General features: G+C 45.4%; 2 protein-coding genes across 2 annotated transcripts; both read right to left on the bottom strand.

Moving 5' to 3' along the window:
• Nucleotides 1-6,296: 6,296 nt before the first annotated feature.
• On the bottom strand, nt 6,297-20,357 carry DMRT3 (doublesex and mab-3 related transcription factor 3). Its single transcript, XM_060013434.1, has 2 exons — nt 19,839-20,357; nt 6,297-7,632 (listed from the first exon to the last, which is right to left on the bottom strand). The coding sequence occupies exons 1-2, from the start codon at nt 20,290-20,292 to the stop codon at nt 6,668-6,670; spliced, it is 1,419 nt and encodes a 472-aa protein (XP_059869417.1). The 5' UTR covers nt 20,293-20,357; the 3' UTR covers nt 6,297-6,667.
• A 7,507-nt stretch (nt 20,358-27,864) lies between these two features.
• DMRT1 (doublesex and mab-3 related transcription factor 1) lies at nt 27,865-141,493 on the bottom strand. The gene is made up of 5 exons (XM_060013433.1): nt 141,146-141,493; nt 137,245-137,434; nt 89,375-89,661; nt 70,927-71,071; nt 27,865-28,912 (listed from the first exon to the last, which is right to left on the bottom strand). Exons 1-5 carry the CDS (start codon nt 141,491-141,493, stop codon nt 28,758-28,760), a joined length of 1,125 nt encoding a protein of 374 aa, XP_059869416.1. The 3' UTR covers nt 27,865-28,757.
• Between the last annotated feature and the right edge of the window lie 2,686 nt (nt 141,494-144,179).

The raw sequence follows: 144,179 nt of genomic DNA, 5'->3' as shown, positions 1-144,179 counted from the left end.
TTAAGTGACTGAGGAGAGATGAAATGAGTTACTAGATGTAAATCGTGTAGAAGAATGGCTAGCACAGAGTAAGTGCTTTCTAAATGACTGCTCCTCGAGTCACAAATAACTCCAAACCATTTTTGGAAAATGCCAGATTCGGGATAGCGCTGATTTTTAATAATTTTCATTTGGGTTGGACCCAGACAGATCTTTTAAAATAATTAATAATATCTAACAGGTGCCTGGAATTGCTGATTTGAATAAGTCAGTGTTGGATTAACAAGATTTTGTCTAGGGTAGGTATAAACCGGAATATATAGAACATGTTTCTGACAGATACATACAGGGCCTTTGGCAAATCAAATACTCCACGTAATAGGGAGCTACGTGTGCATCATACCCAATTGCCAATTTTCAAAAATCTCTATAGAATAAAATATCTCTAACACTAAACCACATGAGATATAATGTTTCTTGAAGGTTCAGGGTCTGCGGTGAACCACAGCTATTACTGTAGTGGAGATGCTTTGGCAGGCTGGTTCCTAGTGCCTCAGTGTTTGCTGGTATTTTCATTCATTCATCAGCTTTGTTTTCCACAGACATTTGGAGTCTTTCATTCAAACCACAGTGCAAGTGCGAGGTCATATCTAAAACCACTAAGCAATGACTCAAGTCCTCTGGAGGGACTTTTCTGAACAACTGCTGAGTTTACTTTCGGTTAAGTCCAGTAGCTTTGCCCGTGGGATATATGAAACTCTTGACACAGCCAAACAACCCCAGCAAACTCTCAGAATCCAGTTAGTAAATAAACTCCATTATAATGTAAGAAAAAAAACACTGCCCTTGCTATTTACCCTTCACACCGAAAGAGTAAATGATACTGTGGGAACAATGAAGGATATCACTGAAAAGAACATGAGCAAAAGGCAAAATTGCCTCTTCTAAGACTCCTCTTGCCCTCTAAGAATGGGATTTGGGCAGGATGCCTTCGGAAATGATTTTTTTCCCCAGGAATGACAACATTCAGTACCACGTAAGAAGTGAAATTGAAGCATTGATCTTATTCTTCAAATACAGGATAGCTTCAATATTAAAATTAACATATAAATGTAGCATCCATCTTATTTTGAACTCACTTCTGCTGAGTAAATGCACATATAAAGAATGAATCACTGAAACAGTATGCAATGAAATCAAGTTCATTTTTCAAATACGTCAGTTCAAATGCAGTCAGTGCCTGTTTTCTGGGCACCCAACAAATGTTCCCAGGATGCCTCCTCTACCATCGTCTCCCACAGATCCAGCCACAGGGCAACCTGGGGACCCTGGAAGATGAGTCCCTGAAGAGCAAACCCCATAATATATGACTGCTACACTGCACTGAATAGGATCCCCTCCTCTGGTCCTATTCTTTTCATAAATTTTAAATGTTCTTAGGCTCTTAGAAGCTGGCCAATTAACTGTTAAGAGCCTAGACCAGAGGTCTACAATCACTGCCCCTTTTCCCTGGTACCTGTCCCCTTTCCAGGTTGCTCTTCTATTAATTTCAACGACAGCCATACACCTGGCTAACAAATGCCTTGCTTCTCAAGACGTTTGTGAAACTACTTCTGGTTTTCCCATCATCAAAAGTGTTGAGATAATACAGATATAATAGAAATGCTTCTACTTTTCACTGTGTATTTCCTGCAATCTAGCCCAGATGCTATACAGCAACTTTAAAACACATTTGGGAGCCAGCAACTGAAATTCACTTACAATTAACTTCTGTTTCTACATATTATTTCTGGAGATTCCACTATGGAATTATGGAAGTATACAGCAAATTACTATGTTAATTTTTTTCTTCTGCAGGACTGGCATGTTTGTAAGTCTATTTTAAACTCACTCTTATTCACTAAAATTCAGTTAAGAGCAACATCTCTTTTGAAAAACTTACTGCTTTATACTCAGATTATATTATCACCAAACAGCTCATGTTAAACATGGACAGCAGAATAAAATCAAGTGATCTGAAAAGAACAAAACAAAACCAAAAATAAAAACAACAAACAGAAAAGAAAACTGTTGATATTTCACAGTGAGATGTCGCCTCACACCTGTTAGAATGGCTATTACCAAAAAGACAAGAGGTAAGTGCTGGAGAGGGTGTGGAGAAAAGGGAACCCTTTTGCACTGTTGTTGGAAATGTAAATTGGGGTGGCCACTATGGAGAACAGTATGGAGGTTCCTCAAAAACCTAAAAATAGAACTACCATATGATCCAACAATTCCAATTCTGGGAATATATCCGAAGAAAACGAAAATACTATCTCAGAGAGATATCTGCACTCCATGTACATTGCAGCATTATTCACAACATACGGAAACAACCTAAGTGTCCATCGATGCATAAATAGATAAAGAAAATGTTACATCCTAAGTGAAATAAGCCAGCCACAAAAAGGCAAGTACTATATGACCTCACTTATATGTGGAATCTAAAAGAGCCAGACTCACAGAAACAGAGAGTAGACTGGTGGTTGCCAGGGGCTAAAGGGTGGGGGAAATGAGGAGATGTTGGTCAAAGTGTACAAACTTCCAATTACAAGATGAATAAGTCCTGGGGATCTAATGTATGGTGATTATGGTTAACAATACTGTATTGTATACTTGAAAGTTGCGGAGAGAACAGATTTAAACCACAAAAAGAAGTAATTATGTGAGGTGATAGATGTGTTAACTAACCTTATTATGGAAATCACCTTGCAACATATACACATGTCAAATCATCACATTATACATCTTTAACAATGCTACATGTCAATTATATCTCAATAAAGCTGGAGAAAGGGGAAGGTTTGTTGATACTTCTTAGAACCCAAAGCTCCAGGGCAAAACCTATTTCCAGGTGTCACGAGTAAGCCAGGAATCACGGAACAACTGAAAAACTGGCAGCAGTCCCCTTAGGGGAAAGGATAGCATGTTTATGCTAATATCTGGTCCTTTACCAAACCCAAGTTTCCAGAAACAGGCATTTCTGATCCCAAACGTGTACTCGATCTAATCATTAACACTGACACTACCATTATTTGAACTGGCTCTAGGGCGTGAATTAAGACTGCGTACACAGTGAACTTTACTCTTGCCGTAGGAAAGCAGATGTGAGTGGAATGGGGATCTTGAAATCCCCAGCATCACAATTTGTATCCCTCAGCTCTTTTACTTGGCATACATAGATCTAAGAAGGAAACCTAAGGATGTGATGCAGAGTGAGGCAGATCTCAAATCTTAGTGAGTTTAAGAATTACGTGGAGGGACTTCCCTGGTGGCGCAGTGGTTAAGAATCCACCTGCCAATGCAGGGGACACGGGTTCGAGCCCTGGTCCAGGAAGATCCCACATGCCATGGAGCAACTAAGCCCGTGCGCCACAACTACCGAGCCCGTGTGCCACAACTACTGAAGCGCACGTGCCTAGAGCCCGTGCTCTGCAACAAGAGAAGCCACTGCAATGAGAAGCCCGCGCACCGCAATGAGAGTAGCCCCTGCTCGCCACAACTAGAGAAAGACCGCACGCAGCAACAAAGACCCAACGCAGCCAAAAATAAATAAATAAATAAATAAAAAAGAATTACCTGGAGAGGATGGTAAAAATGTAGGCGCTTAGGCTACAGGGATTCTACACTCAACAAGTGGGGCCCAGGAATCTAAGCTAGAGACTAAGTATCAGGTGCCTGGACCACACTTTGAGACAAACTGCTGCAGGACAACACGAGTAGCCCACCCGCCATCACATCAAAGATGAACAAAGCATCTACTGCAAGACTAGCAGGGGGAAAGGGGCACTGTGGGTTAATAGGAATTAACTCTCTATAAGCCTGGCCTGACTCAACCGCAAGCGTACAGCCGAGGACCCAGATATTCTGTGTGACAGATGGGATTTAACTAGGAACTGGTTGATGTTGTTTTCCTCTTTTCATCCAGGTGTTGAGTTTCCTGTGAAAGAGTGACTGAGTGCCCATGGGCAGAGGAGTGTTCATTTCCCTTGAATTCTTACATGCCAACCGTAGCAGGATGGTCTTTGAGAGCTGAGCTAGAATCTAAGAGGTTTTGCCACTTTAACCAGAGGGGCCTCAGCTGTCAGGACTGCAGAGGAAGCAACACTGAATGCAGGAAGCAGGACAGAGGATCTTAACGAACAATTTTTCCCTCCGACCCCGTACCACACTTACCGCACCGAAACAAACAGATCTTGCTTCAGAAGTACACTGAGGATCAAACATACCTGTAGTAGCCCAGAAATAAGCTGTCTTATAGGCAGTTCCATTTTGCTGGCCATTGGAAAAAGAGAGCAAGGACTTTGATGATCTGTGGGCAAAATCAAACTGTCAGGATACCATGTCTTAAGCCGTTTTGCTCAATCCAGGTCACTCAACCTGAAGATATGACAGATTTTATAGCACTGTCATCTCATATAGAATCTGTTATCATTGTTGCTTGTTAAATAAATATAGATAAACTTTTGAAGATACCTTTGAAAATACATTTTTGCTAGGTAGGCCCAGACATTAGCCCATCACTACCATATAAAATGTCCTGCACATGTATTTTTAGAATCAGGGGTCACATTATTCTCCTCTCCAGCCCCTCACTAAAATATAACCTTAACAACAAATCGTATTTACTTTTAAACACTCTGGTATGTAACCATGTCAACTAAAGACACATTAGTCCAACTAATATAAGGAATTTTTCCCCTCAATGATTTCTCACTCCAAAGGTGCCCAGTAGAAATAAAAATAAGATTTTGTTTGTTTGAAATATGTTTTCCTCCTGGGACCTATGCAAGGGTGGTGGGCAGCTGACATCAGCTCCTGTTCCCACTGAGGGAGGAGCATCTCAGGCCGAGAGGATTTGCCCTTCTTCCTCCCAGGATGAAGATCCCTTCAAGACCTATCCTTGTGCTGGGAGCTCTCTCTGCATCCTTGTCATGTAAAGGGTTTCACTTCTTTCCCTTCCACATTCATAAGTTCATTGTCTGACCTGGGCAGTCATCTTTCCTCTCCAGCATTCTGAAGAAAGGAGTAAGAAGTGGTTGGTGTGAGCACCACTGCACATGATTGTTCGAAAACTCACTTTTAAAAATACCTGTGCAAGAAGTTTGCCATATACAGTAGCCCCCCCAAAATGCTTTTTAAATGAAGGGGAAAAGCCCTGAAGTTTCGCTGTGGTCATCCCCCAAAGCCAGAATGGCATCTTCTCCAAGTGAGAATGAGGGAATCCACTTCTTCATCCTGAATGCAAATAGGAGTATATACTGAACTGAACAGGAGTAACTGCTCTCACGGATGGAGTACTTTCTCTGTGTCAGGTACCGTGCTATGCACTTTGCTTACTTTCCACACTGTAGATGTTTTCATTTTTACTTTGTTTTTAACGAGATTCTCCATCATATAATCCCTGCTGTCTTGGACTCAACGGGCAGGTAACTCGGACAATAACATACAAAGAGCATCCTCTTACACGTAATAGGCACTCAATAATTATCTGTTGAAGAAACAAATAAACGGATGGAGGGACTGAATTAAGTCTATTCTTGAAAAATAAATTCTGTCTTTCTGAACGCAGCCCCCAAACTTTGCCATTCATATTTCTCAAGGGACATCGCATTTAACTGAAGCCTTGATCCATGCACTGGTAAGTAGCTTTTATGTCAAGTTTCTATTTTTAGAGATCCTCTTTCCACAAGTAGAAATGACATAAACCAAGATCATCTCCTTAGTTTATTTTTTTCTAGAGTCCTTAGCATGCTACATTAACCTGACAAAGCTTAATCTTGTGTTCATTTCACAATACATTTCATGCAGTTCACAGCTGGGATTGGCTTTACACTGACATTGACATTACACATTTCGATTCAGCCATGTGAAAAGAATAATTCTTAATGGAGTTTGTCTCTGAAAACTGTCCAAGCTTAAATAGGCATGTGAGCGGTTCACTCTATTAAGTGCAGTCTCTCTTTAAAATGCAAGGATTTTTAGCATAGGAGTATAAGGTCCCTGTTTATAGTCCGTTTGCAACCGAACCACTGCCTTTAGGTTTCACATATCCTAAGGAATCCTCTTTTACAAAATTTCATTCAAGGGGTTTCCCTGGTGGCGCAGTGGTTGAGAGTCCGCCTGCCGATGCAGGGGACGCGGGTTTGTGACCCGGTCCGGGAAGATCCCACGTGCCGCGGAGCGGCTGGGCCCGTGAGCCATGGCCGCTGAGCCTGCGCGTCCACAGCCTGTGCTCCGCAACAGGAGAGGCCCGTGTACCACAAAAAAAAAAAAAAAAAAAAAAAAAAAAAAAAAATTTCATTCAAGTATACTATTTTATTGAACATTCCAGGCTGAGTTTAGGGGCAAGGCTGACCGTCAGCTCTACGTCCCCAAATAAATCTTCCATGGGCCCAAGGCTTTCCCAAGACTATTCTCTTTTACAACGAACATTCAGCACTAAAGCCACAGAGCAGAGCTATTTGGCATTTTCCAGTGAAGTGCAAGAAATTAAATAAGTTATGCTTTTATTGCTAAGGTATAGAATCAAGCACAGTCACTTTGTGAAACAGAAGGAAAAGGTATACACAGGATGTGGCCTCTCCTCAAGGGGGGGCCAGGGTTCAAACGCACAATGTCACCTGGTCACCACCCATCGGGTAGCACTTTAAGATGAAGTGTTGAGTATTCTAGAGTCTGAGGAGTCAGACCTCTCGTCATAGTCGTCCTCGGCGTAAATGGACTGCTTTGACACGATGGGACACCCATCGTCAGGGATGGGTATCCGAGGGTCTTCGGGGACGCGGGCGGGGAGGACAGGTGAGCTTCTGAAGACGCTGGTAGAGTTAGTGGGGAAAGGGCTGACGTACTGGGACCTCAGCTGGTACTGTTGCTGCAACGTCATGGTGTTCCACAGGGTGACATCGTTGGGAAGAAAGGGGCTCGACTGGTTTCTCGCCAAAGTATTCCTCAGCATCAGAGGGTACCGGGGGGGCTGGGGGAACGGGTGCTGCAGGGGCACGGCCAGGGGGTTGGGGACCACGTTACTGGAGTCGGCGGAAAACCGCAACGTGTCTGGGACTCTGAAGGCCGAGCCCACGGACCATTTGGAAGAGGAGATGGGGTAGGAGCTCAAGGTGTGTTCAAAGATGTGCCCGCTGGAGGGCAGCACCAGGCCCTCGGGCTCTGCCGCAGTTCGGTCCGCGGCCAAGCTGGAGGTGCGGCTGGAGAGCAGGACCTCCACGGCGCTCACCAGGTCGCCCCCGCAGCCCTTCAGGATCAGCTCCAGCACCGTGGGCTTCTGATTGGGGAATATTTTTTTTAACACTTCCAGGGGCGGTCTGTTGGCTTTCAAGCTGAAGGGCAGAGACACGGTCCCCGAGGGGCCCTCGATCAGGAGGTGATTCTGCTCCCCGGGGTACTTGGGGCTGTCGGGTCGGCTCTCGGAGCTGCCTCCGTTCTTCTGGACCGCATACCCCCCTTCGTCCACCGACACTATCTCGGGGCTCTCTGGCGTGAAGCAGCCCTTACTTTTGGCCACGTCCGGGGAGCTCCTCTGGTCCGTGTCTTTGTCACTGAAGGTCTCAGTGGTGTCCGCTGTGCTGCTGTCCCCGAGTCGTTCTTCAGTCAAATCTGAAAAGCAGAGAACAGCTGGGTTAATCCTTTCCTGGTGTGTGTAAAGGGGAACAGATGTGCTCAGGAGAGGGCCCTACATGGGCTTTCTGCAAGGGGAACTGCTTCCTTGTGGGTTATAACATACTGCAAGCCTTAAAAATATCCAGTGTGTCACTGGCAAATGGGAAAAAAATACCTGGAAATAAAGATCTAGAAATCGGAGTGATTTCTCAGAATGGTGTGTGCAGGGAAGCTTGCCTTCAACACAGAACGGAAACACGATACCTACAACCACAGATGTGGCTGTCTAGCGCTAACAATCTAAATAGGGGCCAGGCTGGGGATAAACACCATCCAGGGAAGAACAGGAAAATGAACCCAGGCTTGTCTTCCGGTCCCTCTTCTGCAAATGAGGTGGCCGGTGTCATTCAAAGACATTAACAGCCGGCGCACGACGCATATACCCATGGGAAATTTTAATATTTTAAATCCATTTTCCCATAGGCAGATTTTGTGTCAAATGTTCTGTGAACTAGTCGTCAGTATGTTTCATCAGGATACCATGTACAATAACTAGTCGATATGATTGCCAAAGTGATACAGGCAGCCTCTATACATTGAAATTTTTCTTAAAAGCCCACTCAAGGTCCTGGCAGACTTGGTTGCCTATAACCCACACTAGAGGGTAAGCAAAACCAGCTGTGAAATCTGGATGTGGGACAGGCTACAGAGAGAAAGAAGGAAATGGCTGGAGAAGGCTTCTGAAACTGCCAGGGAGCAAGATCCACCAGTGAAGCAGTGCGTCCATAACTCCAGGACCTGGGCTGCAAGAAGCAGACAGGTTTTCATGAACTGTTTCATTAGTAAAGTTCATGGAGAGAACTTCAAGATACCTTCCTGAGCTATATTAAAAGAAGAGAGAAACAAAACAAAACAAAAAGCTTCCCAAATAAAGCAGAGATTTGCCGTGAAGTAAACCAGTTGCAAATTTAACATTTTGACTTAAGACATCACCCCCCCACAAGGGCTAGTATTACGGTGCTAAACAGGCAGAAAGGAAAGGAAGGAAGGAAGGAAGGAAGGAAGGAAGGAAGGAAGGAAGGAAGGTAGGTAGGAGTAAATAAGTAAGATTGGTCTGCTTGCAGAAGTAGGCTCTAAGAGATCTTAATAATAAAGAAACATATTCTTTATTAACAAGCTATATGCGAGTGGATTTTTATCCACTGCCCTGCCTGAATAGCCTCATTGTCGCCTTCTCAGTGGGCACACCTGATTATGTGTAGATAGCCAGCTGGTGAAATTTCATCAAAGCAGCTTCTAAAATCCATCTCCTCCTATTTGTTGTTGTTTATTTTAAAACGCTTAAACAGGGACTTCCCTGGTGGTGCAGTGGTTAAGAATCCACCTGCCAATACAGGGGACATGAGTTCGATCCCTGGTCCGGGAAGATCCCACGCGCTGTGGAACAACTAAGCCCGTGCGCCACAACCATTGAGCCTGCGCTCTAGAGCCCGTGAACCACAACTACCGAAGCCTGCGTGCCTAGAGCCCGTGCTCCGCAACAAGAGAAGCCTCCGCAGTGAGAAGCCTGCGCACCGCAATGAAGAGTAGCCCCCGCTCGCCGCAACCAGAGAAAGCCCGCGTGCAGCAACAAAGACCCAACGCAGCCAGAAATAAAGAAAACTAATTTATTTTTAAAAGTAAATAAAAAGCCTGAAACAAAGGCCCATTTATGAGCATTGTTCTAATATGGGATGTACCTTAATTATAATTGAAAAACAAAACTTTGATTCTTTACAAAGCAATAAATATGTCTTAGGCATAAATAAATACTTTAAGAAACTCTTAAACTATATCCGTGAAACTTTCAATTATAAATCTGATACAAATTTAGTTGTCCCAAATTTGCATTTTAGGTACACTGCTTCTTTTTCCAGTACAAAATATCAAGTGTCCATGTGGGGGTCAGTTGCAACCCACACACATGAAGCCATTTCTGCTTTCTGTAACAACTCTGGGATATGCACAAAACACCTATTTTTGCAAGAGAAATTTGACATATCCTCTCCTGCAACTTCCTAGGACTGGAATCCCAGTTTTCACCCCCTGGGTTAATGTGGTATTTGTCCTTGATCCCAACGAGAAAAACAGCAACAAAAAAGCTTCCATATCTTCATATTCTAATCAGCTAGACCTGCCTACATTTTCCTGACTCAGGACCCCACGCCTACCTCTTGGTGTTACGCTATCGTTAAACACTTGACAATAAGCGGACGGTGACAGTATGCTAACTCAGCACTGAACTCAACACACAATTGGATCTTGGCCCCTGCTCAGCGGAGCTTGGGAAAACAAGTCAAATACTCTCCTGGGGAAAATATGGACATAAAATAATGTTTTCAATACTGTGCTCCTCTAAACAGTTTTCTTATTTCTTTAGCTTTCATTATCTATTATTGTCAGCATCAAGTACTTGTATTGCTGTAACCTGCAAGACACTGAGGAAAACAGAATAAGGGTGGAAAATACCAGGATGTATAAGACTGGCCCCTAACTTGTGGAATTTATTACCAAGTTGGGGAAATAAGACGCATGTGCAAGGGGGAAAGCAAACACAACCAGGCAGAATTTGCTAAGCAGCAAATCTGCACACATGGAACACAAATGTTCATAGCAGCATTATCCACAAGAGCCAAAGAGTGGAAGCAACCAAGTGTCCATCAAAGATGGATGAAGGGGGCTTCCCCGGTGGCGCAGTGGTTGAGAGTCCGCCTGCCGATGCAGGGGATGCAGATTCGTGCCCCGGTCCAGGAGGATCCCACATGCCGCGGAGCGGCTGGGCCCATGAGCCATGGCCGCTGAGCCTGCGCGTCCGGAGCCTGTGCTCCACAACGGGAGAGGCCACAACAGTGAGAGGCCCGCGTACCGCCAAAAAAAAAAAAAAAAAAAAAAAGATGGATGAATGGATAAACAACATGTGGTCCATTCATATAATGGAATATTATTCAGCCTCAAAAAGGAATGAAATTCTCACACATGCTACAATGTGGATGAATCACGCTAAGTGAAGTAAGGCAGACACAAAAGGACAAATATTCTATGATTCCACTTATATAACGTACCTAGAATAGGCAAACTCATAGTGACAGAAAGTCAAATGGTATTACCAGGGGCTAGGGCAGGGGGTAAGGGGAACTTACTGTCTAATGGGTACTGAGTTTCAGTTAGGGATGATGAAAAAGTTCTGAAAATGGAAAGTGGTGATGGCCACACAACATTGTGAAAATACTTAAAGCCACTATATTGTGTCCCTAAAAAAAGGTTAAAATAGTAAATTTTACCACAATGAAAAAGTGCAAGAAATATGATACACAGTGTCATAGCAATACAGGGGATGGTGGGTTGTTGGGTTTTTTTTTTTAAAGCAAGGAACAACTGGTTCTTCTAGGAAACAAAAAGGTATGTAAATACAGCTAAAAAGCTCTGATTGTGATATTTTTAAAAGAAATGCGTGAACCTAAAAATACCTTCCCACTTTAAAAGGTAACTTTTCCCCACTCTGGATGAGCTGCAAACACCGAAGACATTTGGGGAAAATGCTTCGAGCTCTATTACCAAGCTTAGTCTTCCACAGAATGCTTTAGACGCCAGAAGAAAGTGATTCAAAGGGCAGAAGTTTAGCCAAAAGGGAACTAAGAAATGATGTTCTGGCTAATCTGTCATATCTACCATTTTGAAAATGTAGTATTTTTTTCAAGATGGTAAAGGACATACTGTCCCAATCAACTGGATATTGGACGGCAGGACTCTAAATCAGACAATACAAAATTTAACTTTTGAAGCTATTTTCCGGATCTGCAGAACGGGCCACGGTAGAATCCTCTATGATTGGCAGCTTGTTTACCAATTGTGAACCCCTAGACTGCACGAGGCCTCTTTCATATTTTCTTGTGCTACCCTTTGCACCTGCCACGGTGACATCCCCAGTGCAGCAAGAGCTTCTGGTGGCTTCTCCAAGAGTGTGGCGGGTTTTGCTGATTCAGCCACACTTTCTCTCTGAAGATTTCCGGGCTGATCAGCCTCCAAAGGGGTGGGCAGGCTATGGCCAGAAAGTGAGAAAGTCTAACCGGATGTCACAGGAATCAAATCTACAAATTCAGAACATTCCAACCAGCTGAGTTCAGCACTGTTTATGCTGTACTCAAAGGGGAGACGGAAGCCATTGAAGGAAGCAGTGAGTGGGACACACCCGTGGTGCCCACACACCTGAGCAACGCATCACGTCCTGCTAAGGGGTGCCAGGTAAGCAGACACCAAGACAACATCCAAGGCTGCTGGGGATTCAGAACCGGGCAAGGGAAGGCCAGCCTCTCACCTTGTACCAAGAATAACTCCTTACCCAGCGATAATTTCTAAAGGTCGGAACATACGAGCCCTGCAAATTTGCGGTGTCAAGTACGGTTGTATTGTTGTGCCTGAACTAGAAGTATTGTAAATTACTGTCATAAATACAGACTTTCACAAGTAATTATAGAGGGTGAGTTTTGGGCCCAGTGATAAAGCGTAATTTAATAACGGGTGTTTCTTTACATCTGTAGATTTTTCCCTAAATGAACTTTACAAATTGTTCCGGTTGGTTTAAAACACAAAGGCCTTTCCAGATATAGAAATGTGAAACTGCCCAGTATCAAAATGAAAAAGGAAATACTCCCCAAATGCTTTAACCTCTTTCTCCTTGAAACGGACACCCTAATTCCTAGAACATTAAAGAGTAAGAATATATTTCAATTGAGAATATTTTTACTCCTAGTATATAGGTGCCAAAAACTACTAGACCAGAAGTAGAAAGAAATCACTCTCATCTGATATTACAAACCAGTTACTGAAAGTGATATCATCTTCTATTTTTAAAGCTAAACTTCTAGATATTTAAAAAAATCTTACCAAATGTTCACTCTTCAATTTCATATTTTTCACGACGTAGAAACACTCACAGCCATCCCTGAAATAAACTCTTCACAAGGGTAAAGGTATTTTTTTGAAAAAGTAGATACTCCGTTGAGAAGGACACTGTTGCTATGGAAACCAATGCTCCAACTTCACAATATATCTATGCCATGAGATAGCTACAAGACTTTAAGGAGAGAGAATGAACACCCACAGAAAAGTGACTTCCGATCTAAAATTACAGTTTGCAAATTTTAACTTTCTTCAGTGGATTTTTTTTCATATGAAAATGCAGTTTAAAAAAAAAAAAAGTCCTAAGTATTTATTTGAAAGATGTTGAGGAAGCCTGCCACATATGCAAAACAGTCCGCTCCTGACATGAAGAAGAGCATCTTCCTCATTCAGGTGTGGGGGTCTTATCCATTCTTTCTATCTACGAAAATAAAATATAGCATACATCCAGAATAAAAACACGAAAGCACTGGCATAAAGAGCGCTGCTTCCTAGTGCAAAAGTCACTGGACTTTTTTGTTTCCTTTTGAAATCATGTCACGCATTTTCAAACATGGACTGTCACGCCCTCACCTGTTCACTTGAGCTCTGGGGAACATACCTCTCAATAACTGTTCCCTGATGGGTCGTTTTCAAAGTACACAAATCTTATAGCAATGGCCAGGAAGAGCCCCAGCTGGATGGGGCTTCCAGAAAAGACCCCTGCCCAGTCAGAATTCAAACAGGAGACACGCTTTTTACATTTTCTGTTATCCTTATCTCCCACTAGAAATGCTGAATCATAAAAAAGTGAATGGGTAAAAACCCAATATACAGCAGGGAATGAACGTCAGTCTAACATCTTTCCTTTTCTTCCGGGGGCTGGGGGGTGGGACCTTGTGAAAACTAAAAATACATAGTCATGTTTGCTTTTTTAAAATCATTAATGACACTGGCTTAATAACATAGGAAGAAATCAAGATGATTCCTGGGGACCAACACTTTGGCGGACATTGATATAGAAAGGGCTAGACTTAAGGAAGTGTGGATTGCAACTATGGACTTTGTAAGTCCTGCAACAATTTAGTTTTGACCTCTTTCTTGACTCTGAAAGGAACACTTTTCAAGAAGCAGGAGGGCAATTACCTGTAAATCTACAAGTGTGTTTGGCAGTTATAAAAATGCAACTGGCTACTTATTCGTCCACCTATGTAACGAATATCATTAAATCTTTCACTCTGTGCCCAGGCACTGTGCTAGGTAAGATTACACAGAGATGATCAAAGCATTTGCCTCTTGGCCACTGAGAGGCTTACAGTTTACTAAAGAATATTTTGCAAAAATTCCAAGTTATCTGTGCAGTGAGTTGTATTTTATATTGAAACACAGCAAGTAACCCAAAGGCCAGCAGCTGGGCAGACCGCTGTATTCATGGGAGGGAATGTTGCTGTAAACATTCACATATAAAGCCTATGAGTGGAACATCTACTGAACGAAACAAGGGATACTTAGTGGGGGGAAACAAGCAGAACACTGACCCCACCTTTGTAAAATTTAAGTCTGCCCAGTCACTGCAATCAAAAGAGACCAGAGATTCGGTAGAAAACCGATGTTCTGAATGTTAAGTTTTCCATAATATTGTTACTCAGTAGTTGATTGTGCTTATTTTTTATAGCTGTTTAAGTGTATAATAAAATGCAAAAAAAAAAACCCACCTAGTTATGTTTTAGTTTCCCCTAGTTTCTTCAGAGAACAGTAGTTTGCAGTGACTCACTAAAGCCATTGGGCGACTCTTGGGAGGGATGTGACAGGATCCCAAGGTGATGGGCCCCGCGATGACCAATGTTCCACCACTCAGGCCGCAACCTCTGCCACGAGCGCCCATGTAAACCCCGGTGCAAGGCCCACTGTGCCACCAGAGTCACATCACACCAGACATGGGGGTCCAGGGACCCGAGTGACTAATGGCTGAGGGGCCGCAACAGGTTAAAAAGCTGAAGAAAGGAGGGAAGCTGGAGAAACGGAAGAGGCAAAGAAAGGGAAAGGAGAGGCAGGCAGGTACGTAGGTGTTCACTGGGTTCTGCCTGCCTTCCCGTCAGGAAAACGTCCAACATTTCCAGAAAGGGGCTCCAAGTCTTCCGGGGACGTTGATGTATGAAGATTCACTCCCTTTCCCTCTGTAAAGCTGTTAGCTGAGAGTGCTGACTCGCTGCAGCAAAGAATTTCTCATCAATGCTCTTTGATTGTATTTTGCAAACAAAATGCCTGTTGCTCGGTAACATTTCACTTGAGCCTGACCTTCCCCGAAAGTTATTGCTATCAGATTAGCTTTACACTGTCCTCCTGTGATTACTGTGATCTTTTAAACCCGGGAGTTCATCCATCAGGGAAAAGACGAGTTGGTTGTGTAAGTCGAGAGCACGGCTATCCTGCCAGATTTATAACCCAGAGGGGTGTGTTAGGTGGGGGGAGGTTCTGTCCTGGATGGCAGTGGAACTCTGTGGTTCCCAGACGTGGAAAACGCTCCCGTTTTCCTGTCCACCCTGTGCTCAGATCCACAAGATGGACACCAGCGCCTCTCCGAGCCGGCGGGGGCGGGGGGCGGGGGGGGGTGGTAGCTCGGGCTCCACAGGGAGAAAGAGGCTGGGAGACCCGCCAGAGCTACGCCCACCCCGAGGGGCGCCCTCGAGGACTTTAGGGCTGGGCCCGCCCCGGAGGCCTAGGGTTGCCAGATAAAATAGCAGGATGCCCAGTTAAACCTGCACTTAGCAAAAATCACAATGTTTCAGTACAAGTGTGCCCCATACAATATTTGATATCCCTTTTTTGTGTTTATTTGCAGGTTTTTTGCTAAATCGGGCAACCAACCGAACAGGCGGGGTCTAACCCAGCCCACGGGGCTGAGCGCGAGTGGAAGGTGCCGCCGCAGCGGCGGTGCCACGAGAATTTGGTGCAAGAGAACAGTGGTCCAGGGCGGCCGCAGGGGAGCCGCGAGCGCGCTGCTGCCACCGCACGGGCCTCTCCCGGCGTCCCATCCATCCCTGACCCGGCCCGGGGTCCCTGAGCCGCCGCCCCGCACTTCCACTCGCTGCGCTCTCGGCTGCGCCGGGGCCCAAGAAGCCGGTCCGTAACTCGGCAACTCGCTGGGCGCCGGTGGGAAAGGCCCGGAGCTGTGAGCAGCCCGGCGTCCGCCCTCCAGAGCCAGCCGTGGGTAAGGTTTAGGAGAAGACCAGTGCGGTCTCGCTTCTTCCTTTTCGTTTGGTTGGTTTTTGCTTTTTAAAATGCAACTCTGAGTCAGGCCCCTCGGCCCAAATAAAAGCGTCTGAAATACCCAGACCCTGTTTTAAATTCGTAGCTACCCTTCATGAGTGACTCTGAGGTCTCTCCCACTTTTCCTTTGCTTCAGCCTCTAGCCGTGGAGAATTTCCCATCCTGGCCTGGACCGGTGTTCTGGCAACATTCATCCATGCAGGTGCGTGTCTCTTTTTTTAAAAAATTAAAGTAAAATTTAAAACTAGGAAGCTGACCAGACAGGACCTAATCAAGCTGGAGCTGAAAAGCCCAGAGCAAGCATAAAGATGCTAGGAGGTGCCGGCCAGGAGGTCAAATCAAATAAAGGCAGTTTTCCAAAATCTCCCAACTTCCCTTCCTGTAGGTCTCTTGTTCTCTCCATTTCAGGAGACATAAACAAGAAAAGAGACCCTACTTTCCTAGTTAAACCTGCTCTCTTACTCCTAATCAAATAGGATGTTTTAGATTTCTTTTCCTTTAAGAAATTTTTTAACAACTTGTTTACGTATTTATTTCGATGGCAGATGTAAACCTAGGAAGCATCTGTAGCCACAGCCCTTTCCTCTGGCAGCCTGAGGAGACCCCGGCCACTCTCCCGGAGCAAGGGTAGGGTGTGGGGGAGGAAGCCAAACAGAGGAATGTAACTTCAGCCTCTCACCTTGGTCGTGACCCCTAACTTTCCTCAGCTCTACAGCCCAGGCCCTGAAAGGCTGGCTCGGCTGGTTGAGGCTGCTGACTCAGATACTCTAAGAGCTGAAAGGTGTTCAAGCTTCCCAAGGTATTTTCCTGACGGGAAGGAGGGGGGAGTGAAGAGGAAATGAAAGAGAAACGCATCAATAGGGTAGATTTAAAGGAGCTTAGACTAGAATTTGGGGCTTAATCAAAATCTAGTAATTCCAGGCCAGTCGTAGATGATAATCTAGGAGCAGGGGAAATGTACACCCAAAACGGAAAAAAAAAAAAAAAGCTTTAATCCATTGCTAGAAGTTACAACCTGAGGATATGAAAATTCTCCTTACAACCACCTCCACATTAAAAGGGATGTTAAACATGATACACCGTTAGATAAAACAATCCCTGTTCCTTTAAAGAATCGGAAGCAGAATTGGGGAAGGAAATTTCTTCCACCTACAAAACTGAGTCTTGGTATTAATGTGGCTCCCTGAACTGGGTGTTTTTTTCTCCAGCGGTGCCCAGCAAACATTTCCTTCTCTAGGGCGTGTACTTTTCACAAGGATTTCTGGAGAGGGGGAAAGACTCTGTGTGTTTGTGCACTTGCATTTGGAGCCAACAAAAAAAGCAAATGTCTCCACAGCTATGTACTAAAGAGACCAACCATGTTTTTGACACTGAAATCACAAAGAAACAAATCTCCATAAACCACCAGGAGATATTTAGAGATTCCTAATGGTCTGTGAACTTACTGTACATGTAACTTACTACCATTCAAACAGAGCTTCACTTACTTCTCTACATAGTGAGCTACTTGCCAAGGACCGTATCTGACAAGCTTCTCAATACGCCTGGTATGTTACATACAAATGCATCATAAGAACAACTGCCAAAAAAGGAAAAATCCATACAGTCCCATTCAGGCCGTTTTCCCTAACTTAAAACCCAAATGGGCTTTCTCTGTACAAAGCATTGCATAGAACCGATCCACTTGTATACTTGCCTTCCTAATGGAAAACAATTATCTATTCCTTTCCTGCCCTCTCTCACCATCATCGGATTGGTGACTGGCTTTTTGTTGGTGTTGAATGGAATTATGGGGCCCGAACCAATTGAAAGCAGAAAACAAAAGTTACATAATAAATGTGCAACGTATGCATTAGGACCTAAGCATTTGATCCCTGATAGTTTAGGCCCCCAAAGCCATCACTCTGACCTTTTCTAGTGGTAAATCCTATTCTCCTTTGCAATTACTTGTTTTCATTTTGAAAGGCTCAGGTCATCCCAGAACACTTAGTTCTGAGTAAAAGAGAGAGCACCAGGTCTGGTTTGTCCAGTTGCCGTCTCCGTCTCCTATTCTCCCCAAGCATGTATCCTTCTGCTACTGAGGCTGCTGCTTGGCCTTTCTGCCTGCCCCTCACTCCCCGCCTCCCAGGGTTATTTTTGGTTTTGTGACTCTATAGAAAGCATGAACTCTGGCTATCCCCAAGAATGGTTAGAACAGCACACAATGTGAAGAGAATCCCCTCTTGGACAGGGACCCCAGAACCGAAAGCACTACTACACGGGCGCTGCTTGGGCAGGTGGCCACTGCAAGATGCTACCACTGTCACAAACTCAAAACTCCCGACCTAGTGTTGGGGGAAATGGAGACAGAGAAACTGGAAATGGAAAGGTTAAGAAAAGTTACTGGCATGGAGAACTGAGACAAAACTCTCCTAGTTACCTGCTCTAACTTAAAGGAGAAAAACAAAAAGAATGTCCTTTCCCCGCCCCCCTCCTATTCCTCTGTGACAAACCTATAAGTATGAAGAGATCACACTGACAAAAGGGAGTCAACTGGGAGTGGGCGGACATTACTCAGGGAAATGCTTATATTCTACCTTGGATTAAACATCCACAAAATCCATGTTCAGTAAACTCACTTCTGTCCTTAAAATACGCAGTTCTGCTCTTCCCATAAGATGTTCTCAGAGCTTCAGGTCTGGACAGCATAACGGAGCAACAGGGCAGCAGGACTGCACCTGCCAGGCTGCCTACCAACTCACCCCAAATGTTTCCCTGGCTCCGCACAGCAGTGCAGTGCTGCTGAAAGCCTCTCTCCAAGAGCCAGAGGTACAGTCTTTTTTGGGGTGGGGGGAGACTGGGGGTAGGCAGAAGCTCTACCATTAGTTCCGCCCACAGAAGAGCTTTGGGCCTTCCAGGGCCTTCCATCTCTGAATTCCAGCATACGCCTCAACCCCCTCCCTGAGAAGATGGGCTTTTTTTCCTTTGTACATCTGCCCCAGTGAAAGGGAAAGACCAAACACCTGTCCACAGAATTCTACGAGCTTAAAATCAAAGGAGCCCTTGGGCTGGGCAGGATGGTAAACTAGACATTCTCCAGGAGGAAAGGCTCCACTGGGGTTTGCAAGGCTTTGGAGGCCCGAAGGAGGGAACCGGATGGAGAGGTGAGGGGAGGAATCTGCCCACCTCCAGGGCTCAGAGCAGACCCATGCTCTCTAAAGCACAGCAGAGGAGGAGAGGGGAGAGGAGAGGAGAGGACAGGAGGAGGCCCAGGCCCACCTAGAACTGGGGAAAGGACTCTCCAGGGCTGGCCTTCCTCACTGTAGGTCGTTTTGTTTCTGTTTCTTTAAGACCACGGTGACTGCTGAGGGCTGCCTGCGGAATGGTGTTAAAGGACCTGAGCAATTCTGCAAAAGGAGTTGGTTGACTCTGGGCGCACTAGATTCTGAGTCCCCGCTATCAGTGTGGGGGCCTTTCTGGCCCTTGTTTACTACTGCTTCTAAATAGGGCTTCTTTCAACAGACTGCAAGAGGCTGGAAGCCACAGTAGGCTACTTGAAAGGCTTCGGGTTCGCTCATATTCCCCGGGGGCCGAGAAAAACACCCAGAGTCATCCAAGCCTTGGGCCTTGGCTCCTTCCTTGCACCTACCCATCCCAACCTCCAAATGCGAGGCCCTCTAAAGCCTGCGGCAAGAAAGCCCGGCCGCACTGTGGTGTGTGCTCACGCGGATTTTAATTTGGTCCTGCCTCGACCTCTTTATTTACCCGTCCCCCTTTAACCTGGGGAAGGCACTTGGCGAGCCCGAGGCGCCTTTCCCGTGGGCGCCTGGGTTCACCTCCTACCTCGCCGGGTCCAGACCGAAGATCGCTTCTGCCGAGAGAGTAAGGACCGGCTCGGCTGGAGTTGGGGCGGAAGGCCGGGCCGGACCATCTTCCCAAAAATTCGCCTCCGAGCCTCCCAGCCAAAGCAGCAATAGCCGCTTGGAAGTGTTTTCGCCCACGCGCGGGGCCCAGTGCGGCCCCGCAGCTGCTCTTACCTGGCTTGGCGAGCTGCGCCTGCAGCGCCCCAGGCTGGGGCTCCGCGGCCCAGCGCAGCGCGGCGGCAGCAGCCAACTCCACAGCGGGGCGCGGCGGCGGCGGCGGCGGCGGCTGAGTTGGCTGCGAGGGCGGCGGGGCAGAGGTGGCGTCTCCCGGCGGCGGGGGTCCCGGCAGGGAGCGCAGCGAGTCGGGGATGAGGCTCTCGAGGCTCTCGTTGGCCTGCTGCCTGCGCAGCGCCACCTGCGCCGCCATGACCCGCTGCCGCTCGATGATAAGGATGCACTTCTCACAGGTGCAGTCTTTGAAGCGGCAGTAGCGTTTGTGGCCCTTGAGCCAGGACAGCACGCCGTGGTTGCGGCAGCGCGCGCACTTGGGCGTGCGCTGCAAGGGCGCCCGCGGCGGCTGCGACACGGGGCCGCCCATGTACAGGTAGGGAGAGCCGTAGCCGTTCATGCCCCGGGCTCCCGGAAGAGCTGGCGGGCTGGCGGCGGGAGCGAGTCAGGGCGCGCTGGACGACGGGTTGGGAGGCCCGCTCAGGGGCGGCCTCCGGGCGGCGCAGTCTTTGGTCCAGCAGTCCCCGCGGCCGCGTGGGCTCCGCGATGGCCGGAGGGGCTGCAGCCGTGTTTACGGCTCCCGCGGCGCTCACAGCCTCATCCTCCCGACTGGCGCTCCACCAATCTCACGCCGGTTGCGTCTCCGCCTGCCGCTGCTTTGGCCGGCACGTCCTCCCTCGCCGAGGCGCTGCGGCGGCTGCCAGGAGCCGGCGAGAGCTCTGATTATGGTCTGAGCCAGCTCGTCTGCAGCTCCCGCGCGCGCAGGCCGGGCCCGGCACTTCCTCCGCCGCCCTCCCCCTACTCCTCCTCCCTCCCACCGCCACCCCCACCCCCACCCTCGAGGTCCAGGTCTCCTTGCATTCCCCACCCCACTCCACGCCTGCCTCCTTCCTTTCCGCTCGGGCCCCTCGATTCCCTGCACTTCACCTTCCTTGCCATCCGCCGTCGGGCTACTCTCACGGGGGCGCTCAAGGCCCCCTCCTCCAAGCTCTCTGTGCTTCCCCTGCCCGCGGCGGGCGGGACTGCGGCGCTCCGGGACGCGGCGGTGCACGCGGGGCGGGGAAGGGAGGACCAGCGCGGGTGAGGGTGGAGGTGCCCTTCGCTCTCTTCCCTTCCCTCCAGGCCTGATTTGGCGGTACCGAGCCCAAGGCCGTTTTCATTTCCATCCTTGGCCACAGAAACACAGCTCCGCGAGAACCGGAGCCTACCAGAGCCCTGCGGGTGCACTTGGTTCCCGGAGTGAGCCGAGAGGGTTTTAAGTTGGGGGGAGCCAGGCCCCGCGGCCACTGGCGGGAGGAGTTGGGGGCAGGGCATTGGAATTGGTTCGAGAAATGTTGGCTTTATTTCCTTTTGCAACATGTTTTTCTTTTGCTGCTGTAGAAGAAAATGATTGATTTTGAAAACCTGCTGGCCCAAGGATGACGACCCATTTTGCAGGCTATTTCAAAGGAAAAAACTGTCCTCTCTCTCTGGTGCGGAGTTTCTCTACCCTCCTCCCCACGTTTTAATTTTAAAAAGTCTCTGTCCTGAAAAGCCGGGAAGCGCTCTTATGGGGGATTTGCTTAAGTATTGGGTCTATAAACTTTCAGAGAGCGGACGCAGGAACCACGCTAGCGCCCCCAAAGTTACCGCATATGATCTCCTCCCTGCCCAATGGCATTTGATCGATAAACGGAGGTCTCGCGTGCCCCAATTCAAATGCCCACGGACTCAGCAATCTAGTTATGGAAAGGGATGGGGCCACACACACCCCCAGTGTCTTTGGGTAGGGGTGGGGGAGAGCCCTTGCACAAGATGACAGCATAAAACTTTGTTGAAATAGTTATTTGCGTGTTTCTAGTCCCCTAAGAGTACCGATTTGGCCTAAGGCAGACTACCACCACAAATGCACGGAGTCTCTCCCGCAGTGCAAGAAAACAAAAATAAAAAGCAGGTGGTTACAGCGACGCAGCGTAGCACAATGGCTCAGTGCGATGGGGGGTAGAATGCAGTCCCGGAGCCGTCTGCCGGCAAGCTCCAGACACCGCTCTCTGAACTCAGCTCTTGTAGGTCTGGGCGAATCGAATGCGAAACCGGGGCGTATACGAGTTTGCTGCAATGGCCAACCGTTTGGCGGCACAGCTGCCCTTGTCCTCTCAGCTTTTCTCTGCACTGCCCTGGAAGCAAACAAGCAACCCGAAAACGTCCCACTGTGTTTGCTGTGAATTCAAGTAGCACCAGGCGTTCTAGCAGCCAACCCTCCGTTTAGAAGGGTGATTCCGGGAGGGGAGCAGGTTAAAAAGGGAACCTGCTTGTGTGTGTTTCCCTTGAAGCCCTTGACTGCCCCCCACCTCCCCCGTTTCAGACCTGCGGACCTGGTAGGGCGCGATAAGGAAACCCTAGCCCGAGAGGGCTAACCCTGGGAGGCCTGCCTCCAAAGCTGCTTCGGGAACAGACCCCTTAGTCTTGCCCCTAACCCACCGCCTCATGGATCTCTCCTCCCAAGCTTCAAGAAGAAAACAAGCCTTAAAAACACTACAACTGTGAGGAACTTCATAAACTCTCCAAACTGGAGGCCTAGGTGACCTGCAGCCCCGCGGGCCAGAGGCCCTGAAGTGGGGAGTTGACAGCGAGTCACTTCACTTAAGGAGAGACTTACAGGGCCTAGAAAGACACTGAATCTGGGAACTTTCGCGCTGAAATCTCCAGGTCTCTTGGGAATGCGGGGACCACAGACTGTTTTCAAAGCCAAATTTCTCCCGATTTTCTCCAAATGGTCAGGGAAACCAGGGAGTATAAGGAACTTGGGAGTAAAGAATTTTTTTAAAGGAAAGCAGCAGAGCTCTGCACCAGGTTTGGGGGATAGTTCCACTACCAAGACGACCCACTCTCCTCCCTCAGTCACCTAGCCACCCTATCCCTTTGCCACTCAAGCAGGACATCTTGCATTATTTGGTCCCTGGGCCCCGTTTCACTCCAGTGCACATTGGGGGCTGAGATCTAAATACTCATTTGATATAGCGCAATAATCCTTTTCTCATATTTGATGGGAATGTTTTCCATAACCCAGTATTTGACAACATCTCCCTATAGGGACAGGTTTGTATTTATGTTGGTAAAATGTCCCCTGCCTCAAAGTCTATTGTAACCCAACACCTGACAACCCAGAGTCCCATTTCTGTTTGCAGAAAGGGTTTATTCAAGCACATAATGGGATCCCAGCAGAAAGCCTTTCAGAACAAGGGGCTATGGTAAACTTCACCACATGAACTCCGTTTCCAGGGCTATTAAGCTTTTAATTGGAAAATAGCAGAGGAAATTTCAAGGTGACTATAACGTGTTAGCAGTTAGTGCGGAGAAGAAAAGCCGGAGCGGGGATGAATGTAGAAAGCATATGGTCCGAATCACATTTAGGAGGAGCAGCCTGCTTCTACGAAGTCCCAGCGGCTTGTACACTTATGGGAAAAATCATCAAAGAAACTGGAAAGGGAGGGGGGAGGATTACAAGTAAGTGTAACCTCACTAGACCGGATCCACTCTCTCGTTCTGCGCTGGGTGGGGTGTGTGTGTCTGCATGTGCACGTGTGTGTTCAAACCACAATTAACTGGATAGAATTGTGATAGGTATTAACAGCGAAAGGGTGAAAGATAGTGTGCATGTGTGGTTCTCTTTCTCTTGACGCATACACAATCTATATATGTACGTACGTATAAGTCGGAGTGCAGGTGCTGGTGCTGAGAAACCGAAGATGTCCTGACTGGACGCTCATGACCGCAATCAACACTTAATCAAAAGGACAGTTTCATATTGTCCCGGATGTATAATACATCAGGAAATTTTCTGCTTTGCTGGATTCTCATGGAGGGGAGGTCAAGGTTCCTATTCTGCTGTTTAAAACGCGACCACGGTGACACTGGAGGCCGGGGCATGCAGAAAGCCCTTTTATTTTACTTATTTTTTAGAAATCCCTTTTAAAGCAGGAAAACGAGCTCCCTCTCCCCACGCATGAATTTTTCAGCTCTTACCCTGTCCGTGCCTCTTCGGCATCACTCATTGGCCAGCTTCACATCGAAAGGGGGGAACAAATGTCTAGCGAGGCGCTGGGGCCACCAGGAATCGATTTTTTGGGGTGACAATAATGCCCTTCCACATTTGGGAGAGACTCGTGTGCACCCCCATGGCATCCCCGAAGCCGCCCTCTGGGGCTCAGGACAGAGGGTAGAGACCTTGCGACCGGGGAGTCACTGAACCTGTGTCTGGCGGCCGGGGGACACAGCTGGTGTGAAGGAACATCCTGGACGGTCACGTCCCCACACCATTTTGGCATCGGGGCCGAGGCTTTTCGGAGCAAACGGGACCTAAAACGGCCTTCAACCCCGGCGGCCCCCTGCAGACGCGGCTGCGCGGTCGTTCATATTCTAGAACTCTCGAGACCAGCAACAGCTCACCCTGGAGGTAGGCACTCCCACGGGTGCAGATTACTCAGACCTAGACTAGACACAAGGTCGCGCCCGCCCCCATCCTTTGCTGTGGCTGCACGGGTGTCGCTCCCGCACTGCAACATCTGAGGGGGCCCCTGAACGGCGACCTCCGCCCTGCGCTGTCGAAGGGAGGGACTGGGAAAGGGCGCGCTAGGAGCGCTCCCACTGGGCCAGGGCCGCGGGGCCCGCAAGCGCCCGGGGCTTCCTGGGCCGAGTCGCGCACACCCTGCCGGGCGTGGGGGACTGGAGGCGGCGGTCAAGTCCCTACACGGTTTTAAAGAGGGTCGCCTGGGCGGCCTGCAGACCCCGTCTACCTTCGGTGCCAACGGAAAAAGTAAAACATGTACCCTCCGAGATGAAATGAGAGCAGCGCTGCCTTTAAAATAGTTTTAACGTAATCTTTCTCCTGTGACTTTAAAAACCAAAAAAGGCCGAGGAAATAATTTCAGGTAATTTAGAGAAACATTCTAGAAACAAGAGTTTCTGTTCCCCAAAGTGTTTGCTCTGGGGGCGCTGGTGCAGTTCGCAGGACAAGCCCCCTTTCCGGAACTCTCTTCCGCCTCCCCGCTCCTCTGCAGTCCCGGAAAAAAGCTCTGCTGGGGAGAATGTGGGCGGAGGTGAGGACTTCCAAGGAAGAAGTCCCTTCTCGATTCGACGGGCCCGGGAATAAAGGGGGGAAACGGCCAGCGCTGCCCACACCCCAGGGAAAGTTGGGTGCGAACTCCTTGTACCGAGACCAGACCGGCAGGACAGTGACGCAGCAACGCCGAAGCGCTGCGCGGGCACTCTAAAGCACCCCACCCCGGGGACCCAGGCCAAGACAGCTCACTACGCCCAAGCCAGAGCCTCCCGGGGGGGGGGGGCGACTTCCGGAGCAGTTAGGCCGCGCCCACTCTGCGCCCCCACCCCCAAGCCCTGCTCGCCCCGCCCCTTCGCCCACAACCCTCCCCAGCTGTCCGGGCCGCAGCTTAGAGCTGCTGAAAAGTTTGCAGGCTCTTTTGCGGAGGGTGGGGGAAGGTACTCAACGAACAACTGGCTGACTAAAGGTCGTTCGCGTTTTTTGAGGGGTAGGGGGGAAAGGCGTCTTCTCAAGGCGAGAATCAAGAGTGGCGACTGAGCTTACGGGCGTCCGGCGCGCAGCACAGGTCTCAGGCCTCCTCCGCGTGCGTATGCGCGGAGGGAGAAAGGAGGACGAGGCCCCGTGCAAGTTGCCGGAGCAAACCTCCCAAAGGGGCGGCGGCGGCGCGCAGGCAGGCAGTGGCGGCCCCAACCGGCGGGGCGGACAGGGCCAAGTCCGGGAGCCGAGGAAAATCCCCTGCCTTCCACGGGCTGCCCTCTGTATTTCTTTGTGACACGAAGCGCGTTCTGTAAAGCGCTTTTACCACCACTTGGTGCCAAGTGTCAGATGCGGTGCAGTCTGTGTGCACGTGAAGCCAGTTCAGCACTGCGGTTACCGTGAAGCGAGGGGCGGGAGCTCGATTTCTACACGTGGGCGAGAGTTTAATTTGCACGAGGTGCCCGGGAGACGGCAGTGCCGGCTCCCGCCCCTGCCCGGAATGGCGGTTCCCTGCGTGGGCTCTGGGGGGAAGCGAGTGTCACCAAGAGCGCCCTGGGCCCCGCAGGCGGCTTTCCCCGAGACCCTAGTTACGCAGCGCGGGGTCTGCAGCACATTAATGGGGTGAAGGGGACACCCGAGTGAGCGCAGGTCCCGGCAGCGGCGTCCGCTGGAAGGGGGGAAAACTCGCCCTCACCCCCAGCCACTGCGGGAGTCGCAGGCGGTCTTGGGGAGCTTCGTCTGCCCACAGCTTCAAGTCGCTTCCGTGGCGGAAGCTTGCCCGGAGTCCGGGAGAAGACCCGGCGAGCCCGCCTCGGTCTCTCGACGCCGGAGCCACGGCGCCCGACACGCCCACACCTGCACACACTTGTGGTGCGCACTCCACATCGCACACACTGCGGGTGCCGCCCGCAGGGGGACGCGGCCTTGTTACAGGTGTCCGTTCAAAGGCGCAGAGCTGAGAAACTTATAGCCCCTCAAACGCGGGTGTTAACATTCAGCAGACAAGACTTGCTGTCTGTGCTCTTCCTTGTGTTCAGAATTTTAAGATCCTTACGCAGTCCGCTTGGGCTTGGCCTGACTGGCGCTCTCCTCCCTAGCGGTCAAGAATAAGCCCCCTGTTGGAAACCTGAGCGTCGCAGGGCCACTCCACCCCACCAGGCGCGGGAGGAAGACCGCAGGTCCCTCTTTAACGGAGCCATTCGGCGGAGAAGAGAGAAGCAGCCGAAGCTTCCCTCAACTCCGCCTGGGCCCGTTGAGGTCCTGAGGTCTGTGTCCTCGCGCTGGGAGTAGCCCTTCTTGGGCAGAATCTTCGATAAGAGTCCCCGCGCGGCGGGCGCCCGAATTCAGAACCAAACTCGGCGTCAGGAGAAGCAGTGGACCCTCGGAGCGTAGGAGGCCCACTAAACAAGCCTGGTTCCCAGGGCTCCGACGGCCCAGAGTGGAGCTCCGGGCCGCAGTACGAGGCCGGGAGGCGCAGGGCCTTCGAAACTGGAGCCCGGGCTCACCAGGGACCCAGGGGGGTGCTCGGTCAGGGCTCTGAGAGCACACACGCGCGCTTTTCCGGGCTCCGCCTGGCTTTCCAGAAACGCAGGGGCACTGAAGGGAGCTGTGCTGGGAGAGGGCACACACGCACACACACCCGTTGAAGGGGCGTGCCGAGCTTCTCCATCAAACACACCCGGCAAAATTAGTGTGTTGGGGTCATCTTGGAACAGTAGGAACTGGAAGACTCCTGGATCCGCAGAAGCCAGGATTATTCAAAGAAATAGAGGGGGCCTGGGCAGTGGGCAGCGAGTGCGCAGGTGAGCAAGGAATCTTCATCTCCAAAAAGCCACCACTGACGCCTTGAAGGTGGCGAGTCTGCGGCCCAGTCCTTCCTGGCGCGCCCGGCAGCCTCCGGAGTCGCCGTCACAATACCTACAGCTACAGCCGCCCCGAAGGGCACACGGCTGCAGTAGCAGCAGCCTGACAAGTGTGATAAAATGATCTTCCTTAACTAAACTCGTAAAGCACTGGGCAATAAAACTCAATCTTCTGTAAAATCCAATTAAGTCATTATCTGACTGATTGTATCTTTAATTGAAAACAGAAGTGACAGTAAATTTCTGTGATATATCAGGATCAATCGATACCGCTATACGATTCAGCCCCAAGAAGTGATTTATAATGTCAAACCTATATAGGTAACTCCACATTATTCTCTCTAAAACCACTGGTGGATGAAATTAAGAGTAAGTGCATTTAATAAAAAACAAGATGGTCAGGTTATTGATTACAACAGATGGGGGTGAAATCAAATAGATGTTTTCAAAGCACAGAGCGAAGAAAATACAAGTAATTTCTTTTTTCCTGTTTAATACCGCTCATCAAATATACACACAAGAAAATTCAGTCATCAATAACATTTTTATTTCAGGTACAGCCGCAACTACACAGAACAATGAATTTTTTTAGACTAGTTTTATTTCAGGATGGCTTCTGTTACATAAGGAGTACACCACTAGCAATTTTTAACAAGAAATGAACTCAGAAATCTATAGTTACTTTTAAAGATGTACTTATCTTCAAATCAGATTACAACCTAAGGTTACAAAATAATCTAGATTGCATCCATTTTTTTAATAGTAGAATGTGCATCATAAACTCTTATATTTTTCTAGAAACAACACTCAGGAACTCTGCATTACTAGGGTTACTTTAAATTGTATTGTTTTCAAACTACCCTTTAGTAAAGGTAGCAATTCTTAAAGTCATTAATTTTTTCTTCTGACTATTTCAGTCACGTTTTGGATTTGAGGGGATGGCGTCGGGGCTAGGCTTTTCTAACAGCAACACAAACACACACACTATTTCTATTTAACCTTCTGCAGATTTCTAACATAATCACTAACTCTGTTCTTTTCTTCTCACCAGTCAGGAACGTGGCTAAATTTATGGTTTAGCACTTTTATTAAAATACTAAAATTCAAGAAAAGATCTGAGGCACCTAAGATTTCATTTTAAAACTGAAAGTAGTTGACACATTTAGGTGCAAATGTACTGCTTTACTTGAGTGAATTATTGTATTTCTTGAAAACTACATGTAAACCAGTGTCATAAAAAAATGAGGAACACTAATATTTAACTCCGTGAGCAAAGCACTTAATTGGTGCAGACGGCAGACACAGATAGTAAACTATTCCAAATGTCTTCTAGCCTCTGGGCTAAGCTCTAAGGAGTATAAACCAAACATCTTCTCAACAGTTAAGCTGGTGTGAGTCAAGGCAAAATGTTAACAACAAACCCTGTGTATAAACGGAATAAACCTGCCACTCCAGGTGAATGGCCAAAGGCATCAGGGTGCCGGATTATTCGTCGTCCTCGATGACAGGAGTGACCGCAAAACTGCTGGGCTCCGAGGCAGACTCACATTCGAGCACTGCCTTTGAGCTGTCGTTACTAACAGAAGAGCTGGTGGAGAGGGAAACCAAGCCACAGTCTTGACTGCTGGGTGGCGAGAATACTGGGAAGTGGGGAGAGACAGAGGGAGAAGAGTGCGTTAAAAGTGGCTAGTCTTTCTACATTCACCGTGCAATTAGGTTCCAACAAAGAAAAAGGCACTCTCTGCAATTTCTATTCGGAGTTGAAAGTGTTTTCATAGACACTCATTAAAATCCCCAGTGCTTCTTTAGAATAAAAAAGAGTATTTCTGCACAGTATTATCTATTTAATTGAAGAGGCAAGTTAAGTAGCAGAGTTTCAATTTCATGTTCATTAAAAACAAAAAACAGTCTTCTCGCCCCTCTTTGGGGATACTATTTCCACCCTTCACTGAGCCCCACCCCTTTATGTAAACGATGCTGATAGTTTGACGAGTCTTGTCAAATGATCCATCTGACAAATTACCCCAAGCAAGACCCCACCCATGTATTTCCACCATTTGACAGGTAACCCTAGTTTCTCAGTAGCTAGCAAGTGAAAGCGATAGCTTATCAACTTTCCTGTTAGTTCTCTTGGACAGAGGGAAACAAACACTTGGGGGAAGGTGTACATACCTTTTTAAAAGCATACCTAACTTTTAAAAAGTCAAAAGCAGTAAATGGGAAGAAAACTTAAAAAAATCCAAAAATTAAAAGAATTATACAACACTAAAACAGAAGTCAGGTAACGGTTTTAACAGCAAACCTATAAACATAAAACTCCACTAGGAATCTGACATTAAATATGAAGGATGCAAAAGTAATAATGTGTTGAACAATTTTTGCAACCTTACAAGCCACAGTAGATACAAAATTTAAGCAAAAGGGTCTCTGACCTTCTTAACCTTAGCTGAGTTTAGATCCACCCCCAGAACTCCCTTCCTGCCTAGTGTGAATGTAATTAAGGGGAAGCTGCAGTGGTAATTTCTCTCCTCATTAACTTCCTGATTGGTTTCAGCCTCAGGATTCCGCAGGGCAGTAGTTTGTCACCAATTCCAAATGGCCAATCGTTAATACTAATGTTTGTGTAACTAACTGCCAGCATCTGCCACGGCTTCTTGTACAACAATAATGGTGAAAGGGTACATTAGTGCCCCTGTGTTAATTCAGCTTGTGTTCATCAATAGGGAAATCTATGATGTAATTAGCAAAATGCATTGGGAGCTGAGTGCTGGTCATTTGTAGAGAACTAAATCATAGTAGAAGCTGTACTGGGTCCTGATGTGTTTGCCATCAATACTTATTATGTTTGGAATTTAATAAGGTATATTACCATGCTGAAAAGAGACCTTTTTACAACAGAACACTATTTACGCTTGTTATGGGTTTCGAGGTTTGCTGCAGCTAGTGGAACAACACAGAAATAAAAGAACAGAGCTGGGATTTAAGAAGCGGATCTTTAACCACTCCACTGGACCAAATTATCTGAGGAAGCCCCGTTCTTCTAATGTGACATATGGACAGACAGACAGACAGATGGACAGTTTGGGATAGCTACCTCAATATCCAGTTAGGAAAGGAATGTTCTGAAAACTTAGTAAGTTAAAAAATTTGAAAAACAGTGTGGGTAATTTCCTGACAAGCAATTTACTTTTTTTTTTTTTTTTTCCGGTACGCGGGCCTCTCACTGCTGTGGCCTCTCCCGTTGCAGAGCACAGGCTCCGGACGCGCAGGCCCAGCGGCCATGGCTCACGGGCCCAGCCGCTCCGCGGCACGTGGGATCTTCCTGGACCGGGGCACGAACCCGTGTCCCCTGCATCGGCAGGCGGACTCCCAACCACTGCGCCACCAGGGAAGCCCACATTTTACTTTTGATATTGGCAGTATGTGTTTAGATTTACTAAGTTAAACAAAAAGAGTACTAATTTGAACCTAGGAAGCCTGAAGCTTTCATTTTCTCACTGTTCATTAAGGCTTCTTACTAAATTTGAGTTGTTATCTGGATTTAAATTTCCCTGCAAATTCAAGATAATTTATGAATTGTGTTACATGCCCAAGGATGTTGTATCTACACAGAGAGCAGACTTTGCTCTGACATCTTGTGACTATACAAGGATACGGAGAGCCAACTAAGGGCCAACCAGAGTCTGTGCGTTAATCTGCCCACCCTCATCCCCATCTCAAGCCAGTGACAGAAGGTTCTCTGTACAGAAGAGATGGAGAAGGGAGTGAACATTTACTACTTCTTGTATGTCACCTACTTTAATGAGTATGTAAATTTAACCCTCAAACCATTCACTGAGAGAATTGTTCTCCCGTTTTTACAAAGGAGGCGCTGTGGAAGCTGCCAAGGGCAGTGCAACGTTGGTCAGCCCCACCTCCTGGCTTGTTCTCACCCCTGCACCATCCCCACCCTTGGGTGTCACATTTAGTCACTGGCCACTGAACCGTCCTAATCTCTGTGTTAGTTTGAGGAGGTAAAATAACTGACCCTTGTCAACTTAATGCAGAGGCTATAAAGGAATAGGCAAAGCGTTCTCCAGACGTGTTCTGAGCTTCTGCCTACAGTTAACAGCTGACCTAGGGATGCTCCCACCCCAGCCACAAACACCCTGCCTCCCCCATTCGGCCCAACTTGTGACTGAAAAAGGAAGGGGCGGGAATTCTGCAAAAGAAAGGACTTGGGGAGAGCCCCCCTTTTGCTCTCACTTGCCTTGTGGGTACTTTCTTGGAAAATATTCCTCTGACCTGAGGGTGTGAAGATGTGCAGAGGGTCACCTGCATAGACTAGGGAGGCTCCAAGCATACTTAATGCATGACTGCACTCCGGAGAAGATCCAAATAAATGAACTCAACCTGTTTTGCAAAATACCTGTATTTCTTAAAGCTTTTCTCCGCTCAAAATTTAAATCCATGTTCATTTCACTTTTGTTAAAGGCTTCGCATCGTCTCTGAATGTTGAAGTTAGGGACAGTATCTGTTTAACTCATTTTGTGTAGCACCTCATAAAAGCAGTTCCAAGTGCATCAAAGATGTAGTGTTTATCTTAGTGACTAATGTCCAAAATTTATTTTACTATCATCCTTAAAGATGAAGGTACCCTCTTCATTTAAATGCAGCTTCATTAAACTTTACTGGGGGGAAGAATAACCACTGATCATTTTAAATCATTTTATACCAATTAAAAATTAAAAAGGCAAAATTCTCTTTTTTTTGCATGTTGATTCTAATGAGCCCTGCAGAAGGGCTAATTTCAACTCAAAAGGTTCCTCTTCATTATTCTGTAAAAATGCTAATGCCTACTGTCCATGGGACTGTGGGGAAAGATACGCTGTTGGTAGCACTAGAAATTGGTTCAATCTTTCTGGACAGCAGCCTAGTGACATGTAATAAGAACTGTAAAACTGTTCATACCCTCTGACCTGGTAATTCCACTCTGGGGAATAAACCCAAAGAAAGAAAGAATAATTGGCTGGGCGATGCTCAACACACCACTATTTGCATGAGCGAAGATGTAAGTGCTTTGCTCCAGCGCTGGGGGGTGGGGTTTGGGGACCGGGGACAGGAAGCTTTCACAGGCAACAGACAATTCAGGATTATGCTACCCTGTAATCATCACTAGACTCCCAGTATTTACAGAAATGGAAGAAATGACTTCTGGAGACCGAAGGAGAGATTTAAAAGCAAGAAAATGAAAAAAAAAAAAAAGGAAAAAGTGCCCATCTGATCTTTTTTCTTGTTACAACGAAAGGTGGGTAAACCTCTGAGGCTGACCCTGGTTTGAACCAGCAAACCTTGTATCTGTTTTCTCTCTACTAGCCTATTTGTCTACAGCAGCTAAATGGTCTTTCTTTTATTATTATTTTAAAACAAACAAAGAAACCTTACATATAATCACTCTTACCAGTGCTGAGGGGGAAAAAAAGATGATTTCAGTGATGCCATCTAACCACCAATATTCTTTTTGGAAAATATTATAGACTGCACCCCCCCCCAAACCCATCTCTCTAAAAAACAAAACAAAACCCAATCTAACTGCTAAATCTTTTGACACTGCAAAGACCCCTGACTTTTAACTTGAACGATCTGTTAGGAGTCGGTGGACCGGAACGAACAATTCTCTTCCAGTGGTGTGAGAAACAGGATATTCGTGCTTGAGAAAAAATTGTTCTTCCTCTAGATGTTAAACACTATTAAGCTCCCACTAAGAAACCATTTTAAAAATAAAAAATGCAAGTGGCATTCTTCAACTGTTAGCAACTCTTCACCTAGACACTGACAGGTCTCTTTGGTTTCCTCGAGTTTGCAAGCCTAAGAGTCTGATGAAAAGCTGATGAAAATGTCTTAAACAATGAATTCTTCCGCTTCATGATAACCATAGTGTTTGGAAATAAAATCATGTCCAATCAATACCACTTAGCAGATATTTGATGTTTCACAATAGGCTCCTTTCCAGAGTAGAACTGCTACCCTTCTCACTACCATTTAAAATAACTAGGATTATCTTAGCTGTCCGGAGCTTGGCAGGTTCAGCTTGTACTTTCAAACAGCATTAATTCTTGGCACTCAGAAGAAGGGATAAAAGGTAAAGATATGAATGGAGATCTTTATTCCACCTGATCTATCAAGGATTAGCTCATTCTTTTCCAGTCCATGCCTGCATGCTAGTGAAGAGGAAGGCTAAGCTGTAACTGATGTAATTAGAAACCACAAGCTGAGAATAAAATAGCCCTTTATTAATCGCCCCCATTTACTATAAATTTACCAAAAACATAATAATCTTTGAAACAATTAAATGTGTTTTTGTCCACCTGTGTGTAATCAAAAGCGTAGTGGCTAGAGAGAGAGTCTGGTTAGGATTACGCTTTCCCTGAAAACATTACCTTAATTGCCAGTCTAAAATCTAACAGCAGTTTTGAGAGGGGCCAGCTCAGCCCTGTGCACAGTGTAGGGAGAAGTGGCCAAGCCATCATAAAGGAGAGCTCCTGTGGATGGAAAGAGGCGCGTGATCAGTGCCTCCTCCTTGATCCTGCTGCCACAGCCTTGGCAAGCTCTAGGAAAAGCCATCTTACAGACAAGGTGAACCGATAACAGAAAGCACATATTTAACCACTATCGACACTGCCTCATTCTCTCTAAATTTCATGTGTAACACGGATACAACACAAGATAACACTAGAACTTCTTAATTCTCAAAACAAACAGCAGCCTATCAAGCTTCCTTTGGCAGCCCCTGGGAGACAGTGTGAGGACCGGGGCTCACAGGCTGGCCCTGCTGGAACTGCAGACTGCTACCCTGCTGCTAAGGAACGAGGGGATAACGCGCCCCACCTACCACCTTACCACCTACGGAGTTCAACGGACACACGAAGGGAAGAATGCACACAAAAAGGGAAAAGAGAAGGGACCCCGTTCAGCCTTCCACCTCACCTGGGACGCGGGCAGGATTACCTCGGGGGCAGGCATTCCTCCTCTTCCCCCCACCCCCACCCTCCACGACAGATTCTTCTGGACCACGGCAGGGCAGCTGCTGGGATCCCACACTCCCTGTTTATTCCATGGGGGGCGGGGGCGGGTCCCCAAAACTACTCGAGTCTCAAAGCAAGCACGTGAATAAGTGATGTGCCTGTGACAGCGGCCCTACCCTGGCAGGGACTCACACCCTGAGCATGTCGTCAATCCTCACCTCCCCAGAACCCTCTTGTCTACTGGCAGTGGTAAGGCTCCTGGGTGCTCCCTCACGCCCAAAGTGGCACCATGAGCTGTGGAGCCTTTTCTCACTGATATTTCTTCTTGCACTCCTTCTGAACTGAGCAAGTGCGTATGTGACGGGTAATTCCTTATGACTGGCTCAGCTGACATGTGTCATCCATGAAGGCAGCACTGGAAACACACAATCCCAGATTCAAAGATCCTCTAATTCACTGTGTTTTAACCAAAATATACTCAGTAACAAAACCTAAACATAGTGTGGCCTTTTCTTCACTTTCATGACAACATTCTGAGATAAATCGTCACACTGACTAATGCTGCTCTATTTTCCTCATCACTGAAATAACCACAACACCGACCTCGAAGAAATCCCCTAAACTACCTGGGCAATGAACGTAAACACCAGTTTCCTCATCTGTAAAATGAGGCTAACAACAGGTCACTGTGATCATCACTGAGTACATAGTAGTTTCTTTACTTCCTTTGTCTTCCATTTCAGTGTCTTCACGTTAGAAGATCCTTGCCTTTGAAGGTGCCAGCATCCAGTCAGTATTTAGCACAAGATCTGTTCCCTCCAGGCCACACATAGTGTGCCTTGAGAGAGCCAGGAACCAGGGATACCCATTTTACTTCACTTGGAGCCTACATGACAGCCAGAGTGTCAAATCCAGGAGGCAAATGACCTGGTCCTCATTTGGACAACAGGTCCCTCGTTACATAAGCTCTGGCTTTTTCATTTTTTGAGAAGAGGTGTCCAATCAAAATGAAGCAGCAGAATACCTCTGGACATACCAGACCAAAAATAGTGTTGTTATCCAATGATCAAGCCAACCCTTCCTTCAGGCAGCAGTATTTGAAAGCAGGAAGAATCTTCCTTTTGAGCCTAAGTTCGTCCTAAAAGTTGAAAACTCTGGGAAGTACTAGGTACAGGCTTCAATGTCCCCAAAGAAGTAGGGGTCTCATTGTTCCTAATCTACAACTATTGGGTACCTGGAGCCCTGATGGGATGAGGCTTGCTGGGGTACCAGAAGCTGACCTTCAGTCACAAGGCGACAAAGCAGGGCTAGGGCAAGGTGTATGGGTGTTGCCAGAAGATCCTCTCTTACTATCCGAAGACCTTGGGCAAGTGCCTTACCCTCTCCATGCCTCTGTCTCCTCAGCTGTACAATGGGGACACAGTACAGCACTTAGGATGGTTCCACACCGAGCTTTGGGGCCCCATTAAGCCCGATGCATCTGAAAAGCCCACACTACCATTGTACACAGCTGTACCATTTGGTCACCCACATGTGTGTCCCACAGACGCAGCACCTCAGCACTGGATGTGGTCCAAACTGAGCTCTATTCCTAGCATCACTCCCCTCAGATGCCCCCATCTATACCCATCCTGCCCTGCTTAGTCTTTCTTGAGCGCTTGTCATCTCTGGTCCAGCTTCTCCTCTCTGAAGAGGCAGACCATTTTCCCACCACATATGTGTACTGACAAGGGCAGGAAGGCTGAGGGGGTCCTGCTCCCGGGCCAAGCTCCCAACAGTGGCCACCTGAGAACACGTGTGGAAAGACCATGAGCTCTGCCGTCAGACGTGGCACCTCAGTAAACACCTCTGAGCATCAATTTCTCTCACTGTAAAAGGAGGTAATAATGACGCATTTCACAAAGTTGCTCCGAGGATAGAAGAGATGATAAATGACAAAATCATGTGTAAACGTGAAGACTCCTCTCCCCTGGCCTGAGTCTGTGCACTTCCCTAAGGAAGGAGTGTGATTTAGTCTCTGTCCTCCACTGCCTAAGACAGGACCAAGAAATTAGTAAGACTTTTATTAAACACTGGTTGGGAAAGAAAAAAAAAAGAGTTAGTGTCAACACAGCTCAAACCTCCCTGAATGTTTTCAGATAAGTTTCAGTTTCAGTGTTCAGAGAAAGGTGACCTTTACTTTATTCGTCCTTCGTTACACAGCAGAAGGCTAAAAGTGAAGATGAATTGCGAACTGAAACCCAAGCCTGTTATATTGTGTTTTCTCCCGGGACTTCAGGTACACATGACGTTACCTGAGGCCGGGCCAAAGGGGAAGGGACTTGGCTGAACCAGCAGAGCAAGGGGAACCTCCTCGAAAAGAAACAGAAAGTCTATTGCATAAAACACTAACACCTGGTAAACTGAAATTCGGCCAAGAACATCTACTGTACACTACCTAGCACAGTGCAGTGTACCCAGCAGGTGCTTAATAATGGATAGGGGAGTGAGAAAGCCCATGGAATGTGGTCTTCACAAGACATGCTGCCACCACAAAACAGGGCTACCCCACACACTGGCAAAGAGAGTCTCAAGTCTAAAACCAGTTTTGACGATTTTAAAGTGCAAAGGCTTTGTCTAATTTTGTCTGTATTTATTGGAAGGACTCTGGGCACCGACACAAGGAGAAAAGCCACATCAAACACACCCTGAGGCGTGACCTCAGCCAGAGAGCCTGGTTCTGGACGAGTCCGCAGGACCACGTGCCTTGGGGACTCTGCAACGCAAACCACATATGGTACCATGGCTGGGTGGTCACAGGTGCAACTGCATTTGAAAACAGAGTTTAAACAGGTGTGTGATCATCTCAGAAACCAAGGCAGACCAGGCTAACAAGAGGCTCCACAAGTCACCTCTGGAAGAGAGTTCCCATTTGATTCTGGGAAAGCGGTTTTCTCAGATACAAAAGAAATCAAACCCGCAAAGCAGGCCGTGGCATTCGCCAGCCTAGAAACTAGGTTGGCTCTGTCCAGATATTTTGCAACAAGAGACATTTTTAAAGTAGCTTTGCTGAGAGTTTCCTTCACACTGAGAAGAAAGAATCACAGATGCTTCAACCTTAAAGGGTAATGTGTGATGAAAATCTCCACCTTCATGGGACTCTTGTTAAGACTAAGAAAAAAGATTAACGTTTTGGAGTCAACACCACTGCCAGGAGAGCCAGGCATGAGGAGAGGGAATGCAGCTGCTTTCTCACCTGGGGCCCGAAATCAGCTCGGTTTCCAGCTAATCCACCAGCCTGCAGTCAGCCTTTCACTGTGGAATTACATCATCTCTGATAAAACATGCTGCTTAACAAAATATGTACGATGTGCAGCTTCAGCCGTATGGCTTTGAGGAACTCTTTCATGGAAGCAACCTAAGTGTCCATCGGCAGATGAATGGATAAAGATGTGGCACATATATACAGTGGAATATTACTCAGCCATGAAAAGAAATGAAATTGAGTTATTGGTAGTGAGGTGGATGGACCTAGAGTCTGTCATACAGAGTGAAGTAAGTCAGAAAGAGGAAAACAGATACCATATGCTAACACATATATATGGAATCTTAAAAAAAAAAAAAGGTTATGAAGAACCTAGAGGCAGGACGGGAATAAAGACACAGACCTACTAGAGCATGGACTTGAGGATATGGGGAGGGGGAAGGGTAAGCTGGGACAAAGTGAGAGAGTGGCTTGGACATATATACACTACCAAATGTAAAACAGATAGCTAGTGGGAAGCAGCCGCATAGCACAGGGAGATCAGCTCCTGCTTTGTGACCACCTAGAGGGGTGGGATAGGGAGGGTGGGAGGGAGGGAGACGCAAGAAGGAGGAGATATGGGAACATATGTATATGTATAACTGATTCACTTTGTTATAAAGCAGAAACTAACACACCATTGTAAAGCAATTATACTCCAATGAAGATGTTAAAAAAAATTCAGATACTTTGCAATGAAATGAATAAAAGAGAAAGTTCACAAGCCATTTCACAAGTAGAACTTGTGTAAAAGTTTCAGCTTATAATTTGAAAAGAAATACTGTGCCCCAAATGACATGCTAGTAGCAGGGTAGAAGACTGTGTCCAGTAAATTATTTTACTTTTACTATCAGGAGATGATGCCTTCTTCAAAAAAAAAAAAACAAACGCAAAACTCCACCAGTATTGGCTATTAATACTATGCCAACTTTTCCTTCTCTTTCTTTCTAACTAGGGTTACAGGAAATTTAAAATGAGTAATTATTAGTATTTTTCTCTGGTACAGAAGAAGGAAGCAAACACCAGGACACATTTAAATAACATATACCAGATGAAATCAATCAGGATAGAAAATTCCAGGCATTTCCAGACAGGAGAATACATGCTTACTCAGTCACACAGGTTGTTTTACCTCCTAATTACAACACAGCCATCATGGGTGGGTAAGATAGTTCAGATTACAGACTCAAGAATACGCTCTTTTGGAACGGTCCATGTTAAGGGTGAAGAGAAACAAGAAAGTAGCACGAACTATGCTTTTCCTAAAGAGTATTTACACACTTTGCATAAGACCCCAACTGCTAAAAAAACAAATCATGTATGTCTTTCTTAAAACATTTTTCTATTTGTTTAAAATGCCTTCTATTCAACTAGATCCCAAGAAGGGACTTCAGTGCTAAAGAGGTTTAATCTGTGGGTGATATAAGGCATTCAGGGAATGCGATTGTGCCCTCCCCTCTCCAGGGGTTTATGGTATTTTTTAATTGTTTCAGGAGAGAAGACCTCACGTCTTGACAAGTATTTTAGTTTGCTTTCAAGAAAAGATTTTCCTTCCTCCCCCCAACTACATCCTGTCTGAAACTAAACTTAACTGTAGCCTTTTTTTAGGGACTTCTCAGAACAACCCATGTTCTCTTTGGGCGAGAAGCTTCTGGGCAGGACCTGCTGGTGCTGGTCAACCAAGCTCAGCTCTGAACTAAATGAAGGAAACCAACACCGGCAGGTATTTATCAAAGTATAAGACGACTTTCATTTAATTCTTCCCCCCAATGGTCAAAAAAATTGGTCTCCTTTCAGGATTTTGTTTTCTGCTTAAGGAAATTTTTTTTTATTGTGGTAAAATACACATCATGTAAAATTTACCATTTTAACCACTGTGAAGTGTACAGTTCAGCAGTATTAAATATATTCACGATGTTGTGCAACCGTAACTACCCAACCATCTCCGGAACTTTGTCACCTTTCCAAACTGAAACTCTGCACCTATTAAACAATAACTCCCCCCATTCCCTCTGCCCGGCCCCCGGTAACCACCCTTTTACTTTCTGGTTCTATGAATCTGACTACTCTAGGTACCTCATATAAGTGGAAGCATACAGTATTTGTCTTTCTGTGACTGGTTTATTACATTTAGCATAATGTCTCCAAGGTTCATCCATGTTGCAGCGTGTGGCAAAACTTCACTCCTTCTTCAGGCTGAATAACATTTCATTCTAAGTACAGCCCACATTTTGTTTACTCAGGCATTTATCAGTGGACATATGGGTTGTGTCTGCCTTTTGGCTCTTGGGGATAATGCTGGTTATGAACCCTGGTGTTCAAATATCTGTTCAAGTCCCTCTTGTCACTTTTCTTGTGTGTATACCCAGAAGTGGAATTGCTGGATCATATATTAATTCTATTTTTAAGTTTTTGAGGAACCACCATATAGTTCTCCACAGCAGGGGCACCATTTTACATTCCCACCAGCAATGTACAAGGGTTCCGATTCTCCACATCTTCAGCAACACTGGTTATTTTCTGGGGTTTTTGTTTGTTTTTTAATAATAGCCATCCTAAGGGGTGTGAAGTGTGGGATTTTGTCTTTTGATCCTTTTACACTAATCCTTTCCTGCACTGCATCCTCTCTTCCCCAACCCTGACCTACCACCCAGTCTCTGTTTTATCATCACCAAACTTAAGTGAAGAACTGGCCCACTGCCCACTCCTCACTGGGTTATGCCTGGCAAACTGGTAGCTGTTTCACTCCCAGAAAAGCTTTCTCAAGGTCACCCATAGCCTGCTAGTCCCCAAAGCCAATGGCCTGTTGCAGTCTTTCCCTCTTTGCTCAAAACCACTGACACCTAACATGTCCTCTCCCCTTCATCCCCCTCAGCTGCCCTCCAGGCTTTCTGCCCCCCTGGACCATCCTTCCCCAACACCAACCCTAGACACAGACTCTCCAAACTACTCCACTTGGTCCTCTCATCCACATAAGCTTTAAACATCACCTCCTTGCAAATGACTTCACGATTCCTATCTCTTGCCCCGATTTCTCACTGAGAACTACTTCTATATATGAAATATTGGCTGAACATCTCCACCTGGGTGAGTTTCCTGCAATGGAACCTCACCTGTTTAGAACTGAACCCACCATCTTCTCCTCTCTTGGGTCCTGCGCATGCCCACATCACCTGCAGCTCAGGCTCTCTCAGACCCACCCCCCAACCTAAGCCACTGTTCTGTCCCCCTCTCTTGAACTGCACAGAGCCCTCCTGCATCTCCCTCCCTTCCGGTTACCCTCATCTGCTAGCATCTGGTTGCCCTGTCCAGTCTTTTCTACTTCATCTTAATTTATCCCAGTATGGCCAGTTAGTTATTCTTCCAGAAGCATGTCTCTAACAAGATGTTTCTTTCTAAATAAACACCTATGGAGACTTCTGAAGAGCTGAGAGTACAAAAATAGATCTCTATGACAATGAACCTGAACCCTCAAGAAAGGTTCAGCATACTGAAGGCGAGAAAGAAGGGAATCCATTTTGTAAACGTCTGTCATCAGAGAGTGGGAGGCAGAGAACTTTGGCAATCACAGGAGGAATTATGAGTTGTTTGGAAAATTCATTTATGCAAAAGAGATCACTGTCCAGTGAGGGCAAGTTAATGTGACCTCATGAATCTATCCTTAAACTCAGTCCTTGGATGGATGTAACTTCACTCTGGACACTGACAGAAATACCAGAAGGACAGAATCTGGAAGACTGAACAGTATACAGACATTTTTTTCTCCAGAACAAAAGAAGCTTATAAAACTGTGACCTTAAAAAAAAATAGGTAATATGGTGTCGTTGGACAGATTTTGCATAGATTGCTTTCATTATTGTTGATTGGTTGATGACTGACTGACTGACTAACTGAAGATGTGACAACACAATAAATAAAGTTGATTCTACAGATGGACATACAACTCTGGCCCCAACAATGAGCCAATCCACATTCTTCTCAAGCACACCTGAAACATTAATACAAAATGACCACGTACTGATCTACAAAGCCAAGTCTCCACAAATTTCAAAGACGCGTATCTTTCAAACCTTTGAAGTCTTGCAGATTTAAGTCTGTAGTCTATCAGAGTAACTACTAAGAAAAAAACCTTTCAGCTTTAAAAAAATGATAAAGAAGAATATAAATTTCACTGACTCTGACTAACCAACAGGCCAGCATTTGGCCACAACATAATTGATCGCACCCTTAGTGCTACTGTTGAAAGCAGTTAAGAGCCCAGGCACTGATTCCAACCCACACACTCCTCCTCGATCCCACATTCCAAGTAGATCAGGTATTTTCACACTTGGTTCATCTTCAGTGAAGACTGTAATTAAATCTTTAATTTGAAAACAAGAGCGAAAGTCCGGCACTCGCAGCATTACTGGCCGCCCTCAAAGCTTAGAGCAAAGGGCAACCAAGTACCAAATGGCGACCTCTGCTCCTTCAAGCTCAAGGAAGCTGCTCATTGCAGAAGGCACCAGCTCATCTCAAAACTGGCAAATTTACATGTGGAAATGCTTTCCACAGTTATCTGCAAGCTTCCTGGGGATCAGAAACATTATTTAAATTACATCAACTGTCAAGTTTATGTGCTGCCTAGCCTTTTGATTACACCGTAATTTTGAAAGCGTAAGTTTCAGAACATGCTTTGTTTCATATTCAAGGTGTTGGAAGAGACCTCTTAGGGAGCTGAGTGCCCAGGAACACAATGACTACCGCTGGTCCTCTTTATGTCTTAACATTCTTCTCAAGCATTAAAGAAGGCAGTGTGGTGTCAACTGGTTACTTAATTCATGGAATATGTCCTGAGCATCTGCTCTGTGCCCAGCACCATCGTAGATGAAGCGAATACAGCCATGAATAAAACAAGTCTCTGTTCTCATAGGGAAAAAACCAGGGACACCTGTAATCAGAGACACCTGGGAGCAGATTCTTACTGGTGATGTGACTGTGGGCAATAACTGAACACTATACACCTCAGTTCTGGACATTCGTTCATGAAAAACAATAATGTTAAGGGCTGTCGTCATTACAACTAAAATATATTCAGTCAACACTATTCCTTCCTCTGCTTTTCCCTTTCCATAATAAGGGAGCAGTAAGTACTTCACAGGTACACCGGGCACCATCTGAAGCAAAATCAGGAGGAAGGTGAATTGTTTCTCAGTTACCCTTTTACCTGACCCTTTGCGCCTCCCTCACCTCTGTGCACTTCTTTTCTGTTCTTAGGTATCCGGTGCTCCCTGATCCTCTCCCCTGGTCTCCTCTCTGCCAAATGACACCTTACCCCTCCCCCCAACCCCTCCAGACACAGTTCTATTCTCTCAGTTTACTGCTTACTCTCTCAAGAGTTTACTCTTGATGAAAGGCATCCAGTTAAACTACTTCACTCAAGAGGTGAACTCAGGCTTCGGGCTCTAACCTCCTGTTGGTATCCTCATTTCAAAGCGGTGGCTTCTACACATTACAGAGATGTCACCTTTTGGGGCAGAGCAAATTTCTAAAGTGTTGCCTATACCACTCAGTATACAGAAGGTACTGCTATTAAGTGGGTGGATCCTAGAGTTTTACTTTTACTATGTCAGGTTTCCCTAATTTAGGGAAAAGACGCATCCTTGCTGAGTAAGGTTCTGGTCCCAGCCTGGTCTGCATCCCCACCCTAGAATGGTGTCACAGCCTTTCAAAGTATCTATCTACCAGTACGAGAATCTCAAGGTGATAATCAGCTTCCCCTCCGCTTGCTTTCCAGGAGCTTAATTAGAATGTAGTCCTGGGCTAACCAGAAAACGGCTGGTATTTAAAGAACTGACATTATAAGACTGTTATTTTCGGCTAACAGCAAGTCTCATGTTTTCTAGTGCTTCCATGAGGCTCCAGGATTGTACGTGTCAGAGCAGAGAATAAAATGAACTTCTAATTATTTCCGTTAGGAAATATTGCTATTTGTAACACTGAACCAGATAAAATTGTGAGAAAAACAAAAGACACCAACATTAGCATTAGCTAATGAATGTGGTTGGTGGTTAAGGGGGAAATTTTTTATAGTGCTCAACCAAGGTCATCCATTTATTTAAAAAGTCCTTAGAACCTTTTGTGAAAAAACAGACTATCAGGTATCACAGGTTTTCATTTGCTTTAATAAACATGTGCTGTTTTCATAGTAATAAAAAGTGATATAAAAGACAGAAAGCAAGGATAAAAGGAAATCAAAGAAAACAGGCCACCACTGGGAGCACCGCTCTCTGCTCCTGCACTGTAGGAGTAAACTGCTTTCTTTATTGAGTGCAGGCTGGCAGACCCTGGGGCAATGAAACAGGACTCCTTAGGAAGGATGGACTACCGGCCCCAGCAGGAGCTGCTAAGTGCTGACTTAGGTAAGCAGGCCTGTGAAATGAGGTTCAGCCCACATTATTTATTAGCATAATTATTAATAATCATCGCTATCATTCACTGAGCCCCTATCATGTTCCAGGCATTGTACTTATCATCTCCACAAAAACCCTTTGGGGAGGTGGGCATTAATATCCTCATTTGGCAAATTTAGAAAAATTGAGGCTCAGAGAGGGTGATTCACATCCAAGGTCACACAAGTGCTGAGAGTCAGAGCCAGACTCTGTACTCAGGACTTGAACCTGGGACTGTCCACCACAAGGCCGCGGTACATTACGATGGGTTTACCGGTTTGATTTCTCACGCGGGCTACTCTGCTGACACGACCCAGGGAGCCCTCTGCCATGAGCCCTCCGCTTCTTCATATTCACAAAGTTGCTGCCCAAGCTCCCCTCCAGAAAACCATGATTTTGCTGAAGAAGACAGCTTTGAAGCCCAAGCATCACCTGAGCTGCAGGTTTGCCTTTTGAAAATGAATCCAGGAAAGCAGCTACCCGGGGGTCCCAACTCCCATATCTTTTCAATCTACTTTCCGAGCAAAAGAGATTTCAGGGACCCAACATGTAATTCAGTGGAGTGAAGGGCTGGGGAAAGGTATCCATTTGCTACCTATCAGGTGTTTCAGAAAGTAAAGTAGGAGACACTTGGGAGAACCCTGCAGCCTCTTCAAAGGCGACCCCCTGTTGCAGAGCCTTCTGAGCTCCGAAACAGCAGAGCACAGAGGAGGGATGGTCTCTCCTGGGCCAGCAGGGAGGCTGCCAGAGGCCGTGGGGGGATGCTGACTTCTACCAAGACCCCCAGGCCTCTGCTAGGAGAGTCGGAAACAGAACCATAGGATCTGGGAATCTGAGAGCAACCAGACACCAAGATATCAAAAAGAGTGATATCAAGAAAAGGGGTCTTAGGGACTTCCCTGGTGGTCCAGTGGCTAAGACTGCATGCTCCCAAGGCAGGGGGCCCAGGTTCGGTCCCTGGTCAGGGAACCAGATCCTGCATGCTGCAACTAAAGATCCCGCATGCCACAACTGAACGATCCCAATGCCGCAATGAAGATCCCATGTGCCGCAACTAAGACCCGACGTGGCCAAATAAATAAATAAATAAACGTTTTTTCAAAAAGGGGGTCTTATTTTTCCCAAGTTACATTGGCCTGGGGAGAAGAAAGGGGCACAGAAGACCCCTACTCATATAAAAGTGTTACTTTTCCCTTCATCTGATTTAAGATAATGATGACGAGTTCAGCAAAGTGCACACCTGGAGGAAGGACAGCAGGGTGTAGGTGGGCTCCCAGGTGGATCCTTCCCATAGGCCTCACGTTCACTGAGCACAAAGGGGCACAAGAGGGCTGAATTCTGGGCCGATCCATACAGGAGGGTTTTCAGAGTAGATAAGTAATTACCCAATTCCACCTCCTATGACCTTCCATGAAGGCAGGATAGAGACAGTGAAAAATGAACCAGTCACCCCAGCAAGCTCCAGCACCTCCCGGTCAGCAGTATCAAGGGCTCCTGATACATCTAACAGAAACGCCACAGGGCCTGACCAGGGCCACCAGCGGGAAAACCTATCCATCAGCAAAGCTAACACAGTCCAGTTCAGGCTCAGATCTAAAACCAGAGCGTCGGGACGGTTAGCAGTACAGTAATACACTCCTGGATTCTACGGAATTTGTAAAACTAGACAGTCCCTTGGGCGAGTCATGTTTGGGGCCTCAGTTTCCACATCTATAAAGTGAGGGGGTTGAGCTCAGTGGCTTCAAACTGCTCTCTCAGAACTAAAATCCTTTGTGTTAACGACTTCTGAAATTTCCATTTCTTTTAAGCTCTAAAGGCTTAAGTGCCTACTTAAAGTCAGAATTAATCAAATACAAAACAGAACTAATTCAGTATCAAGTGATTACTCCTGAAGATATGGAGACCTTTCTTCCCTAGTGGAGACATTAACATTCTCTCTGTCAATAATGTACTAAGCTTTTCCCAGTCACTGGGATTCAGCCACTGAACAGGAGGTTCACCTCCTCCATCTCTGTGCTGATACAGAAGAGGACCTTCTGGTGACATGTGACAGCCTCTGCCTCACAATCAATCGCTGACTTTGTTGGGAGACTTGGCTGAAATCTGATCATTAGCTAACTTTTCACAATGAATTTCCTAACACTATAATTTATTTGATATCTCGATTGGCTCAGTCTATGAATCCAGTCCTTAGAAGAGTGTCAATCACTGCTTTTTTGTGTGAATCTGAACTATTGCCCAATACGACCTCGCAGACCTGGACACACGCCTATTACAGAGAGAGGACACATCTTCAACTTTTCTTACAAAGGAGACAGCAGTGGAAATATAACTGTCCCCCACGCTATGTCAACAAGAAAGCAGGCAGAATTGCCTTCTCCTGTTTTTTGGTCTGTTTTCTCCAAGACGAGATCCTCTAGCAAGGAGAACTCAGCTACAAGAGATGGAAACTGTTAGTCTTTCCAAGCACCTCTGCTTGTGCATATGAGCTGGTGTTTTTATAGGGAGACTGACTGGGATTCAGCACAAATTGGCTGTTAGGGAGGATGGACTACACTGGAGGGGCTTGTCTTGCAACCCGTGTGACCTGCTCTTGTACTCAGCTTGTGGGGAGAGGAGGGAGAAGTGGTGGACGAAACGGTCCAGCCACTAGGCATCTCAGGCACTGTCCAGATGCTGGCTGAGGGTACCTCCCTTACTGCAAGGCCTCTCAAGAGGTACTCTGGCTTCCTGATGGAAATAAGATCCACTGGACTCCACTGTCCACCCACCAGATAGACAACAATGTATATATTCAAATATCACACTAGCAGAGGTTTGGGAGAAAGTGGTACTTTCATGCACTGCTGCCAGGAACATAAAACCAGTGCAGCCAGTCTTGGGGGGTAATTTGGCAGTATTTAACACAATCTAAAATGCAGGCTTCTTTGAAATGTCCCTTCCTAGCATCTCCCCAGAAAAACACCAGCACCTGTGTACAAGGAGACTGCAGCATTTAAAACATGATTGTCAATAAAGAAGGAAATTAACCAATAAACTATGATCCTTCCAAACTTTGAAATAGTACATGCCAGTTAAAAAGAACAAAGTAGATCTACATGCACCAACATGAAAGGTCTTTAAGACCAACTGTTGATTGACAAAAGTAGATTTGAACAACCATCTGTTCACTATGATGACCCCCCTTACGTTAAAAAGCCAAGCAAACTATGTATTTCTACAAAAACACATATCCTCATAGCAAAAAGTCTGAAATGACATATTAAGAGTTTAGCTCTTGATGCAATTGTTAAAATAAGTGAGATAAGGGAAGAGTAGGCCATAGCACAGTTCACACACCAAGATTACAACTGGTGGAAACATACACATGTGTATTCAAAAAATAAACCTTGTCAGGAATTACAGAGAAAATCAAAACAGCAATGTTCTATCCAGTTAAGAAAAAAAAAGTTATTTTAACTGTACATTCAGAATCATGTTCTTAAAAACCAGTTTTCCAAAGTTATTTTTGGAAATAACTTTTTTCTCTTTTAAATCTCTGACTTAAAGAGTGCTTTTTAGATGAACAAAGTACAAAAGACAGCTGTATAGCAAGTTTCATCTTGATGGGAGTATGAAATGGCTGACTGCAAACTAGAATGAAAGAAAAAACACACATTAACTACAGTAGTTATATTGTTCATATAAACTAATTAAACTATTTTGATTTTTGAAACTTTTACTTCGCAAAAGATCTAACTCACTGATAAAATGTGCAGTGGGTATCATTATTATTCCCAATTTGTTTTAATACAGCAGGTCTTTATCAGAGGACAATTCCTTAGGTTAAGTTAGTCATTTTTGGGTGTGTACATTAGGCCACTAGTTTACTAAATTATCTTGTTAATAAGTAGTCATACACCTTCCAAAGCAAACAACTGACAACTAGAATAAAAATATACTATAATGTCTATGTTTGAAACATTATAAAATAGCAACGTTTTGTGACACATACCATGTTATTATAAGTATGTGATATTATGAGAGGGTCACAAATATGGTATTTGGAATAAAGCCAAATTTAAAGCACTTCAGTAACAACCAAGGTGCTTGAAGTAGACTTGGTTCCATGTATACAAAAGAGGTGGTTATTTACAAAAGAGTGATTTGAGAATCAGAGGAAAAGAGATCCTGTCCCTAAAGTATGCCTGCCACCCAAGGACCAAAATATCTGAAATTCCACCATTAAAGATTCATTTCTTCAGAATAAAAACTGATGTCCTTTTAAAATGCAAATACTGAGGAGGACTAAGACAGAAAATCAGTATTATTTTACCATGTTATTTATCAAATTGGTTTTTCTCAAAAGGGGCACGGGCAGGGCCTCCCTGGTGGCGCAGTGGTTGAGAGTCCGCCTGCCGATGCGGGGGACGTGGGTTCGTGCCCCGGTCTGGGAAGATCCCACATGCCGCGGAGCGGCTGGGCCCGTGAGCCATGGCCGCTGAGCCTGCGCGTCCGGAGCCTGTGCTCCGCAACGGGAGAGGCCACAGCAGTGAGAGGCCCGCGTACCGCAAAAAAAAAAAAAAAAAAAAGAGGCACGGGCAAGAGGGGAGTAGGCTACAGAAGTAAGAAAAAGTCCACATGTATGTGTGGACTTACTGCGAGGATACTGGAGGAGAAATGACAAAAGTGCAACACTACTAATCATTCCCTTTCACTCCTGGAATTGGTCCTACCTGGAACACTTTCAACCGTAACCTTTCTAAGAATTCTGGCAGGCTCAAAACCAATCCGGGACATTCAGTTAGGAAGACCATGGAATTAATGAAAAACCGATACAAGTTACTACAATTTATTAAGCCCTAACCATGTGCCATATGCAGTGCTATGCCCATTATATACATTACTTATTCACACTAAAAAGAAACTTCATGAAATGCATACTATCACCTCCAACTTACAGATGGAAAAAGTAAGGTTTAGAGAGAGGAAGACACCTGCCCAAGGTCATGTGGCACTAAGTGACAACCCAGGTTTGGGAGACACCAAACTCAATGCTCTGAACCATTATGCAAATATACAAAGGAAAATGAAATAACCTGAACACAAATCAGGCTTAGGCCCCAAAGCAAACCACATTCTCTCATACCTTTAAATTCACCTTTTCTTTAAATAGATATATTTCAGTTAAGAAAGGTAAAAACAGCTTCTTTCTCATGGTGATTTTTCTGCCTTTCTTAACCAAAATAAATCTTCTCTAGAATGGGGAACTTCATCAGTAAATTGGAATCTGCTGGAAAATCTTCAACACATTAGTTTTAACTAATCCTCCCAGGCCCCCTTTTCCCCTGGTAGATGTTTCAGATGAAAAGGAAGTCCATTTGGAAATGGACCATATAATATCCCACTCTCCCAATGAATTTCAGACTTTAAGGAAATAAAAATAACTCATAGTACCCCAAATCCAAGGTATAAGTGGTAGGTGGCTATGTGTGTTAACGTTCATGGAAAACAGAGTTGGGGAAACACACTGTCACGGGTGAGTTCCAATGATATTCCTATCAATAGACTGTAAAAGATGCCTTTTGCGCCCAAGGAACATCCTATTGGCATCCTCCGTGTAAGTTTCAACTCACCTCCCTGTGGCGGCACCTTGTACAGAGTGGACCGTGGGCCACTTACTTCCTGCCCCCAGGCTTCTCTGATGCCACAGACACTATGCTCCTTCAAGCACATGCGCAAATCAGAAGTGAGGGGGCTTAATGCCTCAGCCAATGGCAGTGGGAGCCTGTGGATAAATACCTCTCCTGCTGTAGTATCCTCAGGTAGAGGACTCTGAGAGGCTCTCTAGGAGCTCGCCAGAAGGTCCCAGATCTAACACCTGTTGCTGCCCGCCATGACTCCTGTAACACAGCTGGATGTTGGATTTTCCTCCTGCCCTCACTCTTCCTACTTGGAATTACCATTCAATACACTACAGCACACAAGTCTGTCCTGTCTTGCGTTCTGCTTCTAAGCAGACCTCAAGCTAATACACAGACATCCTTTATACCTCAAGAAGCAGCATAATATGGGGGGTGGGAGGAAGTGATAGATCTCAGTGTGAATCCCAGTTCTGCCATTTACTTACTACACTGGGGGAGTAACTTCTTTAAGCCAGTTGGCTCCACTACCACAAATATCCACTTTTTTCAGTGGGTATTGAAAGAAATATGTAGAAATAAAGAATTTCAAAAATCTCTTTAAGAACAGATTAAGTTATGCCAATCAAAATCTATACATGGGGCCTCCCTGGTGGCGCAGTGGTTTAGAGTCTGCCTGCCGATGCGGGGGACACGGGTTTGTGCCCCAGTCCGGGAAGATCCCACATGCCGCGGAGCAGCTGGGCCCTTGAGCCATGGCCGCTGAGCCTGCGCGTCTGGAGCCTGTGCTCCGCAACGGGAGAGGCCACAACGGTGTGACGCCCGCGTACCACAAAAAGAAAAAAAAAAAATCTATACATGAACAAACAAACTCATATGATGGTGATATGAAATGACCAATAAAACAAACCAACCTTTGGGAAAATCTAACAGAAAATAAGCATACAAAGAGAAAAGCATTAAACATGAGAAAGTGGATATAACCACAGGTATAGTGTTCCAACCACAGTTATAGCAATTTTATATCACTGTTTGAAAATAAAAGTGAAATGTAGAGTTCTCTCCAAAGAAAGAAAACTGCCAACATTAAGTGAGGAAAAGAGTTCATTAGATACCAATAGATTACGATAAAAGAGAAGAGTTAATCAAGACATTCCCCATTTTGAAAAAGACCCAGGCCTAGATGGTGTTATGAGTAATTTCATTCAAACACAAAGACACGATTATTCCTATGTCATTTAAACTTCTTCAGAGAATAAAGATGAACAACTTCTGTTTCATCCTATGAGCTTATAACCATGAGACAAAAAACATGATAAAGATACCACAAAATAGGAAAAAAGGCCATTACTCACTTATGAGTAAATACAAAAGTCCTAAATAAATACAGGTAAACTGAATCCTGCAATGTATTAAAAAGATAATGCCTCATGACCAAGTAAGATTTATTCCGGGGATATAAGGATGGTTCGACATTAGGAAATCCTTTAATGTGACTTACTACATTAAAAAGAGAAAAACCACATGGTTATTTTGATAGATGCCAAAAGAGGCATTTGACAGAAATGTAATAACCATTCTTGTAGGTATTAATGTATATCAGCATAACATACACTGGGGAGGGAAGGAATACAAAATGTGTAATATCTATATGAAAGAAATTATAAAACTTTACTATGAAACTTCTGGTTTTTATATATTTCTATCTTATTTGATTTTTCCCCAATGAGCGTATATTGGTTTTTGTAAAAATAATAACAATAACCCTGTATGAAGCACTGAACTAGGAGTTACACAGAGCATCCTGCAAAGCCCTCTTCAGGCACCGTGATGTCTGCTGAGTGCCAATAAAGAAAAAGGTAAAGGTCAAAGAATAAATGAGGAGAAAGAATATGCAACCGAAAATACAAGTAATTATTCTCAGTGTTTGTGGAGAAGATTCAAATTTCAAAATAGCAGAACCAGGGAAAAATCACCCTGTTCTTGTCATTCATTTTGGAAAACATGGCGATAGAGGAGTTAAGAGCTGGCTGATTACAGAAGAGGACTTGATGAATGAGGGACAATGTGGGGACCAGGCAGGGAGTGAAGATTATTTCTGGAATACTGTTCCACTTGGGAGTAAGCTCAAGAGAACGGGCAGACGGTTATCCTCAGTGGCCTGGTGAGTGGTCCCTGGAGCAGAGAGGGCTGGGCACCAGGGTCACTTTGGAAAGGAAGACGCTGAACTAGCCAGGTCACACAGAAGATGGGCAGGGGTGAGGTCAGGATCCAGGCATCATGTAAACAAAGAGGATTCTTTGGGGAAAAGATACGTAAGGGATGAACGGGGTGTCACTGGTACCTTGGAGGTAGCCCTAGAATGCTGCGGGTGAGGCAATGGTGAGTGAAGGGGTGGGCGGGTTAGAAGGGCACCCTGGGGTTGGCAACCCTGCCACCCCACCACCTCCTAGACCAGTGACTGCCTTCAACCTTAGAGAAACCTCAGGTGGCTGCATGGCACTGTAAATGTCATTACTGACACTGAATCCTACACTTAGAAGTGGTTAAAATGGCAAGTTTTGCATGTGTTAAGCATAAAGTGAAAGTATAATAAAAATAAAAGATTATTAGTGCGTCACTGAGACATCATTAAGGTGCCCTGGCGAGCCCCGTGGGAAATTAAGTGAAAGAAGACTGTGGTCCAACCAAAGGAAAAAAAAAAGAAAATCATGAGATACTTCTTCCAACTAGCACTAAATGTGAAACAGATTTCACGATAATAGAGCCACCAGAGTCACACTGTGTAACGTCTGCCTACCAACCATGGAGGCTCAGACCTCTGGTCACTTTAACTCTCAAAAGGAATGAATACAGCCATGTCCACAGTGTCCTCGCAGCAGTCGAAGTACATAAGAGAGAAATACACGACCCCAAAGCTAGTTTCTTTGCTTAGAAACTTCTTGGGCAAGAAACCATGCTCTTCTCAGAGCTCAGTGCATTTCTGGCACATTTTAAGTAGCGGCTGGAGACAAGGTTGACGCCCAGAGTTGGTTTACTTCCTGAAATAAAGTGTCTCCAGCCCTGAAAATGACTTTGGAATAACTTCACTTACTGTGTGGGGAGACATTTTTCCTAGCTCAGTATACACAGAGTTTCCTCTCTGGTTTAACAGAAGCAAAGTGTAATTCACAGGATTAAAAGACGAGCAAATCATTTGCCTCCATTTCTTGGAGACAAACATTCGGTTTGATAAGTAAACAGAAAGTCATTTACACTAAAAAGACCACTTGCATGGATATAAGCAATTCTGATTTACTCCAGCGGGTCTGGAGGGGGTGCAATTTATTACAGTCCACTTAGCGCTGTAACAACCGCTTTTCAAAAACCGACACTGATTCATGAAAATGAACATACGGACTCTCTGCAGCATAAACCCTAACAGCCTCAGGCAAGTGCCGAGAGAAATGTAGTACAAGGCATCACTCGACTGGTATGCGGAAGCAAGCAATTACGCCGGTATTTAACCCAATTCATTACTCATCAGAAAAGGGCTCAGCACAGGAGTCAGACCCAGATGAGCTGACAAGGAGCACAGCCACTTAACTGTCCCCTCCAGCGATTACACTCTCTCAACCCAAGAGTGTGTCAAATTAAAACAACTACACATTGACTTTTCGCTTCTGTAAACATTAAGGGGTGATTGACAACTTTGGGCTGCAGCCAGCCAGCCAGGCATCCTTATCCACCGTCTTTGCTTATCTGCTCTCAGCTCTAGACGTGTTGCGTTAGGAATATTCCTACAGGACACAAAAGTATTTCATGGCTCTGCCACTGGGGCTCACCCAAAGAGGTTCTGCCATCTCTCATGGATAAGCAGCTTCAGAGGACCCTTAAAAATGGAGTATTTTAGGGCTTCCCTGGTGGCGCAGTGGTTGAGAATCCGCCTGCCGGTGCAGGGGACACGGGTTCGTGCCCCGATCCGGGAAGATCCCACATGCCGCGGAGCGGCTGGGCCCGTGAGCCGTGGATACTGCCGTGGACGCTGAGCCTGCGCATCCGGAGCCTGTGCTCCGCAACGGGAGAGGTCACGACAGTGAGATGCCCGCGTACCGCAAAAAAAAAAAAAAAAAAAAAAAAAAGGAGTATTTTAAAAATTAACATTTGTCCCTTTCTATTAGAAAAACTCTAGTACTTCCAATCAGAAAAATGGAAAATCAGCCAGTCTTTTACATGCACTTCTGCCCTCACAGCTCTACCTACTATGATCTGGACTGCGGAAGGATTCCCTTCCCTTGTTATCCTATTCTCCTTTATCTCAGAACTGTAAGGAGTGGAAAAAGATACAGTTGAAGTAGGAGGGAGAGACAAGTAAACAAAGAAACAACCCTAGGAAATCTACTCACCACAGAGATCAACTGTGGTGAGGTGGATCAACTGCCAACGGTAGGCTTGTGCTACAGATTCAATATTCAATGTCTAGTGTTCTCTGATGATCACAGAAAAAAGCCACAGGCAAGTGTCAAACTTTGACTCTTCCACCATTTTCCCCTTCTGGTACCAAGACTATTCAATGGGGAAAGGGCAGCCTTTTCAATAAACGGTGTTGGGAAAACTGGATATCCACACGCAAAAGAATGAAGTTGGACCCTTACCTTACACCACATATAAAAATTAACTCAAAGCGGATCAAAGCCTTCAATGTTAGAGGAAAAACTAGAAAACTCTTAGAAGAAAACACAGGGAAAAAGCTTCATGACACTGGATTTGGCAATGATTTCTTAGATATGACATCAAAAGCACAGATGACGGGAGAAAAAATATACTAACTGGACTTCATCACAATTAAAAATTTGTTCATCAGAGCACACGAGGCACAGAGCGAAAACGCAACCCAAAGAATGGGGAAAATATCTGCAAATCCTATCTCTGAAGAGGGATCAATGCCACTTTTCCCTTTTGGTTTTAATGTAAGCAATCGTTAGCAAATGCCCAAGACTGACATGCTGCCCCATGACCGTAAGACAAGGTTTCCACCCTGGGCAAGTACTAGCATTCTTGGACTGAGACCAACCAGGTTCTAGTTTACTCACTTCCATCTGCTAGTTAAAAAAAAAAAAAAGGGCTTCCCTGGTGGCGCAGTGGTTGCGAGTCCGCCTGCCGATGCAGGGGACGCAGGTTCGTGCCCCGGTCCAGGAAGATCCCACATGCCGCGGAGCGGCTGGGCCCGTGGGCCATGGCCGCTGAGCCTGCGCGTCCGGAGCATGTGCTCCGCAACGGCAGAGGCCGCAGCGATGAGAGGCCCGCGTATCGCAAAAAAAAAAAAAATAAAAAAATAAAAAAGCGTGCACCACAGTTAGACCCAAAGATTGACTTAACACTTGCCAGTGTTCAATGAGTCCAAGTCAGTGAGGCCTCCTCAACCTGACAGGCCATTTGAATAAGGGCTGCTGCACCCACAAAAGACTTTTCAAGTGGTGCCTATTGAGCTTGAGGTACTCCTATGTCTCAGGTTTAAACGCTGTGCTACCCACCCCATCACTCGAAAAGTCCACAACAAAATAGCCTTCACCTAACTGTCCAAGACAGTGCTGTCCAACAGAACTGCCTGAGAATGGAAACGTCCTATTTCTGCTCTACCCAGTACAGTAGTCACCAGCCCCATGTGGCTACTGAGTGCTTGAAATGTGGCCAGTTTAACAGAGGAACTGGATTTTTTATTTTAATTAAACATAAACAGCCCCATGTGCCCAGTCGCTCCTGTACTAGATGGTGCAGGTCTAAGACAGCAGGCTGAAGACAAGGGTTTCAATACCGTGTGACAGTCTGAGGTTGGAGTGTCCCACAGAGACATCGAGTCGGAGGGAGAAGACCGTCCAGCTCCACTCCCAGCTGCCACCTGTTCTCTCTATTCAGCGATTTCCTTTTCCCTAAAATAGGGTCAGGGATTTCTGCTCTACCAACCTGTGGTATCATGGAAAGATATTTGGACTTTGTCCCTGTTCCTGGCACAGAGCTCCTAAAACCCTTGGAATTTCCTGAGTGGGATGATAGGAGCCTCTTTGTTCTAAGCAGGTGACTCTCTCTTTGTTCTAAGCAGGTGACTCCTGGCGGGCTAGATGGTTTCAGGATGGGGGCTAGTCACAGACGCAGGGTACAGGCTGAGCACCAGAAAGACCCGGCCCTGATTAGAAGCTTGGAACTTCCAGCCTTACCCCCAACCTCCAGGGAGAGGGAAGGGCTGGAGAGTGAGCTCATCACCGATGGCCAATGATTTAATCAATCATACCTGGTAATGAAACCTCCCTAAAAACCCATTAGCAATTGGGGTTCTCAGAGCTTCCGGGCTGGCGAGCACATCAAGGTGCCAGGAGGGCGGGGGCCCTGAAGAAGACTTGGAAGCTCTCCACCCTCTCACCATACCCAGCCTTATGCATCCCTTCCATTGAGCTATTCCTTTATAATAAACCCGTAATAGTAATAGTAAGTAAAGTGCTTTCCTGAGTTCTGTGAGTCATTCTAGTGAATTATCAAACCTAAGGAGAGGCTGTGGGAACTCCCAAATTTGTAATGGGCCAGGCCGAAATGTGGGTAACCCGACCACCCCATTTATGGCTGGTGTCTGAGATGGGGGCAGTCTTGTGAGACTGAGACCTTAACCCATGAGGTCTGGGCTAAGTTTGGACAGTCAGTATTAAAACTGAACTGAATTGTAGGACACCCAGTTGGTGTCAGAATTGGTGTCAGGAGGAAACAGGCTCGTTACCTAATAAGACTGTTGTTGGGATTAAACAAGATGATGTATGTCAAAGTGCTTCAAAGTAAGAGATTATTTTTCCTATTTGGTTGATCTGTAAGGGGCATTAGCTAGTTCATGAAGGCTAACCATAAGTTTACCGTGAAGTAACCTTTGCATTAGTTCACAGTAACATTGGGAAACAACGCACTGCTTTCTCATTCATTTCCCTAAGGGGGAAGGCCCTAATTCTTACCTGCTTTGTTTGCCAGGAAAAGTGGCAAAGATTCTAATTGGTAGCAGTACATCAGGGTTTAATTGTTTATGGTTACATGGAGCACTTCGAGGGCAAAGATGGCGAGAAATCAGAAATTCTTCCCCGAAATTCAGAGAGAGAAAGAAAAAGAAGAATCCAAATTTGGGGGAGGTGGGGGGAGTGGGGATGAGAAAAAGAAAAGCAACAATCTGGAAAAGTGGTGGTCCGGGTGAGTGGTGTGCGCCTGACCGTGGAGTTTTCCATCTCTAAAAACCTCCGTGCTTTGGGGATCCAGCCTGCAGATGAGGGCCTGCCACAGGCTGGGCTGCAGATGAGGGCCTGCCACAGGCTGGGCTCGGCGTGTCGGAGAGCTTGGGAGGTGAGTGAACGGGCAGCAAACGCCAGACAGTTGGCAGTAAGACCAGGCAAGATACTCCATTCATTCTATACACACTGGCCCACCCGACCGACCTCAGCATCCTTCTCCTACTTCCCAAGAACCTCAGCAAGAAGAGGGGACATACAGAGACACTAAACTCTTCAACAGTGTTACCGAACTGAACTGTTATACCCCGCCCCACCCCTCATTAATAAGTTGAAGCCCTAGCCTCCAATGTGACTGTATGTAGAGACAGTGCCTTTAGGGAGATAAATGAGGTTACATGAGGTCTTAAGGGTAGGGTCCTAGCCTGGTAGAACTAGTGTTCTTACCATACAGAGGAAAGGCCAAAGAAAAGGGGTCTCACTGGAAACCAAACCTGGCAACACCCTGATCTCAGACTTCTAAACCCCAGAACTGTGAATTTCTGTTTCTTAAGCCTCCCAGCCTGTGCTATTTTGTTATGGAAGTCCTGGCAAACTAATGTAAATAGTATTAGCATAAAACAGGAAAATCACACACCCTGGCTTGCTGAACGTGGGGAGCCTCGGCACCACGATTATGGGTGTCATTTCATTTCATATAGTAGGTTCTGCTTGTTACAGACATTCATGTATGGAAGACTTAATAAAATGAGATAAATCCATATTTCCCCTGAGAATCTTAGGGTTCTAATCTTAATAGTTTTGCTGGCCCCTGCGATAGTTTTTGAACTCAAAATAAACCAAGCCTGGGCTTCCCTGGTGGTGCAGTGGTTGAGAGTCCGCCTGCCGATGCAGGGGACACGGGTTCGTGCCCTGGTCCGGGAAGATCCCGCGTGCCGCGGAGCGGCTGGGCCCGTCCGCAACGGGAGAGGCCGCGGCAGTGAGAGGCCCGCGTACCGCAAAAAAAATAAAAATAAAAAATAAACCAAGCTTTTTCATATAATGAAATCTTATTTGGCCATAAAAAAGAATGAAGCCCTGTTACAAGCCTCAGTTTGAATGAACCTCGAAAACATTATGCTAAGTGAAAGAAGTCACATGTAAAAAGGCTACATATCATATGATTCCATTCATATGAAATGTCCAGAAATAGGCAAAGCCATAGAGACAGCAAGTAGAATAGTAGTTTCCAGGGGCTGAGAGGGAGGCGGAAATGAGGAATGACTGCATATGGGGAATCTTTGGGGGATGATGGAAATATTCTGGAACTAGACAGTGATAATGGTTGCACAACTTAGTCAACACACTAAAGACAACTGCACTGCATACTTTAAAGTGGTGAACTTTATGGTATGTGAATTATATATCAATAAAGTTGTTATGAACAAACAAACCAAGGCCATCCCCCCTCTATAGCCATACAGTAACAGAGGGGAAACATGCCTGACAAGGGCTGCAAATTTGGAACACCTATTCACAGACTCTGGTGATCCTGACTTCTCTAACTGGAGATGGAAACTCTCCCTTAGGTTTATGGCGGAGACTTCAACCAAGTCTGGAATAAGAGCAAGACAGTGGGGCACGTGGCTCCTCCCTCACACACACGCTGCAGAGGCTTAGAGACAAGGCTGTTCTTCTGTGGCAGGAAGGGAAGGTCCCTAAGACCTGCTAACATTCTGGGATCACTGCAGCATGTTCTCTGCCATGGTTCATCTCCTGGGCATAATGCTAGGGCCACAGACACAGAATTGGCACTCAATGAATTTATTACTTGTTTATTGACTGAGCCATCAGTTCCTATCCTGGTAGGGGGTGGGGAGGCTTCAGGAAAGAGACAGAGGAGCTGGTCTTGCCCAAGAGCTTCAGGAGTCACTGTAATGCCTGGTGAAGCTACAAGGGAACAACTGAACCAAATGCACGAAAACTGTAAGTTTCCATTTTTAGTCTGAGCAACAGTGGGTTAGCTTTTATATGCCGTTATATTAATGGAGTTAACCTATAATATATGATAAAAGAAGTGTCTGCACCTAACAAATTACCTAAACAGAGGAAGACACAGTACAGTTAACATGTGCAAGGAGAAATTAAAATCCAGAAAATTTTCACAGAGAAACCCATGAATAGCTTCAACCAGAACAGGAAACCATTCCAAGCATGATCAGCGCCGCCTCTTGTACCATGTTTGTAGAGATATAAATGAAGCAACTCTTAAACTGCCGAATATGCTTAGCGAAAGTATTGCTCTCCTCCACCCACTGTTCATTTCTGCCTTCTACCCCAGTGCCCGAAAATGGTGGTTCAGAGAGGACTTGGATGAAGCCCGAGGCTGCCAGATTTAGCAAATATAAATACAAGGTGCTGGGGCTTCCCTGGTGGCGCAGTGGTTGAGAGTCCGCCTGCCGATGCAGGGGACACGGGTTTGTGCCCCGGTCCGGGAAGATCCCACATGCCGCGGAGCGGCTGGGCCCGTGAGCCATGGCCGCTGAGCCTGCGCGTCCGGAGCCTGTGCTCCGCAATGGGAGAGGCCACAACAGTGAGAGGCCCTCGTATCACAAAAACAAAACAAAACAAAAAAAAAACAAGGTGCTGAATTAAATTTCAGAAACAAATAATTTTTAATATAATAAAATACCGTGAACATGCTTATTAAACATTAAAATAACGTTTGTGGTTTATGTGACATTTAACTTTAACTGGCCATCCTGTGTTGATCTTACAACACTAACGAAGTGATCGTGTTGGGCTGACTAACGGCTATTCTCCCTCCTCGGGCACCACGGCCAATGGGAGGCTTCTGGCCCCTGTCCCACCCCCCACCCCCGAGGCCAGCACCGCACAGCACACCTGCAACAGTGTCCTGTGCCGCTTCCAAAAGCTCAGACGTGGCACGGTTAGTCAACCTCCGGTAAGAAGACACTGTGACTAAGAGGAAACACAGCCAGGAAAAAGAGCAGAGGGCACTGGCGGGAAAGCTATATTCACCTCTGCATCTAAAGGGGGGGGAACCCCTACCCTAGACTTGGTGTAAACGGGGGACAGATCCTGGATTCTGTGCAGTGCCAGATGTGTGAAGACCACAAATAACCCTGCTACACTGAAAAGAGAATTTAAAAATACGTGTGTTAAGAAGATGATCATGGGATTGCAGGGCCTGCTGTTATCTCTGAATATTATTGTTTTATGGAGCTCATTTTTAATATCGGTACTTTTAGGGTGAATGTAAATAAACCTGATCGTGCAATAAACTCAGTGTGGTCTTTTTTTTTGCCGATTTAAGCTAAAACGCCATCAATGTTCTCTTAGAAGCAGCATCTTTCAAGATAACAGAGGCAGCACTAGGCTTTTCATACCCACTAAAAAAATAATAAATAAGCAGCTGACTTTTGAGCCCTCCCCCCAAGGGCATGTATTCAGCTCAACAGGCCAGGTGCTCAAGAGCAGGTGAGGCCAGTCCTGTGGGGTTTCTTCTCTTTGCCCTCCTGCCAAGGGATCATTCCAGTACCATAATAACCCCAGGAAAGAGGGGCCCTTTTTTTGTAAGAAAGAATGGTAAATATGACCATGTTACACACAGCAAAATCAAACCCACTTCTATGATGAAATAACCATCTACTCTAGTTCCCCCAAAAGATTCCGTTGACGCCAATTTTAGTGAACAACAGTTGGAAGGGACATAAAAGCTGGCCACCATTCTTTACACAGAAGCCAAACTGGAACCTAACCCCAGCGTATATTGTATACCCACGTATATGTGCAAGATGGGAAGTATATGCCTATATATAAATATAAATACATATAAAGCTAACTTTCAGTGCTCGGAAAACAAAAGCTATCCCCATATAACAGCCAAATTCTGACATAACTCAGTTTGGACACCTCATCTGGTGTGCACTGCACTCGTGCTCAGTGTAAACCCCGCTGCGCCGGGCAATGATATACTGTAATGTCACATCGCAATCTGGATTTACTATAAAGGGCCGCTGACGAGCTTCAGAGCAGTAAACACTGCAGCGAGGTGTATTTCACACTGAGCTGGTTTTTATGAAGAACACTTCACCGCCCAGGCACGGCACCTGGATGATGGATGGTGAAAGATGCATGACAAGCTTCATCCTTGTTTGTAAATCTTAACTGTTCCCGCTCACTAACTCTGAAGGCAATTTTCAAAGACAGCAGCAGACAGAAGGACAGCACAGCTTTCCTGAAGGTTATTCAAGTTGTACTTGGTCTGGGCCGGGCCTCTGAGGAACCAAGGAGGGAACATAAACTCCGGAGTTACTCCACACCGCGCCTGAGAAAAACCGCTGAGGCCCTGTGGGCTCAAGTCAGAATCAAGCGAGGAAATCTCACGCGTGATCACGTTGGACGCTCTGCCCAGAGCGGCCACTGTCCCTCCAAGTTCATGCCCATGTGAGGGCTGCCTCTTTAGGATTTTTAAAGACAAGGGGTCACGGAATGAGTAACAGAATAAGCAGACTTGATGGTGTGTCATGTGTCCACAATAGATGGGGTTCCCTCCACTGAGCAGGCGGGTAGGGGCCTAACGTCACACCTGCATCCCATCAAGATAAAATTAGCCCCGAAAACACAGGCCAGCAGTGTCTAGTCATTGTGTTCAATCTGGTTCTGTCAGGACATTCGGGAGTTCCTAAAAGTGTGCTTTCCAGAGCTCTGACCTTTCCCTGTCCCCTCCTGACTGCAATCTTTAGCCCAAAGGAAAACCCCGGCAAAGGTGCCCTGTTTTTCAAGAACAAGTTAAAGATGGAAAAGCAACCTCATGATAAGCCACTGACAGACTAAGTAGAATGCAAAACACTGTCTCTCTCAAAAATTATCTGGGGAAATTCAACAGGCCTTTTATTCACACTAATTTTAAAATAACAACCATGTCTATGGAGGGAAAAAAAAAACTTTTAAAAAGCGGTTTCATTTCAATTTGCACTTTTAATTTCAAAGCTAATAACCAGTCATTTAATTTTGCAATGTCTGCCTTTGTCAAATATTACACTTGCACTTTACTCCCTCCTGTTAAATAAAAAGAAAATTCAAATATCATCGCAAAATAACAGTGACTTTACCATGTCAATCAAGTCATAAAGGTGTTTTAAAGTTTACATTTAGCTTGGGGAATAGTAATGTAAATACCACACCTGATACCCTGTGGATTTTTTTTCTTTTTTGGCGGTACGCGGGCCTCTCACCGTTGTGGCCCCTCCCGCTGCGGAGCACAGGCTCCGGACGCGCAGGCTCAGCGGCCATGGCTCACGGGCCCCGCCGCTCAGCGGCATGTGGGATCTTCCCGGACCGGGGCACGACCCCGCATCCCCTGCATCGGCAGGCGGACTCTCAACCACTGCGCCACCAGGGAAGACCCCTGTGGATTTTTTAAGGCTGCTTTCGGGGGGTTTTGACCAGCTAAGTCATCACTGTGTTCTCAGCTTTTCCACCTGCCACGAGGAAACGAGGACCCCCTTCTCTTCCCTACTTCACAGGCATTGTCTCCATACCTCAGTGTCCTCGTGTGCAAAATGTGGATGATACTATGATGACAAGACTCAAATGAGCTATCCCCACAATGTGCACAGGGCATTGTCTTACAGATAGTGTGAGAAGTACATGTTTGTGAGAAAAGGAAAAGGAAAGTAAGGGAAGAAGAAACCACAGGATTTACCAGCAGAAAGAACACCAGGGAAGCAGTTCAGAGACCTGAGCTCCTACACTGGCCCCTCTTCCTCAACTCTAGAAACAGGCTCAGAGATGGCACGGCATCCTGCCTGCAACTCCACCCGGTCTCTCTTAGCGTGAACGGTGATCAAGCTTCTCCTGACTTCTCATGCAGGGCTGTGTTATCAATCAAAAACCCGTCACAGGCAAAGATTTAAGTCTTTAAAATTCGAGCTTTTCAAAGGGAAGATTCTACATGATATAAATCCAGGATACGTTGCAGCCTGGGGGTTGCACCCCACGTTTTTCCATGACCGGTTTACTTCATCAAGTGCTTTATCGGAATGCCTAACTCTGGGCCAGGGAGGCACCAGCAGGAAGAATCCAGAGGCCAGTTTCTTATTCATACAAGAAACCATGAAACATCCCAGGAGTCCCCTGAGAACATGGTGTCATGCTAGGCACCTGGAAGACTACAGAGATGAATGAATGAGATCCCTGCCCTTCATGTGTGAGAATACACCCTGGAAATTCTTGCTGAAGTGCTGCAGTCAGTGAACTTCTTCCTTCCATGAGTGAGTCTGACATCCTTCAGGTAGGCCCTGGGAAGTCCCTGCTATTTCTAGACTGATGGTGGCCTTGTCAAAAGGCAGTATGTTGCACAGAGGACATGTTAGAGTCCCATCAGCTCTCTCTCTTTTCGTGGAGGGAGAAAAAACGTTTGAAAAGAAGACAGAAGCCTGTGTGTCCTCATCCAACAGCATTTCAGCTTGCCTTCTATACTATTCTTTAGGTATAAAGGGACCTGCTGGTGTCCTTATATATTCCTCTTCCCTGGTTGTTTCTTTGGAAACATATTGTATATGTGATATATTAAAAATAAGTCTTCAGGGCTTCCCTGGTGGCGCAGTGGTTGAGAGTCCACCTGCCCATGCAGGGGACACGGGTTCGTGTCCCGGTCCGGGAAGATCCCACATGCCGCGGAGCGGCTGGGCCCGTGAGCCATGGCCGCTGAGCCTGCGCGTCCGGAGCCTGTGCTCCGCAACGGGAGAGGCCACAACAGTGAGAGGCCCGCATACCTCACAAAAAAAAAAAAAAAAAAAAAAAAAAAAAAAAAGTCTTCAAAGCTGCCATTTCTCCATGTTTATCATATGCTTAAGATTAGTTGTGTACTTCATGTTCCTCACTCAGCAGGCCATCACGTCTAGCCAGTTTCAAGAATCACAATACACATATGGTTCATTTCAAGCAGGGTCCCTGTAGGGCTAAAAACACAGCCTCCTTGATGACTGTGATCACCCTCATTTGTACGGCCCAGTGCCAGGCACTTGCTGAAATCAGAAGATATATAAGACATGGTGATGGGTCTTCACGTGAGATTAAGGGGACTGACAGCTGCTGCCATGCTTTCACATAAGGTTTTTGTGATCCATATATAAAAATAGATAAAGCTCTTATTACCCTTTTCAACCTTCCAGATGAGGGATCTAAAGCTCTAAGAGATGAAACAAGCATCTTACAATCCAGCCCAGAGCTGGGGATCTGAGCCAGATCTTCCCTCCCGGGGGGTCCATTCCTTTGCACGCATCGGCCTCCACAGTCACTGCCGATGAATGGTGCACTTACCTCTCTGTTCAAAGCTAAAGCTGAGAATAAGAAGGTCACGTAAGGAAAAACAGGTTTACCAGCCAAGCGCCCTTTTCTTTGAAATTCAGCAAACGATAAGTCATTTCCTAAAGCGCCAAAGCTTAAACTCAACACTTTCTAACTGTTGCATAAAACCCATTCAGCTTTCTTTAAAAAGCAGGGAAAGCAAGGGGTCAATGTTCTTCTCTCCTACAGGCTTGCCATACAATTCAAAGCAGAACATACACACCAGAAGCAGCCCTCAGATTCCTTGGCCTGCTCTCCCGCCTGTCTGAGGAAGACTAAAACATTTCCAGAAGAGCTTTCTCCCTGACAAGAAGAACTGCCTGAAACATCAACACAACCCTTGCAGAAAGGAATGGTGGAAGGAAGATCACCCTGCCCCTCTTGTTGCATGTGTGATTTAAAGAGCTTGTCTACCCCCGGGACGCGAGCTCATCCTCACAACAGCTGTGTGGGCTCGACAGGGCCCAGCTCTTCCCGCTTCTTTAACAGGTGAGAAGACTCAGGCTCCCAAGAGCCTGAAACCCCCAGGGCTACAGCTGCTCAGTCGTGGCTCCCATTCAGGTGCTGGGAACAGAGCTACCCCTTTCCTACCCCCACCCCCCGCAGCTGCTCAGGACAGCTATCACATCACCTCACATTAAAGGCAGCTTTGGGGTCCTGGATCGTGAGTGAGGAGACCTGAGGGTGCTTCCAACAGGCAGCACAACCTCACTGTTCTCACCTGCAAAACTGGGAGGTTCAACCTCATCATCTTTTGCTAAAATCCAACTCTCACGCCCAGCATTAAGCAAGTCCATTGCGTGGGCGAAAGCTCAACCACTTTGCATTCAGTTATGACAACCGTGGGGAAGGTAGCGTACGCCATCAGTGAAATCAGGCACTTCTAGATTCATCGGCATACAAAACTGCCAATGCTGAATGCATTCATAAAATCCTATTTGGGAACACAGAGGCCTCTACAAGCTGCCCAGACATTACAGAGAAACATGAGGGCTTCAACTCAGGGAGACCCTTCTGCTGACCTTGCCATCTGACCTCTGGGTAAAATGTAAACGCTCTGCACCTGGCCTCAGAGCTGCTCACATCCTACGTGTGTCAGATGACTAATACGTAAATAGCTCGTGATAGGTAATAAGCATTCAGATGTGCGTTTCCGTCTCCTAAAAAGAGCAGTTTGAATGTAAAGGAAGGGTGCGTGTGCACAGGAGCCTGCCACTTATCTGAGCTGGAAGCGGCCAAAGATCCAGAAGAAACAGGAGGCACCATTTCTAACTTTCAAACTGAGATCACAAAACGTTATAAAGAGACAAAAAGATCGAAGCATGTTCACCTTTACCATTTCAAATCTAAACCTCTTTGCAAGTGTTGTCCAGCTACATACACTCCGAGAACTTATTCAAGAATTCACCTGTAGAGAAAATGCCTATTTACAGGTATGAAATGCCACCTCCCTGTAGACATGTGTGCATCTACGGACACAGAGGTGTTGCTGTGCAATCTGCCTGCTTATCCCAAGTTGAGGAAGCATCATTTCCAGAATGCTCCTACCACCACTTCCTGAAACGCCTGCACCTGTTACTATGACCTGGCCACACTCACACATAAACCAGCCTTCCACTTGGGCACTAGGCCAGTGTTTCTCAAACTATCTGCAAGGAAGGGCCTGTTTTGTTTAAATTTTTTTTCAGTTTCCGGTCCACCACAGTCTGATGCTTTTATAAAATACAATAAAAATGAATTACTAGAATCATAATCCAAAAAATGGAGAATAACAAGGTGTTGGCTAGAGAAATTGGAACCCTCATACACTGTAGTGGAATGTAAAATGGTACAGCCACTGTGGGGAACAGTTTGGAGGCTCTTCAAAAAGTTAAACACAGAATTACCACATGATCCAGCAATTCCACTCCTAAGTATACCCCAGAAGAACTAAAAACAGGTATTCAAACAAAGACTAGTACGTTAATATTCATAGTAGTACAACGAACAATGTCAAAAAAGGATGGAAAGAACCCAAATGTCCATCGACTAATGAACAGATAAACAAAATGTATATCCATACATGCAATCGTATGAGGCTATAATAAGGAATGAAGCACTGATTACATGCTACACCTTGTATGAACCTTGAAAATATTACGCTAACTGAAAGAAGACAGTCCAAAAGGCCCCATATTATATGATCCCATCTACACAAGACATCTACAATAGGCAAAGCCATCGAAACAAGAAAGCAGATTAGTGGTTACCAGGGGCTGGTGGAAGGGAGAACGGAAAGTACTGCTTCACGGGTATGGGGTTTCCTTGTGGGGCGATGGAAATGACTTGGAACTAGATAGAGGGGATGGCTGCCCAACACTGTGACCTACTAAATGCCACTGAATTGTACGCTTTAAAGTAGTTAATGGTTAATCTTATGTCAGGTGGATTTTACTTCAATATAAAAATGAATTGCTAGGAAAGTGAAAGACAAAAACTACGAGCCCCAAGTTTTTATTGATTCAACAGAGAATTGCTCTGTCAGACGGCTGTTTACTCTGAATTCCTCTGCTTATCTCCTCTTAGACCAGTAACAAAGCATGCACAGCCCCACTCTGGGGACCACTGCCCTACAAGGGGTGCCCTAGGGGATCCCAACCCACCTCGCTCACTCAGAGACATGCTATCGTCCCTGACAATTATGCTCCCACACATACCTCCCATTAGCTAATCTTTATAATAACCTACTATGATAACCCCCTTCTTTAAAGAAGAGAAAAGGCGCTTCCTGGAACTCACCCCCTCCTCCAGGTACTGCCCCATTTCATTACTCCCCTTACAGCAAGACCCCTTCAAGAGCTGTCTACACTCACTGCCCCCATGCTTCTCTCCCACATGCTCCTGGACGCACAGTCAGGGTATGGCCCCCACCTCCCCACCACAGGGGCCGCTCATCAAGCCGCTGATCATTTCTACCTTTCAACAGCCCACGGTCAATTCCAGTCCTCAGCTCACCTGACCTCTCAGCATTATTTGGCTTCGTTCACTGAAATGCTTTCTGTACTTCCCTTCCTAGTTTTCTTCCTACCTCACGGGTAGGAGAAGGTACCTACCTGACTCTCCCCTGCTGGTCTTCCTCATCTACCAAACTTCTAAACGTGAGAAGGCCTCAGAGCTCAATCCTTGGTCCTTTATTCTTCTCCGTCTACACTCACCTCTCCAGGTGATCCCACCACATTAACTTCAAATGACATCTACGCACTGAACGCTCAAGTTTCTATTTCCAGCAGGGAAATCGCCCCTCAACTTCAGACTTCGTACATCCAACTCCTACTTGATGATCCACTTGGATGGCTCACGTACATCTCACACTTAACACATGCAAAATTAAACTCCCAATTCCTGCAAACCTGTTTTTCTCATGGTCTTCTTTACCTGAATAAGTGGAAACTCCATGTTTCTACTTGATCAGTCAAAAATGATGGAGTCATCCTTCACTCCTCCCTTTCCATCCCATCCCAAATTCATCACCAAACCTTGTTGGTTCTATCTTCAAAATGTATCTAGAATTCAACCCTCCCACACTGCCATCACTCCCACACTCCCACCCCGACTAAGCCACTGCCATTTTTGCAAGCATTATGGCCACAACCTTCTAACTGGTCTCCCTGCCTCCGCCTTGCACCCCTACAGTCTGTTCCTAAACAGCAGCCAGAGTGATCTTTAAAAACCACAAGCAGACGTGTCACCCCTTTGCTGGAAACCCTCCAGTGGCTTCCCACCTACTTGAGATAAGAGCCAAAGTGCTTGCAGTGGCTCACAAAGTCTTACACAACCAGGCCCCACCATCTCTGATCTATGTCCTAACACTTTTCAAGACATAAAAAAAAGTGAGAGAATGGCTCCCAGCCTTTTTACAAAGAAAAACATTAAACAGTAGCAACACAGCAAAAGGAAAACTTTCCCTGTAATTCTTTTTCCCCCTACATTCTATTTTCATGTTGTAATCTCCAGCAAAACCAGAGGAAAACCTTGAACTTGGACTCATTTCTTTGGATGGTAAAGAACGGTTGATCTTTAAAGAAACTGAAGAAAAATGAATTTAATAGACAAATTTATACTTAAGTAAGACTTTAACGAAAACATTAAACCTACTGAAAAAACTGGTTTTCAACTTACTTACAAATCCCCACCTAAAATAACTGATATACTACTTACAAATTGTAATTTATTTATTAATGCAACCAACCAAAGGACCTCAACTCAAACTTGATAGAACTGATAAATGTAACTGGTTATCAGCCAGCCTCTACCACCTTCTCACAAATGACTATACTGATGCCCCCATCCCTATCGCCGCATCCTGCCACTAGCCTCAGCCCCATTTACCAGAGGGCCTAAATGGCCCCCACTTGTGTCGATGCTGATGATAAAAATGAGGATCCAATGCCCCAGGAGGTGATCCTGAGGCGTTCCTATTGACCCCCAACTTTCTCTTTCCCCACCCCTTCCCACCTGCTCCGTAAAAATGTCATGCAATGTAGGAGCCCAAGACACCATATATTTGGAAGCCGTAAAGCTGCATTTCTTTAAAAAATAAGCTGAGGTTTGGATTTCCTATGAATCCATATTCTCCTTCTCCATGGCAATCCCAAAGTAGATATTACTGAGATTCCACTATATTTCTTCCTAGCTCACTCCCTCGTGTCTGAAGTGAGCTAGAGAAGGATCAGAAGGTTAAGCCTGAGGTCTCCTCACACCACACTTTCAAACACACTCTTTCAAACATACATATCACCAGAAAAGTTTTAGGAAATCCTAGGTGTTATTCACCCCGTCTCTCACCATGGACACTGGGGTGGCTGGTCTTTCTTTTCCTGGACTGTAACGTCTCTCCTTCTGAGCCTTTTCCTTTTCTGCCATAAATTCAAATGCCTATTGGTCCTCTCCAAATTCCTTCCTCTCTGCTCTAGTAAATTTCCTCTTACCTTTTTGTCGCACTGCCTTGCTCTGAATTTACACCTCTGTCTCAAGAATGCCAATGCTTGTAAAAATATTCCACTATTCCTAGAGCAAGGAGCTCAGGCAATTTCTTCCTGGAAGTAAGTTTCAGTCCTAATTTCCTGTATGAGCAAATAGTTTTTTAACTGCTCCATCCCTCAACTCTGGCTCCATGAGACGATGAGTTAGGAGTGTGACCTTTCGGGATTGTGTTTTCTTATAGAGCAAGTTTACTTAAAAATCATACCTGACTCATTTATTCCTTTGTTCATTCACTCCTTCATTCATCCACTCAGCTGATGAAAAACAAATAGGCATCATAGCAGCTAAAAAGGTACATAAAATGTGTTCTCTGTCCTTAAGGAGCTTATAATTCACATAAATATATAGAATCAAAGGCAGCATGAAAGAAGGACCACGTGGGCAAACATTATACGGTATGAATATTTACATAAAGAATTGTGTTTGTCCGTTCCTGGCAAAAAGTGATTATGAATGGGTCAAAGTGCAATCAATAATGTGTACTTCAGTCTCTCTATAGTTCAAACTGGTCAGGTTCCCTCGACCTATGTATTCCATATTAACAAAATCCTTTAGTTTATTTTAGTATGGTAAATAAAGCTTTTTTAGACTTCACTGTTCTGCATTTGGAAATCAAAGCATGGTTCTGATTCTCACTCTCTAAGCACTCGTTTTACCAAGAGGCCAGTTCTTTATAGAGAATCACGTTATTGAGAAAACCAGCTTCTTTTGTCTAGTGGAGTCAGTTCTAGTAGTCGACTTCTCTACCAACTCACTCACTATTACCCTGATTTCCACTCAATTGTGTATGCTTCTCACTTTCCTAGATCAAAAGATGATGCTTAAATACAAAGAACTTAAAAACAGGGCCTGGAAACACAGCAGCCGTAAAAGACCAGCCTATCATCGCAGTGTAAACACGGGGGAGAAAGTTAAAATTGAAGTTGAGGAACTGTGTATTTCAAAGTGCTCTGGTTCATTAAACAGTCATTTTTTATTTTAAAACCATTATATCAGAGTTATTTGCATTGCTACTGCATAAACTCTGAGATCTATTATATTCAAAAATGTTTTATTACGTTGTTCTATTTCCTCCTGCAAAAGATGAATACACCTTCAATTTTAAACTGGAAAAGTTTTGGAAAACGATTCTTCAATAGACAGAGATTCATTTCACCAAAAATATCAGGACTTGAACCACATTTAAAGTGCCCCTGGGGGCTTCCCTGGTGGCGCAGTGGTTGAGAGTCCGCCTGCCAATGCAGGGTACATGGGTTCGTGCCCCAGTCCGGGAAGATCCCACATGCTGCAGAGCGGCTGGGCCCGTGAGCCATGGCCACTGGGCCTGCGCGTCCGGAGCCTGTGCTCCGCAGCGGGAGAGGCCACAGCAGTAAGAGGCCCGCGTACCGCAAAAAAAAAAAAAAAAAAAAAAAAAAACCCACATAAAGTGCCCCTGATATTACATATTGATCCTCCAGAAAATACATCTTTGGCTTCTGATGGTAGTCTCTATCTTATTCTTATCACTCCGGGTGTCCAGAAAAGAGAAACATGATATTAAGAATCTAGCAAAGCAAAATCGTTCCATAACTGAATACTTTAAAGGATACTATACAACCTTTCCAACAGCTGCTATCTGGTAAGCTATTAGAGAGGACCAGAGATCCAGTGCTGGGCAGGTAGCCTCTCTCCACCTCAAATCCAGGCTGCGTAACCAGGAACCTACCGCTCGCTTTGGCTTCCGAGTAAGAGAGGCCGTCCTCAAAGGTGAAGATCTGGGACATGCTCTGGCCCAGGTAGGAGGTAGGCGGGTAGTAAGAATGCATCCTGTACTGGGAACTCACTGCGTGGAGGCTCTCCGAGTTTTTCATCTGCTTAAGAAAAAAGAAGGAATATGTTGAAACCAAAGTTGCCTGTTATAAGAATTACCTAATTCTTTAAATTAAGGGAATAGCTTGTTAAAGTTGGAAGTATCCTCACCCATGAATATGCCCCTCCAGTGCACAGACCCTGGAAATACTAGAACTGTGCAGCCTGAGGTGCCTTTTCGATGCTGGAGGCCCCTCTAAAGTACCCCCTCTAATTCCATCTGGTCACAGGATGCTTGACTAGCAAGTACAAAAGAGAACAGGGCAGTAAAGACCAAAGAGCGCTGCTTAGGAGCCAACACAATCCCCTGAAACACTGACCAGCACATCTGACCAGGAGCAAGTTATTTAACTTCCTCACGTTTCCTCCTGGGTAAAACGAGCATCTCACACCTTGGTTACCTTACAGTGTTCACATCGAGAGAATATTTTTTAAAAAAACACGCAAGCCTCGTGTGAGGGTCGTTGCTGTCGTCAGCATGAGGCCGTGCTGGATACTGTCACTCAGAGCCCATTCCCACCCCCTCCTATGCTTTTCCCTGTAGCAAGGAACGGATGTCTGGGATCTGCTTCTTCCAGATGCTCCTGTCACCAGGCTTCTGGAGGTGATTTGGATTCCGCTAATAGGACATAAAATGAGATCTGGTAGGCAGAAGGGAGGCACATGCTGCTTCTTCAGCAGTAGTGGCAGCTGACACTTGGCAGTCATGCCTTTTTCTGGCAATCAGACCGTGCCTTTGGGACCATCAGGCAGCTTTTAGGTAAGGAGCAGTTCCCATAGCTTCCTGACCTCTCATTCAAGGCTAAGGAGATGGAAACTCCAGGCTTGAAAGGGGTCCCCACTCTTGCTTTCCTGGCTCTTCCTGGCCACTTCCACGAACATTAGAATTGTTCTGAGTCCTGCACGGACCCTGGTACAACAGTGAGCACTAAACACATGATCAGATAGATCTCCACAGCAAGAACAGCTCAACTAACAGCTAGACTTCAAGTACGTATACTGCCTTTTAAAAACTACATTCAGGTGGCATTAACTTTATTTAAAAAGTCAACATAAGGGAATGTTCAAGGATAAACCAACTCTGTTTAAGAATTAAGGCATAATTTCAAAATCACGTTTTTCAATCAAATCTTTAGAATACTACTTGATAAAGAAAATAGTAGCAACTTGACAGATCCTGGCAGGATAAAAGTAGGTACTGGGCTTCCTCGAGATTTACTATGAACATCTAAATTCTAGACAATTTCCCAAGTGATATAGGCCTAAGTAATATGGCTTTGCTCGGTGGAAAGGCCTAACTCCCTGATTTCTCTGTACTAATCTGAGAAGCTCAAGGGATTCCTTTTTGACCCTCCCAACTGCTCCCCAGCACAGATGTCTGTTCTAATGGGTGGATTATTGCTTCCTGCAGAAGCAAAGAAGACTCCATTCCACTTATTTCCTTACAAGTTAAGTTTATCTGGCAAGTTCCCTTTATCCTTTCTAGTTTGTTTTTCTGACGCATATAAAATGTTATCCCTTCTAACTCAATCACCCCGCTTTCATTTTCTACCATTATATAAATCTTTACTAAATAAGAGGGCAGGCAAGCTGTACTTGGAAATAGCCAAAGGGGAAAAACCGTCTGCCTTTAATGAGTGAGCCCAAGTCAGAAGCCATTAAGGAGCCGTGAAATCATTTAAAGTGAGGATCAATGGTCAGTTTACTGCACAGACCCAGTTATCAATTAGCCCAGTGCTTCCCAGGGCTCTCTTAATGTGTATTCAAATAGCCAGGGGATCCTGTTAAAAAGTAGACTCTGATTCAGCAAGTCTGGGGTGGGGACCTCACAGTGTGACATGCTCTCAATCAGCATCTCAATCAGGAGATGCTGATTCTGCTCAAGGGACTAGAATAAATGATCCTTTCTCCCATACTTGGAGCCTTTAAGGGCCATGACCAAAGGAGGAACTTCTAAAAAAAACTCTTTTGAACAACTGTTTTACAACCATCAACTTTCCACCGGAACTGAGGGAAGGTGGAAATGATGTAAAAAACATTTAAATTTTTTTCATTCTTTTTCTTTCTATATATGAGATTCCCCTGAGCTAAAGGATTTCCTTCAGGGGTCTGCTGCCATCTAACACGGCTGCAGCAGGACTAACAAACTCAGACACACTTTGCATTAAAGAGCCACTTCTGCCTCTATAGACCTCTGTCAAGTCAATCACACAGTCTAAGTAATGAACGCTGAACTAGAGGCTAAGTGTCGACTTTTAAGTACAAAGCGCCGTGATGTAACCCAAGGAGCCTCCCCGCTCTAGGTGGTGAGTTGGGCCCTTCTCCTTTCAGTTTGACAGTATCTTCCAGTAAGTTCTTTAGGAAAAATGTTTTTCCGTTTTGCCCACGTACGAGAAAACTGACAGGACTGACCCTGCAAGCCTCTGCAAAATACTGGATTTTTTTCTTTTACTATGAATTTTATGTAAAACCTCTTTTTAAAAGTTTTCACTGTGAGTTTAGAGTAGGAATTGGCAAACATGTTTTGGTAAATGGTCAAAGAATAATTATCTTAGGCTTTACAAGCCGCAGGGTCTCTAGACAAATCAGAAAATGAATGGACATAGCTATGTTCCAATAAAACTTTATTTATAAAAATGCACCCTGGTCCTCAACCTTCACTCTCACTAGAATACAGGGAGGTGGGGACCCAGCACTGATGCCTGGGCTCCACCCCTAGAGCATCAGACTTCACTGCTCAGGGATGTGGCCTGGGCCCTGGGTTTTTTCAAAGCTCCCCAGGTAATTCCAGTGTCACACCAAGATTAAGAACCAGTGTTCTAGGATTACCTACATATTTCCCATACCCAGAGAAGTATGAAATCCCCAGTATCAGCTAAAAAGTGCAAAAGGTTAAGTCTGAGAAACAGACTAGTCACTGCTGCCAATCCCAATATGTATAAATACTTAAAAAGAGATTCAGCTAAACTATAGAGTTCTTTTTTGTCTTTCAACTAAAGCTTACCGGAAAATAAACACAATTTCAAATCCATGTATATGTTTGTTTTTCCTTAATTCCTTTTCTGTTTTCAGAAAGCATCAAATAACAAGGATTATTTGGAAACAGATATTGAGTTAACTGAACTCAGACTTTCGATTTCTCTAATGAAGCCCTAGATGACTGAGCTATAGCAAAAGAAGACCTCCAGCAAAAGAAGAAAAAGAAATAAAAGGTCAGACTCCACCTGAGATCATTAAAATGTGAATTTACTGAGGCCCCCAATCGCTTCAGTGGCTCCCAACTAGAAGAATAATCTACAAATAACCATCCGCACAACGACTTGGAAATAAGAAAGAAGGTCGGTTTGATGCATTTCAAAGTGCACATGTAAACCTCTGAAACAGGAAGTTAAAACTGAATCGTGGGCTTCCCTGGTGGCGCAGTGGTTGAGAGTCTGCCTGCTGACGCAGGGGACGCGGGTTTGTGCCCTGGTCCGGGAAGATCCCACATGCCGCGGAACAGCTGGGCCCCTAACCCATGGCCGCTGGGCCTGCGCGTCCGGAGCCTGTGCTCCGCGATGGGAAAGGCCACAGCAGTGAGAGGCCCGCGTACCGCAAAAAAAAAAAAAAAAAAAACTCAATCGTGATTCACCCAGAAAGTCCAGAAAGAGGTGTGGAAAAATGTGATTTAAAACTCTAGATCACTTCTTACTCCCTTCTAACTTAAAAAAAAAATCACAGCCTGCGACATTGCGCTGAGACAAAAACGGGTAAATAAGGAAACCTTTGAAATGCCCTGTTGTATGATATTTTAAACCAGTAGTACTTAGCTTGGGGTAATTTGTCCCCTGGGGACATTTAGCAAAGTCTGGAGACACTTTTAGTTGTCACAACTAGGTGTGTATGGGGGGCGCTACTGGCAACTGGTGAGCAGAGACCAGGGACGCTGCTACGCATCCTCCAATGCGCAGGGCGGCCCCACACACTGTCCAGCCCAACATTCTGGTGGCGCCAAGCTTGAGAAAACCTGCTTTAAACCAACCGAACACTAACCACCCCCTTGTGCTCAGCTCCTCACCTCCAGCTAAAACAGCAAGCTCTACTGAAGGATAAAAGGTGCTCCCAAATGGAAGCGACTGTTCAGTTCTGCTGAAAGGATATCACTTCTCTTTCCTTTATGCAATGCTGCCTTGCTTCTTCTCAAGATTTTATTTTTTATTCCTTTAAATTAAACAAACCAAGTAAAACCTAAAAGCCCAGGATTCCAGTGCATTACGGCTACTATTATTATTAGCATGTGGTAGCTGGCAAGCAAGAGGCATGTTTTATACCTTATTACCCACCCCAAGTCTCTGAACCAGAGTATGACCTACGCGGGAGCCGGGCTGGCGGAGAACATGCGCGGTGTCAGTATTAACCCTGGAGGAAAACCTAAGAGCTTTGGGTTTTATTTTATTAAACTGTTGAGAACATACAGCGCAACGAATCTGAACCACAGGTTTCCCTCTTATATACCACAGTTACCCTTTTTTATAATAACGATAAAATCCCAACAGAATGTAAAAATGTTAGACCCCACTTCCTTTAAAGAAAAATTCCTAAACACTACTCACTGGTGGTCTATTAACAGTTCAGATAGGAAGAGTCTGGTCTCACACTGAATCAAACACTCCATCCGGGGAATAGCTAAAAGAGATTCCTGAAAACCAAGTCCTGGTCTCGTTTAATATCAAGCAGAGCTCAGCTGCACAGAATTAGAGTCGGCGAAGAAAGGGGATGGTCTTCATAAGAAGACTGACTGTATAGGCTAAAATTCCTAATTGCAAACTCTGATGTTTAAACAAACAGCGTGAAGATCCCGCTGGCACTGACATGTGACTTACGGGCTTTTAACTGCAAAAGCCACATGTGGGATAAAACTTTGGTTTTAAGAGCAGAAACCTTTTTTTTTTTTTTTTTTGCGGTACGCGGGCCTCTCACTGTTGTGGCCTCTGCCGTTGCAGAGCACAAGGCTCCAGACACGCAGGCTCAGCGGCCATGGCTCACGGGCCCAGCCGCTCTGCGGCATGCGTGATCCTCCCGGACCGGGGCACAAACCTGCGTCCCCCGCATCGGCAGGCGGACTCCCAACCACTGCGCCACCAGGGAAGCCCAGAAACCTTTTTATAAAACAAAGCAGGGCTCTTCGCATGCTGTGGAATTCTAGATCTTCTGGTGAGCTTAAGAGTGGAGGTTAGGGCTGACTTTTTTAAACTCCTTATTAAAGAATTTCTTTAGCTTTAAAAGAAGCTTCTTTTCAAACTATTTGAATGGGATGCCTGTTCCCACGCTCACCTGATCGCACACTGAGAATGCTCCTAGCCCAGGGACCTTAGACCTGGGCAAGGTGCTTTCCCTAAAAGGCAAGTGCCCATCCCCCCTCCTTAAATAGGCACCTCATTCATCCTCTGGGATGCCACACATGGCAGCTGGAAGGAGTTATTTTTAATGACTGCTGTTATACACACATTTCAGGGATTACTGAAACATCAACAGACCCAATGCTGAGTCACGTGCCACAAGCAGGTTCCCGACAGCTACAATCCATCCCTCCCTTCTTCCTTCCCTCTCCCTCTGTTCCCCTGGAGGTTATTTTTTTCTCCCCTAACTTCGTTAGGAGTTAACTTCCTCCACTGGGCCCACCTTACTTTCTCTTAGGTGCTATATTATGGAATGTCTTCCACTCCCCTCCCTAGAGCCAAGAAAAGGAAACAGAGGGAGACTGGCCTGTGAGGACTCAGGCCCTTGGAAGGGATTCCTGAAGAGCCAGGGGGACTCCTTCAATGGGGGAAAGAACTGTGTTTGAGGGTCAGCACTTAGATGCTGGAGAGCACAGGAGCTGTTTGTCCAGAAATGCAAGAGGTGCTCTTCCTCCTGAGAGGAAGTGGGAGGGGGGAAAAGGAGACAGAAAGACGATGTGCATGCAGTATGGCAGAGAGGACAAACAATTTAAGAAATGATACATCGAAGATGTTTAAAATTACAAGCCCCATGTTTCCCAGAGCTTCAGAGCCTGTGACACAAGTGAAAGCAAAACAAAACTTGTGTGGGTGAGCTTTTCCAAAAGGATAGAAGAAAAGCAGCTCAATTCCAGGCTGGACTAATACCAGAGTAGATTTTTAAAACATAAAATACACCGTAAGATGAACCATGGGAAAAAACATAGACCCTGGAGAAGGCATAATACAGGAATTCACATCACTTTATAAACTTTAAAATATGGAAACGGCATATGATACCAGGATTGCACTTGCATTTATTAGTGGTCCATTTCGCTTGTCCTTAGTAAAAAAACAATTAAGATGCAAATAGGGACTTCCCTGGTGGTCCAGTGGTTAAGAATCTGCCTTCCAGGGCAGAGGATGCAGGTTCCATCCGTGGTCGGGGAACTAAGATCCTACATGCCACTGGGCAACCAAGCCCGCGCACCACAACTACTGAGCCCACGCACCTCAACTAGAGAGACTGCGTGCCACAAACTACAGAGCCCATGCACTCTGGAGCCCGTGCGCCACAACTAAGACCCAACGCAGCCAAAAATAAATAAAATGTTTAAAGAAAAGATGCGAATAGCCCCACATTTTAAAAAACCCAAACTAACTTCCTAAAACTTCTGTCACTTGGTTGTTCTCACCATCGGCATCACTGGCACAGACAGAACAGCTTACTCCTCTAGCCAGTGTTTTACAATATGCAGCACTGTGACCCTTTAGTGGGCCCCAAAGTAATTCAGCGGCTGCAATCAGCAAACATATATACCTTTAAGAACAGTATGGAAATGAATGAAATGAAACTGAATAGAGTTCAACAGAAATATGAGAATTCACTGTATACAATATGGTAAGAGCTGTTTTATGAAACTTTAATTTTGTGTTTATGTGTAGGTATAAAATATACTGGATTACAATATAAAATATTTCTCATTGTGAGTCTTGGTCTAAAATGTCTGAAAGACACTGGTGTAAGGATCAGGTGAAGGGAAGTAAGGACCTTCAAAACTAGGTACGCAGGGGGCTTCCCTGGTGGCGCAGTGGTTGAGAGTCTGCCTGCCGATGCAGGGGACGCGGGTTTGTGCCCCGGTCGGGGAAGATCCCACATGCCGCGGAGCGGCTGGGCCCGTGAGCCATGGCCGCTGAGCCTGCGCGTCTGGAGCCTGTGCTCCACGACGGGAGAGGCCACAGCAGTGAGAGGCCCACGTACCGCAAAAAAAAAAAAAAAAAAGGTACACAGTAAGAAAAAGCCAAACTCTGAAAATGGTTCCTTTTCCCGGAACCTGGGAGGGTTTTATGCATTTTCGGGGTTCACAAAAGAGAGGGGAGCAGTTCATGTGGAAACAGCCTCTGGGACTAGCCCATTGTCTCATTCACAAATCTGAAACACAAACCCAACTGTGTGACTGACTTCCCACCTGAAGTCACACAGAGCCAGGCAGAAATGCAAGCATGATTCACGTAAAAGCCAACAGGAAACAGCTTTGGTGAAAGAGCTGGTTTGTATTGTTAAAATTGGGTTAATAACTATCGAGACATAGTACTCTCCACTCTAGCGTGCAAGTCTCTAAGAGCATGACATTACACCTCTGCAGAAAGGTGGAGGGAGCTTTGGGAATGGTGACATCCTTAATGTCACTTTCCAGAGAAAATATGCCTTGCACATCTCACATCTAAGGGGGGTCGGGAGGTGGACAGGAAACTGTAGATACTTGAGTCCTCATAATGTAATCGTCATGAACATAGGAAAAACCTGTCCAAGACATCAAAACCTTGGTTCAGCTCACAAGGGATTAAGCAGAGAAGGCAGGATGCCCAGGCACGTCAGCCTCAGAAGCTTCTCTCTCCTAAACCAGGCCACCTTTCCCATTTTAAATTAAGGCACCTGCCTACTATAAAGACCTAGGCATTTCTTTTGGATTTTAACAACTCTTCACGTTTTCACTGTTCCAAGATCAAATTGGGAGTCTGAAAAGGAGAAGATAAGATGCCTGCAACCACACGTTCAGGAACTTTGATTTTAGAACCAGAAGTATCAGAGGCAACCACTTTTGTTCGCGTCTTGATGGACAAATTTAATTAACCTTTGCTACGCTGTTCCAACCTACTGTTTTAGACAAAACTAGTGACCCACAAACAATATGTTACCATCAGAATCTCGATGGCGGAGACACCAAGAGATATAGCTCTATCAGCAGTATCAGGAAATAAGCCACTTGGGTCAGCCGCTCGAAGAAATATGGGTTATATTCAAGTCACACATGAGCTGTCAGAAACATTAGGATACTTTCAGCATAAATCAGCAGCGTGAAGGGTATCTTATGAGTACTGAACATGACAGACTGCCTGGAGGGCAAGGGGAGCCTGTCTGGGGCCACCTGCTAAGTGTGAGCACATGCGCACATGTACTTTACCCAAACTGGCATCAGAAACTGGAATGCAGCCTGGTGACCGTGGATGGGCACATCACACTCAATTCACGGTGTGTTAGTAGCATGGAAAGGTGCTTCCCACTCCAAAACCATGATGGAGAGCCCGCCTCAAAGTAACCAAATGACACAGAATGACCAAAAATCTGTTGCCTTAAAGCACACAGAAGTGCATGGGTGTGTGACTTAAACGTGGTTAATGCTATCAGGACTAGGGCTCTCCTCCTATCTAATATGTCAAGTCTCTGAAAACATTTTGTAAGATGTCATATCTTACAATATCATAAGATGTAAGAAAACATTATATAACACCTCTCAGGGCTTCATACCAGGAAAACCAAGAAATGTGCGCTGCCCCACGAGGAGGGCAGAGAGACGGGGACAAACGTGCCCCCTCTGTAGTCAGCCAGGTAAACCTGGGTTCCAGCTGCAGCTCCCCACTTGCCAGCCTGTGATATGGCAGGTTACTTCACCTCCCTGAGCCTCAGTTTCCTCACCTGCAGAAGTGGATACCAATCCCCGACACGGCCGTGTTTCAGGGCTGAGTGGAGCAGCTGGTATGAAAGGCCCAGCACCAGGCTGTCCAGTAACTCTCCTGACGCACCTCTCCCTCCCCTACGGGTTTCCCACTGTGTGGCCTCAATGCAGGGCGGTGGTCACACCCAAGGACCCCTCTTTTGGGTTTGTTACCACATGACTCTGAGCCCTTTTACCGGTATGTCAGGGACCTAGTAATAGAGAGGGAGACAGAAAAATCTGTCCGTTATATACTTCAAAAATTATTTTAAGTATATAAATGTTTGATATTTGAAAGAAAAATCCATTGTCTGAATTGTTTCTACTTTTCACATTTAATAAAGTTTAAAAACCAACTCAAGAAACTACACTGACACCATCAAACAGAGACAGACAGAGACAGAGAAAACGCTCCTCCCCCTTTTTGGTTGCATACCACTACCAAATACATAGAATTTTTATGTCTGCCCTCCTCTCAGTATTGGCTAAGAATTGCCAAAAAGAGTGTTTGTGAAAAGGAATGAAAAATGAAATGAGGAAATAATCCCCTTTTCCCTGTTCCTCAACCTTCTTACGAACTCCCCCCACCCAGGAGGTTGTGCATCTCAAGGAGATGCCCTCGGGATCAGGGGTCTCCCAAGAAGGGGGCGCTGACAGCAACCTGTCCTGGGTGCAGGCTGTAAAGGAGTAGAGAGAGCACTTTTTAAAATAATAAAACTCACTAAGGCAACCTGCTTCTAATTATCACCAAGCAGTGGCAATTCTAAATGACAGTAATGATAAAATACTTGTCCTCACCCCGCCTCGCCTCGTCCCTGGGCACAGCACTGCACAGGTCTCACCTTCCACAAGCACCACAACTCCCTGGAAACCTCCAGACTCTGACCACAGGAGCGATCAGAGAATTATATGTGTCCTTTCTCTCATCCACCCACTGTGAGCTGGCACTGGAGGGGACAGTATAGCGCAGGGCTAGGCACAGAGCTGGCACTCGAGGTATGAATGATAAATACACGAAGGAGTTTCTTATGCACACTCTGTAATATGGAAATTTTTCATAACCCTATTCTTTTTGTTTTTCTACTACCATATTCCTAATATATCTCCAAATATAGGGCAAATCCGCCTCTATTATGCATTCCTTTGATTTTGGTCTTTATCCAACTAATGAGGGCCACTTACCAGGCCACACAAATATGGACTCCCAAGAAATCTGAGACTCACTCGTGCACACATATAAGCATTCTGAAAGGCAACGAATTTTATATCATAGTCACATCTACTTAGGAAAAAAAGTAAACTAAAAAGGCAAATGGAAATAGATCAGATTTTGGCCAGCAGCCTAACTAAATCAAATCTGAAAGCTTTTAAAAACTGTGACCTAATTATCTAATTTTCAAGCAGATTACAGAATCCCCAAATGACTGTATCATTTACTAACCTGATGCTACTGTGTCAGAGATCGGATTGTGTAACGACCTCACAGGAGACTGATAATGTCTTTCCTTCTGCCTTCAGCTGAATCATGGAGTAGTCCCTGGAGTAGACCAGCCCTTTCCAGGGTTTCCCAACTCAGTCCAGATTAAACTGAACTCATGCAAGAATAGAAATGACCCCGCAGGACGGCCCAGGAATCACTGGAGTCTCCCAAAGGGTCCTAAGACCCGAGGTTACCCTCCAGCTGGATTTCCTGGGATGCTACTGGACTGCTTCAGTTGGGCTGAGAATCCCTTAGGAGCGCCAGGGCCCAACCCCTCCCCGAGATCCTCTCTGAGTCAGAGCTGCCTCTGCCAGTGCCCAGGTTTCCAGAGGCCAGTTCCATTTTCTTCTGTAATCCACACATTTTTAACCAAAATCCTCTGCAAAAATGACTCTCGTGTGCACTGCTGCAGTGAAGGAGCATTCCTCAGCCCCACCTCTTACCATCTGTGTTCAGCTTCTAAAATACCCACCACTTCCCTTAGTTTTGGTTCCAGACCAAGAGTCACCAAGAATATTGTTATCGCTGGCACCAGTTCTTGCAAACAACAGCCCTCTTGCAGGATCAAAGCATGCAAATCGTTCAACTTTCATAATCTGTGCAATAAAACCACCATTCCTTCCAGGAAAGGTGTAATAAAAACCACATGATGCCTGTGGTGCCCATGGCTTGTACGCATCTAGAACGTGACAAAATAGCAATTCCTCTGTGACAGTGCGTGTCAACAAGGAGGTCGTTTAGAAACAGAAAGAGAGGACTGCATTCCTGTGCTGCACAGCTCCAGGGGCTTCCCAGGATGCCCAGGCCCACTGGTGCCCTGGCCAACAAAGCTTGTCTCCTGCAGGTGTAGGAATATGATGTAAAGGCCCAAGAGAACTGGGTTTATTATTTCTTCTTAAACGAGAAGAACCTATTGAGGAATTATGTTTCAGAAGAGAAAACTGCAGATGTGGCTAAGACTTGACAGGCCGTTTAAGGGAAAGTTTATAGTAGAGGCAACGCAATCCCAAACTTTGGGAAGCCTGACACCTTCACTTCACTGTCTTTAAACTTCCCGTGGTCTGTAATGACTTTTACATTTAAATGGAAGATTCTCCAAGACTGGTCTTCTGAGCTGGGAAGTCCAATCCCTGTATCCTCACTGTCCCAGAAAGCAGGATCTACTTGGGGTGCATGTGAGGGAGCCCCACAAAATGCTGAACTAGCATAAAGGCGTTAACCGGGCTGAGATTAAAAGATAGGAAAAGATCATAACACCCTGTCTGCAAAGAGTGAGGTTGAGAGAGCTGCTAAAGACAGCACACTGAAGACCCCAGAGAATTCCACTGTTGTCATGGTGACACAAGGCCAGTGCCTTGGTTTGCAGACTCTCTCTGGTCTTCGGACTAGTACAACTTTTTTTTTTTTTTTTTTGGCGGTATGCGGGCCTCTCACTGTTGTGGCCTTTCTCGTTGCGGAGCACAGGCTCCGGACGCGCAGGCTCAGAGGCCATGGCTCACGGGCCCAGCCGCTCCGCGGCATGTGGGATCTTCCCGGACCGGGGCACAAACCCGTGTCCCCTGCATCTGCATCGGCAGGTGGACTCTCAACCACTGCACCACCAGGGAAGCCCACTAGTACAACTTTTTAAAAAGGAGGCAGGGAAGACAGGAACAGAGTCGCCAACTTTTTATATTGCCAAGTAAGGGCATTTATGAAAAAAAAATCCTCGTTTCATTAAAAAAGTGTTGGAAAGGGATGGGCCCGATAAAAACAATTTTTTGAATTGAATAATTTAGCTGTAAGAAAAAAACCCTTGTCCTTTTTTTCCTCATTTCTCTGTAAACCAGCATAGGTAACAGCCTGCATTCAGGACAGTGAAGTGCAAAACACATTCCCAGTAAAATAAGGAACAAGATGACACCAGCTGTCCACCACTGGTATCTAAACTGAATAATTCACTAAGAACATAAATTAGAACTTGGAGGTATTTAGGGGGAAGAAAAATGTATCAATATTTTTCTATGAAATGACTATCTAATCTAGAAACCCTAAAATAAGCATCTACAAAATTATTAGAATTAACAGTTCACAAAAGTAGACGGATACAAAATAAATACACCACATTATAGCAACATCAACAGAAATGTATGTCTCTGTAATTCTCTTTTAAAAAACAAATTGGGGGGGGTTAGCCTTAATAGCCCAAGGCAAATACCACATCTAATTGAATTTCCTTTTCTTGAGGAAAGAGATTCCTTTACATGCTTTAAACTGAATGCAGCCTTACAAATTCCTCTTCTACATGCTTGAAAACTTTTTCTTTCCAGAGGAAAAAGCTTGTCAGTGTCTGCTCACCAACAAATAGTGGCCAATAACCAGTTTGCTCTAAGAAGGGAAGCCAGGGCTAGTTCATTCAGCCGCCAAAGAGGGCGATGGGATTGGAGGGGCAGCCTAGTGGATCACCTGAGTGTTTGTAGAGAGAGCACCTCACCCAGAGAAGAAAGGCCCCATGTCCTCAGGGAGTCACTTGCTCTTTCTCAGCCAGCATCACCCAGTAGTCTGAGGTGACCAGAGGCACATTACCCTGGGGGCCTGGTGGTGCAGCTTACGGGCCTGAGGTGAGCACAAGATTTATCTGAAGTCCCCTACTTTGTCATCAAAATTGATGTGGATTTTGCATTCTACTACCTTCTCTCTGACGTAGTTTTTTAAAATTTAGAAATATTAAAAATTAATGGACGAACTAATTAATAGTTGGCTATTATAATTGTGTCCCTGGGAGTGGGAGCCCGGTTTAAGCCTTGGCTTCCTATCCCCCCACCCTACCTCTGGACCCTCCTGGGAGACCCTAGGGCACAGACGTGGAGGCGCTGCAGCTGTGCCCACACTGCACACGCGCCAGAAGTCACTTCTCAGCTCTTCAAGCTAACAAGCTCGACCGAACCACGACCATAAAAAGAGGAGGCAGTGTGAAAGCCAGGGCTCCCGCAGGCTGCTCGTACAGGATGGAGAACAACAGTGGGCAGGCAGCCCAGTCAACAGGGGCGGCGTTTCCAAGTGCCCTGACGGGCCGCATCCCAGTAATGCCCACAAGGGGCGCCGTTCTCTGGGCTCCAAGGCCTAGGTCAGATTCTGACTTCCTGCCTGCCTGTGTCTCAGTTTCAAAGCCAGGGCACTTAGATGATCCCCAACCTCCTTCTCATGTACCAGGTGATAACAGCCTTCCCCCAAGACCGACTTTTTGCATTTTTGTCCATTTGGTTCAGTGGTAGATCCCTAGCACATGGTGGGACCTGGATGCATGTTTATCTAATAATCGAATGCATTCCAGTGAGGTGCATAATCATAAACGGGCCACCGTATCTTGAGACACTTCAGACTGAGCCCCAAAGAATGACCAGAAGGAAGGAATCACCTCTGCTGCCATGTGACCACACCCCAACTGTGGCTGGAACGGCTGTCTCCACCTTTGGTGGCACAAGCTTCAGAAAAGCCAGTCAAGGGGGTGCCCACCAGGAGGATCCCAGATACAGCTTGGAGTCCTCCCATATTTATTTCTGCTCACTTGATATGTACCTCTCCCTTGTCAACCTGGTACAACATGTTTATTTAAGAGGTAATGTTGCCTTGAAGGAGTGCACCAGGCAATAAACAGCTTTTGCAGGCAATTAAACGCAGAAGTGAAATTGAGCTGCTGGTCAGTGGAACCAGCCATTCATCGTGAGTTTGTTCCAGTGTCACAAACGTTATTCCTGTTTCACAACATGACAGGAATCTGTGATTGGGCCACAAATCTCCAGAGGCTGGAGACAGACCCAAAGCAATTAAAGCAGCTCTCAGCATGCACGCAGGGCATCAACACTTGGGAAAAAGCCTTGGGATTCTGGGATGCTGGCCCAGTTGACTGCTCTAGCTTTTTCTTTTCCTTTAACTAGGTTTTGTACTTAGTAGGTGCTCAATAATCATCTGTGGCTTGCATGACTTTATAGGGAGACTTACAGGAAATCTCAACTCTACAATAAAAAGTCAATGATTTCTTTTTGTAAATAATTCAGTACCCTCCCCACTAATCTCTAAGAAGTCTGGCTTTAAAAAATTATAACAATCTCCACTAGAGTCGATTTTTTTGTTTGTTTGTTTGTTTGTTTGCGATACGCGGGCCTCTCACTGTTGTGGCCTCTCCCCTTGCGGAGCACAGGCTCCGGACGAGCAGGCTCAGCGGCCATGGCTCACGGGCCCAGCCGCTCCGCGGCATGTGGGATCTTCCCGGACCGGGGCACAAACCCGTGTCCCCTGCATCGGCAGGCGGACTCTCAACCACTGCGCCACCAGGGAAGCCCCAAGAGTCGATTTTTTCTAGGAATCACAAAGGAGCTCTTTGTTCTGCACGCTGCTCCCCCCAAACACACTGTTACCCAGAGCACCAAGGGAAGGAGGATAACATGAAAGTTATCGCTCTGGTGAAGAGTTAGGAGGGAAGTCGGGTCCTAGCAACAGAGTCAAGACAGTAGATGGAGGAGATGTTGCCTAAGATTCAGGCCCTTCAGGTAGAGCTGGGGTCAGACCGGGTTGGGGGGAAGGTCCAGTGAGAGAGACCAGCTCAGTGCCCTCCAGGCACAGCTATGGGGCACCTTCCAAAAGGAGACAGGAAAGCATGGCTACAACCAAGAGGGGATCCCTCCCCTGCCCTCCCCAGGAGGCTTCCACCAGAAGGAGGCAAGGCACCGTCTGAAGAGCAGAGCCAGGGCGCCCTCCTGAAACAATAGGAATAGCAAGGTCACGAGGAGGCCCTGCCCCAGATCACTGTTCCCTATACCTCTGCCATAGTGACTTGGTGAAAAAGTGAGCTGTACAGTTCCTATCCCTTAAACATTGGTTATAAGTATTATTTGTAGGTGTTTTCTATTTAATACTTCTTTATAACACATACACCTTAATAAACATATTTTACGCCATAATCTTTATCTATGCTTCCAGTTTTCAATTTCCTAAGTAGATCAAATTCTTCCCCATCCCTGATAAAAATTATTCCGTATACATTCATACTTGGTCCATATTCACATGTCATGGTCTTTCAATAATAACAAAAATGTGCATTATGTATACCCCATCTTATTACAAAGGAGATCGGAGGTAGCTAACTAAAATACATATGAACAAAAGGCTGAAAATTAAACAGATTTCAGAAAAGAGCAGGGCCAAGAGAAAATAATGGTTAATGAAATAAATTCACAAGAAGTTAATATCAGCATAGCATTTGCTGGTACACACAGAAACTTCCACATACACTTCAGTCATTATGCTGCCTTATGTATTCATGCAACAGTTCTGTGAAGGTGGTACTATGCCCACTTGACAGACAAAACAACTGAGTTTCAGAGGGTTAAGTATTTTCCTCAAGGCTACACAACAGTTAAATCACAAGTTAGAATTGAATATAGAACTCCAAGCGCCAGACTCCATGTGTCTCAAAACACACAGTACTGTTTCCCTCAATCTACAGGTCTGGTTTCTGGACAAGGCTCTGTCATCAACTAGCTGTGGGTGCTGTGCGTGCTGAGCAGATACCCCAGCTCCAGATCTCAGTGAAAGGGACCTCTGTAAGATCCATTTCGGCTCTGACCATCACGGGACTGACTGACCATCACTGGACTGACTTTCACCTGTCCTTTTGCAAAATGATGGCTTATATGCATGTCGGCTCTTATATTTTTCACGTTAGAGTTTATTTCCAAGAGAAATAATTTTTGTGGCTGTGACTATAAGGTTGTAAGTCAAGCTCGGGATCAGATCTGGTTACAAGATTAATCCACAGACTTGTAAAATGTCTGCAAAATAATCTGTTAAGATGGGAATATATTACCAATGGTGAAAACTGACTAGGAAACAGATTGAGCCCAGACCTCCTTGAAAACAAGCTCTTATGTTAAATGAGGCCTTGGCTTCTCTCCTGGGCCTCTAACCAGGGGCCCCTCTCTCCCGTCTAGTAAGCGGTGGTTCTAGAGAAGGCGCCAGCAGCATCCAAACTGCAGGCCCCCCACATGACTAAGAAAGTCTGGGTAACATTCTTCCTCTCACCCTTGGCAGCAGGGGTACAAGAACTTGCCCTTAGGGGGATCTCTCCTCGTACACAGCGGCTGAGGCAGCGCTCCAATACCAGGCAACGCTGCTACCCAAGAGAATGTCTCCTCTTGGCTGTCCCGGGTCCCCCAGAGGGTGGACCTTGGCAAGAGACCTCCAAGCAAATCCAAGTCTTCTGCTACCCCCTCCCCAGGTCTTCCAGGTGGAGTTAAGAACAAACGTTAGTGTGTCAGCCATCTTATGCCACTGGAAAGGTCTTGACAGAGCGGGGGGTCAATTAACTTAGAAGATTTCTGATGCCGCTGAGTGTGAGCTCTCTTTCTTTCAGAAGACACTTAAGAATTTTCTTTCTCATCCTTTTCCTCATAAGCCAACAGGTTCAGAGACCTTCCCTAATTTCTCCTTAAAGCCTGGAAGTAGCCAGAAAACCAGGATACTCCAGCAGTCGTCCCTGGCTCATGGGAATCTGTAGGATGAGCTGGTTTTTAAGAACTATAAGCTACTTCTTTCTCCTTTCTTAGAGGACAGTCTCTAACAGAAATCAACCTAAAACCTGCCCCAAATCATAAAATCCAACTGGCACTCTGAAAGGCCTGTAGGGGTCCAGCTGGAAGATCCATAAATCATCGCATTTCCTTTATACTCATATCACCTCTCAGTTCCAACGCCTTTTTAAAAAGTCTGATTCTAAAATTAAAATGTATAGAAAACTTATGAAGATGATTAGCCCAGGGAATTAAAGCTGACACGTTACCACGCCGAGGAAGTCAGATCCCTAAGGCTAGTGTGAGAGTCCAAAAAATGGGGCGATGTGAGTATCCACAACTTCCCCACATCTACAAATGCAAAATGGAACAGAATTGCTCTGAGGAAAACGTCAATGCACATTTTTTAAAAGTGAGCATAAGAAGGTCAATTACCCTAAACTCCCACATACATACGCTGCATTGTGCTGGAATCAAAGCCTAGCTGGGAAAGCCCAAGCACAGTAAAGGCATCCAAATGAGAACTGTTCTCTCAGAATTGGTATCTTACAGCTGGAGGGGTGCTTGGAGGAGCAGAGTCTAAGTGCTCATGCGTATGCACATTCCCACAACACGGTAATCCAGCCTGTGAATGCTTTCCAGGCCTTGAATCTGCTGCTGATACACTGGCATGATAGAAATGGTGAAAACTGAGGAAGCGGAACAGTGCTGAATAAACACTCCCTGATAACGCAAAATGCTTTGTTTTATCCCCAATATTAAAAGCTCTCGATGGCACACTATTTCAGAAGCACATACTTAGCATATGAAAGACTGACCTCCATTCCCAGCTGAAAATGCTCTCAAGTGGGCCCAGCACAGCAGTGACCTAGTTCTTCTCTCACCTTCCTTCCATGCAAACATACAGATCAGAACACATCTCCCGTCCAGGATCGAAATTCATCACTGGGATTACTGCCACCCAGAAGACCACAGCCAGCATTTTCTAAGCGGCTCTAAAGCCGTGGGGATAAGCCTAGAGGAGATGTGGCCTCTTACATAAGCCACTTGTGAAGCTGATTCTGGCCAACTGGGTATTTATGCAAAATGACATCGAAGGAATGAGAAAGGTAAAATTTGAAAACAGAAACAAATATATCCAGATTTCTTTACAATTCCTTGCAGTCAACCTCTGGGGTTAAATGATGTTATGGGTAGAGTGAAAACTTTCTACGCGTTTTGCATAATGGCACACATGTGTGCTGAGTTGGGCGTGCGCGTCTGCGAGTGTGTGCTTACGTGCGCGGTTTTCACATACCCAGTTCACGCTCTGCTAACATCTTACCTGCCACTGGTTTCCTGTCGCTTGACCGGGCATATAAGGCGCTGGGAGGCTCCGAAGGCTGTTCTTCACAGGGGAGCCCCCGAGAGGGCTTCCCATGTCCCCGGAGGGGGAGTCAGCGGCTAAGGCCATGGAGTACTGCGGGTAGTTGTACAGGTTGTTGTAGTAAGGGAACAGAGACGGCTGGTAGAAGCTGCTGTAGTAGGTGGAGTCGGAAACGAGGTCAGGTGTGTTCTCCACGTGCCCTCTGCTGGTGGCAGCAGGAATATCCTGGATGGCCACCCGGCCCTCTACTAAGAAAAAACAGAAAGAAAGAAAAAGACAACATGGTATTAATATGGGGGCCTACAGAACTTTACCTCTAAACCTTGCCAGCGTATGGCCTTCCTCCTCAAGATCTGCAGAGTTTTAGACCAAGGCACCTGGGCATGCTACTGCTCCTGCAGTCGGAATACAGCAGGGTTCCTGAGGCTGGCGTAACTCTGGCGGCACAGCTGGCAGACCCTTGGTGATTATTTTTACTGAGAATACCAAAAACATTTTAGGCAGGGGTCATTTTAATCCCATAAAGCCTGACCAGGTCTAACTTCTACCTAGACATTCCTACCCTAATGTCAAGAAATTAGAGATCAAATCTAGTTAACTTGGCTGTCTGCAACAGTCTTACAACAAAATCAACTGTATTTCACTTTAAATAAAGTAATAAAAAAATCCTAGTGCCCTTTCTATGTGTATGTCCACACAGATATATCCGAGAGCCAAAGCAAGAGGCTAAGAGTTTAAGAAAACATCGTTTCCTTCCCTTCCTTCTAACCGCTGATACCGAATCCTGAAGTCTGGACAATGGTATAGACCCTGGGAGACAAACTTCTGTAAAAGGTCAGTTAGTAACTCTTTTAGGCTTGGTGGCCATTCCTCTGCAGAATGTACAGGCTGCTGCGTGGTTGTGTTGCAATAAAACTTTATTCACAAACACAGGCAGTGGGCCAAAGTGATCCGCAGGCTGAAGTTTGCCGACCCAGGGTCTAGATGTTAAGCTGTCAATTCCAATAAACAATTGAATGGACTCCTAAGTCATCTCTCCAATAGACATTTATTAAACAATGTTCTAAGAGTTGGCCAAGTGCCTAAAATGGCTGCAAGGTATAAGGTTGCCCCTGCCCACTGGGAGTCTACAGTATAGGATGGACGACGGGATTACAAATTATAACAAGGACTCTCATACAGGAACACCCATAAACTTTTATGGAAACTCAAAGGCTGGAAAGATGACATGCAACCTAGAAAGGAATTACAGAGACCGTCACAGAAAAAAACTGTACCTGCATTGTACTTTAAAAGAGGAGCAGGAAATAGGTGAAAATGAGAAAAAGAGAGTACTGAGAACAGGGCAGCAAAGACAAAGGGATGGAAGCAGGAAAGTGGGAGGGGACCTTGAGAGTGATGGACAGGGCTGTCGGGTTAAGAATTGCGAAAAGGGCAAAAGAGGGCCAGTCTGATAGGCCGACTGCAGCCAGGCAAGGGGAAGCCTCAGACCAGCTCTCTGAACTCTTTCCAGGCTGTGGTGGGAACCACTGAGGATATCTGAGCAAGGAGCACAGAGGATCAGAGCTGTGCTTTGGAGTGATTCAACTGACGGCAAATCTTAAGACAAGCAAAGGGAAGAGAGCCCAGAGGCAGGGAGAGCCACCAGGCAGCCACTGAAGCCGTCAGGGAGAGACTCAGCAGACTGCAAATACCAGAGACACGGGGGAGATGAGCTCAAGAGAACTGCAGGACTGAGGGGCATCAGGACGCAGAGACGCAGGAAAAGCCAAAGAGGAAGAGCAGGAGGCCTGGGGTGGCAGCAGAGATGCAGGTGGTAAGTCGGCTTCATCACGCAAGGGGCCAGAGGGGCGCGGACAAGGGGGAGAGGAGCCAGGCCGAGAAAGTCGACACCTGCACTCATGGGAGAGGCTGAGGTTGGAAGCTGAGATTCAGAAGTCACCGCAGGGAGATGCTGGCTGCATCCGGGAAGAGGAGGGAGCTGTTACGGAAGAGTATGTTCTGAAAGGAGAAAAGAGCGCCAAGGCCAGAACCCTGGAGGATGGAGGAGAGAACGCAAGGCCACAGAGGACAAATTCGACAGGGATGGCAGAGGGGCAGGCTGCAGTGTCAACCCCGCTAAGAGATCAAGCAAAATTCGTTCTGGAAAAGACCCATAGAGGGCTGGGTCTTTAGGGCCCTGTGCTTTTAGCACAGTGTTGGAGAAGCAGAAGCCTTCGAGAGATAAAGGAGCAAGTGAGCGATGAGGAAACAGATGAATACGGTGAAGAGCCTTCTCTCTGGTCAGAAGGGACGACCCAGCGAGCAGCGCCACCGTGCACCCGCCGTGCTGAGCACACTGCCGGACACCTGGGGGTAAATATTTGCAGAAGGGATCAATGAACAGTGTTTTTTCAAGTACCCTGTCCTCAAAATAAATACGAGGAAAAACTAGAAGCTCCAGGGAGTAATAAGATATTGTTATTTCATTTTTAAAACACAGAGAAGGGCTGAACACACGTAGGCAGGGAGAAGCCTGTGGAGAGAAATTCCCAGGACTAGCAACACGTGGCCCAGAGCAGGTGCTCAGAAAGTGTCCTCTGACTGAATGCGGGGGAGGCATGACTAAACGTGCATGCTCTGGAAGGTTTGGGACAGATCTACAACAAAATGTGTTTCTACAGCCTCATTTTCCAGTCAGCACTGAAGTCTCTTTTCTCTGACAGGATAGCAAGTCCGTCCACCTCAGGCTCCTGGCGATGCACTGTCAGGGCCACTCTCTTATTATACATCTCTTTCCTTTCTTCTCTCCTCCTCTTCCCAGCTAGCGAGATGAGAAGTTCCAATTCCATCACTCTACCTGTTGTCTGGAGAAGGCACCTGCAATTCTTTCCTCCTGAACTTTCCCACTGGTCTATCTCTTATTTTAAACACCAATGTAGTGGCAAAATAGATGGTTGTCTGTATCTAACTCTTTTGTTTTCAATGTCATGTCTTTATGTTAACCTGATTGCAAAAGCAATACAAGTTTCACAAAAAATGATAAATTATATAGTTATTTAAATCAGAAGAGGAATGAATGACATACTCTTACCACCCAGTCATAAGCATTAGTGGGACATCCGTATACAATCTCATAGGCATTTAGGAAGGCATTTCAGACGTTCGTTCCCATCCCTGCTGTTGAAAAACACTGGATACCCCTAGGGCCTGCCCTTCAAAAGCAAGCTTCTTGATAAAGAAAACAAAATACAGTAGGAGGCAAAGAATTAAACAGAAACCCAAAGACAGGAGCATTCTCAGATCAGGGCACAGGTTCATGAATTTCTACATCATAACTTTAGTTAGGACCATTAATCAGGCCTTAGTTTACCCAGAAACAAAATGTTGTCAGTAATAATCCTCAAAGTACCAAGAGCATGGCTTCAATAAATTTCGGAGTAAACCTCAAATAAAATGCTACATCAGGTCAAAGCAAGGATTTGTTTTGCTACAGACGACTGTAATTAATTAAAATGCGATCACTTTTCTACTTGCCCATATTTTACTCCCTCTTTCAAATTATAATGACCTTTAAGAATAAATTAAGATACATGCTGGAAAAGTTTCGATTCATACTAGCATTTAAATAAACAATAAAAATCATGTGAGCTTTATGAGAGTAAATGCCTAAATATTTTAGACTCTTAAAATGTTTAAGCACTCTCCAACAGTGACATTTTAAAAAGCACTAGGAGAGGGCATCCATTCCAGGGACATGTGGAACGACCAAATTCTTATTTTATAAACCACTAAACCGTATTTTAAAGTTCCAAATTAAAATGCCTGGTCAATGTTCAAAACATCTTGATGCCTCCCAGACTTTATGTGTGTGCTACCAGTAAGTGGAAGTTTCCCAAGGCTGAGATAAACATGCGTCCAATTATGTGTCTAATCCGGCGGTGCTCAGCGTGTGGGCCTTGAATCAGCAGCATTGCCATCACCTGGGAATTTGTAGCAATGGGCATTCTCGGCCCCACCCCAGACCCACTGAATCAGAAACTCTGAGGGCTGGCCCAGCAACCTGAGTTACAACAAAGCCTTCGGTAGGTTCTGATGCGCTCAAAAGATGGAGAACCACTCGTTTCATGATTCAAAGCAGCTGCTCTATAAATTATCCCTAAAAATATGTGACTCCTGGCTGCATGATTGTGAACAGCCCTGACTGGCTACCAAGTGAGAGCACACAAATGAATTCCACTGAATAAAGACGTCGGGCTTCTACAGAAATCACTGCAGAGCTTGGATCGCAAGCTGTGGGTACTGTGTGTATACTGCTGCCAGATGGTTCTGATTTTCAGGGCTCACACCCAGGCTTTCTTCATTGATTCTAACCACAAAAGCTTAAGTCACCCTTTCAAGTGCTAGTATAGTGACAAACTATACTATTCCTCATAAGGCTTCTGGACTATCAAGAGAAGCAAGTAATGCACAAATCATTTACTCTTGATCTTAGGGTGTTTTTTTGTTTGGTGTGGCCGATTTTTTAAAAAATTTTTTGTTTATGCGGACCATTTTTTTTTAAGTCTTTATTGAATTTGTTACAGTATTGCTCCTGTTTTAAATATGTTTTGGGTTTTTTTTGGCCTCGAGGCATGTGAGATCTTAGCTTCCCAACCAGGGATCGAACCCGCACCCCCTGCATTGGAAGGCCTGGACTGCCAGGGAAATCCCCTTAAGGTGTACTTTGGTACTTATATTTGATTAATTCATTAGTTATCATGTAACAACTGTCCAAAGCTTTGCTCTAGACATTGTAAAAGGCACAAAGAAATATTCAAAATGTTTCATTTCTTCTTAAGAGGGTCCCATCTATTCGGGAAAATTAGGTGTAGACCGAGAATCCTACAAGTAATGATCCAATGGCCACGATGACAGTATAGGCAGATGTCACCATCAGCAAAGGCAGTGGAGACGTGAGTCAGGATGGAGGTGATTCAGAGATGGTGAGGGTGGCAAGGCAATCAAGAGAGGAGAATAATATCAACAGGATAATGCAGGAGGAAAAGGACAAGACGTGTTCCAGGGACAGTGACCAGATGAGCCTGGCTGGAGTGTAGAGGTCACGTCAGGGGACAGCGGATGCTAAGACTGGAAACTTACTTTTGGGACAAACTGTGGAATGCCTTGCATGTGGATCCCAGCCAAGGGCTTCTGGTTGCCCCTCAAGCTCTAGGGGGTCGATGAGTTTTCAGGGCAAGGGAGTAACATAAAAATGTTTTAGGAAAATCAGTCTGATGCAAGCACAAAAGAAGGATCTAGAATAAGAAGGCAGAAGAACAGACTAGGCTAGAACAGTCTCTTCTAGATATGTATGTGGTCTATAGACTACAATGGAGAGGCTCTTTAAATTCTCCAGGCCAGATGAGGTAACTATAAGCTCGCACAGGGAGGCTGCAGTAAAGAGAAAAAAGGAACTACATGAAAATTACTGGCATGTCTGGTTTTCCGGGAATTCCCTTCAAACAACCACATTACACTACTAACACCTGTCATCCAGGGACCAGGGATGCTGCCCAGCTCCCCTTCCAGGTCCTTGCTCCACTGCTGAGTGATCATGCTTTACTCACTCCAGTTTGAGAAGGAACATGTAGCTCTCGCCCAGAGTAAGAATACAAGCAGGATGTGCCACCTCTCCAACCTCTGCTACAGCAGAATTTCCCAAAGAGTAACTGGAGACAGTCTCTTCACCGCTGAGCTGGTAAGTCACGCTAAGTGTCACTATTAACTGACTGTAAACCTGAAAGATTTCCAACTCACAAGCCACAAAATATATAAAGCATACAAAATTTGAAATAGGATGTGTGTGTGGGTGTGCTTTAAACCACAAGGCCAGTATGACTAACTACAAAGACCAGAGCAGTACACTGAAAAGCAAACACCTTAATGAGTCTGCTGAAAATTCTTAAGCTGGATCTCACTCTTTATTTTTTTTAGAATAAAAACTGGTCTGGGCTTCCCTGGTGGCGCAGTGGTTGAGAGTCCGCCTGCTGATACAGGGGACGCGGGTTCGTGCCTCGGTCTGGGAAGATCCCACATGCTGCAAAGCAGCTGGGCCCGTGAGCCATGGCCGCTGAGCCTGCGCATCCAGAGCCTGTGCTCCGCAATGGGAGAGGCCGCAACAGTGAGAGGCCCATGTACCGCAAAAAAAAAAAACAAAAAACAAAACTGGTCAAGGTGACTTAACAATGATATTCATAAGAGAAAGTACAGTGGCACTGTTCCAAGAAAATGGGGTTGCTCCTTAATAGGAATTATCAACCCCTAAGTCCTCTGCCAAGATGCAAATGAAAGCACGAAGCCAGCTGTTTTAAGTGTTGTTACTTATGACTGGAATAGTCCTACTGTCTGCTGTAAGGAAGAAAGATCAGCAGGTCTGGGTTCAACAGCTAAGAAAGGAAGCAGTGCCCAGAGAAGTATGTTATCTGGAAAAATGACCAGCAGCAATCATCCAACAGAGACGTTTGCAGAGACGTTGCCTATAGAATCGATGTCTTCTTATTGCAATGGTCTGATTTGTGGCTGTGTACATTTATTTACCTTCAACACGTCCCATTCTTTGATAAGGCTTCCCAATTCCTCTGCTACTTTTTTTTTGCGCTAACATATGCAGCGTGAAATATGATTCACTCCTTCCTGAGATATCAATACCCACACATGATAAATACCCTTATTGATCCTGCAGTGTTATATGCTGGTCTCCGGGCCCATGGCATATTAATAGTAGTTAACCAGTAATTCATTTTAAGGCATGTGAAGGTTTTTTCTCCCACTCTTGTCTGGTGTCAAGATTCCCAGAGTTGTTGCACTTTGTGTCCTTTATGTGCAAACCTGAAGCCATACTCCCTTTTCAACGACAAAACCAAACCCCCCAGTTTTCTATATGAAAGATCACATAGGAAACCAAAATTTATGATTCACAGCCATCTCAAGTAAGTGGTAGATTTATGTGTACCGGGTTTTATTTTTCTTCATAACCCCATCCCTTGCGTGGTGCCTGTCCTACTTAGCTTCTAGTTTTAAGTGTTAACCAGGCAGAATGTTAACCAAGATCTCAAAATTACCCGCCATCTACTAACATGTTGTGCTGAGTGGTAGGAAGGTACAGCAAAAGTACAAGTCACTGTCTCCATTCTTTTTTTTTTTTTTTTAAGGAAAATTAAGGTCTTAAGAAAAGACAATGTTGTTTGATGACATGTCATGGAATCTGGAGGAGACAGTGGGGTGCCGCTCGCTGGAACAAGTTGGAACAGGTGGCTTCCTCAGCTCCCTGTTTTTAAGCAGTCTTCACCGCAGGGCAACCCTATGTCCAGACTAATCAGCTCCTGACATTTCCTAGATTTAGGGAAAACTGAGAAATCAGCCTCAGGACTCTTCCCCTACAAGGGAAAGAACCCAAAACGTTGATACATGGGGAGAAAAGTCGGTCTGTGAGCTGATGCCTGGCCCCTCGGAGCATTCGTCCAACTCCGAGAAGAAAAGCTCACCATCCTGACCAACGGATTGGGTGGGTTTTCCGAGCTAAAACAGAGCTAGCGCAGGAGAGGCCTGATGACTGAGGCGACAGTGTGCCTACTGTTCACACCACTAAGTGTCGACCGTGATGGTGGACGAGGGGCATCATCACAGCTGCCACCTTCCCCTGATTCCGGAGAAACAACTCACGCTCAGAGCACTAAACTTACTGAGCGCCTGTGTGTGCGAGGCAACCTGCCGCACTTTGGGGGACAAAGACATTCTCCTTGATGCTGCAAGGCCCAGCAGTAAGGGGGGATTCTGAAACACACACAGAGAAGGAGAGACTGACTAAGGCTATGGGAAAACACAAAAATTGTGTGGCCAGGAGGGCGAAATTAAGTCCAGCCTTCAAAGTACAAGTTCTGCAGATGCTGGCTCATTAACATCACTCTCCACTCTCAACCACAAGGCGGGAATACGTTACAGCCCATTTCTCTTCTTTCCCAAGGAATATTTTTTTTAATGTAATTTGGTCGTGGAGGAATGCGTCAATGTCACTTTTCTTTGTAGGGCGAAGGCTTTGCATAACAAAGTGAACCTGAGGTTGGCCTTTAAAACTCAGAGAGGCTTGTTTCAAAGGTGTGTGAAAGTCAGTGTGGGATGCAAAGGGATCTGGGGGAGACCAAAAGCGGGGGGGGGGGGGGGGGGGGGGAGGGAGAGAGACAGAAAGAGAGATGACCAGATCAAAGAAAACAAGCAAGAGATATGGAGGACTGATGGAGAAAATGAAACAATTCAGGCGTCCCAAGGGAGCTGCCGAGATTTGAAACATGCTGCCCTGCGGCCACTGAGAAGCTCAGTGAGTAACAAGCACATCTATTGTGTGCAGCAGCTCCCAAAGTGCTGGGCAGGGAATGCCCAGAATATAAGCAAAAGCCTAACCCTGCCCTCAAGGAGCTTCCTCTCTGTGTTGATGAGCAAGGGAGAATTTAAGGGATCAGAGAAGGTTTTCCTGGTAGAAGGCTTTTAAACAAAGGAGGAGAGAGCGAAGGAGAGAGAAAGGAATTCCAAGCAACGAAAGGAGACACAGCACCAAAAAAGTTTCTGGGAAGTCAGAGCAGCCTGCAGAGCAGAGAAGGAGCTCAGGGTCCCAACGGGATGAGAATGAGGGTGCTGCTGGCACAGTACTTATGGAGTTTAGACTCTCCTCCAAGGAAAGGTCTTAACTGGATCTGAAGATTGCCACGTAAAGCGCAGGCTTCGCTGTGCGGTCCCTGGGAGCAGCTGATGGCATCCCGGCAGCCCCCACCTCACACACGTGGCACCTGCCATTGTTCCTGGAAACAGTTTCTGCTCCCAGTTCCCTGCCTCCCCCACTGTGTGCCGCAGGATTCCCCCGACACCCGGGAGGGAAAGGGTTTGCCAGATATGGAGAAAATGCCACATCTCTGACTCTACCAGAAAATGTCTCATGGCCATGAAGGCTGATCTCGTGGCCAAGAAAGAGGTTTTCTCTCTGCAGGCCAGTTCAGAATTTCCTGTCATTGGCAAGATGCCAGAGTCACTCTGAGGCTCTGTCCACACTGCCTGGCACACCGGAGGGGTGGGCAGGGCCACACAGGCCAGCGGCAGAGCTCCTGCTGGGAGTGGATGAGGGAAGAAGAGACGAGATGCCCAATGAGTTTCCTCTCCACCCAGTGTTCTATTCTAAGAGATCTTACGGGGAATCCCTTCTCCAATCTTCTTCGTATTTTTCACACTGAGAAAATTTTACTTTAGGAGCATTTTTGATAGACTGTGTCCACATACTTAGGTCTCCACAGAAAAGCTCTACTCTGTTCACTGTGCTGTACAGCAGAAAGTAACACAACTTTGTAAATCAACTATACTCCAATAAAACATAAAAAAAAAAGAAGTCTGGTCTGAACTGTATTACAACAACTTAAAAGGTAGGGGCTTCCTTTATCATGGTCTTTTTCTTGGCAGGAAGGGTGCTGAACAGAGGGGTGTTAGATTTTAAGTTTGCTCAAGGCCAGCCCCCTTTAGATTTGGGACTTAGACTCTGCTTTTATAACTTTCTTTTAAAAATAAGATTGTAGAAGATACATCTTCAAGATGGCAGAAGAGTAAGACGTGGAGATCACCTTCCTCCCAAGAAATACATCAGAAATACATCTACATGTGGAACAACTCCTACAGAACACCTACTGAACGCTGGCAGAAGACCTCAGACCTCTCAAAAGGCAGGAAACTCCCCACGTACCTGGGTAGGGCAAAAGAAAAAACAGAGACAAAGAATAGGGACGGGACCTGCACCAGTGGGAGGGAGCTGTGAAGGAGGAAAAGTTTCCACATACTAGGAAGCCCCTTCGCGGGCAGAGACTGCGGGGGGCGGAGGGGGGAGGCTTCGGAGCCGCGGAGGAGTGCACAGCAACACGGGTGCGAAGGACAAAGCAGGGAGATTCCCGCACAGAGGATCAGGGCCGACCGGCACTCACCAGCCTGAGAGGCTTGTCTGCTCACCCGCTGGGGCGGGCGAGGCTGGAAGCTGAGGCTCGGGCTTCGGAGGTCGGATCCCAGGGAGAAGACTGGGGTTGGCTGCGTGAACACAGCCTGCAGGGGGTTAGTGAGCCACAGCTAGCCGGGAGGGAGTCCCGGAAAAAGTCTGGACCTGCCGAAGAGGGAAGAGACTTTTTCTTCCCTCTTTGTTTCCTGGTGCACGAGGAGAGGGGATTAAGAGCGCTGCTTAAAGGAGCTCCAGAAACGGGCGCGAGCCGCGGCTAAAAGTGCGGACCCCAGAGACAGACATGAGATGCTAAGGCCGCTGCTGCCGCCACCAAGAAGCCTGTGTGCGAGCACAGGTCACTATCCACACCCCCCTTCCAGGGAGCCTGTGCAGCCCGCCACTGCCAGGGTCCCGGGATCCAGGGACAACTTCCCCGGGAGAACGCATGGCGCGCCTCAGGCTGGTGCAACGTCCTGCTGGCCTCTGCCACCACAGGCTCGCCCTGCATCCATATCCCTCCCTCCCCCTGGCCTGAGTGAGCCAGAGCCCCCGAATCAGCGGCTCCTTTAACCCTGTCCTGTCTGAGCAAAGAACAGATGCCGTCCCGCGACCTACACACAGAGGCAGGGCCAAATCCAAAGCTGAACCCCAGGAGCTGTGCAAACAAAAAAGAAAAATTCTCCGGGCGGCCTCAGGAGCAGCGGATTAAACCTCCACAGTCAACTTGATGTACCCTGCATCTGTGGAATACATGAATAGACAACCAATCATCCCAAATTGAGGTGATGGACGTTGGGAGCAACGATATATAGGTATTTTTCCCTTTTTCTCTTTTTGTGAGTGTGTATGTGTATGATTCTGTGTGTGATTTTGTCTGTATTGCTTTGCATTTACCATTTGTCCTAGGGTTCTGTCTGTTTTTGTTTTAGTACAGTTCTTAGCACTTGTTATCATTGGTGGATTTGTTTTTTGGTTTGGTTGCTCTCTTCTTTCTTTTTTTATTACTTTACAAAAAAATTTTTTAATAATTATTTTTTATTTTAATTATTTTATTTTATTTTATTTTATCTTCTTTCTTTCTTTCCTTCTCTTCTCCCTTTTATTCTGAGCCGTGTGGATGACAGGCTCTTGGTTCTCCAGCCAGGCGTCAGGGCTATGCCTCTGAGGTAGGAGAGCCAAGTTCAAGACACTGGTCCACAAGAGACCTCCCAGCTCCACATAATATTAAACGGTGATAATATCCCAGAGATCCCCAGCTCAATGCCAAGACCCAGCTCCACTCAGCGACCAGCAAGCTACAGTGCTGGACACCCCACGCCAAACAACTAGCAAGACAGGAACACAAACCCACCCATTAGCAAAGAGGCTGCATAAAATCATAATAAGCCCATAGACACCCCAAAACACACCACCGGATGCAGTCCTGTCCACCAGAAAAACAAGATCCACCCTCATCCACCAGAACACAGGCACAAGTCCCCTCCACCAGAAAGCCTACACAACCCACTGAACCAAACTTACCCACTGGAGGCAGACACCAAAAACAATGGGAACTACGAACTTGCAGCCTGCAAAAAGGAGACCCCAAACACAGCAAGTTAAGCAAAATTAGAAGACAGAACAACACACAGCAGATGAAGGAGCAAGATAAAAACCCACCAGACCTAACAAATAAAGAGGAAATAGGCAGTCTACCTGAAAAAGAATTCAGAATAATGATAGTAAAGATGATCCAAAATCTTGGAAATAGAATGGAGAAAATACAAGAAACGTTTAACAAGGACCTAGAAGAACTAAAGAGCAAACAAACACTGATGAACAACACAATAAATGAAACTAAAAACTCTCTGGAAGGGATCAATAGCACAATAACTGAAGCAGAAGAACATATAAGTGCCCTGGAAGAAAAAATAGTGGAAATAACTACTGCAGAGTAGAATAAAGAAAAAAGAATGAAAAAGAATTGAGGACAATCTCAGAGACCTCTGGGACAACATTAAATGCACCAACATTCGAATTATAAGGGTCCCAGAAGAAGAAGAGAAAAAGAAAGGGACTGATAAAATATTTGAAGAGATTATAGTTGAAAACTTCCCTAATATGTGAAAGGAAATAGTTATTCAAGTCCAGCAAGCACAGAGAGTCCCATACAGGATAAATCCAAGGAGAAACATGCCAAGACACATACTTATCGAACTATCAAAAATTAAATACAAAGAAAAACTATTAAAAGCAGCAAGGGAAAACAACAAATAACACACAAGGGAATGCCCATATGGTTAACAGCTGATCTTTCAGCAGAAACTCTGCAAGCCAGAAGGGAGTGGCAGGACATATTTAAAGTGATGATGGAGCAAAACCTGCAACCAAGATTACTCTACTCAGAAAGGATCTCATTCAGATTTGACGGAGAAATTAAAACCTTTACAGACAAGCAAAAGCTGAGAGAGTTCAGCACAACCAAACCAGCTTTATAACAAATGCTAAAGGAACTTCTCTAGGCAGGAAACACAAGAGAAGGAAAAGACCTACAATAACAAACCCAAAACAATTAAGAAAATGGTAATAGGAACATACATATCAATAACTACCTTAAATGGAAATGGATTAAATGCTCCAACCAAAAGACACAGACTGGGTGAATGGATACAAAAAGAAGACCCATATATATGCTGTCTACAAGAGACCCACTTCAGACCTAGGGACACATACAAACTGAAAGTGAGAGGATGGAAAAAGATAGTCCATGCAAATGGAAATCAAAACAAAGCTGGGGGCTTCCCTGGTGGCGCAGTGGTTGAGAGTCCACCTGCCGATGCAGGGCACATGGGTTCGTGCCCCGGTCCGGGAAGATCCCACATGCCGCGGAGCGGCTGGGCCCGTGAGCCATGGCCGCTGAGCCTGCGCGTCCGGAGCCTGTGCTCCACAACGGGAGAGGCCACAGCAGTGAGAGGCCCGCATACTGCAAAGAAAAAAAAAAAACCAAAGCTGGAGTGGCAATTCTCATATCAGACAAAATAGACTTTAAAACAAAGACTATTAGAAGAGACAAAGAAGGACACTACTTAATGATCAAGGGATCAATCCAAGAAGAAGATACAACAATTGTACATATTTACACACCCAACATAGGAGCACCTCAATACATAAGGCAAATACCAACAGCCATAAAAGGGGAAATCGACAGTAACACAATCACAGTAGGGGACTTTAACACCCCACTTTCACCAATGGACAGATCATCCAAAATGAAAATAAATAAGGAAACACAAGCCTTAAATGATACATTAAACAAGATGGACTTAATTGATATATACAGGACATTCCATCCAAAAACAACAGAATACACATTCTTCTCAAGTGCTCACGGAATATTCTCCAGGATAGATCATATGTGGGTCACAAATCAAGCCTTGGTAAATTTAAGAAAACTGAAATCATATCAAATATCTTTTCCGACCACAACGCTATGAGACTAGATATCAATTACAGGAAAAATTCTGTAAAAAATACAAACACATGGAGGCTAAACAATACAATACTAAATAACCAAGAGATCACCGAAGAAATCTAAGAGGAAATCAAAAAATACCTAGAAACAAATGACAATGAAAACATGACAACCCAAAACCTATGGGATGCAGCAAAAGCAGTTCTAAGAGGGAAGTAAATAGCAATATAACCTACCTCAAGAAACAAGAAACATCTCAAATAAACAACCTAACCTTATACCTAAAGCAATTAGAGAAAGAAGAACAAAAAAACCCCCCAAAGTTAGCAGAAGGAAAGAAATCATAAAGATCAAATCAGAAATAAATGAAAAAGAAATGAAGGAAACAATAGCTAAGATCAATAAAACTAAAAGCTGGTTCTTTGAGAAGATAAACAAAATTGATAAACCATTAGCCAGACTCATCAAGAAAAAACGGGAGAAGACTCAAATCAATAGAATTAGAAATGAAAAAGGAGAAGTAACAACTGACACTGCAGAAATACAAAGGATCATGAGAGATTACTACAAGCAACTATATGCCAATAAAACGGACAACCTGGAAGAAATGGACAAATCCTTGAAAATGCACAACCTTCCGAGACTGAACCAGGAAGAAATAGAAAATATGAACGGACCAATCACAAGCACTGAAATTGAAACTGTGATTAAAAATCTTCCAACAAACAAAAGCCCAGGACCAGATGGCTTCACAGGCAAATTCTATCGAACATTTAGAGAAGTGCTAACATGTATCCTTCTCAAACTCTTTCAAAATATAGCAGAGGGAGGAACACTCCCAAACTCATTCTATGAGGCCACCATCACCCTGATACCAAAACCAGACAAAGATGTCACAAAAAAACTACAGGCCAATATCACTGATGAACATAGATGCAAAAATCCTTCACAAAATACTAGCAAACAGAATCCTATAGTACATTAAAAGGATCATACACCATGATCAAGTAGGCTTTGGCCCAGGAATGCAAGGATTCTTCAATATACGCAAATCAATGTGATAAACCATGTTAACAAATTGAAGGAGAAAAACCATATGATCATCTCAATAGATGCAGAGAAAGCTTTTGAAAAAATTCAACACCCATTTATGATAAAAACCCTCCAGAAAGTAGGCATAGAGGGAACGTTCCTCAACATAATACAGGTCATATATGACAAACCCACAGTGAACATCGTCCTCAATGGTGAAAAACTGAAACCATTTCCACTAAGATCAGGAACAAGACAAGGTTGCCCACTCTCACCACTATTATTCAACATACTTTTGGAAGTTTTAGCCACAGCAATCAGAGAAGAAAAAGAAATAAAAGGAATCCAAATCGGAAAAGAAGAAGTAAAGCTGTCACTCTTGGCAGATGATATGATACTATACCTAGAGAATCCTAAAGATGCTACAGAAAACTACTAAAGCTAATCAACGAATTTGGTAAAGTAGCAGGATACAAAATTAATGCACAGAAATCTCTTGCATTCCTATACACTAATGATGAAAAAATCTGAAAGTGAAATTAAGATAACATTCCCATTTACCATTGTAACAAAAAGAATAAAATATCTAGGAATAAACCTACCTAAGGAGACAAAAGACCTGTATGCAGAAAACTATAAGACACTGATGAAAGAAATTAAAGATGATACAAATAGATGGAGAGATAATACTATATTCTTGGATTGGAAGAATCAACATTGTGAAAATGACTCTACTACCCAAAGCAATCTACAGATTCAATGTAATCCCTATCAAACTACCAATGGCATTTTTCACAGAACTAGAACAAAAAATTTCACAGTTTGTATGGAAACACAAAAGACCCCAAATAGCCAAAGCAATATTGAAAAAGAAAAACGGAGGTGGAGGAATCAGGCTCCCTGACTTCAGACTATACTACAAAGCTACAGTAATCAAAGACAGTACGGTACTGGCACAAAAACAGAAAGATAGATCAATGGAACAGGATAGAAAGCCCAGAATAAACCCACGCACATATGGTCACCTTATCTTTGATAAAGGTGGCAGGAATATACAGTGGAGAAAAGACAGCCTCTTCAATAAGTGGTGCTGGGAAAACTGGACAGCTATATGTAAAAGAATGAAATTAAAACACTCCCTAACACCATACACAAAAATAAATCCAAATGGATTAAAGAGACCCAAATGTAAGGCCAGACACTAACAAACTCTTAGAAGAAAACATAGAACACTCTATGACATAAATCACAGCAAGATCCTTTTTGACCCATCTCCTAGAAAAATGGAAATAAAAACAAAAATAGAGACTTCCGGGAAGATGGCGGAAGAGTAAGACGCGGAGATCACCTTCCTCTCCACAGATACATCAGAAATACATCTACGCGTGGAACAACTCCTACGGAGCACCTACTGAACGCTGGCAGAAGACCTAAGACCTCCCAAAAGGCAAGGAACCCCCCACGTACCTGGTTAGGGCAAAAGAAAAAACTAAACAGAGACAAAAGGATAGGGACGGGTCCTGCACCAGCGGGAGAGAGCTGTGAAGGAGGAAAAGTGTCCACACACTAGGAAGCCCCTTCGCGGGTGGAGACTTCGGGAGGCGGAGTGGGGGAGCTTGGGAGCCGCGGAGGAGAGCACAGCAACAGGGGTGCGGAGGGCAAAGCGGACAGATTCCAGCGCAGAGGATCGGGCCGACCGGCACTCACCAGCCGAGAGGCTTGTCTGCTCGCCCGCCGGGGCGGGCGGGACTGGGAGCTGAGGCTCCGGCTTTTGTCGGAGCGCCGGGAGAGGACTGAGGTTGGCAGCGTGAACACAGCCTGCAGGGCGTTGGTGCGCCGCGGCTGGCCGGGAGAGAGTCCGGGGAGGGGTCTGGACCTGCCGAAGAGGCAAGAGACTTTTACGTCCCTCTTTGTTTCCTGGTGCACGAGGAGAGGGGATTAAGAACGCTGCTTGAGAGAGCTCCGGGGACGGGCGCGAGCCGCGGCTAGGAGTGCGGAGCCCAGAGACGGACGTGGGACGCTAGGGCCGCTGCTGCCGCCGCCAGGAGGCCTGTGTGCGAGCACAGGTCACTAGCCACACGCCCTTCCGGGGAGCCTGTGCAGCCCGCCACTGCCAGGGTCCCGGGATCCAGGGACGGCTCCCCCGGGAGAACGCACGGCGCACCTCAGGCTGCAACGTCACACCGGCCTCTGCCGCTGCAGGCCCGCCCCGCACTCCGTGACCCTCCCTACCCCGCGGCCTGGGTGAGCCAGAGCCTCCGAATCAGCGGCTCCTTTAACCCCGTCCTGTCTGAGCAAAGAACAGACGGCCTCCAGCGACCTACATGCACAGGCGGGGCCAAATCCAAAGCTGAGCCCCTGGGAACTGTGAGAACAAAGAAGAGAAAGGGAAATCTCTCCCAGCAGCCTCAGAAGCAGCGGATTAAAGCTCCACAATCAACTTGATATACCCTGCATCTGTGGAATACCTGAATAGACAACGAATCATCCCAAATTAAGGAGCCCTGTGGATGAAAGGCTCTTGGTGCTGCAGCCAGGAGTCAGTGCTGTGCCTCTGAGGTGGGAGAGCCAACTTCAGGACACTGGTCCACAAGAGGCCTCCCAGCTGCACATAATATCAAACAGCAAAAATCTCCGAGAGATCTCCATCTCAACGCCAGCACCCAGCTTCACTCAACGACCAGCAAGCTACAGTGCTGGACATCCTATGCCAAACAACTAGCAAGACAGGAACACAACCCCACCCATTAGCAGAGAGGCTGCCCAAAATCATAATAAGTCTACAGACGCCCCAAAACACACCACCAGACGTGGACCTGCCCACCAGAAAGACAAGATCCAGCCTCATCCACCAGAACACAGGCACTAGTACCCTCCACCAGGAAGCCTACACAACCCACTGAACCAACCTTAGCCACTGGGGACAGACACAAAAAATAACAGGAACTACGAACCTTCAGCCTGAAAAAAAGGAGACCCCAAACACAGTAAGATAAGCAAAATGAAAAGACAGAAAAACACACAGCAGATGAAGGAGCAAGATAAAAACCCACCAGACCTAACAAATGAAGAGGAAATAGGCAGTCTACCTGAAAGAGAATTCAGAATAATGATAGTAAGGTTGATCCGAAATCTTGGAGATAGAATGGACAATAAAATGGACAAATTGCAAGAATCAGTTAACAAGGACCTAGAAGAACTAAAGATGAAACAAGCAACGATGAACAACACAATAAATGAAATTAAAAGTACTCTAGATGGGATCAATAGCAGAATAACTGAGGCAGAAGAACGGATAAGTGACCTGGAAGATAAAATAGTGGAAATGACTACTGCAGAGCAGAATAAAGAAAAAAGAATGAAAAGAACTGAGGACAGTCTCAGAGACCTCTGGGACAACATTAAGCGCACCAACATTCGAATTATAGGGGTTCCAGAAGAAGAAGAGAAAAAGAAAGGGACTGAGAAAATATTTGAAGAGATTATAGTTGAAAACTTCCCTAATATGGGAAAGGAAATAGTTAATCAAGTCCAGGAAGCACAGAGAGTCCCATACAGGATAAATCCAAGGAGAAATACGCCAAGACACATATTAATCAAACTGTCAAAAATTAAATACAAAGAAAACATATTAAAAGCAGCAAGGGAAAAACAACAAATAACACACAAGGGAATCCCCATAAGGTTAACAGCTGATCTTTCAGCAGAAACTCTGCAAGCCAGAAGGGAGTGGCAGGACATATTGAAAGTGTTGAAGGAGAAAAACCTGCAACCAAGATTACTCTACCCAGCAAGGATCTCATTCAGATTTGACAGAGAAATTAAAACCTTTACAGACAAGCAAAAGCTGAGAGAGTTCAGCACCACCAAACCAGCTCTACAACAACTGCTAAAGGAACTTCTCTAGACAAGAAACATAAAAGAAGGAAAGGACCTACAATAACGAACCCAAAACACTTAAGAAAATGGGAATAGGAACACACATCTCGATAATTACCTTAAATGTAAATGGACTAAATGCTCCCACCAAAAGACACAGATTGGCTGAATGGATACAAAAACAAGACACATACATTTGCTGTCTACAAGAGACCCACTTCAGACCTAGAGACACATACAGACTGAAAGTAAGGGGATGGAAAAAGGTATTTCATGCAAATGGAAACCAAAAGAAAGCTGGAGTAGCAATTCTCATATCAGACAAAATAGACTTTAAAACAAAGACTATTAGAAGAGACAAAGAAGGACACTACATAATGATCAAGGGATCGATCCAAGACGAAGATATAACAATTGTAAATATTTATGCACCCAACATAGGTGCACCTCAATACATAAGGCAAATACTGACAACCATAAAAGGGGAAATCGACAGTAACACATTCATAGTAGGGGACTTTAACACCCCACTTTCACCAATGGACAGATCATCCAAAATGAAAATAAATAAGGAAACACAAGCTTTAAATGATACATTAAACGAGATGGAGTTAATTGATATTTATAGGACATTCCATCCAAAAACAACAGAATACACATTTTTCTCAAGTGCTCATGGAACATTCTCCAGGATAGATCATATCTTGGGTCACAAATCAAGCCTTGGTAAATTTAAGAAAATTGAAATTGTATCAAGTATCTTTTCTGACCACAATGCCATGAGACTAGATATCAATTACAGGAAAAGATCTGTAAAAAATACAAACACATGGAGGCTAAACAATACACTACTTAATAATGAAGTGATCACGGAAGAAATCAAAGAGGAAATCAAAAAATACCTAGAAACAAATGACAATGGAGACACAACGACCCAAAACCTGTGGGATGCAGCAAAAGCAGTTCTAAGGGGGAAGTTTATAGCAATACAAGCCCACCTTAAGAAGCAGGAAACATCTCGAATAAACAACCTAACCTTGCACCTCAAGCAATTAGAGAAAGAAGAACAAAAAAACCCCAAAGCTAGCAGAAGGAAAGAAATCATAAAAATCAGATCAGAAATAAATGAAAAAGAAATGAAGGAAACAATAGCAAAGATCAATAAAACTAAAAGCTGGTTCTTTGAGAAGATAAACAAAATAGATAAACCACTAGCCAGACTCATCAAGAAAAAAAGGGAGAAGACTCAGATCAATAGAATTAGAAATGAAAAAGGAGAAGTAACAACTGACACTGCAGAAATACAAAGGATCTAGAGAGATTACTACAAGCAACTCTATGCCAATAAAATGGACAATCTGGAAGAAATGGACAAATTCTTAGAAATGCACAACGTGCCAAGACTGAATCAGGAAGAAATAGACAATATGAACAGACCAATCACAAGCACTGAAATTGAAACTGTGATTAAAAATCTTCCAACAAAGAAAAGCCCAGGACCAGATGGCTTCACAGGCGAATTCTATCAAACATTTAGAGAAGAGCTAACACCTATCCTTCTCAAACTCTTCCAAAATATAGCAGAGGGAGGACCACTCCCAAGCTCCTTCTACGAGGCCACCATCACCTTGATACCAAAACCAGACAAGGATGTCACAAAGAAAGAAAACTACAGGCCAATATCACTGATGAACATAGATGCAAAAATCCTCAACAAAATACTAGCAAACAGAATCCAACAGCACATTAAAAGGATCATACACCATGATCAAGTGGGGTTTATCCCAGGAATGCAAGGATTCTTCAATATATGCAAATCTATCAATGTGATAAACCATATTAACAAACTGAAGGAGAAAAACCATATGATCATCTCAATAGATGCAGAGAAAGCTTTTGACAAAATTCAACACCCATTTATGATAAAAACCCTGCAGAAAGTAGGCATAGAGGGAACTTTCCTCAACATAATAAAGGCCATATATGACAAGCCCACAGCAAACATCATCCTCAATGGTGAAAAACTGAAAGCATTTCCACTAAGATCAGGAACAAGACAAGGTTGCCCACTCTCACCACTCTTATTCAACATAGTTTTGGAAGTTTTAGCCACAGCAATCAGAGAAGAAAAGGAAATAAAAGGAATCCAAATCGGAAAAGAAGAAGTAAAGCTGTCACTGTTTGCAGATGACATGATCCTATACATAGAGAACCCTGAAGATGCTACCAGAAAACTACTAGAGCTAATCAATGAATTTGGTAAAGTGGCAGGATACAAAATTAATGCACAGAAATCTCTGGCATTCCTATATACTAATGATGAAAAATCTGAAAGTGAAATCAAGAAAACACTCCCATTTACCATTGCAACAAAAAGAATAAAATATCTAGGAATAAACCTACCTAAGGACACAAAAGATCTGTATGCAGAAAATTATAAGACACTGATGAAAGAAATTAAAGATGATACAAATAGATGGAGAGATATACCATGTTCTTGGATTGGAAGAATCAACATTGTGAAAATGACTCTACTACCCAAAGCAATCTATAGATTCAATGCAATCCCTATGAAACTACCACTGGCATTTTTCACAGAACTAGAACAAAAAATTTTGCAATTTTTATGGAAACACAAAAGACCCCGAATAGCCAAAGCAATCTTGAGAACGAAAGAAGGAACTGGAGGAATCAGGCTCCCTGACTTCAGACTATACTACAAAGCTACAGTTATCAAGACGGTATGGTACTGGCACAAAAACAGAAAGATAGATCAATGGAACAGGATAGAAAGCCCAGAGATAAACCCATGCACATATGGTCACCTTATCTTTGATAAAGGTGGCAGGAATGTACAGTGGAGAAAGGACAGCCTCTTCAATAAGTGGTGCTGGGAAAACTGGACAGGTACATGTAAAAGTATGAGATTAGATCACTCCCTAACACCATACACAAAAATAAGCTCAAAATGGATTAAAGACCTAAATGTAAGGCCAGAAACTATCAAACTCTTAGAGGAAAACATAGGCAGAACACTCTATGACATAAATCACAGCAAGGTCCTTTTGACCCACCTCCTAGAGAAATGGAAATAAAAACAAAAGTAAACAAATGGGACCTAATGAAACTTAAAAGCTTTTGCGCTGCAAAGGAAACCATAAAGAAGACCAAAAGACAACCCTCAGAATGGGAGAAAATATTTGCAAATGAAGCAACTGACAAAGGATTAATCTCCAAAATTTATAAGCAGCTCATGCAGCTTAATAACAAAAAAACAAACAACCCAATCCAAAAATGGGCAGAAGACCTAAATAGACATTTCTCCAAAGAAGATATGCAGAGTGCCAACAAACACATGAAAGAATGCTCAACATCACTAATCACTAGAGAAATGCAAATCAAAACTACAATGAGATATCATCTCACACCAGTCAGAATGGCCATCATCAAAAAATCTAGAAACAATAAATGCTGGAGAGGGTGTGGAGAAAAGGGAACCCTCTTACACTGTTGGTGGGAATGTAAATTGATACAGCCACTGTGGAGAACAGTATGGAGGTTCCTTAAAAAGCTACAAATAGAACTACCATATGACCCAGCAATCCCACTACTGGGCACATACCCTGAGGAAACCATAATTCAAAAAGAGTCATGTACCAAAATGTTCACTACAGCTCTATTTACAATAGCCCAGAGATGGAAACAACCTAAGTGTCCATCATCGGATGAATGGATAAAGAAGATGTGGCACATATATACAATGGAATATTACTCAGCCATAAAAAGAGACGAAATTGAGCTATTTGTAATGAGGTGGATAGACCTAGAGTCTGTCATACAGAGTGAAGTAAGTCAGAAAGAGAGAGACAAATACCGTATGCTAACACATATATATGGAATTAAAAAAAAAAAAATGACATGAGAAACCTAGGGGTGAAACAGGAATAAAGGCACAGACTTACTAGAGAATGGACTTGAGGCTATGGGGAGGGGGAAGGGTAAACGGTGACAAAGCGATAAAGAGGCATGGACATATATACACTACCAAACGTAAGGTAGATAGCTAGTGGGAAGTAGCCGCATAGCACAGGGAGATCAGCTCGGTGCTTTGTGACCGCCTGGAGGGGTGGGATAGGGAGGGTGGGAGGGAGGGAGATGCAAGCGGGAAGAGATATGGGAATATATGTATATATATAACTGATTCATTTTGTTGTGAAGCTGAAACTAACATACCATTGTAAAGCAATTATACTCCAATAAAGATGTTAAAAAAAACAAAAACAAAAACAAAAAAAAACCAAACAACCCAATCCAAAAATGGGCAGAAGACCTAAACAGACATTTCTCCAAAGAAGACATACAGATGGCCAAGAAGCACATGAAAAGCTGCTCAATGTCACTAATTATCAGAGAAATGCAAACCAAAAGCACAGTGAGATATCACCTCGCACAAGTTAGAATGAGCATCATCAGAAAATCTACAAACAACAAATGCTGGAGAGGGTGTGGAGAAAAGGGAACCCTCTTGCTCTGTTGGTGGGAGTGTAAATTGATATAGCCACTATGGAGAACAATATGGAGGTTCCTTAAAAAACTAAAAATAGAATTACCATATGACCCAGCAATTCCACTACTGGGCATATACCCAGAGAAAACCATAATTCAAAAAGACACATGCACCCCAATGTTCATTGCAGCTCTATTTACTATAGCCAGGTCATGGAAGCAACTTAAATGCCCATCGACATATGAGTGGATAAAGAAGTTGTGGTATATATATACAATGGAATATTACTCAGCCATAAAAAGGAAGGAAATTGGGTCATTTGTAGAGACGTGGATGAATCTAGAGACTGTCATACAGAGTGAAGTAAGTCAGAAAGAGAAAAACAAATATTGTATGTTAACACATATATATGGAACCTAGAAAAATGGTACAGATGAACCGGTTTGCAGGGCAGAAATTGAGACACAGATGTAGAGAACAAACGCATGGACACCAAGGGGAGAAAGCATTGGGAGGTGAGGGTGGTGGTGTGATGAATTGGGAGATTGGGATTGACATGTATACACTAATATGTATAAAATGGATACATAATATGAACCTGCTGTGTAAAAAAAATAAATAAAATAAAATTCAAAAATTGAAAAAAAAAAAAAATAAATAAACAAATGGGACCTAATGAAACTTAACAGCTTTAGCACAGCAAAGGAAACCATAAGCAAGACGAAAAGACAACCCTCAGAATGGGAGAAAATGTTTGCAAATGAAGCAACTGACAAAGGATTAATCTCCAAAAGTTACAAGCAGCTCATTCAGCTCAATATCAAAAAAACAACCCAATCCAAAAATGGGCAGAAGACCTAAATAGACATTTCTGCAAAGAAGGTATACAGATTGCCAACAAACACATGAAAGAATGCTCAACATCATTAATCATTAGAGAAATGCAAATCAAAACTACAATGAGATATCATCTCACACCAGTTCGAATGGCCATCATCAAAACATCTACAAACACATTGTAAAGAAATTATACTCCAATAAACCTGTTAAAAATTTTTTTAAAAAAATCTACAAACAATAAATGCTGGAGAGGGTGTGGAGAAAAAGGAACCCTCTTGCACTGTTGGTGGGAATGTAAATTGATACAGCCACTATGGAGAACAGTATGGAGGTTCCTTAAAAAACTAAAAATAGAACTACCATACGACCCAGCAATTCCACTACTGGGCATATACCCTGAGAAAACCATAATTCAAAAAGAGTCATGTACCACAACGTTCACTGCAGCTCTATTTCCAATAGCCAGGACATGGAAGCAACCTAAGTGTCCATCGACAGATGAATGGATAAAGAAGATGTGGCACATATATACAATGGAATATTACTCAGCCATAAAAAGAAATGAAATTGAGTTATGTGTAGTGAGGTGGATGGACCTAGAGCCTGTCATACAGAGTGAAGTAAGTGCTAACACATATATATGGAATCTAAAAAAAAAAAAAAAATTGTTCTGAAGAACCCAGGGGCAGGACAGGAATAAAGATGCAGACACGTAGAGAATGGACTTGAGGACACGGGGAGGAGGAAGAGTAAGCTGGGACGAAGTGAGAGAGTGGCGTGGACATATATACACTACCAAATGTAAAACAGATAGATAGTGGGAAGCAGCTGCATAGCACAGGGAGATCAGCTTGTTGCTTTGTGACCACCTAGGGGGGTGGGATAGGGAGGGTGGGAGGGAGGGAAACGCAAGAGGGAGGCGATACGGGTATATATGTGTATATATACAACTGATTCACTGTGTTATAAAGCAGAAACTAACACACCATTGTAAAGCAATTATACTCCAATAAAGATGTTAAAAATAAATAAATAAATAAATAAATAAATAAAATAAAAATAAGATTGTTGATGTTTGTCTCTGCTTCTGCAGGTCCCCAGTGGTGATCTGAAGAGAAGGACTATACCCTTAATTAAATGTGAAGAGATAAAAAGCCACATTATGTCTGGTATTATTTCACATGGCTTTTGTTCAAGCCAAGATTATATACCCCAATCAATTTAATACCCCTGGTTTTCAGTTGGGTATTTGTCCTATAAAATGTTTCAAGTCATCAAGAACAGTACCTTAACCAACTGCTGAGAAGGACTGGGTCCCCCAGGAACAGAACCTGCCTCCAAAACAGCAGCTCTCACCCTGGGCTGCACGGGGTAGCGTGGAGGGTAAAATCCCTCAGGACCAGGCCACCCCCCAGACCCTTTACATTAGAGCCTCTGGCTGTGGGGACCCAGGCATCAGAAAGCTTCAGAGCCTCCAGGGTGACTCCACCAGCAGGGTGACAACTGCTTTAAACCTACCAGAGGTTGTGTTTCAGCACCAGGAACTCCCACTCTCATACCCTACGGCAGCAGCTCCGAAAATGTGATTGAGGCCCCCTGCCCACACCGCCTTTTCGAGGGTCCATGTGGTCAAAAGTATTTCCACAATAACGTAAAGCTGCTATTGGCCTTTCTCTCTGTGTTGACGGTTGCACTGATGATGCAGAGGCAATGGTGGGGAAAACGTGGTTTCTTAGCAGGAATCAAGGCAGTCCCAGCAAACTGTACTGAGAGTCACTGTATTCCCTACTGCTATGAAGTGAAACAGTTTTAAATTTTTACGTCAATTTTGCTTAAGATGCCCTTGATGAAGCAGGAAAAAAAATGGATTAAATCTCTACCTTTGACTGCGTCTTATTATCATGGTGACCAAGTGGGAAGGACTCACAAAGCACTTCTGCTGCTTTGTGCTGAGGTTTTCCTTGGAGGAGGCGCTTGTGTAAATGTTTGAATGAAGAGCCAGGCTCACTGCTTTTTTTTTTTTGTTTAAATGGAACACCATTTACTTGAAAGAATGATAACAAACTACAGTCACTGAGGCTTGGGTATTTGGCAGACATTTTCTTTAAAATGAAAAAAGTGAGCCTATCACTTCAAGGAAAACAACTGGAAGTATTTACTGCCAAAACGTTCAGCTTTAGAGTAAAAACCAGAATTTTGGAAAATCATGTGCTTGACAGCTTCCCAAACTTAAAGAACATTCTGACAAAATCATCAGTGATATTAATGAGTGGGATTCTCTTGATATTTCCTAATGAAATGTCAACATTTGGAAGATCTGCACAATTCAGTGAACAAATATTTTCCAAATGACCAATGCATGACATTACAAAATAATGAATGGTTGACAGATCCACTTAAAGTGCAAGATGGATTTTAATTTAACTGAGTACAAAAACCTCATTAGCATGGCTTCAGATCCACACTGCAACTAATCTTTAAGAAATTATCACTTGTCAAGTTTTGGTCTAGTATCAAAGAATAGTCACAGTGATCTCAAAAGACTCTTCAAGCATTTATCTTCCTTTTCCAACTATTTATCTATGTGAAGCTGAACTGTCTTCATGTATTTCAGTCAAAACAACAGATTGGGGACTTCCCTGGTGGTCCAGTGGTTGAGAGTCTGCCTGCCGATGCAAGGAACGCGGGTTCGTGCCCCGGTCCGGGAAGATCCCACATGCCGCGGAGCGGCTGGGCCCATGAGCCATGGCCGCTGAGCCTGCACGTCCGGAGCCTGTGCTCCGCAATGCGAGAGGCCACAACAGTGAGAGGCCCGCGTACCGCAAAAAAAAAAAAAAAAAAAAAAAAAAAAAGACTGAATGAAGTACACATGGGAACTCAGCTGTGTTCTATTAATAAGGCAGACATATAAAAGATATTTGTAAAAATATGAAACAATTCCACCCTCCCTCACTAATTTGTTTTGGAAAATGTAGTTATTTTTCATTAAAATATGTTACTTAGGTTAACAAATAATAGATTTATTATTTTCAAGGAATTAACAAATGTATTCTTAATTTCTCAGTTTTAGTTTCTAATTCAATAAATACTGATAGATGTAATTCATGTAAACAAAAGCTCTTTGAGGTCCTCAAAAATTTTTTTAAGAGTGTAAGAAATTTGAGAACCTCCGTATCGCAGGCTCTTCTCTTTCCAGGAGGACGGATTTCAGAGCAATTGGTGGCAGTGTCTCATCCTGAGCTGGCACACTGAGCTGCTTAGTTAGCAGTCAGCAGGAAAGGCCCAACCGGACGCCTCTTGCTTCACCCCTAAGCCAGGGACATTTCTTTCAGTAAAACAGGCATTCACCACTACACAATGCAGCCAGGCAGCAGAGCCTTGGGTTGAGAGCACCAACCCAGGCTCCCAGGTCAAATTCTTGATCAGATCTGGAATCCACAGCCCTGGGACCTTGGATCCGTTAATACTTAAGTCTCCGTTGCCCGAGAGTCTATATATAACATGGGGTTAATACTGCTACTTACACCACAGAGGGCGAAAAACGCTCTGACAGGGTCAGTGTTCGATAAAGGTTAGCCGTTGTTGTTATCACAGTCACAACACAGTGAGGGCATTCTCTGCCATCGAGCAAGAGAGCCACCAAATTATCTGCCCAAAAAAGGTATCCTTGCTCTCAATGCTCATCTTTGAGGGACCGCAGGAGGCCTGGGCTGCACCTGGCAGGGCTTCCTGAGTACAACTGAACTTGGAAAGGAGCGGAATCCTCCACTCCTGGCCTTCTCTGAGGTCAGACAGTAGCCTTGAATGCAGTCGGTGTGATATCACTCCCCAAAGTCATAATCAGGAAATGCGGGAACAATCTGTTTCTCCCACAAGGCAATCATGACAGGCTATTTTAAACGTCAAACACAAACCTGGCGCCAGGAAAGCAAACAACCCCTTCACTCGCGTACCTGCCTTGAGCCCCGAGCCATCTCTACTTGTGAGACAAAGCCAGCAGGTGGAGAAGAACTGACCTTCCTTTCCGACCGCAAATCCCCGCCTCCTCGTGTATTCAATTCTGCTGTTGATAAGTGAGCTGCTACAGTGCTTCCCTTAAGTGAGACGGGGATTTTATTTATTTGGGGAGGGGGGCGGCGGGAGTGCTGCAGTTCCAGGGCTGAACTTTTAGCTCGCTATAAAGTTAATGTGCTCTTCAGTGTTTCATTCCAGGCAAGACTGTGGGGCTATGTATTTTCTGCCACCCCCAAAAGGCCATTATCTGTAATTGCCCATTACCATGCATAATTATTTCTCCTAGCTTGGTCTATGACCTCCAGGGCTGCACACTGTTACAGCCAACTGCTCCCTCTTACTAAATTTGTGAAGGAAGCTTTACTGACCTTTAGTACTTTGCATGGTATATTCCAAAGCCGACATTTTACAGGCAAACTTATCTCGAATCGGGAGTATTTCAGATCTCCTCCAGATGTACCTTTCCCATCTCTATGGAGTTTTCCCTCCCCTCAAATAACAAGAAAATAAAGCACAATCAACTCTCCATTATGTGAGGGCTGATAACCCAAACTGGGAATTATCTGGAGCCCTTTATCCTCCCTTTTCTTGGATTTGGCCGTTTAACTATATCATGCTTTTTAAAGACTGCTACTGGGAGAAGGTGGAGATAGGAGAGGGAAGAGAGAGAAAGGGTAAAACTTACAAAAATTTAAAACTTTTGAATTCAATATATATGCTCCCACTTTTAGTGTTTTTTGAGTGGGGAGAGGAACTGTGTTCAAATCAGTTATTAAGATGAGATTTCGGGATTCCAGGTGCATTGGAAATACTAATTCTAGAACTGACATTTGGTGACATAGCCCAAAGTGTCCCCCTACATTCACCTCACTTTTCAACATTAGCAGGGAAAGAGGAGAGGGGCCGGGGATTTCCAGCTATACACGCAGATCGCCGAAATGCTTAGCCATCCGCTGGCATTTCTGTCTTCTCTGCTGCGCCACTCAGGTGTGAGGGTGGGAGATGTGCCTCTAAGCCGTTATAATGTCCACACACAAAAAGCTGGGAATGACACCAACCCACTTTTGTGTAGTCACTAACTACCACTGCACCCAAGACCGCCCACCAGAATCTCCTCGATGGGTGACGCCCTTCACGTGTGCCATCTTGATTTCCCTTCTGCCTTCCTTCCTTTTGAGTAAAGCTCCTCTGAAATGAAAAGAAGTCGATTCTACAAATAATCACTTGTCCAATCTTTCAATCATCATTTTTACCAAAGTCAGGCAGGGAAAACGACAGAGAATCAAACCTAGCAGTTTTCACCAAATCCGACAACAGGGAAGGCCTAGGAAGTAATGTTATCCCTTGTTTTGATACCTGGAGAAGTTCAGGTGGTAAATCTAAGGATGTGTGTGCAACTGGCAGCAGAACCCCGTCAGAGACCTCACACTTCACCACCAAGCTGTGTCATTAAGGGTAAAGGAAGCTGCTTAAATGTGGCCAATGAACAGCTTAAGTTAAAAGACATCTGTTCCTGGGCTTCCCTGGTGGCGCAGTGGTTGAGAGTCCGCCTGCCGATGCAGGGGACACGGGTTCCTGCCCCGATCCGGGAAGATCCCACATGCCGCGGAGCGGCTGGGCCCGTGAGCCATGGCCGCTGAGCCTGCGCGTCCGGAGCCTGTGCTCAGCAATGGGAGAGGCCACAACAGTGAAAGGCCCGTGTACCACACACACACACACAAAAAGACATCTGTTCCTACTGATGATTTCCTGGAGAAGAATATAAATGACTACTAACTATGCATATGCTGGCGTGGAGGTGAATCAAACACCAAGGTCAAGACAGTTCTCAGACTCCAACGACAGAGACCAGGACGGGAGGTGACATTTCCACTGGGAGATGTCAGGCAGGGCAGGGGCTGTGAGTTGTGATTTGGTCCCAAAGCCCCTAACTTGTGGCTCTTCTGACTCATCCTTGAAGCAGCTCGCTCCAACCCTGGGTCCTGGTTTAGCTCTGCAACTGTGGCCTCGTTGCCAGCTGCTGCCGTGCTGTTCTCAAAGTGTGGACACAAGTCACTACATACCAGGTGAGGTGATCGCCTCCAAGCTTTGTCTTCTCTTCACAGCTAACTGCTCCACCAAACATGTCACTAACCACAGGGACAGGAAGGCATAGCAAAAAATGTCACACTTGCGATGATTCCTGCCTCCCAATGTAGGGCCAGAACCCGAATTCCCAGCCTCTGTGCAGTCAAGGCCTAGGCATGTGAAAAAAGTGCTGCCAATGAGGTCTCCCAAGTGAGACTCCAACTGCAACAATGCCCTTTCCTTTTGGCGGGGGCTAGAGCCAGAAACCTGTGGCTTTTTTAAAAAAAGATGGATTGACTGATTGATTATTTATTTATTTTGGCTGTGGCGGGTCTTAGTTGCAGCACACGGGATCTTCGTTGCAGCATATGGGATCTTTTAGTTGCAGCATGCAGAATTCTTCTTAGTTGTGGCATGCTTGCGGCATCTAGTTCCCTGACCAGGGATCGAACCCAGGCCCCCTGCACTGGGAGTGCAGAGTCTTACCCACTGGACCACCAGGGAAGTCCCAAGAAACCTGTGGCTTTTGAGAGTGGCAGAAGCAACAGGTGCAAGGTGCTGAAGGCTCTGACAACTTGGGATACACACATGTACATGTAGACACACATGCATATACATACATACACATACACACACACAGATATATCTGTATCTACATATCAGTCAACACCCTAACTACAAAGAAAGTTGTATCTTAACTGAAAGAAATGATTACCAAGAGCCAATCTGGGCCTGTCAACCAAAATGTTATCATGGTGACTAAGAAACAGCATGACAGAAGCTATAGGAGTGGCCAGCTTCTTACAACTACAATCACAGCTGCATCATGTGCATCTTTATCTTCCTCATCCAGTGGCCTGTGTCATGAAGATATTGTCCATCAGGTCTCTGGAAATCTAACATGCTCTCAGAAACTCCATTTCACAGAAAGGTCACCAGTATTAAGAACTGTTCGGCAATTCTCCAAGTAAACACAGAACCTAGGAACATCTCTGCGTGGGTACAGCCTGTGGCACAGAGGGGGGACTACATAAACTCTAAAACACGGGGCCTCTATCTGTGACGAAGGAGCCGGCCAACTCTGCGGGAAACACTGGGTATCATCTGTGGCTGCATCAACCACCAGCCTCACCCGTGCTTCTCAAGGTTTCTTCCATCACAGAAACAATACTGGATTGACAAGTCAGAGAATAAAGATTTTTTTTTAATCAACAATCAAGCAAGAGTAATTATCTGAACACCACCAACAAAAAAGCATATACTCCCATGAACGCACAAGTTTTAAGATGAAGTTGTCTGTCCCCACTCCGCACACCCAGAAAGGAAACAGCAACATAGGCAGAGCCTGGAGACTCACCTGGGGGTTCTCTTCCATCTCTGGACTAGACCCAGCCCAAAAGTGGTAGTAAAGTTGACCTTCTGAGCAGAGACTACAGTGCTGTGACTAAAAGGATTTCAGAGCTGAAGAACTGAGCTTACTGAAAAGATAACTGCAGATGCTGTCATAGGAAGGACTCACCAAAGAGTCAACCACGGAGCAGGTGACAGAGCTGTTCTTTCATACGTGTTGAGGAGTCACAGCCATTTGTCCTAGGAGGCCAACTTGTGAGGGAAAGCTCTCAAAAACTCGACAAATTCATTCATTCATTCATTCATTCTATATTAACTGGGTGCTCAACTGTTTAATTCCAAGGTAGGAAGAGTCATTTTTTCATGACATTACCATACAGAGGTGCCTTCAGGTTTAGCTGAGTCTGAAACCAGGAAGCCAACCAACGCCCCAGAATGTGTAGGACTTTATTTATTGCAAGTCAACATACAGACAGCCTGCAGACTGCGTTACTAGCTAAAATCAAACAAATATGTAGACACGGGGAAAAGACAATTAAACGGTACAACTGGAAATATGACACCCTAAGAAAAACTAAGAAAATAATAAGCAACAGATTATTAAACTCTCAGGGACTGAAAACACCAAAATAGGGAGGAGAAACAAAGTCACCGCAGATTAAATATGGAGAGTTTTAAGCCAATTATAAAAGATCAAAGGGAACAAGAGAGGGGAGGAGTAGCCTTACAAGTAACCGAGATAGGAGACCTTGGGAGAAATATGACCAGGGTAAAATCATTACAGTTTACAGTGAAAGTAATCTAGGGATGACTCCAGAGAGAAATTCACTAGGGACCACTCCTGGGAGAACAGCACGGGCACAGAAATTCACTAGGGACCACTCCTGGGAGAAATTCACTAGGGACCACTCCTGGGAGAACAGCACGGACCACTCCTGGGAGAACAGCACGGAACAGAAATTCACTAGGGACCACTCCTGGGAGAACAGAACAGAGAGCAAAAAGCTCTTTATTTTCAGAAGGCACACAACTCCGGAGGGAAGGTGCTTGCTGCAGAGAACAAGGGCTAGGATGGGCGAGGCGAAGAGTGCAAACGAAAAATGCTAGTGGCTTGAGCCACATTTTTGGATCCCATACTGTCCACCTCTGGCTAGGAACGTCGGTGTGGTCTCCATTCCATGGCACCGTGGGCAAAAGGGAGAGGCAACAGTTGTGGAATTAGCAGAAACTCACTTGACACTTTCTGTTTCACCCTCCAAAAAAATCTGAGATTGCCCCCTTCGAATAAGGTCAACCTCCTGAAAAGTCCTAACTGTTACCAACTGTCCTAGATTTTAACCAAGAGAAACAGCCAAGAAAAGAGCTGCAAATGCAAATGATGTTCACTTTTCACTGTAATATCTCATGTATTCCGCAGTTTACATAGACTTTTCAGCGGCTACCGATAATAACTCTACAAGGCTGAGACCCAGAAAGAGGAGCCGGCTGTGGCTTAGAAAGGTGCCCTGCACTCAGAGGAACATGGTAGGAGCTGGAGTCGCGAGTAAACCCAGGTCTTCTCAGTCCAAGTCTGGTGTCTTCTTGCAATGACAGGAAGAGCCCAGACACCTAGCTCTTCACCTGGATTCCGAGTAGCTAATTCTGTGTATTTTGTTTTGTTTTTTAGTAATCATCAATACACTGGACGCTATAAAGTATCAGAGTCAGAAAGCCAAGGGAAGTGCACCACACTGCCAAGGAAACCCCGCTACAACCAGCATTTAAGATCAAGTGTAATGCCTGACTTACCAAATTTTCTCTCTTACAAGAGATTCAACAGATCACTCTATAACTGTGAGGCTGGTTAAAGCCTATGGTATAACTGAAAATACAGAAGGACCAAATGTAGTATATTAATAACATAGCACTTACTGATACTGAGAAAATATATCTGAAGGAAAGAAAAAAAAGAGGAACTCTGGACATCAACTATTTTACTTACCTCTGTAACTGGATACAAACTGCTCACCTAGCTTAGTAACCCGGCTACCTAGTGGGTCCCAACTTACTATCATGACCAGAGTAATGGAGCCCAATACAGGACATGAGCATGGGCTGTGAGTCACAGACTCGGGTTGGAATCCCAACTCCACCACTTAAAATACGTGTGATCTTAAGCATGTTATTAAACCTGCTTCCTTATAAGTGGAAAAGTAGTTCCTATTTTACAGAGTTGTTGTAGAGATTAAATGAGAACATAAATAACAAAGCAGCGAAGGCAGTACCTGGCATGAGGCAGACACTCAGTAAATGAGAGCTAGCGGTACTGCAATCATTACCTCCTCTGAAAACACAATGGCAAAGAATTGGGAATTAAACAAACTACACACACACATGGCAAAGGGTAAAGCGCTGCCCGCTCTCTCCCTTCACACACAGGAATTGGAGAATCTTATTCACAATCGTGCGTGGATCCTCAGTTTGAGAAACATCCCTTACTCCTGCCACACTAGCTCCTGGCAACGCAAACTAATGCGAGAATTACATTTCTTTGCTTAATCATCCTTACCATATGCTCTGTTTCTTCAGTTCTACCCAATTCTCCCCTGCTCCTAGATGCAAGCTTTTGTTCCCTGTCAAACTCCTCTCCGTTGCTATAAATAATCTCTCTCCCTCTTTGTATATTACCTTTCAAATATTTATAGACTGTTATTCTCCTTCTCTCCAAGCCATACATCATTTTTGTTGCCCTTCCCCTAGATTCTCTCTAGTTTATCTACGTCTTTTAGAGAAAAACAAACCCCAGGTGCTTCATGATGAAAACAGCACACCCAAAGCTAACAGCCCTAGGCCAATAAGGCCCCTTATTCAAAAGTCACCAGAAAATTCTTTGATGTGCTTCTTCCTCCTCTTCCCCTCTAACTCAGTAATTCCATCTCTCAGATAAAAACAAGGGAGAGAGGGATAAGGGAGGTGACCACCAGCCTCTCCCGGCGGAGGCCGGGGCTCCACGAGGCAGCAGCTCCTGGGGTAGGATGCCATGGGACAACCACTGACACGCTCCAACTCACTAATGAGGAATTCTGCACCATGCACATTGCTCCCGCTTGTTAATTCCTTCCCCATCCACTGCATTCGATATGAAGGTATTAGAACCGTGTCCTTGGGACTCCCCTCCCCTCCCCCACCAGGTCTGGGCTGACGCACCTGCTTCTTCATCCGACACGCAGGGCCCAAGGACTCTAAATCGTGTGCCTTCTGTCCAAACTGTGAGGGGCAACAAGATACAGACAGTGTGTTACCTGTTTTGCTGAAGGTAACTTCCTCATCTCGCGGTCCTGGGTATCTGTGTGGTTATCCAACACTCCCTACTCTCTTTAGAAAGGATAAGAGATGGCTAACACCAAAGACACATGTCTGTACAATTAATAAAACAAAAAGAAAAGCAAGGCCGAGAAAAGAAGGGGAAAGCTTACTCATACTCTGATGTGTGAGTGTTAAGATGTGTCTTGGAGATTCCTGGCTGCTGGAGTGTGGCCTGGGGTAGGGGAACTGTGATGGTTATGTACTCCTTACCTGGAGACACAATTCTTACGTCAGGTAGCTTGATTTTTGAGGTGAAAAAAAAAAAAGGAAAGAAACAAAAAAAAAAACCTAGTTTATGGCTGTAGGGTAGATCATATCCAGACTCATTCCTCTGTTCCTCATTTTAGTATCTGAAACTTGAGTTTGATGGCATGTTTCTGTCCTTCGTCATGGTTTACAAAGAATTTTCACGTTAAAATCTTAGTTGAGGGCTTCCCTGTTGGCGCAGTGATTGAGAGTCTGCCTGCCGATGCAGGGGACACGGGTTTGTGCCCTGGTCTGGGAGGATCCCACATGCCACGGAGCGGCTGGGCCCGTGAGCCATGGCCGCTGAGCCTGTGCGTCTGGAGCCTGTGTTCCGCAACGGGAGAGGCCACAACAGTGAGAGGCCCGCGTACCGAAAAAAAAAAAAAAAATCTCAGTTGAGCACCACACTGATTCTGCAAGATAAACTGAGCAGGCAATATTATTTTATCCATTTCACAAATGAGGAAACAGACACTTACAGAAATTAAGTGAACTGCTCAAAATCGGAGAGGTGATGAGTAACAGGCAAGTATTTGGACTCTAGACCTTAGGTTCTTTCAGTGACATGGAACTTCCTTCCCAGGCATAAAGTTAACCAGATCAAAGCAAAACTGTTTCCAGGTGTCTTCGATCTTCAAGACCTTTGATTAAGCTTCTACTATCACACACCATTCTCTCAGGGGGAAATTTGGCACTAATAAGACTGGTTGATCTGTTAACTAACCTGGCCCCAACCTGGAAATCGGTACTAACAACTAACCCTCACCCTGGCGGAAGCACAGCCCTGAACGTGTTCAACATCAACCAAAGAAGCAGTAAAATCATTCTGAAAGGGTTGATGGGTAATGTGCATTCTATTGATAATTTCATGTAACACTGGTAAGAATAAGATTAGTCTCTAGTAACCAGAATATCTGAATGGAGAGTGTATCCCATTCCTCACCTGGCTTATTATATACCAAACAGTAATACTGGAACCTCTAGACCACAGCACCAGACATGAGTGTGAAATGGTTCAATCATTGAGGCCATTAGCTTAACCTGAGCTCTGCCCACGGTTATACTGGAACGAGGACAGAGGTTGGAAGAGTGTGAAGAACACATCAGGTCCACTTGGCTCTGGTCTGCTGATGCGGGACCAGACAAGCCACAGGCTCCTCCGCCTGTCCACAGAGGACAGTGACCAGGGCCAGTCCTCGGGCTCCTGGCCTCTACAGCCTGTCGCCAGCTAGTCTCAGCTAGTCTCCTGGCTTGAAATACCAAATAGTGGGTGGGGTGGGGGGGGAACTGCAGCTCATATCACCAAGGGCCAATCTCCACAGTAAATAAGGAACTTCAAGATAGGGGGAGGGGATTCAATAAAAAAAATGAGCAAAGGACATACACAGAAGGCTCACAGAAAAAACATAAATGGTCCTTTAACGTATGAAAAGATTTCAGTCTCACTAACAAAGGAAAAGGGGATTATAAGCTATATCAACCATATTTGTTTTCTATTGCTGTATGCAAATTTATTATCTTACAGTTTCGTTGGCCCATCGTCTGACCCAGGTCTCTCCAGGCTAAAATCAAGGTGCTTAACTGAGCAGAGGGCTGTTGCAAGCTTCTAGAGAACTCCTGAAGTCTTTGCCTCAGCGCCCCCTTCCTCCATCCTCGAAGCCAGCAACAGTGGTCAGGTCTTTCCAGCTTTGAAACTTCCCAGCATCTTCTGTTGTGACATCTCTGGGGCAGCTGGGAAAGGCTCTCCACGTCCAAGGATTCAGGCCATTAGAATGGGCCCACGTGGAATCCAGGATCACCTCCCCACCTCCAGATCCCTGACTTCACCACATCTGCAAAGTCCCTTTTGCCACGAAGGTAACACCTTCACAGGCCCCAGGAGCCAGGATGTAGCCCTCTCTGGGGGCCATTGTTCTGCCGACCGCACCCACGTACAGCGCTTTACCTTTCAGACTGGTAAAGCCCCCATGGCAACCCCCATAGCACTGGCAATGCCGTGGCAGCAGCTCTCTGGAGGAAGTGCCGTGGACACCATCTACCCAAATTACCTTAAGATAGACCTCCTGTCCTACCAGTTCTTTCATCTCTACTGTCACCACCCCAGTGCAAGCAGCACCCCTCTGCCTGGGCAAATGCATGGGCTTTGCTTTGCTCCCCCTTGAAACTACACTCCACACAGCAGCAGAGACATCTGAAGAGAGTAAATCAGATCACAGCATTCACTGCTTCAACACTCCAATGACTTCCCGTCGCACTCACCATAAAACTCCAACTCCTTCCCTGGCCTGCAAGGCAGCAAGTCGCAGCCCCCTGTGATGTCACCCTTGCTCACAGCACCGATCACACTGGTCTGCTTCCTGCTCTAAGCACTGTCTCACCTTGCCGTGCCTCCTGCCTGGAAGGCTCTTCCCCCAGACCTTGACTGCAATGGCTCACTGTCCCTTGGGATTTAATCTCCTTAGAGAGGCCCTCTTTCCCTAACCTCCATGTCAACAGCCGCGACCCCTCCAGAACATGTATCTTATCACTCTGTCTCCACAGTGCTCATCACTTTCTGAAAGCATCTTACTCACTGGTGGACCTGATTATCCACTGTCTCCCCTGTTGGACATGTAAGACCCACGAGACAGACGTTTTAGGCACTGCTGTATACCTCATGCCTGGAAAAGGGTCTGACCCAATGCAGTCACACAACGAATATTTGTTGAATAAACGAAAAATAAAATAGAAACACAGATGGAAGAAAGGGAAAAAGGGAGGGAGCGACTCTGGCCCAGACAGCAGACTCACCAGCAAAGATGAATTCAACTCAGTTCAGCAAACAGTTATTAGTGTTTGATGAATCCAATCTGCTTCCCTGAATTAATGTATATCCTGTATTTCAGATAAACTCCCCAATCTCAGGATCAGAGTTAAAGGGTGATGTAAAAACAGGGAGTAGTTTTATAAGTGCTGAGATCAATACCGAAGAGTCAGCTGTTAGTATACACTGGACTGAGCTGACATTGGGTGGCTAAAGCAATACCCGAGAACTCTCACTGCCAATAAACATCAGAAAATGTGCTATTACTAGAACATTGAATCAGTATCTTCTTCTGACTACAAACCAGCTGTTTATAGTCTACGTTAAGAGTTTCTTGTGCATTTTTTCTGAAATGCATGCTCAGTGGTACCGTACACTAAGACTGGGTTAGTGATTGTGAAGTCTACTCACAGACGTAAGAGACTAGAGGAAACTGGGTTTGCAATGTAATCTAGTTCAGCAACAGGGAGCAATATTTATGTGACTTTTCTTAGGGGAATTTTTTTATCAGTTGAAAAGTAAGACACCTTGAGGCTGAAACAGAAATTCAGACCTGCACTTACAGAGTTGCTTGTGACCAAGGCGAAAGGAACCCTGACAAGTCAAGAACCAGTGAGACAGCAGTCAGAGCCCCAGGGGGCCCAGAGGTACCCTCACTCCACTCCCCTGGCTTCATGGCACAGCACAGAGCACTCCTAGGCCCAGAGTCCAGATCACCTGGCAGAGGTACAGAATTCACAGCATCCCACATCAGGTGGCAGCTGGCCTTACCCTGGGCCCCCTTCCCTACTAACCTCAGCCCTTTAAGCAACTTCAGAGTCCTCAGAGGCACAAACTAGACCAGCCTATAGAACAAAGAGAGAAGTCAGCAATGAAGCAAAAATTGTGGGCCTGGGGGAAGAAGTAAGAGGAAAAAAACAAGACGTTGACGAGATAAAAGGAATCATCTCATGTGAGTCTACAGGTGATTCCGGAGGCCAAGAAGGGCGGGTTAGCAGAAGAGGCTGTCCTTAGCCAAAAGTTAATGAGAGGGAGAGAATGGGGAGTTATCACTCAGTGGGTTTAGTGGTTCAGTTTGGGAAGATGAAACAAGTCCCGGAGATGGAAGGTGGTGACGGCCGCACAACACTGTGAAGGCACTTAATGCCACTGAGCTGTACACTTAAAAACGGTTACAATGGTCCATGTGATGTTAGGCATATTTTACCACAATAAAATCTTTTAAAAATAAGATAGCTAATAAAACAACAGATAGGACAGAAGGGCATCCACGAGATCCAAAGAGTAGTGGGTTGGGTGGCTGAGGGGGTCGTCAATGGACAGGATCCCTGAACCAGCAGATAACCAGGAACCCAAGGGTCAAGGACTCCAGGGGGACCCAGTGCAGCAGGCAGGAGAAACTGGTGACACAGATGAGCCTTCTGACCTTCCAAAAGTCTGCTACGGCAGCAAACAAGGCCGTACAGCACTACAATGATACCTAGTGTCACCCACCACCTATAAAAGTTTTCCAACGCTATGAATAACTATGGCAGTAAATTCTGAGACCGTCTATGAACTACCCTCTTCCAACTGGCAACGTGAAGAACAGCTGTCTATTCTCATCAGCTCGCGGGTGTTCTCTTCTACTTTCCACAGGAGTGACGGCGGTTTTCCATTTTCAGAAATCCAAAGATAAAAACTATTCTTGCCAAGTTTCTAGGGCAAGAGAATTCCTTCTCCCTTGTTCTGAGGAAATGCTTGTCACCCAAGGTCTAAAAAGTTGCTTAAGCCCTTGAGAAACAAACCAACGTTTCTACGGGCCAAAAACACAACAAAGAAAATCTGTCACCGGTTCCCTCTATGGTTTAATTCCTCAAACACTATCCCTTTCATTACAAAGTGTATGTGATAATGAGGGAAAAGAGAAAAATTTTAAAAGACTGAATATTAACATATTTCTAGTGATAATAAAATGCAAACCTAGAAAACCCTCCATGATCTAAACTTCTGATCATCAAAGAGACACTGACTGGGTTTTATATCTTTAGCGTTTGCCAGCATGAAGGCATCTTATTGTTCAATTTTAAAAAACTTCACAGGATGAAGGCATCTTACCTTTTTTTTTTTAATGTATTTATTTATTTATGGCTGTGTTAGGTCTTCGTTTCTGTGCAAGAGCTTTCTCTAGTTGTGGCAAGCGGGGGCCACTCTTCATCGCTGTGCGTGGGCGTCTCACTATCGCGGCCTCTGTTGTTGTGGAGCACAGGCTTCAGACGCGCAGGCTCAGTAGTTGTGGCTCACGGGCCCAGTTGCTCCGCGGCATGTGGGATCTTCCCAGACCAGGGCTCGAACCCGTGTCCCTTGCACTGGCAGGCAGACTCTGAACCACCGCGCCACCAGGGAAGCCCGCATCTTACCTTTTAATTCTAAAAAATTTCAGTACGAACCTTCTGGAGCCCTCACACACTGCTGGTGGGAATGTAGTAAAATAGTGCAGCCTCTTTGGAAAATACTGTGACAGTTCCTCAAAAGGTTAAACATAGTGTTACTGTATGACTCAGCAATTCCACTCTTTAATATATACCCAAGAGAATAAAACATATATCCATATAAAAACTGGTATAAAAATGTGATGGAAGCATTACTCATAATAGCCAAAAAGCATAAGCAACCCCAAACTCCATCATCTGAAAAAAACCAAAATACGATTTATCCATATAGTGGAATATTATTTAGTTTTTAAAAAGGACTAATAAATACATACTACAACGGGGGTACACCTTGCAAACCTGAGGCTAAGTTAAAGAGGTCGCCTATGACCCCAGTGTGGGAGCAGATGGAGAGTGACTACTAATGGTACAGAGTTTCTTTTAGGAGGAGATAAAAATGCCCCACAACTAGATTCCAGGGACGGTGGCACAGCTCTGTGAACTTACCAGAAAACACTGAATTGTACACTTTAAGTAGATGAAGTGTATAGCATGTGAATTTCACCTTAGGCTGTTAAACTACATTTGAAATTTTAGTCATTTAAAAAATTCAGATACATTTAAAAAATATCACAAAAAATGCAGATTGAACATCAATGATTTTACTCTGATATCTGCAAGTGGGTTCATGATCACTAACAGAGTGTTTTAAAACACAACTTCAAGTTTAACCATCACTATTCATTTATTCAGCAAAGGTTTACTGACCACATGCTACAAAGCCAGGTACTGTACTACACACATGAGTACATGATGAATAAAAAATGCAATCCCTGCCCTTAAGATTACACGTTCACAAAGCAGACAGCGGTGTAAACCAATCAAATGTTTCTTTGTCTTTTACATATGCTGTTATAAAAGTAACTTGTTATTGTACAGCACAGGAAAATATAGCCATTATTTTGTAATGACTTTAAATGGAGTATAATCTATAAAAATATGTTGTACACCTGAAATTAATAATATTATAAGTCAAGGGCTTCCCTGATGGTGCAGTGGTTAGGAAACCGCCTGCCAATGCAGGGGACACAGGTTCAAGCCCTGGTCCGGGAAGATCCCACATGCCGCGGAGCAGCTGGGCCCGTACGCCACAACTACTGAGCCTGCGCTCTGGAGCCTGCGAGCCACAACTACTGAGCCCGCGTGCTGCAACTACTGAAGCCCGTGCACCTAGAGCCCGTGCTCCGCAACAAGAGAAGCCACTGCAATGAAAAGCCCGTGCACTGCAACGAAGAGTAGCCCCCACTTGCCGCAACTAGAGAAAGCCCACGCACAGCAACGAAGACCCAAAGGAGCCATAAATAAATAAATACATACATACATACACACATACATATATTGTAAGTCACTATACTTCAATTTAAAAAAAACTAATTTGTGACTTTAAACCCTGTATTTACCTTTTTCGGTGGGTCTAAATGTTTTCCAAATTTCCTTTCTAGCCAAAGTAGACCAGTAGGCTACTTCCTATGTACTTTGTCATTTTAACTTCTTTACAGAAATACTGTCTACAGAGAATTTCTATCAGGTCGGTTAACTGCTATATTTGACACATAAGCAGAGACTTCCCTTGGAATAAATAAAATTGACTGAGACGCTATTTAAAACACTAGGCTATCAAAATGGTCAGTACTATTCATCTTAAGTGTTTCCTTTCATTTAAGCCTCCAACTCTTGCTTCAGTTTAAGGAGATTTGTTTTGTTAAACATCCTGGAAATTTCTTTGACTCCAAATGTAAAATTGGGGAATGCTTTTACCTGAAGGCCTTTTTAAACCTAATCTCCACATCCTCTATTCTACTTGAAATTGAGAGCTCTGTCTAAAATCAAATGGAGCTCATCTCATGTAAGTAGCCAGGACCCTCCAAATATCAACTCTCAAACTAACCTGGATAAAATGTTTTGGTGTTTCATTTGAAATGCTTCTTTCTGTATAACATGGAAAACTGCAAAGATAAAAATTGAAATATTTCAAATTTAAATAACTCCACAGAAGATTCTAGGGCAGCAAAACTACTCTGTATGCTACTATAATGATGGACACACGTCATCATTAATTTCTCTAAACTCACAGAATGTACAACGCCAACAGGGAACCCTAATGTAAACTATGGACTCTGGATGATCACGCTGTGTCCATGTGGGTCATCAATTGTAACAAATGTACCTCTGGCGGGGGATGCTCATAATGGGGGAGGTGTGCATGTGTACGGGCAGGGGTGTATGGGAAATCTCCGTACCTTCCTCTCAATTTTGCTGTAAATCTGTAACTTCTCCAATGAATAAAGTTTATTTATTTACTTATTTATTTATTTATTACGTGGTATGCAGGCCTCTCACTGTTGTGGCCTCTCCCGTTGCGGAGCACAGGCTCCGGACGCGCAGGCTCAGCGGCCATGGCTCACGGGCACAGCCGCTCCGCGGCATGTGGGATCCTCCCGGACCGGGGCATGAACCCACGTCCCCTGCATCGGCAGGCAGACTCTCAACCACTGTGCCACCAGGGAAGCCCTAAAGTTTATTTTTAAGACACATAAGTCAACATCTTCAATTGTTAGCTCCTCAGTCACATTTCTTACTGGTAAAAACTGCATAGGGACATTATTCCATTTTCAAATTACCACACTGCATATTTGTAAAGCACTTAAGCCCTTCGAAGGCACATAACCAGGACGGCGTGCGTGCCCTACCGGCATGAGCTCTCTCTCTGTGCTGAAGTGGAATTACTGCTAAAGAAGAGAAGTGAAGGAAGGGGTCCCGCCATTATCAGATGCAGACCTGGCTGACCCTTCCAACGGGGGAAAGGTGAGTGAAAGCAGGCCGTGGGCGCTGGGGGGGAGGCCTGAGATGGCAGGAAGCGGCTTGATGTGGAGGAGTGCGAACGTGCGTGTGTGTGGAAGCCCAGGGTGCTCCAGAAGGGAGGCCCCAGGAGATAACATTCAGGTCCTTACTTACAAAGGACACGTATGCAAAACCGAATTCTCTACAATGCAGCCCTTCATCTGACAGCCCTGCACAGAAAAGGAGAGGCAGAGAACTATGCGGACCTCGGCGTGAGCTCTGGATAAAATGGCATTCTACTTGCTGCATAGGCGGCTGGAGGAAAAGCAGAATATAAAATAAAACGAGGAGCCCACATTTCAAAGAGGAGGAATGCCTACGAGATTTTTTAAGTCAGTTGATAACTTTCAAAATAAAAAATATATGTCTAGGAAGCTAAAATTTAAAAAGTAAAACCATGGAAATAATGCTGAAGTTGCTATTAATTCACCGTCATTTATAACCGGAAGTGCTCACCCTTTTTTCGAGGTGACCCAAAATGGCTGGGAAGAAACCATTTGGTAATCGATAGAGCACCTGTTAGCATATCTGATCCTGCCAGTGTAAGAGACAGCAACGAATAGGGCATTTCTTCAAAAGGTTGTTCCTTCACAGTAACACCCGCGATCATAGATGAAAATAACAACAAAAATATTTTATACCCACGGTGGGAGGAATCGTCAGGCAGTGTTTTGATCCATCTTGGCCAATCTTTGGCTAAGGATCGTAGAGACTTTCTTCTAAGGTGTTATCCTACTCAGAGGGATCAGCTCTCCAAGAGATCAAACAACAGCTTGGTAAACCCAATTTCCTTCACAGAGGCCTTAGAACTCAGCCAGTAATCTCAGCAATAATTCTCGGGCATTTCTCACTCTCACTTTTGGCACTTTCAGGAGCCAAAAGGAGATAACGAAGAAGCCTCAAGGACATAAACATCTGCTGGATTTCACTAAACCACTGCCCTTGCAGACACTCAACACCAGGTATGGGAAAGAGAAGGTGAGCAACCCGCCCCCGTGGAAGCCAGGTTGGTGGGCTGCTCTATCCCACGACAACTGCTACAACTTTCACCTCTCACGAGGTGACTGCAAATCCAAGCCTTCCACGTTGATATAACGGAATACTAGGCCGTTAAAAAATTCCAGTTTTAAATGAAAAAAATAAAAACTACACACGGGTGGGAACAATACACTCCCATTATGTTAAATATATAAATTATATATACACATACACACATATGAAAACGATAAACAGACACGCAAGCTTGCACGTGCAGCTTGTAATCAATCCTGGGATGACAAAAAGAAGACCCTACAGGTTGGGATGGGAATATATTCGTTGAATATGTTTTGTACTCTATAAATGTTTACCGTTTACCTGCATAAAGGGAAATGTTATTTTAAAGGAATCCTTATCTCTGGAAATTTAATACAAGCTACGTATTTGTTAGCAGCACACTACGCAGGAAGTTGGGCCCACTGTGCATAAAACATGAGGAACACTCTTTAGTCCATCTGTCTTGTCACTGCTTCTCTTTCTCTCCCCCTCTCTTCCCCCCTCCCTCCCTCCCCTTCACTGCCCTTTCTGTCTTTCTCCCTCTTTACATTACACAGTTTAATTCTACTGGCATTTCTGTTTTTCTCCTGTTCAAGTCCCAGCCCAGTCCGGAAGTTAATGATCCCAACTCAAGAGCTTTGGTGGAAGTCCTGAGTAATGATGACGGATGAGGCTCCTGCCCCACCACGATGAGCTGGCCCATCTTTCTTGGGCAGGCATAGCCTCCCCGCCCATACGTGAGCACAGGAGCGACACATTCTGCTGGCTTCCACACTCCGCTCCCTTGGACTGTTGGTTCAAGACTCCAAAAGGACTCCAAGGTCTATCAGCTCCAGAAGCAAAGAAGGGAATCTGGTCACATCCTCCTTGACCCTGAACTTTCTATCATGCTTCCCTGCTGCTTCTATTTGTAACTTTCCCTATCACCACTCTGAAATGCCCTGCGAGAACTTCTTTGTCATTCTGAACTCCATCTAGCCTGAAATCCTTCTCTAAGGCTTCGCTATCTTGGGGTATGCTATCAAACTCTGACACCCCTTCCACTGAGGTGCAATGCGGGACAGCAGGCCACACCAAGTTCACCTGTGGTTCCCTACCAAATGCCCAGCATTGACATTTATCCATCACGGGCCTGTCCCTGTATTTCTCCCCGTGAAGACTAGTGGCTGCAACCTTCCATGCCAGCCAAGAATGGCGCTGCCCCTAACAGTGTTCCTATTTGCCCATCAGCCCTAAATCCCTTCTGAGGATTAAACCATAACCTCTAATTGTAACTGTCCATTTTCCAAGGAAACACGGCAACTATTCCCACAGCCTCACTTCACAGGCAGGTGAAGAAATTCATGGGCTTTGGGACCAGACAGACCTAGGCTGAATCCCAGCTTAATTCAGCTTTATTCTGGGGCAGTTTCCTTACCACTGGCTTCCTTATCTGTAAATAGGAATAATAATTCCTACTTTATAAGATGTGTGTGAACATCAAATGAGTTACTCCCCTCTTTACTCCTCTGGAACGTCCCCTATCAGTCCCTCCAGCTGAATCCACCAGGTCTGCCCTGACCTGGTAGTATTTGGTAATTAACCTTACACACAGCTTAAAATCCCAAAGTGCAGGAATCATATTTCTGACAGATATACTCCTTCCTTCTTAAGAAAAGGAAAGTTTAGAAACTGCTGTAAATATATATTATGAGCAACTGAGCTAAAAAAAAAAAGAAAAGAAAATAATACCATTCCCTTTGTTAGCTACAGAATCTGTAGCCCCAGTAACACACACAGGGACAGATACACAGACACAACGACCTGCAGCAGAGATTACAAGTCTATCTCTCACCTGCCTTCTTTGGTGCCCGCTAACCTTCTTCTTTCTAATGGTCAAGGCTCCTAGAATCTGCAAAAGCCTCAAAGACCTCATCCCTCATTTTTGAGAAGAGGAAACAATAGGACCAGAGAGCTAAAGTGACTTGTCTAAAGTTGCACAGCTAGTTAAATGACAGCTAGGCAGCTGACAACTTCACCCTGGTGGTTAAGCGCAGCAAACTGAGTAACTCATGAAAAGCTTACTTAAGAGGAACCGCACTGCAAGACTCCATTTCATGGAGGCTTAGAAGGCTCAAAAGATTCTGTGAACCTCGGCACATGTGTTTAACATGAAATATATGCCTGCATTTGCCAACAGGATGTCACAGATCTTTGTCTGGTGGGTTTCTTAGAGCCCCTGCGTTCTAGACCAGTGCCATTAAATAGAGCTTTGTGAGAAAGGGACATGCACACTTGCCAGCATGGCAGGCCTCCGCTATATATGTGCCTGTTGAGCATCTGAAATATGGTTAGTGCAACTGAGGAATTAAATGTTTAATTTTTTTAATTTTATGTTTTATTGTGGTTAAACTACACGCAACATGAAATTTACCATCTTAACCATCTTTAAGTGCACAGCTCAGTGGCATTAACTACATTCATAATGCTGTGCAACCACCACCACCATCCATCTCCATAGCTCTTTCCCTCTTGGAAAACTGAAACCCTATACTCATTAAACAATAACTCTCTATTCCCCGCTGCCCCCAGCCCCTGACAACCACCATTCTACCTTCTGTCTCTCTGATTCTGACTAAGTATGAGTGGAATCGTACAGTATTTGTGTTTCTGTGACTGACTTGTTTCACTTAGCATAATGTCCTCAAGGTTCATCCATATTGTAGCATGTGTCAAAATTTCCGTCCTTTTCAAGGCTAAGTAATTTTTTTACCACATTTTGCTTACCATTCATCTGTCAGTGGACACTTGAGTTGCTTCCACATTTTAGCTATTGTGAATAATGCTGCTATGAACATGGATATACAAATATCTCTTTAAGACGCTGTTTGCAATTCTTTTGGGTATGTACTCAGAAGTGGAATGGCTGGATCACGTGATAATTCTATTTTCAATTTTTGAGAAACCACCATACTGTTTTCCACAGCAGCTGCACCATTTTACATGCCTACCAACTGTGCACAAAAGTTCCAATTTCTCTACATCCCCACCAATCTTGTTATTTTCTGTTTGTTTGATAGTAGTCATCCTCATGGGTGTGAGGTGATATCTCATTATAGTTTTGATTTGCACTTCTCTAATGACTAATGATATCAAGCATCTTTCCTTGGGCTTTTGACCACTTGCATATCTTCCTTCGATGAATATTTTAATTTTATTTCACTGTAATCAACTTAAATAGCAAAATGTGGCTAAGGGTTTCCATACTGGACAGTGCAGCTCTAGAACACCATAATTCTTGAGGTAATTTGGAGACCCAGTGCAGTAAGCATAGTGAGCTTTGAAGACAGATGGACCAATTCAGATACCTTCTAGTTCTTCAGATGTAGCCAGTCACTTAAAATTTTTATACCTAAATTTTCCCACGGTATAAAATAGGATTTATACTTCCTTCTTCTAAGAATGAAATGAAATGAATCGGCATACATGCAGCCACTGGTATAATCTTAGTACCTGGGAGAGAATTGAAGCCAATGGACACGCCTTGCCTCAACTTCAGTATCCACTGATAGCTGACACGTAGGATTTGGCTTTTTTAGACAGTCTCCCCAGATGGACTTCAGTCCTTTCCAGAGAAATGGACTTTCATTCTAGGAAACAAGGATCTTTAGCTCCCGCCAAGAGGACCCACAAATGGAAGGGGCTGACTGAGATGAAATCTGGACTCTCACTTCTCTGGGATTCTTTGATGCTGACCCTGCCCAGATTCAGCCTTGACAAATAACCAACAGAAAAGTGAAGCCGTCAAACTTCTGGTTTTTTATTTAGGCCCACCTCCTTTGTGAGGCCGTCAAAAACAGACCTTCAGAAGGGAGGATCTTTTAAGAACCCTCTAAGCTCTGAATGTGCTCTGGGGCTCAGGACCTTCCCGAGACTCTGTTTCTGTGGCCACGCCTTTCATCCCTCCATCCCAGCCACAGGCTTACCTGCCGCTGCCGCGGGCGGGGTCGGGGTGCTGGCCGGCGGAGTTTGCGAGGGGCTGCTGCCCTCAGTCATCAGGCATGGGGTGCTGCTGTCGTTCTCCCTCTTGACGAGCAGCTCGGCCGCGCTGGGCAGCGGGATGGGGTGGCTGATGCCCAATTCCTCCTCCTGGGCCTGCTGCCGTCTCAGGGCCACCTGGAAGCACAGGGCAGTGGGTCACCCTCCAGCACCCCAGAGTCACTCAGTACCGCTTTGCCAAAGCCATGGAAGCCCCACCCACCCCAGGGTGAGGCCTGAGAATCCCTCCTTGCTTTTTTTTTTTTTTTTTTTTTGCGGTACGTGGGCCTCTCACTGTTGTGGCCTCTCCCGTCGCGGAGCACAGGCTCCGGATGCGCAGGCTCAGCGGCCATGGCTCACGGGCCTAGCTGCTCCGCGGCATGTGGGATCTTCCTGGACAGGGGCACGAACCCGTGTCCCCTGCATCGGCAGGCGGACTCTCAACCACTGCGCCACCAGGGAAGCCCCCTCCTTGCTTTTTAAAGCTACCCAGGTAACTCTGAGATGCAGCCAAAGCTGAGAAATGGTTTCCAGCCAGAGTCCCTGGCCCACAGTAAAAGCACTCCTAAAACGTCCCTTAAACAAGTGAGTATGTAGAGCAGCGGGAAAGGCTGGATGAGAAGCTGCGGAGTCAGCAGAGGCATTCAGCGTGAGGAGAAGCCAGCACGGAGAGACTAGGAAGGAAGGAGAATGGGGTCACTCACTCTTTCCTTCCACAGGTGTGTCAAAGGCTGCTGTACCGGGAACAGCGACCAGCAAGATACAGCAAGGTTAGATTAGTTCCCAAGGTACTCACTGTTTAAAAGGAGAAGCAGGAAACAGGCAAACATGCAACTGCAACTCAAGGCAAAACGTGGTAAACACCACAGGACAGGCATACACAGATCCTCCCGAAGAAACCGGGGCAAAAACGGCTTTAAGTGTAAGTATAAGCTGCAGGTGGTACTGGAACGGGGCCTTGAAGAATAGGATGAGTGGGGCTTGACGGGCAAGGATGAAGGTGCAGAACGACCCGGAATAAGGGAGCAGGGTAGGCAGGGAAGGCAGGGGCTGCTCAGGAAACCTTGCAGAGCCCTGTTCTCTGTGGCGGAGGGAGCACATACAGAAGTAATGGGGAAAAGGGGGCTGGAATACAGCGCTGAAGTCTCGGGAGAGAGAGGCTGGAGGTGGAGAGAAAGGGAGAGGACACGTGCCGTATTCCAGGCAGGAGGGAAGGAGATTCAAGTGGGGGCTGGAAAGGACGCAGCGTACCTAAGACACTCCTCATCGTCCCTCTTCTTTTAAATAACATTGTTTAAGGTTGAAAAAAGAGGTGTCAAGAAAATAAATTGTATTGTGGCTTACTACAAATAACAAAAATGGAGACTTTCTGTTAAAACTGACCATTGGTAATAATGAAATGAGAAAGGGAAGCACCTGTACCTCAGAGGCCCAAATACAAGCCGAAAGTTGAAATCAAAACGGTAAACCAGAAACACAACTACAATGTACACATTGTCTTAGGAATACCGTAGTCCAAATTTAGAAAAATGATTAATTTGTAAGTAATTTTACTCATAACAAGAGGAGTCTTCAACTTTAAAAATATCCTTGAATAATCCATTAAGATTAAATAATTAAGCTTAATTCTTGAATTTTCTCTTATTAACCAAGAAGTTTAGGAACAGAACATTAAAGATTTGACCACAAATTTTTTAAAAGAATACCCATGAACTTGTGAAGTATGTCAATGCAAACTTAGACCCTGGTTTACACGGATCCCATGCATGCACAAAACATACAGGGTATTACATAGTCCATAAACTTAAAACACTTTTACAAAGACCTCTCAAGCGTTCTTAGGAAATGTTATTCAAATGGGGAAGGTGGGGCAATTGATTTAAAATGCAATTGTTTTAGAGTCAGATCTAAGATCAATTTCAAACTATTTTAGAATGACTAAAAATGCCTGTTACATGAATGTTAAAGGATTTCATTCAGCACAGCACAAGCCTTCTGGTGTGGAAAATAGTGAGGTTTCATACTATAAAAGTAATCTTGGGGCTTCCCTGGTGGCGCAGTGGTTGAGAATCCGCCTGCTGACGCAGGGGACGCGGGTTCGTGCCCCGGTCCGGGAAGATCCCACATGCCGCGGAGCGGCTGGGTCCGTGAGCCATGGCCGCTGAGCCTGTGCTCCGCAACGGGAGAGGCCACAGCAGTGAGAGGCCCGCATACCACACACACACACAAAAAAAGTAATCTTGAGTTGCTTTTGTTTTTAACAAAGCAAACATCCTCCTTCCAAGTTACTACGCCTATTAATACAGCTTATTCAAAATTAATGGCCCTACTTGGATATATATTTTTATTATTTTGAGGACAATTCCTCTCCCAAGCATACTCTCCATATTAAATATTAAAGCCAACAGGTAAATGTTCAGAAAACTTTTCTACCTACAAATACAATTTAAATGTTCATAAGGTTTTTTTTTCAGTAAACTCATTATGATGCATTTTAATGCTACACTCAGTGTATTCTTTTCATCCATTACAGATTAAGATAAAAGTCTATAAAGAAACTCAGTAAAACAACCTATATTTCCATGAGTGCACTCGCAATCTGTGAAGCCAAAATATATCTAGTTTAAAACATTTCAAAATTGGATGTACATAAAAAGTATAATCTCTAAGCATTTGTGCACTCCTGCTCAAGGATCCTAAATCATTTTCAATGGGGGCTATTTACCCATTCCTAACCGAAAGTAGCACATAGTAAGCATTTCTTTGGTATCTTTTCATTTTAAATAACCTGTTTTAAAAGGATGAAACAGCTTTTAGCGGGAAAGAATGTATATTATTCTCTTCTAAAAATCATTTTAGAATACCAACGACGTTAACCATTTCCCTGAAGGTGCTAAATTACTACCCAGCTTAGGATGCTTTAAAAAACTAACACACTCCATGAACGGTAGACAAAACCTCAAACTCTTGCATCTACTCCTCTGCGTAGATTTTTAAAAATTCTTAGGTGTGTTTTAAAACACACTCAAAGTAATTTGTACTTTAATAACTTCGGTGGAGACAGCAAATTTTAAAAGGCTAATGAAATTTCCGTAGTGCTCAAAATGGCTTAGACACTCAACCTGGATCCACCCGGGCGAATACGAAAAATGCGCCAAGAGCACAACGAGGACCACGCCACCCTGGCGTCCGTTACAGCGCCTTTTCCAGAAAAACAAAGCCTCTCGACGCGTTTTGCGGATAAGCAGCAGCCAGCCGGGTCTCCGCTTCGCCCTAACCAGTAGCCAGAGCGGGCACCCTCCTTAATATAAGCGCACCTCTCTGCTCGAGGCGGAGTCAGGGATCCCACTGAACCACGAGGGGGCAAACCCCCCAACTCTGCTCAGAGAGCGAGGTCAGAGATCCCGGGGGGCCCCGAAGGCGCAAACCGCGAAACTCTCTGCCAGAAGCGGGGTCGAAGATCCCGGGGAGCCTTCCCCAGCAGTGCGAACCCCGCAACTCTCAGCTCTGAAAGGGAAATCAGACATCCTGGGGATCCTCGGGACCCCCGGGACCGCCGAGACCCACGAGGGGGCGAACCCCACAACTCCTATTGGAGGGAGGGGTCAAGGATCCGGAGCCGCCGGAGCAGAGTAAACCCCGCACCTCCCTGCTCCATCGGAGAGTCCAGGCCCTCCGAGAGCGGCGTCGGCGCGTGGCTGGGAGCCCGGGCCCCGAGCGCGCCGCGGCTGTCGGGAAGCACCGCCGCCTTCTTCCCGAACCCGCGCCCCCCATGGCGCCCGCCTGGTCCGAGGGGCTTTACCCAAAAAGTTAAGGGCTGAACCCCGTTTCCGGGGCGCCCGCACTCACCTGCGCAGCCATCACGCGCTGTCTCTCTGCGATCAGGTTGCATTTCTTGCACTGGCATTCCCGCCACATGCAGAAGCGTTTGTGGCCCTTGAGCGCCGACGCGTAGCCGTGGTTCCTGCACCGCGCGCACTTGGGCAGCCGCGGGGACTTCTTGCTCGCGGCGGCGTCCATGCCCGACGCCCCCGAGCCTGAGCCGCCGCTGCCCCCGGCGCCCGCGCCGCCCGTGGTCCCGAGCAGCGCCCCGGCCGCTTTGCCGAAGCCCCCGGCTTTGCCCTGCGGTGGTGACCCAGGGGCGTGCGGGGCCTCCGACGGTGGCGAAGCCTTGCTGTATGCGTCGTCGTTGGGCATGGTGCCCCAAGGAGATGCGCAGGGACTCTCCGGTGGCTGCAAGGGGAGCACGAGCCGACGGCAAGGCTCCCGAGAAGGAGGCGCAGGAGGCGTACGCGCTGCAGCCGGAGGTGCAGCTGGAATGGCGAGGTCGGGACTCGCAACGCCCAGAGTGGTGGGGGGTTGTGCCCGTTTGTTTTTTTTTTTTCCTTTTTGCGCGCGCGCGGCGCAGAACTTTTGGATACTTTTCAGAACGTTCCCGGGATTGCCTGCGCGGGAGAAGGGGCGAGGAAGCGCGGCCACGCCCACCGCCCCCCAATTCTAGGCACCGAGCTCCCGCTGCGTGCAAGGTTGCACAGGCTGCAAACACCGAGGGCATTGCTGCAGAGCCACTGCAAACGCACACCCGGAGCAGAGGTGCTCGGGGATTGTGTGATCCCTGTACGCTCAGCGTGCCCAGGCCGGGCTGCCCTAGCACGCTGCACGGAGGAAGCTGGGCTTCCCAGCTCAAGAAGGTTGCTGTGCATCTTAGTCGTGAAGGCTGCTTGGAGGAGGGGCAGACCACCCTGTGGGATCCTCCAGCTCCCTTCCCCCCAGTGACGCCATTTTCCAAGCTCGATAGGGCAGACTTTGAAAGAAGCCAGCCAGAAAGTGGTTTCTTTCTCCTTTAAGAGAATTAAGTATGAGGTGGAAGGCCTGAGAAGAGTCTCTGCGCTTATAACAGCAAATAAGCTCCTCAGTGTGCGGGGGTTAAGCGCGCCCCACATTGGGCCTTTCTGTTCTCCAGTTACCTCTTCCTGCACCTGTGCTCGTTTGCTCACAAAATCGCCACCCGCTGGCTCCAGATAACTTTCAAATCTGGAGTTCCAGTCCTTCTTGCTTCTTACTTCAGGGGCATGCAGCTTCTTGCCTTTGAGGCAACTTCGCTTAGGACCTGCAGGCACTGGAAACTCGGTCTTCTAAAAACCTCTGTTGGGGTGGGGGTGGGGTGGGATGTAGACATTTATCAGAATTCATTCCATACTTAAGATCTGTGCTTTTTTTTTTTTTTGTGGTACGCGGGCCTCTCACTGTTGTGGCCTCTCCCCTTGCGGAGCACAGGCTCCGGACGCGCAGGCTCAGCGGCCACGGCTCACGGGCCCAGCCGCTCCGCGGCATGTGGGGTCTTCCCGGACCGGACGAACCCGTCCGTGTCCCCTGCATCGGCAGGCGGACTCTCAACCACTGCGCCACCAGGGAAGCCCAAGATCTGTGCATTTTAATTATTCCTCCCCAAACCCAAATCCTCTTACAGCCTTCCCTGCACCTCTACCCCCAACCATGTTTGTCTTCTGTCTTTGCACTTGCACGGCCAATCCAGCCCTAAGGCCTGCTGATCATTTCTTCCTACACACCCAAGTGTGCCTCTAAGGCCAACCCTTCTCACATCTGAATCTCTGCAGTAGCGTCCAGCTGGTCTCACTGATTCTTAGTCTTCCAGTATATTCCATATTCCATGCACACAGCAGCTGGCGCCCTGCAGTGGCTTGGTATTGTTTTCCATGTGAAAAACAAAAGTTAAAGACCTGAGGGTGCATCTTAAAAGGACTTCGAATGATCTCCCTCTGCATTTCTCAGCCTCATATAGTTATTTACTAGCTTGGAGGAGCTCTCTGTTGACCTTTTACATACCTCTTTGCTCGGTGCCACGTCCCTAACCTTGCAATGGCCACTGTCCAGCCAAGGGGGCTGCCCTCACATCTCTCCCTCACTCTCCTTGCTTTTCCCCAGTGTACCCTGGTTCCAAATTCTTGGCCTCAACCCTAGGGGTTAGGTCCCCAAAGGATCCTGGCCACCCCACTCAGCTTCTCAGCAAAATGGTTGCCCGTGGACCCTCTCTTTCAGCAGATTAGCATTTTCAGCACTGAAAATCTTCTAACCTGCCTTTCCCATTCTTATTCTGAGGCCCCTCTCACAGGCTCTTTCCCTCAGCCTGGATTTTCTCCATTAGTGTTCTCAGTCTGAAAATTATTTACTAAAGAAGCTTCTAGCTTTTCACGGTACCTCATATCCTACCCATCAAGCCAGCGAAGCTTTACTTAGGACAGAGGCCAGGATGCAACGATTCATCTCAATCTGGAGCTTGTTAAATGAGAACCACTATTTTGTTCAGGAATATCCATAAGACTTTCATGAAAACACACATACCAATCAATTGCTGTTATCTACTATTGACCTTTCTTTTTCCATATTTACATTTTAATACATTAACTAAATCTGCATCATTCCCAAAGCCAAGTCCAGTTTCAGAGAATGAAGTCAATGCCAGAAGCAGCAGCTGTCAAATCCCAAATTACAGGGGAGCACGTGTTTCTTATGAGCATCCCCTCACTAGAATCTGTGATGGAGGGACTTAAGCCTACAGAAAATGTGAGGCTAGGAAACTGTGTGACCAAGATATCAAAACATAAAATGTTGTAATGAAGTTAATAGCCTAACCAAGTTTTTATTCACAAACCACAGAGGAAGTACCAGACACGAGACAATCGAAAAGGAAAGTGGGAAGACCTCCAGGGTGAACACAGTGGTCCCGGATATTTTGAGTAGTTTGGCTCTGTTGTCTCCTTTCTTCCCTCCCTTCTTTCCAAAACAAAGCTGTGAGGGATGATGATGCAGATCTGTATTTACTGAGGGAGAAAGATGTTCAGTGCATACTGATAAGGGAGGA

Source organism: Delphinus delphis, chromosome 6 (genome assembly GCF_949987515.2).
Source record: "Delphinus delphis chromosome 6, mDelDel1.2, whole genome shotgun sequence".
In the NCBI taxonomy this organism is placed as follows: Eukaryota; Metazoa; Chordata; class Mammalia; order Artiodactyla; family Delphinidae; genus Delphinus; species Delphinus delphis.
The sequence above is the reverse complement of the archived record's forward strand: the minus strand, read 5'-3'. Positions and strand labels throughout refer to the sequence as shown.

Excerpts from the sequence above, each read along its gene's own strand:
- DMRT3 (XM_060013434.1), bottom strand. The coding sequence starts at position 20,292 with ATGAACGGCTACGGCTCTCCCTACCTGTACATGGGCGGCCCCGTGTCG. Across the intron at positions 7,633-19,838 it reads GGCGCAGCTCGCCAAGCCAG|ATTTGACTGAAGAACGACTC; the intron begins GTAAGAGCAGCT and ends TCTGCTTTTCAG.
- DMRT1 (XM_060013433.1), bottom strand. The coding sequence starts at position 141,493 with ATGCCCAACGACGACGCATACAGCAAGGCTTCGCCACCGTCGGAGGCC. Across the intron at positions 137,435-141,145 it reads AGCGCGTGATGGCTGCGCAG|GTGGCCCTGAGACGGCAGCA; the intron begins GTGAGTGCGGGC and ends CTGTGCTTCCAG. Across the intron at positions 71,072-89,374 it reads CGACAGGAAACCAGTGGCAG|ATGAAAAACTCGGAGAGCCT; the intron begins GTAAGATGTTAG and ends TTTCTTAAGCAG.